The sequence below is a fragment of the Sitophilus oryzae genome, unplaced genomic scaffold (genome assembly GCF_002938485.1).
Source record: "Sitophilus oryzae breed Bouriz unplaced genomic scaffold, Soryzae_2.0 scaffold_85_pilon_pilon, whole genome shotgun sequence".
NCBI classification, from domain to species: Eukaryota; Metazoa; Arthropoda; class Insecta; order Coleoptera; family Curculionidae; genus Sitophilus; species Sitophilus oryzae.
The window spans coordinates 3,190,053-3,331,479 of NW_022147483.1; the positions used below are offsets into that span (position 1 = coordinate 3,190,053).

Genomic DNA, 141,427 nt, shown 5'->3' on the forward strand with positions numbered 1-141,427 from the left:
AAATAAATAAAAATAAATAATATACGTGTTTAAGAGTTTTTCCGAAAAACTCACCGGTTTTTAAATAAAAATATTTTAATATTTGAGGGATAGTTTCACCCCCTTTAATTCGAGTTTCGATAAATCCCTTCTTATCGAACCTCTACACCCTAAAGTCAATCTGTTTTCCAAAAATCAGCTTTTTACGTCAAGCGCTTTAAGCAGGATCGTGATTAATCAATGGCCAGATTTTTCGACACACTCTGTATACATTTTTAAAAAATCTTAAAATATGTAAAAAAACAAAATAAAATATACGTGTTTAAGCCTGTTTTTGGGAAACTTGACCGTTTTTTAAATTAAAAATATTGTAATATTTGATACAATGGGTGGTTTCACCCATGTTTCTTGGAACTGGAATTTCGAAAAATCCCTTCTTATCGAACCTCTACACCTTAGAATCAACCTGTATGCCAAAATTGAACTTCTTACGTTGAGTGGTTTGAGCAGGATCGTGATTAATCAGTATGTCAGTCACTTAAGGATTTTATACATTAGTATAGATTTTATAGTCTTAGCAAATCAGTGAATGTAAGCTTTTACTAGTAATTGTTAACAATCACTGATTTCCAACTTTTACTGTAACATATATACTAGTTGTTTACGATATTCTCCGGTGGTGGCGGCACCGGCGGAGAATGCACCAAGCTTATAGGATCATTTTAAAACACCTATAAAAAATCATAAACGGTCTTTCTTTTAATTCTCGAACTCGTTTAAATTCTTACAATATATATAAAACTTGGAGAAACGTAAATATAATACAAATTTAAGTCGATCTTATGTCATCGTTCCGAACACTGGATTGTGCCTGCAGATGCTCGGGCCGTATTCTTCGTAGGCCTCTTTCGTGTGACACATCGGATAGAATTCGGGCTAAAATAATCACAGTTATTGCACGTTCAAATTCAGTAACAAAGTAGACTTACGGTCGAACCCCACATACTTCCTCCAAACCACACGGCATACCTTTGCATATGATGAGAGACTACTTGGACATCGATTGGTTTAGGCTGTAACAAAACACAGTTTAGTAAAAAAGGGAATATATGCAACCGGTAGTACGACTTTTAATTCATATCGTGTATTTCTAAATAACAATTGAATCTGTTATGTAAATAAAATAAAATATTAAATTTTAAATAATCCGGCTCTAGTAGAGATGGACAGAACTGTTACTTCTAAATAACAGTTGGAACTTGTCACTGTTATTGAAAAATAACCGGTTTCTGTTCTTTATTAATTTTATTGTTAAACAGGCAAAAGGTAACGAGTATTTCTCGCTCTCAGCGCATATTTCTATACCTGTAATTCTTTGAAAGAAATAACCGTTTCAAACGTTATTTCTAAATAAAAATTTAAAATAAATATCAGATTGTAAATAACTTGTCTATAGTAGAGGTGGTTAAAACTGTTATTGATAAATAAGTTTTGGAACTGTTAGTGTTATTGAAAAATTACAGCTTAAAATGACAGGTTTCTGTTATTTATTAATTCCATTGCTAAACTTTCAAAACGAAACTCACTTTTATTTTTATACCTGTAATTTTTTGGAAGAAAAACACGTTATATCAGATTGTAAATAACCCATTTTTAGTAAAAGTAGACAGAACTGCTACTTATAAATAATAGTTTGAACTGTTACTGCTACTGAAAATTAACAGGTTTTTGTTATTTACTTTTTAGTTATATAAAAATGAGTATATTTTAATAATGATTTGTTAAGTTTACGTATAATAAATGTTGGTTACTAAAAAAATGTGGAAAAGGCCGTTTTCCTTTATGAATTTATTTGTAGAGTTAGTAAGCCAAAATTAATAATTGCATGAAAACTATTAATGAAGCAAATTTTATAGCTTCAAACTTTTATTTTTATTTAGATACAAAATGAACTTAATAAAATAAATATTCAGCTGATGCCTCATCTATATTTCTATTTTTATCATTTTAACAATAAGAATAAGCAGCAAAACAAATTAAAGAGATAAAATCGCTATTTCTGCAACCTATAACAGTTACAACTCTACAACAAAAACTAACGACTGTTGTTTTCATAACTGGTAGTTTTTTTTTGCAATGAACAACCGTAAAACCGTCTCAGACTGGCTTTTCTCAAAGCACTGAGATTGTATGATGAGTTATAACTCAAGAAAGGGGGACACAATAGATCGATAGGTCGTGGTGATTAACTCCCCCTCCCATACAGTCTACAATCTACCACAAAGGTAATAAAATGGGTTGATAATTACTTTCAAACGTCCTCCTCCCAAATCTTCGCTCTGTTTCAGTCTGGCGTCGACCGTTTTCTTAATATCCCTCTGTAAGCGTCGGCCGAAGTCTTTGAACATCGTGGATCCGCCGGAAAGCACGATGTTATTGTAGAGCGGCCTCCTCACGTCGATGGGACAGTTCTGAATGACGTCGTCGACGATCTGAGACAGGGGAATGTTGAAGTCGGGATTCGAAAATTCCGGGTGGAAGAATATCTCCGGTCCTAGGAACCTACAGACAAAAATCATTCCGTCAAAACCAGTAAGAGATTAAGAATGATTAACAAGTTCTACAATCATGGGTAGCGTTTACCGTACAAGGGCACGGTAGAGGCTTTTAGTTACGTAATCGAGGGCGCGATTTTTAAATTCATTGTTGCCAACCATGGACATATTCGGCGCCGGGCTGAGTAACCGGCATTTAAATTTCCCGCTGGCGATTTAAGTGGCGGCTTAACCATGAGAAAATTAGAAAAACTAACTAACCGTCAAATGAGAAAATTAGAAAAACTTGTTTAAATTATACTACTTTTGTAAATCACTTTTTTTCATCCTAAAATACCTTTTCATCCTACTATTCCCAATTTATCCAATTTTCGCTTGAAAACATTTTATTTTACCCACTTTCTCTACTGCCGATCAAAATTTCATTTTGTCCTTCGTTCCCGCTATGTTTTACACGTATTAAACTCCAAGTGCCGCGGCTCGTGACGCCAACAAGGTACGGTATACTACGTATAGAAAATATAATTGGTTAAGGTGCGATAGATATACAGTGGTGGCCAAAAGTATGGAAACTTTTTTAATTTGTCATTTATATGCTGAGAAATTAAAATATGAAATAAAACGACTTATATAATCGTGACCTACAAATAATTTCCTACAAAACCTAATATATTTAAATAAAAAATTACAGCTATCAAAAAATATATAAAAAATTATGAATATTTTCTTGGTCAAAAGTATGGAAACTTAAGAAGAATGTTTATTAAAATTCAAGATAATATAAAAATTACTAATATTTAGTGGAATATCCCTTTGAATTAATTACTTCTCTACATCTTCGTGGCATCGAATCGATCAATATCGTACAATCTTTACTGGAAATGGCCGCCCATTCAGTTTTTAGCACTTCCCATAATTCATTTTTATTTGAAATAGAATGGCTTCGAATTTTGCTATCCAAATGGTCCCATAAATTTTCTATGGGGTTAAGATCCGGAGACTGTGAGGGCCAATCCATTAGTGGAACATTATGTTCATTTAACCAATTTTGAACAAACCGAGATTTGTGCTTGGGATCATTGTCTTGCTGGAACAACCATCTGAGTGGCATTTCTTCAGCAGCATGAGGCAGCATATTATTCTCCAATATGTCTTTGTACAAAAAACGGTCCATTATCCCATCAATTTTAACAAGAGCACCAACACCTGAGCGAGAAAAACACCCCCATGTTTTACTGTGGGCATCTGGTACTTATGGCTGTACCGTGTACCTTTTGGTCTTCGGACATAACGTCTCGCGTCACTACCAAACAGTTGAAACTTGCTTTCGTCGCTAAACAGTACAGTATTCCATTTCTGATAAGACCAGGTGAGATGATCTTGAACAAATTTAAAGCGGGCCATCCTATTTTTCTTTGATATTAGTGGTTTCTTCACCGCAACTCTTCCAAAAAGTCCCATGTCATCCAACCTTCTTCTCACCGTGCGTGCAGACACCGATATTTCCCTTTCACCCATTTCTCGAGAAATGTCTGTGGATGTTTTTCTTGGATCTCCCATTGATATTCTCTTCATTACTTTCATTGTCCTGTTGCACAACTTTCTTGGTCTTCCTGACTTAAAAGCTGTTGAAACGTTCCCTGTTTTATTAAATTTACGAATTATTTTCGAAACGGTGCTTCTTAAAATGTTTAAATTTTTACTTATTTGAATTTGTTTATAACCGCTCTTGTATAATTCAACTATTTTATTTTTTAAATCCGTAGAGAAATATTTAGACTTGGGCATGATGTTTATATTTATCTGAAGTAAGTCGTACCGTTTATCAGCTTAAACTAAATAATTTTAATGTATTTATTTATGGTTTCCATACTTTTGGCCACAAGAAATCTATTGTTCTCCTACAAAAACTGCTAAACAGATTTTTTTCGCTGTATAATTTTTGGAATACTTTTATTTGCTGATAAGCTGTTCATTTACATTCCTGAGAGTTTAAGCATAGCAATATTTTCTGTGATATTTTAAAAAGTAAAAAGTTTCCATACTTTTGGCCACCACTGTACTTTATATTAGCCATTGACCGCGTCATTCATAAAAGGATTTCTAAGGTAGGAAAGTTACACTTGTATTTAGTAGTTTACTGACAGACGATATAAAAAGTGGCGGTTTTTGTCTTTGTCTAGAAACCCCCCCCCCCAGCGTATTATTATTGTAATTGTTTATTAGTTGAGAATCAGTATAGTTGATTAAGAAATATCTAGTGCATTATTTCTATATAAATATTTTACAGGATTTCAGTCATATTGCTGGAAAAATTTCGCCGTTTGGGCAGTTTGGGTGTTTATAAAAACTCAAATTATAAAACAACCTATGTAGGTTTTTGTATCGTTTATTGCGTATCGCGTATAATGTTTGGTTTATTCAATATACCGTAAAATGGGGTGAATAGAAACAGTTTCGTAGGCTATTAGCGATATACCGGTTGATAAAAATGTGGTATTATGTTCCCGAATATTTTAAAACATGGGTCTTTGTTTGTTCTTTGCGTATACATATAATTTGATTTTTGAAAAATATGCATATAAATATTAAATAAAAATAACTTTTGTGTTTCTATTCACCTGCTATTCGGGAGAATAGAAACACACATTGACGTTAAGGTTTTTATCTATTCTATTTCCAACAAGGTGATTAGAAACAGATAATTATTACATATTTAAGTAGGTTTAGCAATAATTAACAATACATATAATATAACAACTTACATGTGCCAGGTTAAGTATTACTTTAAAAATAAATATTTTATTTATAAAGTTTTCGCGCCATACAAAATAGGTGATAAATCGATCTCACATTTATTGATCAGCTGATTGACAGAAACAGTGCTGCCACAGATAAAAATATAGTTTTTACATTTTATTGTGTATTACCAATGATAGACAAATTAGATATGTCGACTCTTTTTACTTTGAATATTTTTAATCGTGATTTGATTTTTTTCAGAAATTTTGTTTCTATTCACCCCATTTTACGGTAAATCAATATTTAAATTTTTAATACCGAAAAAAAAATTAGTTTTAGTTGTCGTAGCCGAGGGTTTGAGATGTAGCGCGAAATTTGTGCAGGTAATAATATTTTTATTTATTTATCATAATTTTCTGGTTCTGGATAAATGATGAACTCTTGTTGACTAATTCTGGAATAGATATTTTCAAATAGACAACATATGGTGTTTAGTTTGTAAAATCGTGCGGTAAAAGAAAACAATTGCTTAAATTTCGAAAAACCTTTAGAGAAAGAATTGACTTAAAATATAAAATAAATGTAAAATAAAACTTTTAGAAATGTGTATAATATGTATATGTCGTAGTCTCATAGTGTATTCCGTCGTTTCATGAAGAGCCTAGTCACTTAATGAAAAAAACTAACCTAACAACATAACTAGCCTGCTAACCTAACCGACGCTTCATGAAGTGACTAGGATCTTCACGAAAAGACGGAATACACTATGTGACTATGACATATGTATATACATATGTATTTATATTTTTGTGACATTATTATTTAAGTGTCTTTTAAATCCTACCATAGAAAATCTGTGTAAAGAACATTGACTGGATTTTTAGTGAAAGGGCACTAGACCACCTGTTTAAAAATGTAAGGGTAGGTTTCATTTTAACATAATTTGTATTTATTTTTAGATTTATTTTCCTTTGACTAAACGTACAAGTACCTTGTAAGAAACCATTTAAATTTGGTCGCGTCTTAAAAAAAATCGACGCAATATTTTTAGATATTGACCTTCCTACAATAATAACCACGAGCCGCCACTGGTAGCTATACTAGTTGCCATTTTTTTATTTATTTCCTGACATTGCCATTTGTTTTGACACTTTAGTTTTGTATTACGATTTTTGGTTTAAATGAATTGTGTTGTGATCAGTTTAAGCTTAAAAATTTTTACTAGCACAGCTTGCAGTCGAACATTGTTCTTTGTAGAACCTCTTTTAGTGCGAAGTGTACAAGATAGCTTAACAGCCGTAAAAAACTCATCGCAACTTATTAGAACATTTTGAAGGGAAAGGTGGTAGTAATGGCCCTTTATGTCCCTTAAGTGCTGTTAAGAAGGTGAGTTTTGTCGATGTAAATAATAACTGTTCGTATATTTATAATTAAACTATTTTTGTTTCCCAAAATATTTTGATTAAAAGAAAATATGTAAAAGTGGGCAACGCTGTGCCGGTCGAGCTTAATCACGTGACTAAAAGTTTATTTGATATCACAGATTAGGTATACTACAGTACGTCGGCTGGATCTGTGTCTATGAAAGGAATGCGGGCAAAAAACATTAAATAAACAGCAATATATTTTATACGTCGGAGTACGTCACCGCAAATCGCTCCGCCCACTCATTTTATTGGCTACTTGCAAATTTGTCGAATTTTTATTGATGGGACGCGTCGTCTAATTTTTTACGAAAAACATCGAGAGAATATCGTTTCCCCCCTCTCACGGATACCCCGTAGCTACAGAACGGAGAGACGTACTGTATATGTATACAGATAAAAATCTTATTCCTAATTCGTGGTACGAAAATTGTTTTCTATGACGATGTGCAAACGAGTAAAATTTCCTGTGCGCAAAAATAAACTCGCGTAAAATTACAATAAACAGCGTAATAGAGAGATATCGCTAAACCGAATAGCGGGCATGGACGTTAATAAGGCCAGGTGTCATTTCCTTTACATGAGGTGGTATTAACTCTCTTCATTTATAGTTATCGGATCGGAAAGAATTCTGTTCGCGTCGCGTCCGCTATTTAAACTTAACCTAACTTTGAATTTAAAACTTTGAAATTGTTTTGTTTACTAGGTATTTTAAAACTAAAGGGCTAAAGTGCTTATTTCCAGTGGTTTATTGTTCAACGTCTGCCAGTGGGTTTAGGGCAACAAGAATTTTTAGAATTTAGAATGAGTGGGAGGGGGGTTAATCACTTCGACCTTACAGATCCATTGTGTCCCCCTTTCTTGAATCATAACTCATCATACAGTCCCAGGGCTTTGACAAAAGCCAGTATCTGGGACGGTTTTATAGAGGGTAGTTCTCCATCTCCAATATCAGTCGTACCAAAATTCATGGCACGAATGGTTGTCGTCTCGGCGCACTCAGTGATGAGGTGTACTGGTGTTTCCCCATCTTTCCCACAGAATCTGCATTCGCCGTTTCTTCTTAGTTTCAATCTACTGAGGTGTCCATTGAGGAGACAGTGTCCTGTTAAAAACCCCGTGACAATCCGAAGATTGTTCTTACTCAGAAAGATCTGTGATTTTTCTTGATCATAAGCCCTCAGAAACTTCTTCGAGTGTCTTAGACCATTGCAAGATTTCCATTCCAGGTTGCGGATGGAATCTTCCATGTTTCTTGAGTTCCGCCTTGAGTTGGTTACCACTTGGAAAGCAGAACGGTTCTGGTCCAGTTAGTGGAGTGTTCGCCCTTTCCTAGCTAGATTATTTGCTTTTTCATTGCCTTCTATCCCTTGGTGAGCAGGCACCCAGTGTAGGAGGACTTTGTTTTCTTTGCCTAATTTATTCAGCTTCTCTATGCATTCTTTGACCAATTTCAAATTGATTGATACTGAGTTGATCGCCTTTAACGCTGCTTGACTATCAGATAAGATGGCTATTTCTTGTTTCCGATAGTTCCTATATTAGGGCAACAAGCAACAAATTCTCTTAGAAAGGCTAACTCATCATTTGCTGTAAACCTAAGCCTCTTTATATGTTCTTTAATATTGGAAGAGGTGGAATCCATATTTTGGGCCATATTTATTTCATTAAAACTAATCCTAGCCACTTAAATAGCAAATTACCTAATAAAACTAAAGTAATAATTCAAAACAATTCAAACATAACCTAAAATAAAAGATCTCGCCGGCCGGCCCCGGTTGTCAAATACCCGCACATGCCCGTTTAAGCAATTTTTAAACGTTATTTAGAAATAGCGCTTAGTGTAATTGATCCTCAAATTACGTCAGGCGGTAACGTTATTATATAGCAGGTGTTGCGTTAAAAATTGACTCGCACATATCGTAACCATGATAAGGTACGCGTAAATACTGCATGACGCTATTCGGTTTTCCGATATCTCTCTAATAACTGTGCCGGTCAGGCGCTGTGCCCAATTTTAGAAGACATAAGTGGGCGTGCTATGTGCGCAAACTAGTAACCTAACTAGTGCCCGATTCCGAAAATTGGAACCACGAAAAACAATAAAGAAAAAACGAAGTTTATAATCTGTGTTTGATATGAACTATACCTTTCATAGCCGATATCGACTGAAAAATTTTGTTTGGTCACCGAGTTCACGCCGTCAAATTTTTTCATCCATTTGGCGGGGTCTGAGTCGTATTTGGCAAATTCCTTCGCTATGTCCGGACAGATGTAACAGTATTTCTCTTTGATGGCTTTGGCCGTTTCAAGCGACTGTTCCGGTGGAATACCTAAATGTTATTCGTTAAAAACAAATTAGGTATCCATTAGGGATGTCCGAATATATCGATAGATCGTAATATCGATATTCGCTATTAATTAAACTTGAAACGATATAAAAAACGTATTTTAATTTGTAATTTTGAAATTATCGTAACATACTACTATACTTTTTTATTTTTCCAGATAATAAAACGAGATTTGGTATGTTTGTATATGACATAAATTGGAATTGACTGACGTATTCAGTTAGTTTCGGTCACTTCTTGTTTCACCGGAAATCACTAAGGCTGTATTCAGTTGCAAAACCAGGCGAACCAGACCGGTAAACTACGGTAAAGAGCGGTTCCTGAAAAACATCGGTTTGATACGGAACGGTTTGGGAAAATACTGGAAATGTCAAATGTTGACGTTTTCTAAATTTCAATACCTTTATTATAAAATTTATCTTTTATGCATTTTTAATGTACCTATTCTGTGCTTTTACGTTTGCTTCTTCTTTTCAATGGAGTTTAATATTGAAAAGTATTTTATTAATAAACTGTTAAACTCGTTAGACAGCTCAAATGAAGATTTGCAAGTCCAATATTTAAACATATCAATAAAAAATAAACAAATCTAATCAATATTTGTATTTTTATAGCTTACAAAACATTCACAATTACTTGCCTTGTTTTTCATGTTTTCTTTAAATGTTTCTGACTTTAAGAAACAATGGCTGCATGATAAGTTTAAATGGTCCTAAAAAGTCATTCTATTTAGTTAATGAAATTTATTTACCTTTATTGCCTACCTCCATTGCTTTTGGATGTAAATACAAAATAATATAACAAATTTTAGAAATTAAATGAGAATCTCATTCGAACTTTCAATATTTGCTTGATTTTCTCTCACATAAATGACATTGATTGACAAACAAAACCAGAAAAACCAGGCTAGTAATTCTGTAAACATATTTTCTCTATGGTAACTCATCAATCGTATACAAATAGCATAGGCTGGACAGGAAATTTCTTGCTAAAGAGCTTACAGAATCCCACTGCAGCCTTCTCGCGCTGGTTAGTTTGGTGACAGTCATGTGTCAGTTATAACCGAATTTTTCAAGAATCGTGTTCCGTAATAAGAAAACTTTCAGGAAACCGATAGAAACCTTTGAATAAGAAGACTAAGGAAGGAGCATATCAAAAATCTTAGGTGCACCGCGATGGGCCTCAAATATGGCCGACTTAAATTCCGGTTTATCAGTGCCGTTCTAATTTTATTTAAAAAATGTAAAACTATGATGTAGGGTAGACTCAATAATTTGTTATTTTATTTTACGTTGTGAATAAATGTTGGTAGTTATTAAAATTGTTATAAAAATATATAAGTCTAATAAAATTAGATAAGTTATAATAAGTATTTATTAACACAAACATCCGATACGCTACTGAAGCAGGTAAGTCAAATTAACGTATCAAAATTCTTTGACATCTGATCTTTGATAAGTAGTAAATAAAAGGTAAAATGTAAGAAAATATATAATTTAGTTAATTTAAGTGAATTTCATAAATGAACTACACGTATGTATATTATATAGTCACTTACTAGCGAAAAGTTGTTCCATTATTTCACTCAATTTTTGCCGAGATCTACCGCACGCTACACAACCAACTATTTTAGAGTCTTTTTCGATAAATCGCGATAATGTCACTGTTAATTTAAGTTCTGCCACAATTTCCATCTAGATTTACTACCTTTATACAACTATCAGTAGTAGAATAAATAATAAATAACATAAAATAAGTTCCGTAAAGACTGACACATCCACAAAATTTCAAATCAAATTCAAATGTGTCAAATGAATCGTCAAACAGAACTGTCAAGGATCCCCACCCTACAGAGCTTTTTCCGCCCACCATGCATGAATACATGGATAGCATTATGCTCCTTCCTTAGTCTTCTTATTCAAAGATAGAAACGGAACATAAAACCATAACCAAGGTAAGCAACGGAATACACCCTTAATATAAAGTAAAAAAATACCGAGGGTACTTAAAAATCAAATGTTGTAATCATTTCTGGTAAAACAGGAAGTGACCGAAAGTAACTGAATACGTCAATCAATCTCGATTTATGTTGTATACCAAATTTCGTTTTATTATTAGGAAAAATAAAAAAGTTATAGGGGTGAGCCACTTTTGAAAAACACCCGGTATAATGATGAGAGAAAAAAATTCAATCCGTTTTTAAAAAGCCTCAAATAAATCAAATTATGATTAATTTATATAAGCTATTTATTATCCGATATCTAAAATTGAATATCGATACTTTGAAAATATCGATATTTTTGGATGTCCCTAGTTGCAGATAGAACTTACCGATTTCCCGCTCCCTCAGAAGCGACTGAATGAAATAAGTTATATTGCGACCTGCGATAGGGATGTGCTTTATACAACTTCCGATGACATATCCCTCAGCCTAAAAACGCATCAAAATAATTATATTTTAGTCCGTCAGTTCAGGATTTTTTTCATATTTTTTTTTTTTTTGATTTATCATCATTTATGATTATGACTATGATTGTGATTACGACTATCTAAATGTTCTATAAACCCGGCATAACTTGCGCAAAGACCTAATTATCACTTAAAAAAATGTATCATTTCTAACTTTCCAGGAATCTTGCAAGACTTGAAATTTCTTGCATATTAAAGTCTTGTCTTGTCTTGAAATTCAAGAGAAAAAATTTTGAAAGTCTTGTCTTGTATTTCTTACAAGAATCTTGGTCTTGCAAGACTTTTGTGCACAACACTAATGTTGATTGACTCGTTAAAAACACATTATTACCTATTAGGGATGCCATTATTATTATGTTATTGTAATAATTGCTCATATTTGAAGTATACAGGATGTTTAAAAAAACATGTGCCATCTCTCAGATTTATTTTTGGTTTGGTTTGGTTTGGTTTGGTTGTGAGATAACTTTTAATTGGCATTAAAGGGCCTACGCAATTTTGATATCAAAAGAAAAGTCAGTGGCGCACGTTTTTTTTTTGAAAAATATTTCAGTGATAACCCATATGCACGTCTCTGATGAATTTATCGACACTTTTTTAGCATTAAAATATGTAGCACTTATAGTAACTTTTACCCTCAACATTTCATTTAAATCACTAAAAGTACTTGGAAAAAAATTATAATAAATCGAAAGATTATTAAAAATTTAACACCCTGTAGCTACGAAATAAAGCAGAATCGGGCCTATGTTGATATGAAAAATAAATCTTATTTTTACTTCAGGAACCTCCCTACGAGAGATGGCAAATGTTTTTTGAAACACCCTGTATATTATTACTTACTACAGGAATTACGTGTGTAACACCATCTCCACTGTCTATAACAATACCAGTAAGAGTCCTATCCTCGTGACTTCTACTCGTCCAACTGGCAGCTAATGCTAATACTGCCTAAAAATACTCCATTCAATAAAGCACAAATAGTAGTTTTGTAGGAGATACACTTACCTGAACAGCTATATACAATCCAGGAACATTAAAACTTTCAAACATAATTTCGGCAGTATACTCTCTATTCTCGGGAGTATTTAGTGGAGGTTCGGTTAATAAAAAATAATGATCTTCTGGTTCAGCACGCAGGTACTTAAAGATACATTGCTCTAAAAACCTCTCCATCAAGTCCCAATCCTCTACCAATCCATGACGGACAGGATACTACAATTAAATCTTGCTATAAAGCTAGCAATACACTTATTTGATTATAGGACTACCCGATTAACTGTATTTCAGGCCGTCCCAGTTATAGTTCATGTTGATTGCATTGAAATAATATTAAAATTGTGGCTATGTCATAATATATGTCTCAATATAAACCTACCTTGACTGCATATCCTGTAGCATCGAAAGCCTCATCACCAATAAAAAAATCTAAATCTTCTACACCTTTACCTAACCTTCTAGTCGTCTGCTCGCCAATTTTAGCAGTCTCCTTTATTGCAATTGCCGATGGAATTATAAACTGGGGCTCTTTGTTACCAGCAAATCCCAGTTTTGTATAACTATAAATTAAGTTAAAAAAAAACTTAAATTTCTTAATTGTGCATTTTAACCATGTATTTTTTAACATAAAAATGAACAAATACTTTATTACGTGATTGTTTATTTGAAGAAGAGCGTTATTTGCGGAAATATATTGATATATTCATAGAAAAAAAACAGGATTTTGTGTTAGTGGGTTAAACTTATTGGGTTAACTTAGTTTTTTTCTGCTGAATGCTACATAATTTACTTACCCAGTGCCAACATCGATAACACAAGGTGGTAATTTATCCATTATAGCTTTTTACAGGAATTTCTTAAATGAATATTTGGTGTATATTTGTAATAAATGTTATCAACAAAAACCGCACCTCAAAAAAACGGGAGGGCCACTGATTCATCTATTTTACGCATGCTTGTCATTGTCATTTCTCAGCATTGCCACACTTCCGCAACAAAAATTATGAATTTATTTTTACTAAAACCTTTATATAATCCAACCGTTATTAATAATTAATGGCTGTGTTTGTTTCTATTTTTAATATATTAACAATTATATAATGATTTTCGAATATATCTTGATTTGTTTATAAACGATAATCAATTCTGTAAGTTGGTGTTCTTTATTTTATCTGATCAGCTGATAATTTAATTGTCACTGTCATTTAAATATTTGTGTATTATTTTTCTTGATGAGTCAGATTATAGGCTTTTCCAAGGCTTTTCCTATTGATTTTAATGATCATAAACATTCTGAATTGAGATAATTGATGATTAAAAGATAATTTTCAAGACGCATTTATCGCACAGAGATAAAGAGGTGTTATTTTAATCGGTCCAACAAGGAAATTTTGTGTGAAATCTTGGCAAGTGTCGGTATTCTCCTGTATTCTCCTAACATTTTTTATTGTAATTTTTAAGCCATGGAGTCGTACCAGAACGGAAATAATCAAACTCTAGATCAGGATTTTCAAAAATTATCTCAAACTGTAGCTAGCAGTATACAAAAAATTTCACAAAATGGTAAATATGTTATGATTGCGATATGCCTGATATTTATATGTTTTAAACTTTGTTGCCAGTATCTTCCATGCAGAGAATGGTTAATCAAATCGGGAGTCATCAAGATTCCCCGGAGTTAAAGAAACAATTGTAAGTTTAACTGCCTAACAATTAGATCGAAAACATATTGCAACTAAATATATAATTTAGGCATTCCGTTCAACACTATACACAACAACTTGTCAAAGACACCAGTGGATATATTAAGGATCTGAGTTCGATACCGCCTTCATTGTCACAATCTGAACAAAGACAGAGAAAAATGCAACGCGAAAGACTACACGATGAATTTACAAGCACGTTAAACATGTTTCAACAGGTTCAAAGGAGTACAGCACAGAAAGAAAAGGAACAAGTTCAGAAAGCTAAAACTCAGATTTATGGCGATCAACCTTTTCTACGTAAGTGTTTTTATAGTCATTTAAACTGGGGTAAATATCACTATGAATATTTTAGCTGGATACAAAAAAGATCAGCAACTTATAGAGCTGCAAGATAGTGCGGCGAGGCATCAAGTTCAATTGCAAGATGAAGCAGATTTGAAGGCGTTACAGGAACAGGAACAAGCAATTCGCCAGTTAGAGGTATAGAATTGAGTTTTTCACACTAAATCATAAAAATGAAAATATCTAAGAAAATCTTTGTCTAATGGGTCTAGGCAACCTTAATAGTGTTTTCGAGAGGCATGAATTCCCTATTGAATGTCGGAATAATATAGTGGGTGTTCCATTGAGAGTAACTTGCTTTTAAAAGTGACCGATGTTCAATACCAATTTTGTCTCGCCCTGTATAACTTTTTGGGTCAAGTTTTAATTTCATTTAAAGTACAATTGGTTAGTTAAATTACAAATTAGGTAGCTGTGGTGGTGGGGGGTTGGTAAGGGGGTATGGGAGGGGGTTAAAAATTTTAGAAAATTGTAACTCTAAAATTACAGTAGCTAGCGAAACGCGGTTTTTAATTTAAGATTAGGAATAATATTTGCAACAAAATTTGTAATAACATCAAAATCAGTCAAAGTCGCAGTTTTTGAGATATTCCGCGTTTCTGTAGTCCGTTTTTGAGAAAATCCATGTGGATAACTCCAAACTCCCATCGGACGCGACGCCTGGTGGCGGATAGGGAAAATAACCGCGGACCAAAATTGGAAAAATTCCTTCACTTTCAAACTAAAAGAACTGCCTACCAACTTTTTATTAACATATTTTAGTATGGGCGGCTATACGTGCCTCCCGGCGCCATTTTTTTTAAGTTATTTTTGACTGTTTTTAACTGTTTTTATAACAGTTTTTCCATGTTTACTTATTTTTCTGAAGCCAAAACAACGTTTGACTTTGATTGCTACGTGCTATTTCACAAAATAGCACGATTTATTGTTAATCTGGGTTAACAATAAAAAACAAACAACCAATCTTTATAACACGAGCTTATATTTATCATACTATATTCAGAAATGTTTTACGAAATGTTTCACGAAATATTTCCAGACATATTTTGTTTTAGTAAGTATAATTTGTGAAAATTCAACAAAATAAAAATTGTTCTAGATCGATATCAACGACGTGAACAAGATATTTAAGGACTTGGGCGCCATGGTGCACGAACAGGGCGAAGTGATCGACAGCATAGAGGCCTCCGTGGAGAGCACCAGCGACTACGTGCGCCAAGGGGCTCAGCAGCTGCGAGAAGCCAGCACGTACAAGAACAAAATTCGAAGAAAGAAGGTGCTGCTGATAGGCATCGCCTCCGCCATCTTAGCTGTGATCATTCTCATCATCATTTGGAAAACGAATTAATATCTGGTAAGTATACGGGGTGTGTCTGTGACATTCTACAGGGTATCCTATTCTAATGTGTTTTGTGGGATTTCTCTTTTATTATAGTACTATTCTTTTAAAAGGTCCTCAATATGGCCGACCTAGTTACGAAAATTGGTAATTTTTTTTTAATGAAAAATAAGTTGGCGTTAGCGAATTCAGAAATTGATTTACTCTTTGGTTAACAATAATATTTTTCAGGATTGTCAAGTTGACGTTAAAGTTAGGTTATTAGGTGGTTGTCATAAATAACATAGATTATTGAAATTATTTAATAAGAATAAAGGTATTTTACCGCAAATCCGAAGAGATTTTACTTAAAGGTATTTTATAAACTTTCTCAGTGAGAATATTAACTCCCCTGTATCTTATATTTCAGTTAAAGGAACGTAGAACTATAGGAAGTAAGTTTTTGTTTTCATGTTTTGACGATATCTGAGAGTTCCTAGAATTATCAAGATTATTGAATAATTATAGTTGTTTAATAAGTGAAATTAATAGAAGACTTGGAAATAGGATGATGCTTTTCATGTTATAGTTGATAGATCACTCCATTTCTCTTAATTTGTTTTTATTTCAGTACAGTTAATCACAAATTGAATTGATGTGTGCAAAAACAGATATATATTTTCAAACATCTTATTTAAATAGTTCTTTTATATACTGTTAAACTGTATCAACTACAAAGTATTTAGCAAAAAATTATAAGGTAATAAATTTTGTAGATATAATTTATGAAAATTTATAATATATAAAGATTAGAACACAATCCTCTGAAGGAAAAAGAAATACTCAAAAACTCATTAAATATACTTTATTAAAAATAAACAACATACAAAAACATCCATGCAAACTGTAATAATCAGAACATTATCCACATTATACCTTTATTAAATTTGTGTCCGCACTCCTGTCAGGAAAGCTAGAAATGTTTGTTTAAATATTAACTTATTTTAAATTGCCAGAAACACATCAGAATATATCACAACCACAACTATAGTACTATCAGTACTAAATTTTATACCTAGTAAGTGATGCGTTAACTAACAAGTATAGGATAAAAAACAATTATTAATATAGATTGTACTATACAATGTCCTGCTTATTTATGAAATGACTTTCCCTTCAAATGTGAGGAATACCAGTAAAATAAAACATAATTTTTGGTTTGGTTTGGTGTTTGATATTCTAACTACATTACAAACCTTAAGTGCTTTTAATGAGTAACTGTATTTTTCATTATTCTTTGTGTATCCTGTAAAGTAAAAAAATGTATATTTCAAGAAATATAAAAACAATGCAATAGATATCAAACAGATTCATAAAAACTACTTACAATTATTGTACATAATTATATATTTCAAGTGTTATTTGATGTTTGGTCCCATTACCAACATTACCTTATTTAGGTCTTCTCTACTAACTCAACTTTTAAACCTGTTTTAAACCTTCTTTAAATTTTAAAACTGATTTACAACAATCTGTAATGCCCGCGCTGTTTCCTGAAATGTAAGTTTTAATCTATTTATTATCATATGGTACATATTACAAACCTGAAAATTACTGATACGAGGAAACTTCTCAAAATAATTAGAGACCTTTTTACAAACATCTGGACTAATTTATTTTCACGAATTTGTGAACGAGTCAATGTTTTCTAATACGTTTTTAAGCGTTTTACATATTTTGAATATCTTCCAGCCTATTCCTCAATTCTTGATCGGTGAAAAGATTATTTATAACTATAGAATTAGTACTGCAGGCTGCAGGTTAAATAAAAGAACAAAATCAAGTAGAATTTGTGAATAAAAACTCAAAAAATAATGAAAATATTTAGAAAAAGGAACCGTAAACGTCATGTCAGCCAAGTGTCAGAGTTCAATTGGATTTACCACAGATTATCAATTTGAACGATTTGAACTGCAGTCGATTCCAGCTTAGAGATTTTCGTTTTTTAAGCCTCCCATACTGAAGTCCGCCATATTGGGAAGTTTTAAATGAATACAAGTTTAGTAGAGATACAAAGATGCGGTTTTCACATTACTGTGCTATTTTTTTTATGAAACTAAAGATGCTAGACACCGATCTGTTCTAGCTCTTTTAGTTTCTGAAATACAGGGCGAATTTGAAATTGTTGCATTTTTCGACTCCCCTTGTATCTTGGTTATCTTATAACTTATCGAAAAGTGAAGGCTGAGTCTCATCGAGTTTTTCTTGTGGAATTCAGAGGCGTAACTTGTTTCTCTCTGGGAGCTGTCATTTTGAAGTATAACCCAAGTTTTTTTTCTAAATGAAACACCCGGTATACAGTGGCGGCCCGTGGTTATTATTGTAGGGAGGTCAATATCTAAAAATATTGCGTCGATTTTATTTAAGACGCGACCAGATTTATTGGTTTCTTACAAGGTACCGTATGATCGAAAAAAAAACGGCGTCCAGTTGGCTGGGAAATGAACATCAATGACATTTCCCATATAAATTTACATTTAAAATGACAGCGATCTTCATTCCATAGCCATCGCTGACGCCGTTTTTTCTCGATCATACGGTACTTGTACGTTTAGTTAAAGGAAAATAAATCTAAAAATAAATACAAATTATGTTAAAATGAAACCTACCCTCATATTTTTAAATAGTTGGTCTAGTGCCATTTCACTAAAAATCCAGTCAATGTTCTTTACACAAATTCTCCACGGTAGGATTTAAAAGACACTTAAATAATAATGTCACAAAAATATGAATACATATACAGGGTGAGTTTCCTACGATGTTCTCTATGGGTATCTCGGAAACTACTGGAGACAGAGAGTCGGTTAAATGGGGAAAGAATTGCAGTTTTGTGGGGTCATAAATATGCGCCTTTCAGATTTTTGAAAAAGTTCATGGCTTACTAGATATTTCGAAAAAAACAAATTTCGACTTTTTTAAAAATTGTCCGTAATTCCATTATAAGCTATTTTAGACAAAAAGTTTTTAGATAAAAGTTGTAGATAATCACATCCTTAATGAGACAGTGTCCTCCGTTTTTTTCTAAAGCCTGTCATTTTTGACATATGACACAAACATAGGTTTTTTTAAATGGAAACCATAGTTGGCCATGACTTCATAAAAAGCGTCATTTTTTAAGCTTTTCAGCGATATAAGATATAATATCTTTTCTTCGAAAAATTACTGAGTTATAGCCAATTCTTATCATTTTTAAACAAATTCACTTAGTTAGCTATGGAAACAGGTTCAATCGCCGTTGCTCTCAGAAATGTGAAGCTGTCACATCCAACCTTTGTAAATTAAAATAAAGTGGTAAATTAAAATATAGTGGTTCCAACATGACTTTCATTATGACACACCACCCCCATCCCCCATAATGAGAGAAATGTTAAAAATTATTTATATCATAATTATACAAACGCAGGGATAGGAAGAAGTGGACTAATTGCATGGGCCTCCACGATCACCTGGCCTATCCATTTTAGAATTTTTTATGCGGTATAGTTAAGAATAAGGTTTACAAAAGAACTTATGAATTAAGAGAGGCACTAGAAGTGGCGGTACGAGAAAAGTTTAATTAAGTCGACCAGTCCTTCTATGAGAATAGGTAGTAATTCAGTTTTAAAAAGATGCAACTCAAAACAATTGTAAAGAACCGTTTAGTAATATATTCTGACTTTTTATAAGTTATAAATCATAACAGAATAAGAATACCATGCAGTTTAAGTAAAATTAGTCAGGAAAGATAAAAATTAGCTATAACTAAATTTAACTTTTCTAACGTTTCTTTCGTTCTTCTCTATAAAACGTAACATTCACCGGTCAACGTATCCTCGAAAATGTATGGTCAAGAAAAGTCGACACACTTTTCTTCATTTGAAAAATTCATATTTACAATTTTTGTTTATTTTAATTTACAAAGTTTGGATGTGACAGCTTCACATTTATGAGAGCAAACACGATTAAACTTGTTTCCATGGCTAACTAAGTGAAATTGTTTAAAAATGATAAGAATTGGCTATAACTCAGTAATTTTTCGAAGAAAACATATTATATCTTATATCGCTGAAAAGCTTAAAAAATGGCGCTTTTTATGAAGTCATGGCCAACTATGGTTTCCATTTAAAAAAACATATGTTTGTGTCATATGTCAAAAATGGCAGGCTTTAGAAAAAAACGGAGGACACAGTCTCATTAAGGATGTGATTATCTACAACTTTTATGTGAAAACTTTTTGTCTAAAATAGCTTATAATGGAATTAGGGACATTTTTTAAAAAAGCTGAAATTTGTTTTTTTCGAAATATCTAGTAAGCCATGAACTTTTTCAAAAATCTGAAAGGCGCATATTTATGACCCCACAAAACTGCAATTCTTTCCCCATTTAACCGACTCTCTATCTCCAGTAGTTTCCGAGATACCCATAGAGAACATCGTAGGAAACTCACCCTGTATACACATATACATTTCTAAAAGTTTTATTTCACATTTTTTTATATTTTAAGTCAATTCTTTCTCTAAACGTTTTTCGAAATTTAAGCAATTGTTTTCTTTTAACCGCACGATTTTACAAACTAAACACCATATTAAGTTGTCTATTTGAACATATCTATTCCAGAATCAGTCAATGAGAGTTCATCATTTATCCAGAACCAAAAAATTATGAATTATTACCTACACAAATTTCGCCCTGCATCTCAAACCCTCGGCTACGACAAAGCCAGGGTAACTAAAACTAAATTTTTTTTCGATATTTAAAATTTAAATATTGATTTATATTGACTAAACCAAACATTATACGATATAATTTGAGTTTTTATAAACACCCAAACTGCCCAAACGGCGAAATTTTCCCAGCGATATGACTGAAATCCTGTAAAATATTTATATAGAAATAATGCACTCGATATTTCTTAATTAACTATATTGATTCTCAACTAATAAACAATATTACAAATTACCTTTGAATAAGAAGACTAAGGAAGGAGCATAATGCTATCCATGTATTCATGCATGGTGGGCGGAAAAAGCTCTCTAGGGTGGGGATCATAGGTGGGGATCCATGGTACAAAGAATACAAGGTATGATCGATAGCGGCTCCAATTTCGTTCAGTTCGCGCATACCACCTGTGACGTCACTAGGAAAATAATGGTCGCGTTCATCAGGACAAGTTGATCAGTGAGCGAAGTACCATCGATTGGTTGTCCTGCTGAACGTGCTTTTTAGATCAAAATCATAAGTAATGCATATTAAATTGTTTTCACCCATTTTTGGTACAAATCGAGGGGATTAGTCAACCGAGAACAATAAACAAAATGCTTTGTTTTCGATTTCCAAAACATTTTGTGACATTTGGCGCATGTGACGTTTAATCCATCATGCATCGGTAGCGTAGCGTATTTTAAATCTGATGGAAAAAATGGCGACTGATCCCAGAGCGCTCACGACTAATCGGCGCGTTCAGCAGAAAATTAGTGATCGCTGCGATAGCGCTACGTCCTGATGAACGCGACCAATGAATAAATAAAAAATAAAGAAAGTTGACAGGAGATCTGCATTTTTTGGGGTTATGGTTAAGAATTGTTTATTTTTAAGACTTTTTAGTTCGTTTAATTTAATAATTACTAAAACCAGCAGTTCCAAAAATATATTTAAAAATAATAATTATCTATTAACATGGATTTGGACGATAGGTAAGAATACTAAATTTATTTCTATATTCGGTATAAAATTGTTTATTAGGTTTTTAGTTTGCGATGTTTATGGTAAATAATTTTTATGTTCATTGCCTCTGAATTCACATGAGGACAGAGATGAGGATATCTATGGAAAAGTAACCACAAGAGGAATTGTTACATCATTTAAAAAATGTTGGGAATTATATTGTTTCCCATCGAAAAGTAGAAAATGCCAATGCAGATGAATGTATTGTAATTGTGATAGAAGTAATTCCAAGGGTGAAGTTTATTATAATTAGTGACCTGTGCTTCTTTTTATATGTAGATGTTTCAGGTTTTGAGAATAAATCGGTTGAACGAAACCCAAAATTTAGAAGAAGTATTTGCATACCCAGAATATGCCCATCAAGGATTATATAGCTCAAATTTCCTTTGATCCTAGGCAATTATTCAATGCAAATTAACTTTTTAAGTGACTGAAATATTAAATAGTTTACATTGGTATATCACTGTAACAATATATTACTTTTAGGTACAATTAGGGCCAGATACATTTCAAAAAGTAGAATATTATTTTATATTAAATGAGGTATTGTACCAACAATCAATTTATATTAATACCGCAGATTAAAAAATAACAGAATAAATAGTTCTTTCTTTTATACTACAAAAATAAACTATAGAATACAACAGTATTTAAAAAAAAAGTTATGTCCCGCCGAGATTCGAACTCCGGTCTCTCGCTTCCTAGCCCAACTCCTTACGCACTGCTCCACAGTAACTTGCTTAGCGATAATTCAATGACGGTATATAAACAAAAAAAACAGGTTTATAACAATACCTTGACGATTTGAACTGGCGCGCGGAGCGTGCTGACCAATAGCGCCTGTTATCACCTGTGACTTAGCGACCAACCTGCGCAATATCATACCTTGTATTCTTTGTACCATGGTGGGGATCCTTGACAGTTCTGTTTGACGATTCATTTGACACATTTGAATTTGATTTGAAATTTTGTGGATTTGTCAGTCTTTACGGAGCTTATTTTATGTTATTTATTATTTATTCTACTACTGATAGTTGTATAAAGGTAGTAAATCTAGATGAAAATTGTGGCAGAACTTAAATTAACAGTGACATTATCGCGATTTATCGAAAAAGACTCTAAAATAGTTGGTTGTGTAGTGTGCGGTAGATCTCGGCAAAAAATGAGTGAAATAATGGGAACAACTTTTCGCTAGTAAGTGACTATATAATATACATACGTGTAGTAAACCGATCATTTATGAAATTCACTTAAATTAACTAAATTATATATTTTCTTACATTTTACCTTTTATTTACTACTTGTCAAAGATCAGATGTCAAAGAATTTTGATACGTTAATTTGACTTACCTGCTTCAGTAGCGTATCGGATGTTTGCGTTAATAAATACTTATTATAACTTATCTATTTTTATTAGAATTATATATTTTTATAACAATTTTAATAACTACCAACATTTATTCACAACGTAAAATAAAATAACAAATTATTGAGTCTACTCCACGTCTGCCCTACATCATAGTTTTACATTTTTTAAATAAAATTAGAAGGGCACTGATAAACCGGAATTTAAGTCGGCCATATTTGAGGCCCGTCGCGGTGTACCTAAGATTTTTGATATGCTCCTTCCTTAGTCTTCTTATTCAAAGCAAATTACAATAATAATACGCTGAGAGAGAGAGAGGTTTCTAGACAAAGATAAAAACCGCCACTTTTTATATCAACTGTCAGTAAACTACCAAATTCAAGTGTATATAAAGTTGCCTACCTTATAAATCCTTTTCTGAATGACGCGGTCAATGGCCAATATAAACTATATCTATCGCACCCTTAACCCCATTATATTTTCTATACGTAGTATACCTTACCTTGTTGGCGTCACGAGCCGCGACTCTTGGAGTTTTGATATCTACGTGTAAAACATAGCGGGAACGAAGGAGAAAATGAAATTTTGACCGGCAGTAGAGAAAATGGGTAAAATAAAATGTTTTCAAGCGAAAATTGGACAAATTGGGAATAGTTTTGAATATTTTAGGATGGAAAAAAAGTGATTTACAAAAAGTATAATTTAAATAAGTTTTTCTAATTTTCCCTGATTTTTTTGGGGGGCACTGACCATTTGACCTCATGGTTAAGCCGCCACTGGTTTCTTCCATAAGTACTTCATGCTAACTTAATTCTTCTGTTAATTTCTGGTAGTAGAGATCCCGAGCTGTGTATTAGTTGTGCCAAATATATGTATTCTACTATTTCCAGTGTTGTGATATTTATTAGAATGCCTTTTCTGTCTACTACTAGTTCGTCTACTATACTCTATACTTTTTTCATAAATAAGGTAAAACCACAGATTATACAGATTATAAACTTTGTTTTTTCTTTATTGTTTTTCGTGGTTCCAATTTTCGGAATCGGGCACTAGTTAGGTTACTAGTTTGCGCACATGGCACGCCCACTTATGGCCTCTAAAATTGTGCAAAGCGCCTGACCGGCACAGTTATTAGAGAGATATCGGAAAACCGAATAGCGTCATGCAGTATTTACGCGTACCTTATCATGGTTACGATATGCGCGAGTCAATTTTTAACGCAACGCCCGCTAATAACGTTACCGCCTGACGTAATTTGCGGATCAATTACACCAAGCGCTGTTTCTAAATAAAGTTTAAAAATTGCTTAAATGGACATGTGCGGGTATTTGACAACCGGGGCCGGCCGGCGAGATCTTTTATTTTAGGTTATGTTTGAATTGTTTTGAATTATTACTTTAGTTTTATTAGGTAATTTGATATTTAAGTAGCTGGGATTAGTTTTAATTAAATAAATATGGCCCAAAATATGGATTCCATCTCTTCCAATATTAAAGAACCTATAAAGAGGCTATAACAGCAGATGACGACTTAGCCTTTCTAAGAGAATTTGTTGCTTGTTGCCCTAAACCCACTGGCAGACGTTGAACAATAAAGCACTGGAAATAAGCACTGTAATAAAATAATAAATAAGCACTGTAATAACTGTAATAAATAAGCACTGTAGTAAAATACCTAGTAAACAGAACAATTTCAAAGTTAGGTTAAGTTTAAATAGCGGACGCGACGCGAACAGAATTCTTTCCGATCCGATAACTATAAATGAAGAGAGTTAATACCACCTCACGTAAAGGAAATAACACCTGGCCTTATTAATATCCATTAACGTCCACGCTATTCGGTTTAGCGATATCTCTCTATTACGCTGTTTATTGTTATTTTATGCGAGTTTATTTTTGCGCACAGGAAATTTTACTCGTTTGCACATCGTCATAAAAAACAATTTTCGTACAACGAATTAGGGACAAGATTTTTATCTGTATACTTATAGGATACCTAATCTGTGATGCTAGGTTCTATGAATGATTACGCAAGTGCATCAAAATAATAACTGAACAAATTTTATTTCAGATTGAGCAATATACTCTGTTTTGTCATCTGTTTATTCTTATATATGAAAATTTCTCAAGAACTAAACTATTTGACAATGATGAATCGTCCAAAAGGAGGAACGCAAGTTAAAATGTAGATATTTCTCATCACACAGCTAAATAATGTCCAAATTTTTTTGTAAGAGTAACTAAAAGTATATTTTTAATCATTTCTATAGTCGTCTTTTATTTTTTTTATCAGAGGAGACTAGAACTGTCAAAATTATTGTCAAAATGAAGATTAAAAATGGACGAGAGTTGGAAATACAACTAGAAGAATTATAGAAATGAGAAATCTTATATGAAAAAATATATATTTAGTAGTAATGTTAGAGAGTCAACAATGTTATTTGTCAACCTAACTGTTTTTTTTAACATTTTTTATTACACTTACAAGCATATACTTTAAATAAAGGAATATACTGCGAATACCACATAAATTCTTGTCCCAATATTGAATCATAGATATGCAGTATTAGGGTGAGCCAAAAAAACTAACCTATGGAATTTATGGGTTAAAATCTTTGAATAAGAAGACTAAGGAAGGAGCATAATGCTATCCATGTATTCATGCATGGTGGGCGGAAAAAGAACTCTAGGGTGGGGATCCTTGACAGTTCTGTTTGACGATTCATTTGACACATTTGAATTTGATTTGAAATTTTGTGGATTTGTCAGTCTTTATGGAGCTTATTTTATGTTATTTATTATTTATTCTATTACTGATAGTTGTATAAAGGTAGTAAATCTAGATGGAAATTGTGGCAGAACTTAAATTAACAGTGACACTATCGCGATTTATCGAAAAAGGCTCTAAACTAGTTGGTTGTGTAGCGTGCGGTAGATCTCGGCAAAAATGTGTGAAATACTAGAACAACTTTTCGCTAGTAAGTGACTATATAATATACATACGTGTAGTAAACCGATCATTTATGAAATTCACTTAAATTAACTAATTATATATTTTTTCTTGCATTTTTGCTTTTATTTATTGCTTGTCAAAGATTAGATGTCAAAGAATTGTCAAAGAATTTAGATACGTCAATTTGATTTACCAGATTTACCTGCTTCAGTAGCGTATCGGACTTTTGTGTTAATAAATAATTATTATAACTTATCTATTTTTATTAGAATTATATATTTTTGTAACAATTTTAATAACTACCAACATTTATTCACAACGTCAAATAAAACAACATATTTATTGAGTCCACGATGTAGGGTAGACGTGGGGTAGACCCAATTTTTTTTTTCACTTACTAGCGAAAAGTTGTTCCATTATTTCACTCAATTTTTGCCGAGATCTACCGCACGCTACACAACCAACTATTTTAGAGTCTTTTTCGATAAATCGCGATAATGTCACTGTTAATTTACTAGTCACTGTCTAGATTTACTACCTTAATACAACTATCAGTAGTAGAATAAATAATAAATGACATAAAATAAGCTCCGTAAAGACTGACAAATCCACAAAATTTCAAATCAAATTCAAATGTGTCAAATGAATCGTCAAACAGAACTGTCAAGGATCTCCACCCTAGAGTGCTTTTTCCGCCCAAGGTTATTATACTCTAAAGGTTACCTCACCTAAGCCCAACCAATCATAGCGCGTGACGTCAGCCCGAGACCCAGTTCCTCTTTGTCTAGCCTAGAAGTTATATGGATTTTGTCTCTCTCGTACTAACAGTTTAAATTTGTATTTTGTCGTCTCTTTAAAATAATGCAAAATTCAAAAAGATTGGTATTATTTTGTAATGTTTTATATTTTTTTCTAAAATGTAAAAAATTAAATTATTTTCATATAATTTAAATGAAATGTGTAAATGTATTAAAACGTAAAAAGTTAATTAATTTTGAAGATTTTGTAAAAGGATCTTATCGTGAATAAATCTTGATTTTCTTTTTCATAAATATTTTGGTATATATTTATAAAAATAGATACAATAAATAAAATTTAATATTTGGAAATTATTATCAATACCCTTACATTTTTATTTAGTAATATATGAATTTGTATAGTTATTGAAATAAATAAATCAAAGTACCTAATCAAAGCAATAAATTATTTATTTGTAATATAAATGATGTATATGCAAATTTAGTACAAATAGTTTTAAACAATTCAGAAATACCAATTTTACGACATGGTTTGTATAATTAATTTCTAAATATGTATATAAATAAAAATAGTTTACATTGTAAAAAAAAATTCTTAGCATTTCTTGTTTATTTTCTTTAAACTTAAAGTTTAAATTTAGAACAAAAGTTGAATTTAAAATTTATAAATAAACTAACCGGCTTAGTATTCTACTGTTTTATAGGACTTTTCTGCTTCAAGTGTAGTTGAGATTTTAAAAGTTGTTTTTGTTATTTCTTAATTTTTTGGTCCTCTGCCATCAATAATTCTTCCTTTAGAGAAAGGATAGTTTTCAATTCATTATATTTTAACAATAATTCATCATACATTGGATGACCAACACAAGTAATAACAGCTCCAGATGCTACGGTACTGTGTTCCTCGGCAACATTTACATTGCTTTCCTCGAAATTTTTCATTAGTAATTCCTCCACCGCCACTTGTGTTCTTCTTTGTTCAACTCGTTTTTGCCTCAATGGATCAATTTTGTCAGGTGGACTGACTGTTTTTTACTTTTACATAAGATTCTACTCATACCTATATAACTAAAAATATTATATTACAAAAAAGCCGAAAAGCTTTGAATTATTTACCAATTGCTTTTAATGTTTTTCTTAGTTTCCAAGTCCTAATAATTCCTCTTACTTGAAGATCTCTTTCATAATCGTCATCGGTAAAATGATCTGAACAAATCCTACAAGTTTCTACATTCCATTTTCCATCTCTACAACTCTACACGCTTTGAATCTGCACCCATATTTCAGTAATTTCGGTATTCTTCGGGAAAGCATGAAATTTAATAATTTTTCCAAATTTTTAGCCTTTTCTAGGCTATTTTGACAAGTAGTAACTGTACACCGAGTTCACAGCATCCTAAAAATATTAAATCTTATTGTTTTTTTTCAAAAAAAATAGTTATTAAAAATTAGTATAAACATGCCGATAAACGTTTCTCTAGGCTGAACATTTATATAAGTAATTATACTCACTTAATTACCAGTTCCTGAGATCTACGCAAATAATAAATTGTCCACAAACTACTTAAATATGTGTAGTTCACAGACCACAATTAATTTAACCAGTAACACTTAAAGAAATATTAGAAAATAAAGAAATAATACAAAAACGATACAAAACCACTACCAAACCAACGGCCATTGCCATTAAACCGTACGAGAAAGAAAGAAATGGAAGGTATTAAAAAGAGATACGGCGGGTCTCAGAACTACGTCACGCACACCCGCCGTCCTCCGCGCACCTCTCGCCTAAAATCTGTCGACTGAGGTAACCTGTAGAATCTAATAACCTTGTTTTCCGCCCACCATGCATGAATACATGGATAGCATTATGCTCCTTCCTTAGTCTTCTTATTCAAAGGTTAAAATAAACTTAATATCCTAGAAAAAAATATCCCTGGAAGGCAGGATTTTAGCTCGCTTTTAAAAGGTGTCGGTGAACATTCAAAGTTTTCTATTTAAATAACACGTAAAAAAATCCTTTTCCATTAAAAGTGCCATAACTTTGAAACGGTTTACGATAAAAAAAATCATCAGAAAAGTCAGATTTTTGCACTTAGAACATTCAAGTCAAGTTTCAATAAAGTCTTAGAACATTCAAGTCAGATTCAAGTCTTCAAATCATTTCATTGCTTGTATAGGATGGCAGTATATTGTTTTATATTGTATATGATTAAAAATATTCAAGCTTATGTTAGTTCTTAACTTGAAACAAAAATAATACTTTTATATAGTCAATAATTATTTTTATTTGAAGTTTCAGAAAAATTGCTATATTTTATACTAATGCTAAGTGTAATTTATTTCAAAAAGTAAGTATAACGTGTAATTTATATATTTTTATTTACTGAGTTGTAGAATAAAAAAGAATAATTTTGTTATTTAGTGGGTATTTTGTGAAAATTACTAGTAATATAAAAACAGCACATCAAACCGATGTATGTCATTATAAGATACTTTTAAAACTAGGCTCTTCAATGGCCTCATATAAATTTCTGTGTACAAGACTAGGGTGATACGGCTTATACAAGTTATATACATAAATTAGAGATCATCCTGTATACATACATGTACCGAGAAAATAAATATATTGATGTTTATTATTATTTACTTTTTAAAAGGAACAGGTTCAAAAAATAGTTTTCATATATTAATTAGCAATTTTATCTTGTATATTGTTTAAATCTTAAAAATATGTCTATTATTGTAAATAATTATTACACAGTTATTAAATGTTATTTATCTGAATGTGTTTTTTCTTTTTTTGTAGAAGCAAATTTAATTTCTCTAAAATTAACATTTGATTTTTCTTTTGAAACTGAAAAATTAACATTTCTCAATCAATACGTTAGATGTCAGCCCCACCTATTATAAATATTACAGATCTCTTTAAATTTAAATTTTTACTAATGTCAGTTAGATGTCGGGATTTGTATTTTTACACATTTCTATTATGAAAAAGTTTGGTACTTGTCAGATAGATGTCTACACATGTAACAAAAAAAGAAAACTTTAGTTAATCTTGAGATTTCTATTTGCTGCACTTGCTCATCAATACCATGGCTTACAGAATAAATATTTACTTAAGCTGTGTCAATACGTACTTGTCAGATAGATGTCTACACATGTAACAAAAAAAGAAAACTTTAGTTGATCTTGAGATTTCTATTTGCTGCACTTGCTCATCAATACCACGGCTTACAGAATAAATATTTACTTAAGCTGTGTCAATACTACACATGCGCTTTTCGTATACATTTCCTGATTGTAGGTTTATTTCGTTTATTTAAATTTTAATCAAAGATACAAGCCCATAGAAATATTTCGGTAAAGATGTCGATCCGGTGGCTGACCTTGAAGCCCATATTTGCTGCATTTAATCATCGATACTACGCAAGCGCACATCGTCGATGTTGCCAAATTTCAGTTTATTTTCGAATTATTTGCAGTTGAAATTTTTTTTGACAATCAGTAAAAATACAAATTCTAGAATTAATTTTATAATTTCAGATTTATCTTGATATCCAAAATTAAGGTAAGAAGGATAATGAAAATTGTGAAATGAAACTATTATAAGTATATAAAATTGTAATAATGATAACATTTATTTATATATTTACATTAGAATTAAAAATTGTCTTTTACGGATTTTTTCTTAATGGTTTTAAACTTATTAGAATTATAAGTCTATATCTCTGTTTACAGGCAACAATCGTTTTGATTATATATATATTGATGTATTGATTGAATTATTACCATGACGAGTCTTATAGAACAATACACACGTCAATGGGAGATAGAGGTTTTTTTACCTTTTTTTAGAGGTTTTTTGACATTTTACCTATTTTGGTTATGTTTGTATCATAATTTATTAAAAATATCAAGTTAGTGGATTAATAGCAATTTTAGACATATATTTTATCGAAGAGTGAAAAGTGTTGATAAGACTAAAATAAGCTTTATGTTTTATCTTTTTCTTTTTATAAGGGTTTGTGTCGTAAAATACATTACAGTATTTAATATCGTGTACTTTGATTTTCCTGTAATTTCTTGTTTCCTATAATGCCAAATCTTGACAATATGGTGAAGGTTATTATGTCTTAATCTTAAAACTATAGTATGCTTTGTCTGGAAAATAAATGTTAAAATACCTATCTGAATCTTGCATATCCTTCCATCCTTCCATTAGGAAAAATATGGTTTATAAATCATATATGCTAAGAAAATCACATAAATTAGGTGTAAGAATAGAAAAATCTTAACAAGGTAACTGTTAATGTCGCTGAAGCTGATTCTACAGTTTTAATTACGGAGGCCTTATTTTAAGGCCTCAGTAGTTTTAACTGAATGTTAAGAAAAACCTATTATGAACATGATATGGAGCTACAGCATTTAAAAATTAAAAAAAAAGAAGAAACTTGGACACATATCGCTTTTAATTTTCCGAATGTTTAATAAAGCACTTTTTAAACGTAGCATAATAACACAAATAATCTAAGCAATTAGATTAATTATAGGAATCTAGAGTTTTATTTCTATTTAATTTTATTGACTATGAAAATACATAATAAGCGTTCACGTGTTGTGCGAAATATTAAAATAATAATATAAATAATACCGTAATATATGATCGAAAAAAAATAGCGTCAGCGATGACTATGAAATAAAGATCGCTGTCATTTTATATGTAAATTTATGGCAAATGTACTCAATCGTCATTTCCCAGCCAACTGGACGCCGTTTTTTCGCTCATAATTTGTACTTATTAATATATTTTTTCTTATAAATAAAGGATTTTTCAGCATAATTAAATTTCAAATTTGAAAATTGTGGCGCCAAAAGTTGAACAGATACATCCGGTAAGAGCTGTCAACATTGAGTCAAGTTAAAGACTTATGAAGTTTTTTTTATAAAATTTATCTCAATTTATCTCATATTTCTTACTATTTAACTATATAGAATTAGTTTCTTATTAAACTAAGGGATATTTATCGAATAAAAACACTTGATTCTTAATAATTTATTCAAATATTAAAGAAATGCATGATTTTATAGTTCATCTAATTATGTGCGTACCAGATAATTTCAATTTAAAATAAGTTTTGTATGATATTTTATACTGGAGGGAATAAATACAAATAAAGACAATTCGTTTAATTAATTTAAGGGCCCGCCATTGAATAACCGGAAACGGAAATGAAAATTAAGCCATCATGTCCTTATCATGTCAACCTGTCAATTGGAAAATTAGTTCTCCAGACGACAACGAAGGCTTTCGGTGGCGTATCGTGTTTCCACGATTTAACACAGAGTTGACACTTCTTTCTAGTTAATTATTTTATGGTTTTGAATTTTATTCTCGTTCAATGTTGCCGGATTGTTAAAAAATGTCGAAAATCTTTTTCTCTATGTGATATTTGTGAATTTATATTAGTTTAAATTGATCGCTGGCACTATAGTAAGGGTCATTTCTATATTTATATTTTTAGTAAAATAAGTACCAGTAATGTTGTTTTGTAGAAATTTCTTTCATTTCTTCTTGTAATTACGTACTAACATTATATCCTTTATTCTTGGTTTCGATATATTTATAGCATTAAAAATGTATTTAAACAGCTTCATTTTATGTTTATTTTATGATTTTTGTGTGTGACGCAATGATTGCCTTACGCAAAAAAACGATTTCAGTGGAACGTATTGAGTAAATAATAACTTTTGAGAACAAAATTAAGCTTAATTTACAAGAATTTTCCTATAAACAATTTTATTAGTAATAAATAAATTAATTTTATGAGCAGCTTAAATTTTACGAATGACTTTAATCTGGCAACGCCGGTCATGCTTTGGTCGTTTGCAATTGAAGGATCCGCATGTCCTCTCGTCCGTTGCATCGATTTTTTTAAATTTTCTGACGAAAAAGTGCGTTTAGTGTACACAATTTATGCGTAATCTGTTACTAGTGCCCTGCTTAGCCTCCTGAAAAAGTGAGTACTTGTAATTTTATGTATTTTTTGAGATATTTTAGTTTAATATTTTTGGATTTCGCAATATCCATCATGGATGCCTTGTTCTCAAGTTTCCCATTAAGTTATTAATTTTTAAGGATATTGTTTAAATAATATACGTAGTTAATAGATAAGTATGTAAAACTATGTATTTTTGGTACTTTCTATACTGCGTGTTACATATAAGCGGGTAAAATAGTACTATATTTTTGGTAAATTACGTGATGGTATCTTTGATTTTTTGTTTAATTTTCTCGGTCAAGAAATGTTTAAATAAAATGGCCGCCTGTTGGAATTCGATGTCTTGATTTTTTGTAAATTGCTATTTTTAATTTAAATTTCTTTTTGGGCATACTTAGAGTGTTCTTTATTTTTTAAAAATATAATATGCCCATTTTAATAATATTTTGAATGAGTAGGTTTTTTGTATTTAAGTTTTAAATAGGTACGTACATTAGGAATTTTATTACGTATTTTTTTTATTTAAGAATCCTACATATTTATGTTTCAGCTTTTTTGTAATGATTTCTGATATTGGTATTTTAAAATATATCTCTCTTTTAAAGCGCGTTATGTAATATTACATGTTAAAAAATAGTATTAATGTTGACAAATGATTTTTGCTAATTCAGTATTAGTTGTAAATTTGCATTGAAGAAATAAATCAATTGTTACTGAATTTTTATAAAAATTAAAATATTTTGAAAACAGTAAGTGTGATTTTGAGGTAAATTTGATCGAATGTTTTTTGTGTCTTCATAGTAGAAACTAAAAATGTAATAAATTATATATGATGTCTCATTGTTAAAAAAATATAACTTTAATATTTTTTATTTATTTGAAACACTGTAGGTTTAACTTTTAGCTCTAAATAATATACCTATGTTACAACTCTAAAAACTCCTTGTGTATTTTATTTTTTTATGTGTTACATCATGGAAAAATTCTTTGGATTTTGTCCATATTCATCAAATTTATATCAATTTTTTCCCTAGATTATATAACATCTTTATATTTTTGACATTTTTGGTAGGTATAATAATCAAGGAAAAATCTTATAAAATATTGCTGAGGTATAAATAGAGCATCTCTTTTTTCATTTAAAATAAATATACCTCTTTATATATTGTCGTAATATTTTTTTAGGTGTTCGATAATATTTTTTTAGGTATTCCATATTTTTTCTTTTTTTAGGCGCGTTATATTAATACTACAACACCACACACTCCTTCCCCACTCACACGAGCATTGCTAGCTCTCTGTGTTGGTTAATAAAATTTCCTAATTCAACATTAGTGAATTTCGTTAGCTGATGTGGTTGGTTAACAGTGTTTTTGTCGGTGTGGATCCCCGGCTTAAGATGACTACAGAACGTGGCGCGGCCTTCCCCAAGAGAGGAGACTTCTTGGGTCACCCCCTAACCCTGATGTTCGGGCATCGATGACCTGTGTAGCATGCAGAGGTACCCAAGGGAGTCACCACCCTCTGATTTACGAGCTAGGTGTTCTAATGCTAGAGGCTTCGGCCGGATACAACCTGGCACCCAAGCTCCGAGATTTCTTCGTGCACGTATTCCGTGACCCTCGAAGAGGCAGGGGCGGGATATCGGACACATTGAAGATGATGAGGGGGTCCGCCTGTAGGGGTCCCGGTGGATGTCCGTCCGACGGGTGACGAGGGTGACCCCAGACGAGGCGGCTTAATTGGGATGGGAACTGACTGGTGAGGCTTAATCGTCGACCAATGGGTCGAATCTGCATAAGGAAGGCAACCAGCACACACTCGCAGGCGGGTCGTGGAAACATTTTTTTGTTTTTTTCTCTTGGTCTGCCCCGCGTCGAATTTTGAAGGCAGAAAATGTCGGTCGGAGGCGAGCATAACCAGGCCTAACTTAAACCTGTTAAAAGTAAGTCTAATTTTTTTATATTACATTAAATTTGAAACTTTTACTGTACTCTCTACCAAATAACTTTTCTATCGCACATGTACCACTCAAAATTCTTTTTATATAAAGTGTTGTATATTTTAGTTTTTTGTTACAACATACATGAGCTTCAATTTAAGGTAGTCTAACTTGTATAGTAATTAGAACAACTTTTTTAAAACTAATAGTAGATATAAGTTTAAATTCTAATTTAACTTGTAGTTACTTATACAACTAATTTTTTTTTCATTTTTTCAGGACAACCCGGGTTCGCAGCGCGATTTTAAAAAACAAGATTGAAGAAGTCAGAAATTCTATCTACATGCTGCATATATGATCAGTCCCAAAACATTTCGGGTTGTTCCAGGCACCGTCGAATACCTGGAAAACGTGTTTATTGTCAACTCTACAGGATCGACCGAAGTCCATGGAGTTGGGGACATTCGATGTGCCCCATAGCAGTGAGACGCCACTGTTTTTTTCGCCGTATAATTATTATGGTGGGACTGAAAATGAACTTAAGCAAGATGTGATGGTGAGGTTTTATATTTTTATATTTTTTTTGTTGTCTAAAGCTTGTTTTTTGTTTCTTCTAGCATATGTATTTATTAGAAATATTCTAATATTATTTTTTTTCTCTTACAGGTGATACAGTATGGTTTGGAGAACTTCAAAAGTCGGTTCGCGTCGTGGTTCCAAAGCAGTAACTTTAGGTTCCCTACATTTACAGAATGTTGCATTAAGTACTCATTTTTTAATTTGCAATTTTTACATTTCATTTTTACTTTTTTTCTTACTCTATACAAGGCTTTGATATAAAGTTTTTTAGCAATAATAAATGGGTAATAAAAAAATAACTCCAAAGAGACAAAATTAGGTAGCATATTGTTTTTCTATTATATTTGGAAATAACTATTTTTCGTCTTATTTTAAAATTGATAATATTATTTAATTTTTTTAATAGTGATTTTTAATTAAACGTAAATTAGTAAATAATTTAATTTTACATTATAACGACATTTAAAGTATTAGTAATTTATTATTGTTACTAAAATTAAATTTAGTTTGTTCCTGCATAAATCTTTTTAGTACTAAACCGCTTTGGAATGAATTTTTTGGGGGGACAACAGCAGGATTAGGGCCATCTTCTAGATGCCATCAGGTAAATTTATATAACTTTATATTTATCATTTTCTTTGACTAAAAAAAGTGTTTTTCTTTTTTTAGGTAGGTGCGCTAGCGTAGTCGTTTGCTGTAGCATTATATCCCTTTTCCCCCTTTTTAAAAAATGTTTGTAAGACGCCTGAAATTTGTATAACTTAGTTATATAAGTAGTTGAATAAGAATTGGTGACTTGGAAAATAGAATAGGACAGAGAAGATGGAAGAGGATTGCTTTGAAATAGAAGGAAAGGAGATAGAAGATGTTTGAGGAAAGGAGGAGGACTTTGTTCGCTGTAACGGAAGTTTTTTGAATGAAATTTGGAGCCACTGTATTAAGGTAATTTTTTTCATCTAGTTACAAAAAAATAAATACTTATCACAACTTTTATTTTTTTATAGATGTTATTGGTATCTTGGACATCATGTTTCATTTATTTGTGTATTATACAAGAATATCTATTGGTGGAAATGTAGAATGGCAGCTGTTATAACAACTTGGATGAATTATTAGAAACATCAAAGAAATTTTGACATAATTTAAACTGGGAAAAGGCTCACAAATAACCAATTTATTCTACAGTAGATACAGGATATTAAATTGACTTCAACAACGCAGATATCTCTCAAAAATGGTAAGTTTTTTTCACATTATTTTCTATCCTATTAAAGTTTTTGGAAAGCTTGGAATTTATGACATATTTGACACATAATGTGTATATTTCAATATCTTTAGGTGCAACATTTAATTTTAAATTTATTAGGAGAATTTTTTTTATTCAAATCAACTTAATTTTGTATTTTGACTATCTATATTGATATTACAATGTTTTCTTATTTATTTTAATTTTCTACATTAATACAAATTAATATACTTATTAATATTTGTTTATTTTTTTATTTTTAGATATCTGTTCGAGTGATATGTACTGGGCGTTAACAGTTGCTGTTACAAATCTGCAAATGAGTTAGAACTAACTGTACATAAGTTTGATGAATGCAGGAGGAATTTTTTGAATGGAATAATGATACTGAAAATCTTACCCACAAATGACAATTTCAAGATACAATCAATAGTACTTAGTTTGATTGGTCTTCATTACCAATACGCTATGAAAATGGTAAGTTATTTTTATTTTTTATTATTTTTTAAGGCTACAATTTTTGTATTTAACTACAAAATTGTAGGCTTCAAATTCAAAATAAAATAAGTTTGAGATTGAAAATATATTAATATATTATTTGTTTTTCAATCTTTGTAGTTATTTACAAATTTGTATCAGACAATTTTAATTTTATTTAGTATGTTTTGTTTTTGTAAAAATCTATGAATATTTGACAATATTTTAAAAAGTTACTTGCGTTTTTTTTATCTACCTAACATATTAAAAAAACATATTTTTTATTCCAAAATGTGTGAAGAAACTGACTTTTTAAAAATTTACTTATTTATTTTTTGTATTTTTAGTAAGCAATACAAGAAAATTATGATAAATTTAGCATGAACAAACTGACGTCATAATTTTTTTTATTATTTATTTTTTTTGTACTTTTAGTGAGCCGAACAAATTGATGGTAATGGACATTTTGACAGCTGCTGTCACAACTCAACGAACAAGTTGCAGCTTTGAAGGAAAATTTTTGATTGGATACAGACAAATGTCAGTCGTTTCAGGATGCAAAGTTATAGAGCCAGGGTTGGGCTCCACATCTGTTACCTTTTAATAATGGTAAGTTATTTTGATCATTTTATATACAGAGGAGATTTTCATACAACTGGTTCATTAAAAGTTTTTCCGGGTATATATATTTTTCTAAGTCTATAACTAGTTTAATTTAGACTAAATTTCATCTTAAAACACTTTTAATGAGCTAGTTACGTGAAATACCCTCTATATTCTATATATTTTTATGAATTGGCATTGATAAGCTTGAAAATTCTGTAAAATTATTAAATTTTGTAGAATGTTCATACTTTGCAATTTGTACAGTGTTAGCATTTTATTTTGCCCTAAATTGAAGCCTTGATTGACAGCGTGAAAATTTTTTAATTTTTCTAATATTGGAGCGCTTTTGTTCCAATATTAGAACAGCCAACAACTATTAAAAATAGGCGGGACAAAATAAAATGCTGATACTGTATTACTGGTTGCATATTGTTACGGATTCCGTGGGTCCGCTAATTTACACTCACGATAAAATACTCATCGCATTTATTTTCTCACAATTTATACTGATTACAAATTACAACACGCAATTAACTTTTTAAAAAAATCCTTCGCCAAATTGTCAATATTCGCTATTCAAAACTGTTTGGTTTGAAATTACAGAACTCGTCACACACACCTTGACGATGTATTAAAGTTCCCAGTAGAATAAACGCCATAAATATATATTTTAATAAATATAATTTTGATTAATCTTTTTTGTTTTGTTTTTTATTAATCTTGTTTTCAAAAATCTTCAAAAATTAGTATAGTAAAAATTTACTTTATATTTTTTTTGGAACTTTAGGTATAAGATGGGACAATTATTGATTGACAGCTTGAAATTTTTTTAATTTTTCTAATATTGGAGCGCTTTTGTTCCAATATTAGAACAGCCAACAACTATTAAAAATAGGCGGGACAAAATAAAATGCTGATACTGTATTACTGGTTGCATATTGTTACGGATTCCGTGGGTCCGCTAATTTACACTCACGATAAAATACTTAACGCATTTATTTTCTCACAATTTATACTGATTACAAATTACAACACGCAATTAACTTTTTAAAAAAATCCTTCGCCAAATTGTCAATATTCGCTATTCAAAACTGTTTGGTTTAAAATTACAGAACTCGTCACACACACCTTGACGATATATTAAAGTTCCCAGTAGAATAAACGCCATAAATATATATTTTAATAAATATAATTTTGATTAATCTTTTTTGTGTTGTTTTTTTATTAATCTTGTCTTCAAAAATCTTCAAAAATTAGTATAGTAAAAATTTACTTTATATTTTTTTTGGAACTTTAGGTATAAGATGGGACAATTATTGATTGACAGCTTGAAATTTTTTTAATTTTTCTAATATTGGAGCGCTTTTGTTCCAATATTAAAACAGCCAACAACTATTAAAAATAGGCGGGACAAAATAAAATGCTGATACTGTATTACTGGTTGCATATTGTTACGGATTCCGTGGGTCCGCTAATTTACACTCACGATAAAATACTTAACGCATTTATTTTCTCACAATTTATACTGATTACAAATTACAACACGCAATTAACTTTTAAAAAAAAATCCTTCGCCAAATTGTCAATATTCGCTATTCAAAACTGTTTGGTTTGAAATTACAGAACTCGTCACACACACCTTGACGATGTATTAAAGTTCCCAGTAGAATAAACGCCATAAATATATATTTTAATAAATATAATTTTGATTAATCTTTTTTGTTTTGTTTTTTATTAATCTTGTTTTCAAAAATCTTCAAAAATTAGTATAGTAAAAATTTACTTTATATTTTTTTGGAACTTTAGGTATAAGATGGGACAATTATTGATTGACAGCTTGAAATTTTTTAATTTTTCTAATATTGGAGCGCTTTTGTTCCAATATTAGAACAGCCAACAACTATTAAAAATAGGCGGGACAAAATAAAATGCTGATACTGTATTACTGGTTGCATATTGTTACGGATTCCGTGGGTCCGCTAATTTACACTCACGATAAAATACTTAACGCATTTATTTTCTCACAATTTATACTGATTACAAATTACAACACGCAATTAACTTTTTAAAAAAATCCTTCGCCAAATTGTCAATATTCGCTATTCAAAACTGTTTGGTTTAAAATTACAGAACTCGTCACACACACCTTGACGATATATTAAAGTTCCCAGTAGAATAAACGCCATAAATATATATTTTAATAAATATAATTTTGATTAATCTTTTTTGTTTTGTTTTTTATTAATCTTTATTAATCTTGTTTTCAAAAATCTTCAAAAATTAGTATAGTAAAAATTTACTTTATATTTTTTTTGGAACTTTAGCTATAAGATGGGACAATTATTGATTGACAGCTTGAAATTTTTTTAATTTTTCTAATATTGGAGCGCTTTTGTTCCAATATTAGAACAGCCAACAACTATTAAAAATAGGCGGGACAAAATAAAATGCTGATACTGTATTACTGGTTGCATATTGTTACGGATTCCGTGGGTCCGCTAATTTACACTCACGATAAAATACTTAACGCATTTATTTTCTCACAATTTATACTGATTACAAATTACAACACGCAATTAACTTTTTAAAAAAAATCCTTCGCCAAATTGTCAATATTCGCTATTCAAAACTGGTTTGAAATTACAGAACTCGTCACACACACCTTGACGATATATTAAAGTTCCCAGTAGAATAAACGCCATAAATATATATTTTAATAAATATAATTTTGATTACTCTTTTTTGTTTTGTTTTTTTATTAATCTTGTTTTCAAAAATCTTCAAAAATTAGTATAGTAAAAATTTACTTTATATTTTTTTTGGAACTTTAGGTATAAGATGGGACAATTATTGATTGACAGCTTGAAATTTTTTTAATTTTTCTAATATTGGAGCGCTTTTGTTCCAATATTAAAACAGCCAACAACTATTAAAAATAGGCGGGACAAAATAAAATGCTGATACTGTATTACTGGTTGCATATTGTTACGGATTCCGTGGGTCCGCTAATTTACACCACGATAAAATACTTAACGCATTTATTTTCTCACAATTTATACTGATTACAAATTACAACACGCAATTAACTTTTTAAAAAAATCCTTCGCCAAATTGTCAATATTCGCTATTCAAAACTGTTTGGTTTGAAATTACAGAACTCGTCACACACACCTTGACGATATATTAAAGTTCCCAGTAGAATAAACGCCATAAATATATATTTTAATAAATATAATTTTGATTAATCTTTTTTGTTTTGTTTTTTATTAATCTTGTTTTCAAAAATCTTCAAAAATTAGTATAGTAAAAATTTACTTTATATTTTTTTTGGAACTTTAGGTATAAGATGGGACAATTATTGCTGTTAAAAATCCACAAGCCGTACTATTTGCAAATATTATGGTGGACAGCCAAAAGCTTTAAATGGAATGAAACTTCCAGGAAAAGACTCGGAAAGACCATTTAGGACTGTACTTAATAGCTGTTAGTGTGTTGTCGCAGTCCTTCAACACTGGTAAGTTATTTATCTCTTTTTTCTTTAAATTTCATTGAGAAGCTTGAAAATTATGATAAGTTTTCATAATATTCAAGCTGCACAAGTCTATGAGGCCAACGTCTATTTCTATATGTCGTTTATTAAAAATTAATATAAAAATTTGTCAGAAGTAATATTTAAATGTAACAAAGTAAAAAGTTTTCAAACATACCGATTATTATGCAAAGGTTTTCATAAAAATATATAAACATTGCTTTCGTTTAATTTTTTTATCCTTTAATTTTTGATAAGTTTTTATGACAATTTTTTCTGCATGATATATATCGTGGCCTACCTGGTAGAAATTTTTATCATTTGTCATTCCAAAGGTCACTGTGATGCTGATTTTTTTCTCAGAGTATATATAAATTATTAATTTAAGGAAGGACGTACTTTTTGAATTCGTTTACATATTTATACTTTTTAGGCCTTGCCAAATCAATGTCAATATAAGCCGATAAAAATATATATTTATTTTACTTTTTACATAGTTATATATTTTTTTAATATAAATTTTTTAACGTCTATTTCTTTATGTAATTCATTAAAAATTGATATAAAACCTTGTCAAAAATAATATTGAAATTTAAAAAAAAGGAAAAAGCTTTCAAACATTCCAATTATTATTCAAACCTTAACTTAAAAAAATATGAACTTTGAATTTTTTTAACTTTTTATTCTTTGATTTTTTACAAGTTTTTATACCAAGTTTTTATAAATGATATATTATTGTGGTCTACCTGGCAGAAATAATTGTCATCAATTGTTATTTTAAAAGCCATTATGATGCTGTTTTTTTTTCTCATAGGGTATATACAAATTAATAATTTAAAATAACATAGTTATTGCATTAATAAAAATATATTTATTTTAATTTTTACATAGATCGCTTTATTCATTTTTTTAATATTATTTTTATTTTGCTTTTTAGATATCTCCGCATTTTCTTAACAATGGATATCAACAGTTTCTCCTACTCCTCACACTTTCCTCTTTCACTCAACATAAAGCAGACTCAATACTCCTCAATGCCTCACCAAGGTTCGTTAGCTTCATTAATAGTGTTATTGTTTCAATAAATTTGTTTATTTGTTTTTATCTTCTTACTATATAATTATATCAGGCGTCATTTTAATGTTAATTTTTTGTAAAATTTTGATAATCTGGACAGAAATCTTTTTTTTTTCTTAAACTTTTGCAAAATAAAACACTAGTTAAGAACAATAGTTTATTTTATAAATAGGACCATTATCTCTGTTTATATTGCCTTTATATTTATTTATTTTAATGCTCTATTTATTATCTAATTGCCTCTAGTTTGAGGCATGTTTGATTAATTTTAAATCATTAAAATCTATGCATTAATCTTTATGAAAAATATGTTGAGCAATGTAATAGTAATCTGTTATAATTTTTCATCTCTTAAGTCTTTTTTCAATCTCATTTATCTTTTATTTTTGCATTCATTAAAGGTCATTAGATATTGTAATTATTAATTAAATTGTTTTAATAGAATTAAAGACATTCTTTATTAATTTGTATCAATACCAATTATTTATAGTAGTAGTTCTTTAATTATTTTTGTCTTATACTATTTATAATTTCCTAAGCTACTCATTTATTTCGGATTATCAAAATAATAAATTTTATACTTGCGCAGCTGCGTCACTATAACTCTATGAACACAAGTATTATTTTGGTTCTAAAGTTTATATTTTTTAATATTTTATTTATTGTATTAACATAAACTAAATTTTATGGAATCTATCTAACTATATCTACGATCAGATGATAATTTAATAGTTTAATGGTCGATTTAATCATTTTTTATAAGTTCTGGAATGATTATTTTTAGTAAAATAATCCATTTTGTTAATACTTGTGTTCATATATTTTTTTTGGCATGTTTAATAGTCTATCCAACGAGAGGATCCCTGACAGTGACAGTTGTGTTTGTTATTTTAATTAACAGGTAAAGTGTATTTGCTGTCATTTTTAAGGATATCTTCTGTCAAAATCTTCTTCGGCTCGTTGAACAGACTATATAACGTAAGCCATTTTGTATGTATTTGTAATAATAATAATGTAATAATTGTAATACACCGAAATGGAACAAATTCGATAATAAATAAATAGGAATAATATGTCGTAAAAACGCTTGCACACGTGGACTGACATTTTTAGTTGCGCATTTCATTCAACAAAGACTTGTACAAGGTGTGTCATGAAACAGTCGCTAATACCGATTTTTATTGTATATTCTAAAATCTAGCGCATCTGTCATAACATAATAGAAATTAACTTAACAACTTTATTTTATTTTTTACATACCTATAACATTGCTGTTTGTCCTAATTTTTTTGGTCAAGTTTTAATTTTAAATTAGCAAAAGTGTCATAAGCTCTCAATTGTTACAGTTATTGGTATAAACATGTTTAATGTTTAAATAAGACACCCTGTATATTAGGAGTGTATTAAATAGCACATTTTTTCTGATTTTAAAGATTATCACACATGCTTTTTAATTTTAACAGTGCAAAAATGTTATAAGTTGTCAATTTTTTTAATGTTATTGGTATGGAATATGTTTTTAAAACGCGACACCCTGTATACTAAAGTAAATATACATTTTTTATATCAAAAATATATTACACATTCTTTTATTTTTTACAGACAGTTAGTTGTTTAGTTGAATATTTCGTGTTGTATCTAACTAAATATATTCTATGATAGCCTAGTGCATTCGCCATAATATAAAATGAGCGAAACTAATTTATTTTAACCAGTTATTTTTTTAAATAATATTTATTATCGCATTTATTTCATATTCACTCTTCTTACCTGAGGTTTTGTAGTTAACTAACTAGAAGTACATGGGGCACCATCTGTTTATTATAGCATTTCTTTTTTAATATTTTGTGTCATATTTCAACTTAAAAACTTTGTTTCAAAAAAATTTAACAAGTTATTTGCAAACGCTTCTTAAATAAAGTCGGATAAAAATTCAATCATTATTTTTTTTTTTGAATATTTCATTTTGTTGATTTAACGTTAATTATTTAAATATTATAATCATTCTTATTTCAGTTTAGATTAATTTTTTCGCTAATACATTTTTTTAGGTACTTAATATTTTTAGCTTATTGTTACTTACCTTGTTTCTTAATACAAAATTTAGATCGTTGTAAAATATTGAAAATTACCTCATCAGAATAGCAATAAAAAAACAGAGTTAATAAAAAATATATATTTATTTATTTTTAATTCTATTCTAATAATAAAGTACAGTATAATTAATATTAAATTATATTTTGTTAATAAATATATGGATGCAACATGTACATCTAATTGTTGTTTTGCAGTTGTTTCTAATTGTTCTGTATTTATGTAAAACTTAACTGTCGCATTTTTCTTAATATTACAATTTGCTTTTATATGTAATATAATCAATATAAGGTGTTTTTTTTTCAGTACAAATATTTAATTAAATCATTTAATTTGCAGAGTAAGGTAATTGTTAAATTATAATATTATTGGTTTTGTTGCTCTAATTTTTAGATGTTTTTGATTGTGCTAAAAGAAAAAAAGATAAAACACTCCTCGATTTGATTGAATACACCTAATATTGATTATAAATATTATTGTGCCCTATTTGCTGTGGTTATCAAACTTTTAAATTTTTTTTTTGGGGTTCTTGTAAGTTAAGATGATTTGTTGGTTGCCTATATTTTCTAAAAAATATTTTTAAAACCTCCAACAACTATCAGTTGCATCTTATAATTTTTTTTCTTTTATTAAATAATTGTAATATATTTTTTTTAATTTTATATGATAATTTACAATATATACTGTATACAGGATGATCCAGTATACCGAAAAATCTTCAAATCAAGTTATCTTTTTCCTCATTCTTTCCTGCAAACTGTTTTAATAGATATTACACGGTGATTCTACTATAATTTTACACTTAATGTTTATATTTTGTTTGCTCTGTAGATTTACTATAGAAATTTTCAAATTTTAAATAACATCACTATTATTTTGTTTTTCAAATTGAAGTATATAATGTCTTTTTCAAAACTATATGTATTTATTTTATTTAGAAAATTGGACAATACAAGTTTTAAAAATGTCTGAAAATCTATGTCGTGCTTCTATATCAAATCTAATTGAAGTCAAAAATAATTTTTAACTTTATTATCCAACCTTATCCAACGATATAAATCTAAAAAATAACTCAGTTTAAATTAATAGTAAAATCTTAAACAAAAATGGTACAAAAAGTATGAGCTCTATAAATTATTATAGATAATTTTTTTTTAGTTTTAAGGGAAAACTACAATATTAGTGCAAAAATATTTTTGTATCACCCAGTACATGTGTAAAAATATTTTCAACATGTGCGCTACCATTGGCCACATTTGTAAAAAAAAATTGGGGTGAAAATCGCAAACAGAAAAATTTATATTAGGTCTTTTTAATATACCGGGTCGCCCTGTATTTCGATATAGGCTTTTTGTCTAATTGGCATAGACCTATGGCATAGACAGTGTTGATAACCACAGTAAAAATATACAGGGTCCTGCAACAAAGCGTCTTAAGTTAATTTTAAGTGCAGACCATAAACGTGCACTAGGTCGTATTTCAGGAAATTATGTTCAGTTGTATAGGGTGTCTGAAAAAAGGGTGGATGTATTAAATGGCCCTCTTTTACACGTTTTTACACTAAACTTGTTTTGATAGTTCAAGAGAAATAAGTCATAAAATATAGATGCAGGTTTTTCAGAGACATTTAGTGCGATAAAAAATTAAGTTATACAATTTTTTAGAATAATTCTGATCGTCTTTTGTTTATTTTTATTTCACTCTCTGGCGATTCAGGTAAAACCTTACATGTCCTGCATTTAAAGTTGTCTTCTACCTTCAATAGGGAAACTTGCAGGTATCGCACTAAATATTTCTGAAAACTCTATACATATACCGTATGACCGAAAAAAAACGGCGTCCAGTTGGCTGGGAAATGAACATCGATATTTCCCATATAATTAACAGCCATCGCTGACGCGGTTTTTTTTTCGATCATGTTGTATTTTAAAAAAAATTAAAAATACAAGGCTTGAAATAGAAACAATGCTTGGTATTTACTACAGGTGGTCTGTCGTAACGATTATAAATGTTATAACTATACAGGGTGCTCAACGTTTAATATGAAGGTGGTTAAATATACAGTAATTTTTCTTGGGTTTTTTAACAGTAAAATACAGGGCAAAAAACTATTAGGTGAAAAAGTCGTGTCAATATTTCAGTGCGTTCCTTTTAAAAAATAAGAAATTTTAGCAAATTCGGCATCGAATTTTGAACCCCCTGTACAATGTACGATTACGATATTCATGATAAAGTTAGTGTGAACCAACTGTAAACACTGAGTATAGTTTTAACTTCAAGGCGTCAATTTGTAGGTTTTTAGTTATTTTTTAAAATATATTGTAAATGTATATATTTTTTTGGTTAGTTTATTTCTCTGGAACTATCAAAACTTCTACAGTGATAAGAATGGAATACTTTACACTCGCACTTTTTTTAGATATCCTGTATACAAGTGAATATATTTTCGTGAAATATGTTCCAGCAAGAGCGTAGCTAAGGGTGGGCAGAGCGTAAGCTAGAGATTAAAAAATTGCCTTAAGGGTAAAGTTTTCGAGAAATTTGCAAAAAAAACGAGGATTTTGTTTTACTGCGCCTTCTAGGCCATCGACTGGCGATGCTCTTCTCTTGTATTCAGTAAGATCTCTTCAACGTGTTAGTGAAAATTTGGACAGACGATATCCAAAACATGACAGAAAGTACAATTTACTTGTGGATTAAAATGACTCACATAACTGTCACTGCCATGTACCCTCTAGTTGGACAAACTATACAGAGTTTAGGTCTGCACTTAATGCGTCTGTGCAATAAAATCCTTAAGTTCTTGAATAAACGACCTCTATCGATGCTCGGCGTACTGTTTGTTGCTGGACCCTGTATAGTATTCCATTTAGTTAGTGGGTTTTTTGGCTTATTTGAGTTACATTTACTAGCCCATTTAGTATTCTTGATACGGGGCGAATTTGAAAATGTGGCAATGTCAGACCCCCTCGTATCACAGTTATTTATAATTTTATGATTTTTTCGAAGAATCCAGTGGTCTTATTATTTTCTATTTTTGAAATTTTGACCAATGTTTATTTTTAATTGGGACAACTTGTATATTACGAAATTAATTCGTCCTTTTAAAAGCTTATTAAAAATAGATGACACTGTGTCATTAAAAAATACTTTGAGAAGCTTGTAAAAAGATTCCCTTGCAAATATACAGGGTGTCCCATTGTGTCAAAAACAAAGTAAACATTGGTCAATACTTTGTCTATAAAATTCTTAAAAGAAAAACTAAATAAGCCTCTGGGTTCTACGTAAATAGTTTTATAAAAATGCGTTTTTATCTTTTTGACATATTAGGCTAGTGAGATACGAGGGGTGTCTGAAATGCAACATTTTTATTATCATCTTTAGCATGGAAACTGCGAAGGCTATGTTGGTTTCACTTAAATGTAACTCAAGTTTGTAGAAACTGTTAGGTTCTATTAATAAGTCAAAAAACACTCAATTACAACTAAAATGGATACTCCTGAGGCATGTACAGAGTGTCCCATTTTGGTTGCAATTGAGGATATCTCGTTCATAAGCAACCTTGAGCTAAATAGTCATGGCCTCCTTAGACCTTAGGAGTTTAGGAGACTATGACTAAAGGCTTGTTGACACGGTCCAAGTGTAATTGGACCAAGTACACTTGGAGGCCATATAAGTATACTTATATGTATTCTACGCGCGTGGCTTGTTTGTACGCTGCTTGTATCTTATTAACTGTTTTATCCAAGTCGAGTTGCAAGGCTTTGTAACATCCAAGTAAGTCGGTAGCAAGCTTACTTACTGGGATGTTATGAAGTTCTCCAACTCGACTTTGAGAATATAACAGTTGATATGAACCATACAAACGCGTACGTAAGAAGCGCGCAACATCCTTAAGTATATTTATATGGCAATTATGGCAGCATCCAAGTGTATTTTGATCGAAGTACATCTGTACCGTGTCAGCCGGGCTTAATGGAGAGATAACCCTCTTTTGCAACCACAGTGCGATGTATACTCTTGTACATAGTAGGCACTTTTCATCATTCAGTATAAAATAAATAATCATTGTTTAAATCCATCCTTCTTGAATCTGTGTATGTTGTAATTTATTATAAAAAAATAAATAAACCTATTGAAATGAAAATAATTGTTTTATTTTAAACTTGTGCATGTGGCACCCTCTCGTGTTAATGCCCGGAACTAAAAAAATGCTCGCAGCGCCCTCCGGTGTTAATGCCCGGAACTAAAAAAAAATGCTGGCAGCGCCCTCTGGCGGTAATGCCCGGAACTAAAAGGTTAGTAGCGCCCTCTGGTGTTAATGCCCGGAACTAACAAAAATGCTGGCAGCGCCCTCTGGCGTTAATGCCCGGAACTAAAAGGTAGTAGCGCCATCTGGTGTTAATGCCCGGAACTAAAAAATGGTGGTGGCGCCCTCTGGTGTTAATGCCCGGAACTAAAAACGATAGTAGCGCCCTCTGGTGTTAATGTCCGGAACTTAAGTGCATATGTACTTTAGTTCGGTACATTGACACTAGGGGGCGCCACATAGACTAGTGAGCTTAATAAGTTGTTTACTATTAAAAAAACAAATATTAATTCATTACTTTCCGTATATTTGGAACATAAAATTTACATTAAAGAGAGAGAATAAGGTATTAAAATTTACATTAAAGAAACAGGTATTTTTGACATGTTCTAAGAACTCGTTGTAAGTTTTGCAAGTTCTAAAGCCTAGTTGACTTGGACTAAGTTACACTTGGATGCTGCCATAAAAGTATACTTATATGGATGCTGTGCCCACCTCACTTGTAAGCTGATTCTATTTTATCAAAGTCGAATTGGAAAGCTTTGTAGGATGATATGAAGCTTTCCAACTCAACTTGGATAAAACAGTTGATACGATACAAACAGCGTACAAGTGAGATGCGCGCAGCATCCATAAACTACACTTATATGGCAGCACTTGGTCCAAGTACACTTGGACGGCGTCAACCCGCCTTAGTGCGGTGTTACACTATGCCTTTCAGCAGCACCGTGTAAACCGGCCTTTAGAACGCGCTGCCCCTTACAGCAAGTTCTAAGAAGCAAGAACTTGCTGTAAGTTTCTTACAGCGAGTTCGTAAAACGTGCTGCTACAGGAAAATAAACAACAAATAAAATTTATCGCAAAAATAAGGCGTCAGCGTTGGCTTGAAAATGGCAATCGATGATGTTTAATATAAAAATCAAATAATGTCATCAACCCAAAAATCAAATGCCATCATTATAACTCTAACGCCGTTAACTCTAAACGCTGCGCTCTAAACTACATATTTTGATTAATAAAGATAGAGTCTTGCGGTTTGTGTAAATTTGAGTTACTTTTAAGCGAAATCAACATAGCCTTCTTAATTTCCATGCTACAGGACGATAAGAAGAAGACCCCCCCCCTCGTATATCGTTAGCATAACATGTATACGAATCGTTCATTATCTAATACCATCTAATTTTATCTATCAAGACCATGTTTAGTTAATTTTTAAATAAGACACCCTGTATATTTGATAAGAACTAAATAGATCATTTGAATGGATTAATCAACACCGTTCAAAAATATACAGTAAAGAAAACAAAGAAAAAACATATAATCATATTATCACAGCCAAGGGGCAGCATTGTGTGCATGGCCTTTTGCAAATATTTAGGAGGCTAATATAAAATGAATTTTTGGAAGCTTCTAAAAAGACAAATTAATTTCTAGATAAATACACATGAAGCGTCCTATTTAAAAAAAAAAAATAAACAATGGTCGATATTTCACAAATAGAAATATTAAGAACTGTTCACATAAAGTATAAATACACATAAGTATAAAGTACACATAAGTATAAAGCACACATAAGTATAAAGCTAAGAATATACAGGAGCGGAGAGCAGAACAGCGAAAACAGACACACAAGCTCTTTACTACAGCTCATACCTCATACCAATTAATCTCGTGTGTTTCTTCTGTCCGCTTTGATTTCCGCTAGAGTATGTGCTTACCAGAAGAAATAATTCAACTTCTTCAACTATTCAACTTCAATTCAACTTCAGAAAACTGAGATATAAAGGGTAGAAAAAAGTGCATTTTTACTAACATCCTGTAGCAAGAAAACAATGTAGGCCGCGAGAATTTTGTTTGGCACATTAAATTTTACAAAGAAGTATAAAGGATCGGTGAAAACTGCAAGGTTCTCCATCTTTATTAATAAAGCGAAAAATTCCACATTTGCTACCAAAATGAGACACTCTGTATAGTTTTAGCTTTTATTTCATTTAGCTTTTAAAAAAGTTTAATTTTATTTTTTGGCCTAAAAAAAGTAAATAGTTTTTTAGTCCTGTGTTTATACCACTGCTATTATAAAGTCTATTAAATATGACAAAGAATTGCTAACCTGTACAGGGTGTGTCATTTTCATTCGTTCGTGCTTTAGGGAGTTTCTGGCTTATGAACGCAGATAGAGAAAAAAATGAGATTTTCGCAATAGATGGCTTCTTATTGATGACATTACAGATATGAGGAAGAGGACTGGGATAAATGTATTATCCCAGCCATATCCCAGCCCTCTTAGTTTCTAAGCTACAGAATCATTTTTATAAATTAAATTATTAATTATTTAAAAAGTTATAAGCAAAAGCGAATTTTTATAAAAAAATTCTTTCAGATGAAATTATGTTCTTCAGTTATCAACGGAAGGTGTATTTTATATATTTTATGTACAGGTTGTCAATCAAAATAAGATAATTGCACACAATTTACCTCTATAAAAAAGTGCTTCGTTTGTCCATTAATTTACATCGAATCGAATACTCGTCAGCGAGTAATGGCAGTATGTTTATCAGAATTTAAGAATATGATAACAGGTTTTTTTAAGATAAAAATATTTGCTTTGAAAAGAACGTTAAACTGAATTATGTTTTTACATTTACAATAAGTTTTTATATCTGAATACAAGGGACGGTTAAAAGCATTTATCAAAATCACCCTGTAGCTCAAAAACTAAGAAGGTTATAACATGTGATTTAAAAAAAAGTAAAAAAACTACGTAAAAGGCGTCTGGGGAATGACAATCGATGATAATTTTCGCGAGGTCAATCTCTAGACGTCACTGAGTAAAATTTTACATAAAACTTCAATATTAACACTAATTATAGAAAGAATAAAAAAGGATAGAACGGTTCTAGACACACAAATCTATTTCCAAAAAATATTTTTTTCCTGTAATTTTAAACTACGCCATTTGAAAATCGTTTTTACTCAATGGGCAACTGGCAGTAAGCGCCATTAAACAATAAAAAAGAGGACGGGCCAAGAAAATGAAGTCTAGGGCTTGAGTTCGCAAAAATTGTCATCGTCATTCCCCAGCTGTTCATGACGCTGTTTTTTTTTCGACCGTAGGGTATTTTATAAAAAAATTAGTAGCCACTGCGAAAACCGCTTCTTCCTATCTCCGTTCATAAGGGAGAAATACTATAAAACATGAGATACCCATGTTAAACGGTTTCGTCATTTCCACATTTAGTTGCAATTAAGGGCTTTCTCGCTTATTAGTAAAGAACACTAAATGTCGAACTCGTTACTTAAATGAACCCATTATTTTTTTCTTGAAAGCAGAGATACAGTACACAAAATTGTCATGGCCCTCTTAGTTTCCATGATACAATGTGTTGCAGTTTTACACACACCTCATATTATATCAGTAGTCTGAAAAAAAATAAAAACAGATTTATATACTTAGAACATATTAGGTGGAACCAGAGGCATACGAATAAGTTTTTTCTTAATATTTTCATCACACACCCTGTATAGTTGTCAAAAAAATAATCTTCCTCCTTCACAAGCTTTTAAAATACATGTAACAGTATATTTTAGTTAAAAGCTGCAGAATTAATAATTTTAAAATAATACAAATAAAAAGTTACATAGGACCATACCAAAACAATGCTGCTATTATCTTTTAATTGGCGAAACCAATTTTGATCTATTTAATTTTTAAATGAAAAGTTTAAACAATAAAGAACTAAAAATACAAATACTAAGAACAATGAGATAGGATATAACAAAATTTGTATTAAACTGTTTTACCTCTAATTAAAAACTGTGACTTATGGTGGCTTGTGAGAAGATACACTAATTTCCTGACAAATATACGGGCTGTCCCATTAATAGAAACTAAACATTGGTCGATATTTAAAAAAAAACTATTTAAATTATTTAAAGAAATTAAAAAAGAAATTCCATAGCAATATGTTTTGAAATGTATTGATATGTTGTCAGACTACTGAAATAGGAGATATATCTGAAACTGTAACATTTTCAAAATCACCCTGTATCATAGAAACTAAAAGGGGACCGTGGCAATTTTATTTTTCATAAAAATCAAGTTTATAAAAATCGCAATGTCCTATCCTTACTAATGAGCGAGAAAACTCAATTGGAGAGTCATTACAACATTATTGATTTATAAACTTTTCCTAGAAAGCGCCAATACTTTCAATAAAGCACACAAAGTGGAAGTGATAAAATGACGGAAAATACCACTCATGAGGAAGTAACAAATACCATTCACATGAGTATACCAAGCATTGCGTTATAATTTAGAGCATAGCCGTTAGTTTTTCCTTGATTACAATTTAAATAAACATTTTAACAATGGAAGTTTTTACAAGGTCTGTTGTTTATTTTCCATTTAAACTAATATAAAATTAAAAATTGCATAAATTAATTAATCGCTCATCGCATGAATTAAAATTAAACAAAAAAAATGAACTGAATAGTTGATAAATAAATAAAAAACATATTAAATAACAAGGTAAACTTCTAGTTAACTGAAATTTTAAATGGCTTTAATATGTGCTCTAATATTATCGGCATATTTTGTAATAAAAAGATTGAAGTGAAAATATCAAATAGAACACCTAGTTTATTTAACACTGAGCCACCCTGTAGTAATTTAAACGATTTTTTTATAATTGAAATTTGAAAGTAATACTTACTTAGAAAGCAATAAACAAATATATTAATTATTGTACAAATTTTAACTTTTAAGGTGATTGAATGAGCAAGAATCGATTAGGCAACCAGTTATACTAAAATTTAAAGAAATTGAGATAAATATTTTCAGATGATTTTTCTATGTAAAATGAGCTTTATATAATTAATTTACGCAATTTTCTATTGGACTACAGTGATGGATTAATCATTACAAATTACAAATCTTAATCCCATCACTGACTAAATATTTAAAGATTCCAAAACTACAGTTTACAGCCTTAAAATTCGTTCAGATAATTGATAAGTGCTAATTAAATAAATTATTCCAGAAAAAGCTTGTCAGATGCATACAAAACAACAGTATCAGCTCATAAGAATGATATTTAATGAAATTTATTTGTGTCGAGTAATTTAAAGTAGTAATTACTTAAGCATAATTTTTTTATTATATACTACTTTCAAATATATCTGGATATATTTAATTTCTAAATATTCACAAAATGCCACAATTTTGTTATTTATAAAGGATATTATTATAAAATTAAGGGTGTTTTATTTAAATAGCAGAGAAAGGTATTATATTATATTTAGTTACCAACATATAAAGTATTTTAGTATAATTTGTTTTGATCTTCTGTTATACCGGGTGTGTCACAAAAGTGGCTCACCCCCTATAACTTTTTTATTTTTTCAGATAAAACAACGATATTTGGTATGTTAGTATATGACATAAACTGGGATTGATTGACGTATGCAATTGTTATCGGTCACTTCCGGTTTCACCGGAAATGACTACAACTTTTGATTCTTAAATGGCACTCTCGGTATTTTTTACTTTATTCGATAGAAAATGGCACTCTGAATCGAATGACATATCATATGTCAACTTTTGACATTTTGACATATGGTTTATTTGAAATTGTAACATGCGGTTCATGACTACAATTTGACTCAAAATACCGTATGATCGAAAAAAAACGGCGTCCAGTAGGCTGGGAAATGACGATCGATGACATTTCCCATATAAATTTACATATAAAATGACAGCAATCTTCATTTCATAGCCATCGCTGACGCCGTTTTTTCTCGATCATACGGTACTATGTGTGGTATCAAATTATTCGTAAAAAAATGCTTTTCCAAAATATGCTAATGAGCCACCCTCGTTCCATTTGAAAAAATTGAGATATGATTAAAAATAGGATTTGGGCATCTTTTAACCGGCCAGGACAAGACACTAAAACATTAGACGATCAAATCTATTTTTCCAAGGCTCCTTGATTAAAAATTAGTGTTTTTAACACAGCCATAGCACTCTAGATTGAAATTTAAAATAGAATTTGTTTTTGAGTCACTATGTCAAAAATTGACATATGATATGTCATTCGATTCAGAGCGTCATTTTCTATCAAATAAAGTAAAAAAATACCGAGGGTGCAATTTAAAAATGAAAAGTTGTAGTCATTTCCGGTGAAACCGGAAGTGACCGATAACAATTGAATACGTCAATCAATCCCAATTTATGTCATATACTAACATACCAAATCTCGTTGTTTTATCTGAAAAAATAACAAAGTTATAGGGGTGAGCCATCACTTTTGAGACGCACCCGGTATAATATATTTTCAATTAAAAAAAATACGACTTTATAAATTTGTGAAAGCTTTAAAAATGTACAAGAAAAATCTAAAATAACAATAGAATTAAAATTTGAATAACATTTTATTTACATACTACCATTTACATACTAAAGCAAAAATATAATAAAAACACCCTGTGTATATCATATCTACGAACTGGCTTTAAAATATGGTCTACTGTAACCCGTATGTTTTATAAAAAAAATTCAGTAAAAATCTCAAACTGAAGACCTAACATGATTATTTTTGGAACTCAAGAGTGGCCCAATACTCTGGTAATATAAATTATTCTTTTTTACCTACTAAAAAAAAGATTTGTAATTAGCTGATTAATTATTAGACACGACAAAAAAATATTTAAAATGAAAAAAGAAATCACCGTAAACGTAGTGCTCGGAATCTCTAAAACGCCTACTAAATATAGATGTATACAAAACATTTTTATAACAAAAATACAGCAATAGATCACAATAATATATAGAAAACAGATAATAACATTTGTACAGAAATAGTACAATATTATCGAATAAAAATGGCGTCGACGATGGCTATGAAATGAAGATCGCAGTCATTTTATATATAAAATTATATGGGAAATGTAATTAATGTTCATTTCCAAGCCAACTAGACGCCGTTTTTTTCGATCATACGGTATATTGTTTTATTAGGAGTAAATATGATACTTTTTGCAGCGAGACACTAAAAGTAATTTTTACTCCAAATAGAACATGTTCTTTTTTCAAACGTCACAAATAATGTTTTAAACAATTTCAAACGTTGCAAAAAATATAAAAATATTTAAAAGTAATATGTTGTAAGTAATTATATGTATATCGAGAAACTATGGTTACGCTTGTTAAATTTGACACTTAATGTCAGTTTAATAATAATTTTTGCACTTTTGTGTTTAAGCGTAAAAATTACTTTTTTATATGTCAATCTTTGTTGTCATCACGTCGCAAAAATTAGTATAAAATAATAGTTTTGTGACGTTTGAAAAAAAAAAGATATTGTTTTGAAATACTTTAATGATATCTCTTTGATAATAATAGGGATCTTCAAATTTATTTTGCTTAATAAACGTTATAAAGTAATACTTATTTTCAACAAAAAATATTTAGAAATATTTCCTATTATACAGATAGCAAAGGTAAGCTATAGATCACTATTATCAGAGAAAACTATTATTAACAAAATATTAAAAACAATATTTATAACATTCTAATACACCAAACAACATACAAAATTGGTATTAAAATAAATCTTTTTGTGACATTAAAGTGGAATGAAATCTATGTGAAAAGATTTTAAATGTTGAAGGACCAACTGAAAAAAAATATGCCACATATAAAACTAGAATTATTATTTTTGTGTAAAAATGTGTTTTATCTTAAAATTACATATTTAACAAATATGGATATACAAATGTTAATTTTTATATTATGACTTATGATATTTCAATTGATCCTAAAATAAATATATTATATACCCTAGCAGACCATTTTCATATGTAAAATTCATAAATTTTAGGAGATAAAGTTTGAGTAGAGGTCTAATAGATATGTTAAATAAATATGACAAGATAGAGACATTTTAAATACTAAAATTGAGAGAAAAAATTACCACTGGAAATAAGATTTTTTTTAAATAATAAGAACATTACCACATACATAAGATTACATAAGATTCGATTAGACAACCAGTAATACTAAAGGTTAAAATTCATTAAAAAAACAAATTTAGTATAAATATACTTGAATCGCACAGTATATATATATATGAAAAATAATTTTAAAATGTGTGCTCACAATATATTTGTTAAAAAAATTGAAATGAAAATATTAAAAAGAAAAATATTTTTATAAGGAATGTATTTTTTATGAAAATGTTAATAAAAAAAGCTTTTGCTCTTGTAAAGACGTTCTGAGGACATACTGTATATAAAGAAAATTCTGCACATAAAAAAGAAAACAATGCATGAAGTGCATTATTCTCCGTGTTACAAAAACAAACTTTATCACTAAAATTTAAGTACAAAATAGATATAAACATAAATGTTTTAAAATCATATAAATTGATTAAAAACATCTGTGTTAGGGTACCAAAAATAATTCTCAAAAGCAAAAAAAAACTATATGAACACAAGTATCCAAAATAGATTTAGAAAAAAAATTATTTCAAAAAAATAAACACTAATAAATCATTTCTACTGGCTTGACATTGGTATTCAATAATCACATTTAATTTTTATGAAAAAATATTAAATTGACCATTAACTACTAAATTATCATTCGGTTGAAGATATAGTTAGTTAAATTCTATAAAATTTAGTTTTGCGTTAATACAATAAATGAAATATTAAAAAACATAAACTTTAAAACCAAAATAATACTTGTGTTCATAGGGCTATAGTGACGCAGCTGCGCAAGTATAAAAATTATAATTTTGATAATCTGGAATAAACTTAGAGTAAGATATATATATATATATATATATATATATATATATATATAATGACAGACGTTGACAGAAGCTTAGGAAAATATAAATAATACAAGATAAAAATAAATTGAAAATAATACAACCCTATAAAGATTGTTTTTTAATTCTTTTAAAAAATACCTTCGAAATCCAGAATACAATATAGTTTTATTTAATAACAATTTAATGAATGAACTAATGGAAGTAAATATAAGATAGGTGAGATTGAAAAAAAGCTTGAGATGAAAAATTATAACAGATTAGTAATCCTTCATATACAAGGGTATTATGTTGCTCAACATATCCTCCATAAAGATTATTGCATTGATTTGAATGATTTAAAAATGAAATAATGGTCCGATTCATAAAATAAAGTGTATTGTTCTTAACTAGTGTTTTCTATTGCAAAAGCTTAAGAAAAAAAAGGTTTCTATCCAGATTATCAAAATTTTACAAAAAATTAACATTAAAATGACGCCAGATATAATTATATAGTAAGAAGATAAAAACCAATAAACAAATTTATTGAAACAATAACACTATTAATGAAGCTAACGAACCTTGGTGAGGCATTGAGGAGTATTGAGTCTGCTTTATGTTGAGTGAAAGAGGAAAGTGAGAAGTAGGAGCAACTGATGATATCCATTGTTAAAAAAATGCGGAGATATCTAAAAAATAAAATAAAAATAATATTAAAAAAATGAATAAAACGATCTATGTAAAAATTAAAATAAATACGTTTTTATTAATGCAATAACTATGTTTTTTAAATTAATAATTTGTATATACCCTATGAGAAAAAAAAACAGCATTATAGTGGCTTTTGAAATAACAATTGATGACAATTTTTTCTGCCAGGTAGACCACAACATATCATTTATAAAAATTGGTATAAAAATTTCTAAAAATTAAAGAATGAAATGTTAAAAAAATTCAAAGCTCATATTTTTTTAAATTAAGGTTTTCACCTTTGGATAATAATTGGTATGTTTGAAACCTTATTCCTTTTTTTCATTTAAATATTATTTTTGACAAATTTTTATATCAATTTTTAATCTATATAAATATATAAAATCCTTAAGTGACTGACATACTGATTAATCACGATCCTGCTCAAACCACTCAACGTAAGAAGCTCAATTTTGGCATACAGGTTGATTCTAGGGTGTAGAGGTTCGATAAGAAGGGATTTTTCGAAATTCCAGTTCCAAGAGGGTGAAACCACCCCTCAAATATTACAATATTTTTTATATAAAAAACGGCCAAGTTTCCGAAAAAACGCTTAAACGCGTATATTTTATTTTGTTTTTTTACATATTTGAATGTATACAGGGTGTTTCGAAAAATCTGGTCATTGATTAATCACTATCCTGCGTAAAGCGCTTGACGTAAAAAAGCTGATTTTTGGAAAACAGATTGACTTTAGGGTGTAGAGGTTCGATAAGAAGAGATTTTTCGAAACTCGAATTCTAAGGGGGTGAAACTATCCCTCAAATATTGAAATATTTTTTATTTAAAAACCGGTGAGTTTTTCGGAACAACTCTTAAACATGTATATTTTATTTTGTTGTTTTACATATTTTAATATTTTTTATAAATTTATACAGGGTGTTTCATAAAATATGACCATTGAGTAATCACGATTCTGCTTAAACTGCTTGACGTTTAAAGCTGATTTTTGGCAAACGGATCGACTGTGGGGTGTAGAGGTTCGTTAAGGAGGGGTTTCTCGAATCTCAAATTCTAAGAGGGTGAAAACGCCCCTCAAATATTACAATATTTGTTATTTAAAAAACGGTTAGTCTTTCGGGAAAACGCTTGGACAAGCATAATTTATTTGGTTTTTTTACATATTTTGAAATTTTTTAAAAAATCATACGGGGTATTCCAAAAAGTTGGGTAATTTCTTAACCACGATTCTGCTTAAACTGCTTGACGTAAAAAGCTTATTTTTGGCAAACGCATTTTTCGAAAGTCAAATTCCAACGAGATGATCCCCTGATCCCCTCAAATATTACCAAGTTATATAATAATATCGCCATATTGTTTTTTCTCATGCTGACATAAATGTGAGAAAATTTTATCCAGTTTGTATGTTAATAGAAATTCTTGCTTTGCTTTATCATCACCATTACAAATGATTAATTCGACGCGAACGAAGTCGCTGGTACACGTTAGTAAATGACATATGACAGACGTTGACCTCAGAGACCTGTGCAGCTTGAATATTATAAAAACTTATCATAATTTTCAAGCTTGTCAATGAAATTTAGTAAGAAAAAAGAGATAAATAACTTACCATTGATAAAGGACTGCGACCACTTTTCCTGCAAGTTTCATTCCAATTAAAGCTTTTTGATGTCCACCATAATATTTGCAGATAATACGGCTTGTGGATTTTTAACAGCAATTGTCCCAGGGTATACCTAAAATTCCAAAAAAATATTAAATAAATTTTTACTATACTAATTTTTGAAGATTTCTGAAAACAAGATTAATAAAAACAAAACTAAAAAAATTCATTAAAATTATATTTATTAAAATATGTATATATTTATTGCGTTTATTCTAGTGGGAACATTAATATATCGTCAAGGCGTGTGTGACGAGTTCTGTAATTCAAAACCAAACAGTTTTGAATAGTGAATGTTGACAACTTGGCGAAGGATTTTTTTAAATAGTTAATTGTGTGTTGTAATCAGTATAAATTGTGTGTATATATTGATATAGTTCGAAAATAAATCCGTTAAGTATTTTATCCTTAAATTAGTGGACCCACAGAATCCGTAACAATATGCAACCAGTAATACAGTATCAGCATTTTATTTTGTCCTGCCTTCTTTTAATAGTTGTTGGCTTTTCTAATATTGGAACAAAAGCGCTTGTATATATATTTGAAAAAATTTCAAGCGGTCCAATGAAATTTTATAAGATAGATAAATAACTTACCATTGATGAAGAACTGGATCCCCTCTAACAGCTATATTAAGTAACAGCAGTTCAAAATAGTTTTTCTTGATTTCTTCTGCAAAAGTTTCTCTCCTCTCATTCCATTTAAATCTCTTTAATGACCACCATACATATTATTTGCAGCTAGTATGTCTTATTGATTTCTAATAGCAATATCCTATGTAAAATAGCAATATCCTATGTAAAAAATTATATTAATTATTATAATAACAATTATTATAATTAATAAAAATCATTATAATTAATAATAATAATTATAATTAATAATTTTATTATAATTAATAATATTTTTTATTATAATTAATAATAATAATTAATTTTAATTAGGTAATTTTTTATTATAGCAATTTTTGAAGCTATCAGAAAACAGACAATAACATAAATTATGTTAATATTTAGAACTATGTAACATAACAAACAAATAACAGACATTTTTTATATTAATTTGAATAAGTTATAGTTATATAAAATTAAGAAAAAAATTATTGTGTGATACAAATTTGTAAATAACTACAGAGATTGAAAAAAATATATTAATATATTTTCAATCTCAAACTTATTTTATTTTGAATTTAAAGCCTACAATTTTGTAGTTAGACACATAAATTGTAGCGTTAAAAATAATAAAAAAATAAAAATAACTTACCATTTTCATAGCGCAACGGTAATGAAGGCCAATCAATCCAAATACTATTGATTGTATCTTAAAATTGTCATTTGTGGGTAAGATTTTCAGTATCATTTTATTCAAAAAAATCCTTGGCATTCCTCCAACTTATGTACAGTAGTAACTCATTTGCAGATTTGTAACAGCAACTATTAAAAAAAATAAATAAAAAGATAAGCAAATATTAATAATAATTATATTAATTTGTATCAATGTATAAAATTAAAGTAAATAAAAAAACATTGTAATATCAATATAGATAGGCAAGCATATAAAATTAGGTTGTTTTGAATAAAAAATACTCTTAATAAATTTAAAAATAAATATTGCCACCTAAAGTTATTGAATATACATATTATGTGTAAAATATGTCATAACTTCCAAGCATGCCAAAAAACTTTAATAAGAAAGAAAATAATATAATAAACCTTACCATTTTTGAAAGACATCTGCGTTGTTGAAGTCAATTTAATGTCCTGTATCAACTGTAGAATAAATTGGTCAGTTGTGAGCCTTTTCCCAGTTTAAATTATGTCAAAACTTCTTTGGTGTTTCTAATAATTCATCCAAGTTGTTATAACAGCTGCCATTCTACATTTTCACCAATAGATATTCTTGTATAATACATAAATAAAAGAAACTTGATGTCCAAGATACCAATATCATCTATAAAAAAATAAAAGTTGTGATAAGTATTTACTTTTTGTAACTAGATGAAAAAAATTACCTTAATACAGTTGCTCCAAATTTCATTTAAAAAACTTCCGTTACAGCGAACAAAGTCCTCCTCCTTTCCTCAAACATCTTCTATCTCCTTTCCTTCTATTTCAAAGCAATCCTCTTCCATCTTCTCTGTCCTCTTCTATTTTCCAAGTCTCACCAATTCTTATTCAACTACTTATATAACTAAGTTATACAAATTTCAGGCGTCTTACAAACATTTTTAAAAGGGGGGAATAGGATAATAATGCTACAACAAACACCTACGCCAGCGCACCTACCTAAAACAAAGCAAAACACTTTTTTTAGCCAAAGAAAGTGATAAATATAAAGTTATATAAATTTACCTGATGGCATCTAGAAGATGGCGCTAATCCTGCTGTTGTCCCCCAAAAAAATTCATTCCAAAGCAGTATAGTACTAAAAAGATTTATGCAGGAACAAACAGAATTTAATTTTAGTAACAAAAATAAATTACTAATACTTTAATTCTCATTATAATGTAAAATTACATTATTTACTAATTTACGTTTAATTAAAAATCACTAAAAAAAATTAAATAATATCAATATTAAAACAAGACGAAAAATAGTTATTTCCAACTGTAATAGAAAAACAATATGCTACCTAATTTTGTCTCTTTGGAGTTATTTTTTATTACCCATTTATTATTGCTAAAAAAACTTTATATTAAAGCCTTGTATAGAGTAAGAAAAAAAGTAAAAATGAATGTAAAAATTGCAAATTAAAAATGAGTACTTAATGCAACATTCTGTAAATGTAGGGAACCTAAAGTTACTGCTTTGGAACCACGACGCGAACCGACTTTTGAAGTTCTCCAAGCCATACTGTATCACCTGTAAGAGAAAAAAAATAATATTAGAATATTTCTAGCAAATACATATGCTAGAAGAAACAAAAAAACAAGCTATAGACAACAAAAAAAACCAATGTAAAAATATAAAAACTCACCATTACATCTTGCTTAAGTTCATTTTCAGTCCCATCATAATAATTAATAATTATACGGCGAAAAAAACAGTGGCGTCTCACTGCTATGGGGCACATCAAATATCCCCAACTCCATGGACTTCGGTCGATCCTGTAGAGTTGACAATAAACACGTTTTCCAGGTATGCGACGGTGCCTGGAACAATCCGAATTTTTTTGGGACTGATCATATGCAGCATGTAGATAGAATTTCTGACTTCTTCAATCTTGTTTTTTAAAATCGCGCTGCGAACCCGGATTGTCCTAAAAAAATGAAAATAAATTAGTTATATAAGTAACTATACAAGTTAAATTAGAATTTAAACTTATATCTACTATAAGTTTTAAAAAAGTTGATCTAATTATTATACAAGTTATTCTACTTTAAATTGAAGCTCATGTATGTTGTAACAAAAAAACTAAAATATACAACACTTATATAAAAAGTATTTTGATTGCTACATGGTGCGATAAAAAAGTTATTTGGTAGGGAGTACAGTAAAAGTTTACAATTTAATCTAATATAAAAAAATTAGACTTACTTTTAACAGGTTTAAGTAAGGCCTGGTTATGCTCGCCTCCTCCCGACATTTTCTGCCTTCAAAATTCGACGCGGGGCAGACCAAGAGAAAAAACAAAAAATGTTTCCACGACCCGCCTGTGAGTGTGTGCTGGTTGCCTTCCTTATGCAGATTCGACCCATTGGTCGACGATTAAGCCTCACCAGTCAGTTCCCATCCCAATTAAGCTGCCCTGTCTGGGGTCACCTCGTCACCCGTCGAACAGGCATCCACTGACCCCTACAGGCGGACCCCCTCATCATCTTCAATGTGTCCGATATCCCGCCCCCTGCTTCGAGGGTCACGGAATACGCACGAAGAAATCTCGGAGCTTGGGTGCCAGGTCGTATCCGGCCGAAGCCTCTAGCATTAGAACACCCAGCTCGTAAACCAGAGGGTGGTGACTCCTTTGGGTACTCGCATGCTACACAGGTCATCGATGCCCGAACATCAGGGTGACCCAAGAAGTCTCCTCTTGCAGCTGCCGCGCCGCGCTCTGGAGTCATCTTAAGCCCGGGAATCCACACCGACAAAAACACTGTTAACCAACTGCATCAGCTAACGAAATTCACTAATGTTGAATTAGGAAATTTTATTAACCAACACAGAGAGCTAGCAATGCTCGTGTGAGTAGGATAGGAGTGTGTAGTGTTGTAGTATTAATATAACGCGCCTAAAAAAAGAAAAAATATTGGGATACCTATAAAAATATTATCGAACACCTATAAAAATATTACGACAATATATAAATAGGTATATTTATTTTAAATGAAAAAAGAGATGCTCCATTTATACCTCAGCAATATTTTATAAGATTTTTTTCTTGATTATTATACCAAAAATGTCAAAAATATAAAGATGTTATATAATCTAGGGAAAAAAGGGATATAAATTTGATGAATACGGTCAAAATCCAAAAAATTTTTCCATGATGTAACACATAAAAAAATAAAAATACACAAGGAGTTTTTAGAGTTGTAACATATTATTTAGAGCTAAAAGTTAAACCTACAGTGTTTAAAATAAATAAAAAATTATAAAGTTATATTTTTTTTAACAACGAGACATCCTAGGTATATGTTTTATTACATTTTTAGTTTCTACTATGAAGACAAAAAACATTCGATCAAAATTTACCTCAAAATAATCATACTTACTTTTTTCAAAATATTTTAATTTTTATAAAAATTCAGTGACAATTGATTTATTTTTTCAATGCAAATTTACAACTAATACTGATAATTAGCAAAAATCATTTATCAACATTAATACTATTTTTTAACATGTAATATTACATAACGCGCTTTAAAAGAGAAATATATTTTAAAATACCAATATCAGAAATCATTACAAAAATGCTGAAACATAAATATGTAGGATTAAATAAAAAAATACGTAATAAAACAAAGAAATTCCTAATGAACCTACCTACCTATTATTAACTTAAATACAAAAAATCTACTCATTCAAAATATTATTAAAATGCGCATATTATATTTTTTAAAAATAAAGAAAACTGTAAGTATGCCCTATAAAAAGAAATTTAAATTAAAAATAGCAATTTACAAAAAATCAAGACATCGAATTCCAACAGGCGGCCATTTATTTAAACATTCCTTGACCGAAAAAATTAAAAAAAAAGTCAAAGATACATTACGTAATTTACCAATAATGTAGTACTATTATTTTACCCTTATGTAACACGCAGTATAGAAAGTACCGAAAATACATAGTTTTACATACTTATTTATTAATCTACGTATATTATTTAAACAATATTCTTAAAAATTAATAACTTAATGGGGAACATTGAGAAGAAGGCTGCCATGATGGATATTGCGAAATCCAAAAATTTTGAACTAAAATATCTCAAAAAATACATAAAATTACGGGTACTCACTTTTTCAGGAGGCTAAGCAGGGCACCAGTAATAGATTACGCATAAATTGTGTACACTAAATGCACTATTTCGTCAGAAAATTTAAAAAATCGATGCAACCGACGGGAGGACGTCCGAATCCTTCAATTGCAAACGACCAGAACAGGACCGGCGTTGCCAGATTGAAGTAATTCGTAAAATTTAAGCTGCTCATAAACTTAATATATTTATTACTAATAAAATTGTTTATAGGAAAATTCTTGTAAATTAAGTTTAATTTCGTTCTCAAAAGTTATTATTTACTCAATACGTTCCACTGAAATCGTTTTTTTACGTAAGGTAAAATATTTTTATTGTCATAAATAAGAAATAAATAAGTAATTATAAACATAAACAAACAAAAATCATAAAATAAACATAAAATGAAGCTGTTTAAATACATTTTTAATGCTATAAATACATCGAAACCAAGAATAAAGACTATAATGTTAGTACGTAATTAATAAGAATAAAAGAAATTTCTACAAAGCAACATTACTGGTACTTGTTTTATTAAAAATATATAGAAATGGCCCTTACTATAGTGCTAGTGATCAATTTAAACTAATATAATTTCACAAAAATCACATAGAAAAAAAGATTTTTGACATTTTTTAACCATCCGGCAACATCGAACGAGAATAAAATTCAAAACCTCCACGCCACCGAAACTGACCAATCACGATCGTGGATTTTTTGCTCTTGGATGCCTCGATTTTAACTTTTTTTAATAAACATGGATGGTTTTTATAAGGTTTTTATTAAAATTTCAGTAGAATATGCTTCTTGAATTAACTAAATGATTTGTGTTTATTTGTATTTATTCCCTCCAGTATAAAATATCATACAGAACTTATTTTATATTGAAATTATCTGGTACGCCGCCAAAGAATATTATAATTTTTCTTTGAGTACGCCCATAATTAGATGAACTATAAAATCATGCATTTCTTTAATATTTTAATAAATCATTAAGGAACAAGTGTTTTTATTCAATAAATATCCCTTAGTTTAATATGAAACTAATTCTATATAGTTAAATAGTAAGAAATATGAGATAAATTATATAAAAAATAACTTCACAAGTCTTTAACTTGACTCAACGTTGACAGCTCTTACCGGATGTATCTGTTCAACTTTTGGCGTCACAATTTTCAAATTTGAAATTTAATTAAGCTGAAAAATCCTTTATTAACAAGAAAAAATATATTAATAAGTACAAATTAGGATAAAAAGCATTTATTACTTAGGACAACTATATATTACAATACTTTTGTCTTCTGAAACTGATAAAATTTTCGAGTTATCCGGAACTGAATTTTATACCCCAAACGTGCAATGTTTTTTTTAGATAAAATATCATTATTAAAAAACAAATCTTATTTAAAAATGGTTATATCCCTAAAAATTTAGGTTTTTTTAATAAAATATTATATTTAAAAAAAAAGGTGTGAATACACTGTCGGCTTTAAACCTCCTATACTCTAACCGTCTTATCTGAACTGGCAGACACAAAGTACTTTCCATCTGGTGAAAATGCCACATTTAAAACCCAAGAGGCATGACCAGATATTGTTCCAATTACATGGGTCTGTTTTCTGTCAAAAAAATTAGATAAAAACGAGTTACAAAGGCTACTTTAACTAATTTTTAACTTACACATCATATAATTTCATATGCCCATCGTCAGAGGCTGTTAATAATAGCTGATTGTCTGGAGAAAAACACAGAGACCTTATTGGCATATGGCATAGCGTGACTCTCTAGAGTGTGCCATAATTTGTTAGCAGCAACGTCAAAAATGTTAATAAAACCACTAGCTATATTGTTACTATTGTTAGCTGTAAATAACTAGAAATTAAACAACTTGGATGTAATAAATAAGGTGTCATATTGATGATACTAAATGATTCTAATAGGTTTAAAACCAATAAGAAAAAATCTGTAAATGATAATTTTTAATTCAAATGTAAAAATATATAAATAAATATAGTATATTATTATTACAATATTATATTACTTACAATTCCGATTACAATCATAATACCTTACCTTCACAATCTCCATTATCCTTCTTACCTTAATTTTTGATCAAGATAAATCTGAAATTATAAAATGAATTATAGAATTTGTATTATTACTGATTAACACCGGATGTTCATATTTCCAGCAACTTGCACATATTTCTGAAAAAAATAAAAAGTAATTATACAGGGTGATCCAGTGTTGGGAAGAGCGCTCCATATCAAGCCCTTGTTTGATATTTTCAGTCAGATATTTTTTACAATATCGAAAATGGTAGCGTACATTTTTAACTATTATCAAAGAATATTATAATTATTAAAATATTCTTTGCTATTATCATATAATTTTCAAAGATATACAGGGTGATTTATATATATTTTTAAGTTAAAGTCATGATGTTTAAATGGAAATCTGTATTTTTTTTCTGTGTGTATTTAAGTGGATTTATGTAGTAGGTATAGTGGTAATGTGTATTTAAGTGGATTTGCCATGAAGTGTCTATTCCATAAATACCACAAACTATACTGAGTGTTTTTGAAATATGAGACTTTTCGATATTCACTTTACAGAAAATTGTAACAAATTAGAAAACACAGTGAAACAATGCAAAAAAAAAGTTTACCTTATACACTGCATCTCTTTATAACAAGAATACATTTCCCTAACAGTGTAGAACAACCATTAAGATTTAAATTATCTTTATATCAAAGAAGAAAGCAGGTTCGGGAGGGACAGCATAGAGTCCATGGATTTGAATGTTCGAGAGTATAATTTTCTAAGGAGGTATTTGTAGGAATGATTTGAAGGCGACAATCTTGCTGCTCCAACTTTACTCTTTTTTATCACATACTTTCATTTGAAATGCAATGTACAATCGGTGAGGTTTTCTTATAAAATTCTACGCAAGGACACATCTTCCCAAAAGAAATCTTTTATTTCCATTTTTCTTGGTGTATTATCCTTTCTTACCTTCATAAGAAGCTCTTATCGCTGTATTATTACATATCTGTATCTGTAATAAAAAATGTCACATATACTCAATTGCCTTCACAAAATTACACTTAAAAATACGATTCATAGATAAATAATATTAAAAACTAGCTAAAAGTATATTATATAGATCGTACATTTTAATTTAACACGCAGATTTGTTATCAAACTGAAAATAAACACTTTTATTCATAATTTTATATAAAAGTGTATAAAAGATACAAAAAAAAATATTTTCTACGGTTAGAATCAAAATTAGTATAATATTGTATTCATAGATGGCCCTCACTCGACACTTTTTGGGAACTAAAAATTACAGATTTCGTTAAAATTCCAAGAAAATTTTAACCGAAGTTCAACTACTTAACGTTAGATAGCACTAGATGTATTTTTTTTTATAGAAATCTATAAATGACTAGTTTAAATACTTAACCCATGATGGCGCCACCCATACATAGTAAAAGCAGAAACCTGTATTTGCTTACTTTTCAAACTTTCCTTACGGTGGCGCCATAATCGTTTAGAAGATAGTTCCAAATATTCTCGCTAAATAAGAATGGCGCTGTAATCAATTAAACGCGCCAAAAGAAAAATTTGAATAGACGGGACCCGTTTTTAATAAGTAAATGTACGCCTTTCTTGCTTTTTCTTCACTGTATACATAAAATACCAAACTTACCAATTGCAGAAGTTGTTTAACGCTTTTTGTCATAGATTCATCGTTAGTAAGTCAAATCTAAATAATAAATAAAGCAGTATGAGTAAAATAAAACTCAAAACAATGAAATATATTATAACCTCCATTTCTTCTTATACTTATTATAATACCCTTGTTTAACGTTATAATAAATATATGATTTTATTTCTTAAACTGTGACTATGTAAATTGAATAAAAATAAATAGCGGCATTCTCACTAAAAGAAAATAAATAACAGTAGTTCTAAAGATACAATGCACAAAAACCGAAGATCAAAAAATTATATTTGATGAAAAATGATGAAATTGACTGATGAACATTAAAAAATTAAAATTACGTTAGGAATTATCGATATTTTAATTTTACTCGATACATTCCTAATCGCCTGGCTGAAAAACGTCATTCCCGAAGGTCATAGCTGTCAAATGTCCTTATTGAGTGGTTAGAGAGTTTGGCGAAAAAGTAGATAAATTAGATTAAAGAAAAAAGAATTACTAGAAAATGACTCCACCGGTCGTTTTGGCAGCTACTGCAAAACATTCCGCTACGGTAATTTTACAATTCCTTTTATAATCATTACTAAAACATGATATTTTCAGCTAATTTTCCTACACGGATTGGGCGATACTGGGTAAGATTGACATATTTTTACCATATTTTAATTGTATTTAGGGCCTTATGCTTCATAACAATTAAATATTTTAGACAAGGATGGGCTCAAGCCATGAATTCTGTCAGGGAACCTTTCGTTAAAGTCATTTGTCCAACAGCACATACTATACCGGTGACGCTGAATGCCGGTTTTAGGATGCCCTCCTGGTTCGATCTAAAAACGCTCGATGAATCCGGCCCAGAGGATGAGGAAGGTAATTTATTTGAGCTTTGTCAGCTTGTACATGTGTTGTCACATTTATAATTGATTTTTTTCAAGGAATTAGAAATGCAACTGTATTTGTACACAACCTGATTAATAAGGAGATTAGCGGTGGCATTCCATCGGACAGGATTATGTTGGGAGGCTTTTCACAAGGTGCCGCGCTGGCACTTTACTCGGCAATGACTTTCACACACAGACTGGCCGGTGTCGTAGCTCTTTCCGGGTGGTTACCACTGCGAAAACACTTCCCGGAAGGTAAAAAATGCCCAGATGGTGTTCCGGTACAGTACTTTTAGTTTTAGATTAATAGTTTGGGCTAATAAAATTTCTTTATTTGAAGATACTGCAATGTCATGGCGATTGTGACCCGGTGGTGCCATACAAATGGGGCCAAATGACAGCGTCCGCGTTGAAAGCGCTCACGACCAACTCCGATTTCAAGTCCTACCGGGGCCTGATGCACAACTCAAACGACGAAGAGTTGCGCGACATCAAAGCTTTCATCAGCAAGCACCTGCCTAGTCAATAATGTTCAATTTGTTCCCTTTAAAATTTATTAAATCGGCACTAGTAAGCGTGTAAGTAAAGGTCTTTCATTTTCTTAATGTACATTACATTGGAACCTTTGGTATTACAACAGCAAAATAAAACACTAATTCACCACAATACACCAAAACACTTTACTTCTAAACAATGAACGCGCGTTTCGCTATCTTTAGCATCGCCAGCAGATGATTAAAACCAAATATATTGCTAGTACTGCATTTACACAATGAGTGGAAAGTAAAGCCAAAGAGAGGAAATAGGGATATCAATCTTGCATAAGTCCCCTTTTGGTTCAACAGGATTTTCGTGCGCACGTGGCAAATAAAACGATCTGATTCGTCTACTTCATCGCTGAACGCTGTCACCTGCCCGCGCACTATTGTAAACTCTAAATATTAATATCGTATAATATATTATTTTTTTATTGGTAATGGCATTATTTCAACCTTTTATTTTAGATATTCATCATATCTATCTGTTTATTGTTTTCGTTTAAATATTTCAGAGATTAAATTTAAATTTATAAGTAAAGGCGCGAATAGTCAGACGCTAAATTGATTTACGTGGTAGATAGAAAATTAGAAAACTACTTCTATTAAGCATTTCATTCTAAAAAGCACTTCTCACGCTTGCGTAGTTCAAAGCTGTTGAACGAAAAGGACCGACTTATGTGGATTTTATATAGCTCCATCTCAAAAATTTGGCTTCAATTTCTATTCCTGCCTAGCGATATAGTGTAATATATATATATATATGATTAAATCTAAGCTAAAATCTACAAACTGAGCATTTATATAGGCGCTCAGTTGGTACTGATCAAGCGTGACAAAATTAGTCAAATCCAATTATTGAATATAACAAGTAATTAATCGTTACGCGCCATTGGTTTTGGCTAATTTTGTGGCATTTGCTCACTACCAACCGAGCGCCTGTATAAACGCTCAATTTGTAGATATTAGTTTAGTTTTAATCATCTGCTGATGATGCTAACATGGTTAGCGAAACGCGCGTCCAGTGTTTAAAAGTAAAGCGTTTTAGTGTATTGTGGTGAATTAATGTTTTATTTTGCTTATTAATGTACATTTAATCTAGGAATGTACAGAGTGTTCCCGAATGACATGCTAATGTTTAAGGGGATAATTCTTGAACCTATTCTAATAAAAAAAAATCTTATGAATGTATGTCCTAAACATTTTAATTTTTGAGAAACACAGTGGCAAGATTTTCTAAAAAAACTATTATAATAACTGATGTTATTACAAATATCTTTATAAATCTTGATACGCGTCTTCCATGCATCAAAATGCCCTTTTGGATGTACAGTTTTATTTGTTTCAACCAGTGGCGTCCAATCGGGTTTTATATTAAATATCTTTCGAGAAAAAAATGGTACTGAAAATGACTTGTCTTAAAATAAACATTATTTCATTTCTAAACAATTTCCATCTCGTTTACCACATAAATTTTATCCACGACTCGTCTATAATTTGATTATTATACATGAGTTTATGAAATAATAATATAATATTCATTATTCACTAGTGAATAATGGTTTCATTATTCACCGCTTCCACGGATATCTCGATCCAAACTCCAAACAAGAGCTATTTGAAGTTTTCAATGTCACTTTTTGCATTCATCTATGGGGTGTTTCAAAATTTGTTTTTCTTGTCACGTGATTTGAATATTTTTTGCTCTTTAAACATTCTCTTATATTATATCTCGCCATGTAAACAAATTATTTAAAGCCCTTATGAAGAAACAATGTTAAAAGTTTTTAATGTCACTTTTTGCATTCATCTATGGGGTGTTCCAAAAGTTGTTTTTCTTGTCATAAGATTTTAAAAATATATTTTTTCCTTTTTAGTAAGTCTCTCATGTTATATCTGGACATGTAAACAAATTATTAAACACAATTACGAAGAAACAATGTTAAAATTTCCTCATTTTCTACTCTAAAATTCGATTTAAAAGTTTGAAGTTTTCAATGTTATTTTTTGCATTCATTTATGGGGGGTTTCAAAAGTTGTTTTTTAAAAATAAAAACTTATATTAATATTATCTAAATTTTTTTGATAGTCCTGGATACAGTATAGTATTCTACTCGTATATAATGGCTGTTATTCACTTGGATGACCATAAACTTCATCCGCGTGAATAACAGCCACCATTATATCGTCCCATTGCTGCCAAAAGTCACTAACTTACGTTTTATTACTTCCGAGAAAAATGCGTCTAAAGATGAATTGCATTGCATAAAGATGTTATAGTTAGTAACTATTCGGTATTAAAATAAAACATAAATAGCCAGAAATCGTAGTTAATGACTTTTGCAATCGATTCTCCGCTTCAAAACAAGTTAGTGATTGAATTTGGTTGTTCGGAAAAATGTTAGTTAGTGACTTTTGGCAGCAATAGGACGATATGCTCGTTGAATAATATACTATTTTTTTTTTGGAAAATTTTACCACACTGTATCTCAAAAGTTAAGATGTTTAGGACATAAGATTTTTTTCTGGGAATAGTATTTTAGCCAAAAATATGTATTTTAGAAAAAGGTTTTAAATTTTGAAAATTAATTTCTCAACATATTTTCGTTCAAAATCGTTGTTAATTCTATAAGTATTGAAAGAAAATACCAACAAACCTTATATTTTTAAAATAAAAAAAAACTGTAGATTAATGTACATAAAGACATTGAAAGTCTGCTACGTCATTGTGAATAGTGCTTGATAGTTCACTTCTAGAACAATCGTTTAGGTAAAACACAACTACCTTCTTCTTTCGTCATTCCTAAGTTTTATATTGTGTTCCGATTTCAGTAGGACCGTAACCGTTCTGGGAAAATAATTATTGTTTTTTTTTGTTTTAGCTTTACTCCCTTTTTTGTTAAATAAAATTTTAACCTCAATGTGTTTAATTTTTTTTATTAGTCCCATTAAACAATTAACAAAATAATCTTTGGTCTACGCACACGGTAAAATAAGGGGAGATTCACAATAATTATTGGCCTAATCTATTTTTACATTACTTAAATCGCCAGAGAAATAAGCAAACCTAGAGGAATTTTAAAGGATCGAGCTATACAAGCGTCAAATTTCCGTATTGCGTTGTTGCAAATTACTCGAATCTGTATAGTTTTTAAGAATTTTACACTTTACACGAATAAGGTACCAACGCCTCTTTGTTTACTTATCTCTCTGAACTTAATTTTTTTCAGCAGCAATTTCTAAAATTATGAGAAAAATGGAATTAATACAGGGTGATTCTTTAATATCGCGAAAAATAACAGACTATTTGATTAAATAACAGTTTCTGTAAACGTATGTATGGAAATATCGCATGATCGAAAAAAAATGGCGTCAAAGACAGCTGGAAAATGTCAATCGATGATAATTTTGGCGAGGTCAATCTCTAGATATAAACACTAATTATAGAGGGATTAAAAAGGAATAGAAAGTTTCCAACAAGACACGCAAATCTATTTTCTAGAAATTATTTTTTCTCGAATTATAAATTACACCATTTAAAAATCATTTTTACTCAATATAAAAATAAATTACAACCAACTGAAAAAGAGTACGGGCCAAGTAAAAGACGTCTAGGGCTTGACCTCGCCAAAATTATCATAGATTTTCATTCCCCAGCCGTCTTTGACGCCGTTTTTTTTTCGATCGTATGGTATTACTTTCCCGACATACAGAGCGTTAATTTAGTTGATAATGCAGGAAAAAAGTAATTTTTTTCGGCGATAAAAAAATTTCATTTTATATTATGTTTCATATAAAAATATTTACAAATAAATAATCAAAGTTAAAATTAGACTAAATAAATAAATAAATATATTTCGTAATTAATTAACTAAAAATCAACCACCCTGTATAATAAAATTATAACTTAATTTTAGATAAAAGTGTCAAAAGGACCACAAGTCAATTCACTTAAAATAGAGAGCATCATTATTACAGCATAATATAATTCATTATATGCAATAAAAGATAAGCACAAGATAGTATAGGTAGGGATGTCGATTATAAAAACTTCCGAATTATTACAAATATATACGACAGTAACAGTCGTCTGTCATTTGCAATTCAAAAGTAGACATTGTTCTGTCATTTTGGGATGACGTCTGTCGAAATTGTACCTCCTTTCCCTAAACAAACCTTTCTTTTGATACCCATGTCTCAACGATCTATTTGTACATTGACATCCCTACCAGAGAGCACCATGCTTGGGTAAATTTGGTCCCCAGCAGCAGTAGAGAGAGAAAAGAGAGAAGTGACTTAACATATCAACTGTCATCTTGATTGTTGAGGTTAGGCTGACAGTTAATCTCACCTGTCCCGCAGAAGCTACAGACCTGATTAATTTCCGCAAGTTGGACGTTGAAAACCTATGTCAGTCTTCATAAAAAATCAAATGTATCCAATGATCTACTGATTTTTTCTAAGGAAAATTTACCACCCATCTCATCATACAGTATTTTCTGGAATTTCTTTGTAATACTCGTCAGATATGAATATAGTGTAATAGGATAATATCAGCTTAGTATAATTTTGTCTTTTTGAATTGTTATTCTATGATAGAACCATTTCAGTTTAGGAAGTTATCAGTCGACATATGCAAACTAACTTATAAAGGCCATACTACCATGATAACGGACAAATCTTGAAAGTTTTGTTACACAAAATTTGGTGGCAGCGGTGGGATGCAACATTTAAATTGCAATACCCAGATTATTATTTTTTTGACTTATATACATATATAAAAAATGACTAGATTGTTTCTCTTTTCTCGATTTCTTTCAAGTTCCATTTTGTTGATTTTAACAGTATTGAGTACAGAAAGATAAAATTATACTAAGCTGATATTATCCTATTACAATAGCATCAAAAAAGTCATTTTAAACCATTGTGTTAAATCTGAATGACCTCAACACTGATGAACTGAAACATAACCTAACAAATTCGGAAAAATCTCATAATCCAGTTCAAATTTGGAGCAATCTGACTGAATCTGATTGAATTACTGAACACAGCGTTTTTTAAAACATGTTCTCACGAAAGAAGAAGAAGTTTTACCCAGTAATAGCGGAAAATTGCAGAACCTTAACTTACTTAGCGCTGTACAACTTCGGTAGTTCCTCTTCCAACCGCAACACCTTCACGAAACTGACCAAATGCCAATCCTCGTCTCTTCTGACATAACTGCTGTAAAAATTGACCAGTTCCGTGCTCGAATCGTGCTCTACGTCAGCGATAAGCAAGCTGTCAACCTGATTGTTGACGTCCGGCTGACAGTTCGTCTCGTCCGTTCTACATATCTGATTGATTTCGGTAAAGGACGCGTTGATGACTTGCACGTCGGTCTCGTTCGAAGTTATGAGTATGACTCTTTCCGATACCTCGGTGGAGAAGAACGTCTCGTTGTGGTATTGGACGCTTCTTTTGTTGACCCTCTGTAGGGGGCGGAGCTTCCTGTAGTGTTCCGACCACTCCCATATTTTTACGATGAAGCCGCTGAGGTGGCCCTTGAGTTGAAGCTTCTTCGCTTGAGACGGCTTGAAGCTAAACGGTTTCGGTTTCATGATGAAGGCGTTGTTGAACGGCCATGTTTTGAGGACCTGGAAACGCAGACGAGTTTTTTTGATTGTGATCGTAAGTAAAGAGCAGTGGCGGCTTAACGTTGGGGTCGAACAGCTATTTAGCAACTGCCGCACCTGATCGTTCAACCTTGTGGCAAGTGAAAAAATGCGTAAACATCTAGAAATAATAAGAAAAAACAGCAAATTGGCCGAAGGAATTTATCCTTACCATTTACTTTGATAAATGTTTAAATAAACTTTTCAAATTTCAATTCTTCATATTTTCTCAATGACTCGACCGATTTTCAAAAACGAAACGGGAAAGTATTGAGAATAGAAAGCCCTTTTCATTGCGGTACCACTTGACCCCCCTTTCCATTTGAAAAAAGTTGGGGGATGACACCCCCGCTTAGAGGGTTGAAGATTTTGCAATCATTTTTGGGACAAAAGTTGTCCCCCTCACAAACAAAATTGACGTGTTTGAATCTTCTGAAAAAAAAAATTACCCTGGCCGTTATGCCTTGCGGAACGTTTTCGATGGGCCACCCTGTATACAATTGTATTTGGTAGTTTACTGACAGATGATATAAAAAGTGGCGGTTTTTGTCTTTGTCTAGAAACCAGCGTGTTATTGTAATTTGTAATATTGTTTATTAGTTGAGAATCAATATAGTTGATTAAGAAATATCGAGTGCATTTTTTCTGTATAAATTTATCACAGGATTTCAGTCATACCGCTGGAAAAATTTCGCCGTTTGGGCAGTTTGGGTGTTTATAAAAATTCAAATTATAAAACAACCTAGGATTTTGTATTGTTTATCGCGTATCGCGTATAATGTTTGGTTTAATCAATATAAATCAATATTTAAATTTTTAATATCGAAAAAAAATTGGTTTTAGTTGCCGTAGCTTTGTCGTAGGGTTTGAGATGTAGTGCGAAATTTGTGTAGGTAATAATTCATAATTTTCTGGTTCTGGATAAATGATGAACTCTTGTTGACTGATTCTGGAATAGATATTTTCAAATAGACAACATATTATGGTGTTTAGTTTGTAAAATCGCGCGGTTACAAGAAAACAATTGCTTAAATTTCGAAAAACGTTTAGAGAAAGAATTGACTTAAAATATAAAAAATGTGAAATAAAACTTTTAGAAATGTGTATGTGTATACCGGGTGAGTCTCAAAAGTGGCTCACCCTTATAACTTTTTTATCTTTTTAGTTAAAAAACAAGATTTAAATTAGGATTGATTGGCGTATTCAATTGTTTTGGGTCACTTCCGGTTTCACCGGAAATGACTACAACTTTTGATTTTTAAATGACACCCCCGGCATTTTTTTACTTTATTCGATAGAAAATGTCACTCCGAATAGAATGACATATCATATGTCAACTTTTGACATTTTCGCATATGGTTTATTTGAAATTATAACATGCCGTTCGTAACGAAAATTTGACTCGAAATACCAAGTGTGTGGTATCAAATTATTCGTTAAAAAATGCTTTTCCCAAATATGTTTTTCCAAGATCTATTTTTCCAAGACTCCTTGATGAAGAATTAGTGTCTTTAACATAGTCATGGCACTCTAGATTGAATTTTAAAATACAATTTTTGATTAAGCGAGAATGTCAAAAGTTGACATATGATATGTCATTCTATTCAGAATGTGAGTGAGATTCGATTCAGAATGAGGGTGCCATTTAAAAATCAAAAGTTGTAGTCATTTCCGGTAAAACAGGAAGTAACCAAAGACAATTGAATACACCAATCAATCCTACTTTATGTCATAAACTAACATACCAAATCTCATTTTTTTATCTGAAAAAATAAAAGAGTTATAGGGGTGAGCCACTTTTGAGACGCACCCGGTATAATATGTATTTATATTTTTGTGACATTATTATTTAAGTGTCTTTTAAATCCTACTGTGGAAAATTTGTGTAAAGAACGTTGACTGGATTTTTAGTAAAATGGCAGTGTAAGGGTAGGTTTCATTTTAACATAATTTGTATTTATTTTCCTTTAACTAAACGTATTTGTATTTTGTATCTTGTAAGAAACAAATTAAATTTGGTCGCGTCTTAAAAAAAATGGACGCAATACTTTTAGATATTGACCTCCCTACAATAATAACCACGAGCCGCCACTGAATAAAGAGTGAACTAGATAAAATTCAAATAACAGAGAGGTAGGAGGGGAGCCCAGCGGTCCAGCTACGGAGGCAGGAGCAACGGTCCAGCTACGTCGAAACACTCGATTAGATCACCGAAGTTAAGCGACAGTAGACGATGCGAGTAGATGGACGGGTTATTGCCAACTCTGTCGTGGTGTTGTTTCTAATTACCTGATTTTTGTCATCATAAAGTGTCATGACACAGTGACATTTAGGACAATCAGGACCGTTATTGACGCGCAGCCTCCTATTACCGGCGACGTAGTCGTGCTCGGTTATTTCTTCGGTCAGTGGCGTCACGTTGATAATATACTGGGGGTTGCTGAAGCTCTTCTCGATCTCCGACAATGACACTTGGTAGGTCTCAATGGACGTGTTCATACAGTGATAGACGCAAATCTGATTGTCTTCGGCGGAAAAGTGAATTTCCTTGATGTGGCCGCAAGACGGCACTTGAATTTTGGCCAAGGCTCGTCCAGTGTTGCCAGATATAACAAGGAAACTTGTCTAAAAAACATGATCAACTAGTTACTCAGTATGTTCCGGGATTGTCTATACAAGAGGAATTTTTTTTTATTATTGACGTTTTGAGAAGAATGCATTCTTCATAGACAAAATTTGGTAATTATTGGGAAAACTGGAAATCGTCCGATTTTCACCAAAATTGGTATACATACTATTTTGAGGTCGTAGATTACGAACCTGAACTTTTTTCTTGGCGGTCTCTTACCGTTTTTCAGAAAAACGGAAAACTATTTCAACATTGAATTTTTCTTTATTTCGGCCCTATAAAGTAATAATTTCACTATATTTTCATTATATTATAGTTTATCTAAAAGCTACACTTGATTGGGGATAGAAAAATGTCCAAAATTTTACTGAAAAACACTTTTCTTAACAAAATAACAAAGAAAATTGAGACCAGATGGAAGTTTGACATTTGATATATCCTTCTTTCTCTCTCCTATGTAATGAGAGACAAATATATTCTAGACCTAATCTAGAAATTTGAAAATTTACAACGTTGCCATATCTTCTATTTTTTCGGGTGATTAGGGATTTTAAATAAATTACCTATTAAGAGATCGACAATAATTAAACATACCTACCTATATCCACAAAGTTACGCGGAAGAGTTTTGATTGCATTGGTTTCAACTTCTATGCGGAGGGGGTTAATCTTTTGTTTTGTTATATTATATCAAAAAAAGATTAACCCCCTCCGCAAAAAAGTTATATAAAGACTATTTATAACCACGAAGTTGCACGAAAGAGTTTTGACTGCATTGGTTTTAACTTCTTTGCGGAGGGGGTTAATCTTTTTTTGATATAATATAACAACAAAAGATTAACACTCTCCGCATGGAAGTTGTAACCAATGCAATCGAAACTCTTTCGTGCAACTTCGTGGTATAGTCAGATCAATTAAGGGAAGGAGCCGTTCTTCTGGCGACCGCCTTTCGTAATCCCAGAATGAGCGAAAAAAAACACGCTAAATTTAGGTTTAGCATTGGCAACGATGCTTTAAATGCCAGAAACACATAACCCAACATTTTCAGATTGTTTACAAATTTATTTTAGCAAATTTTCCTCTATTATGCATAGAATTGGTTAAAAAAGTAACAGAAAATGGCAATAACATCATTGTTTATTGAATACCTAACAAAATATGTGATAGAAAACCTTAAAAATATGAGAAATTAAGAAAAATTCGATGTTGAAATAATTTTCCGTTTTTCTGAAAAACGGTAAGAGACCGCCAAGAAAAAAGTTCAGATTCGTAATCTACGACCTCAAAATAGGATGTATACCAATTTTGGTGAAAATCGGACGATTTCCAGTTTTCCCAATAATTACCCAAAATTTGCTTGTTCTAAAATTGTTAATCCCTTTAATGCACTTTCCAAATTTACTTACCGTTTTAGAGAAAATTAAAAAAAAACATGAAAATATGGTTGATTTTTTCTAAATCCCAAAAATCAAAACGCGTTTCTATGGTAATATAATTTCGCTTTCATTCTTTGATAGATTGTTATTGAGAATTTTAATTAACGTCGTATTTTTTGCTGTTTTAAAATGTTAAATAAGCACAAAATTTTTTTAGTTCAATGCTACTGAAAGGGCGACAATAGTTGTCGAAAATGTGAGACTTTAACAACAATAAAAAACATGACGTTAATTAATAGATATTTTTTACAAGACGATAATGCAATTTTATCGTCGTGTATAGTCTATAAAATGAATAACTTTGAATTTTGACCGTTATTTTTTATCAACATGGCAAATATAAAATCTCCCGACCAAAAAAGTTACTGATATTCTTTAAATTGAGTACCTGAACGAATCAGATAGGTAACTCTTTTTACTTTCGTGAAATAGAAAAGGAAAATAATAAAACAAGTGACAGTTCTTCCTCTTCTTCCAAAAATCAACACGAAATGTCATAATTGTCAAAAGTAAAATGTCATCAGCTTTTGACATTTACTAAATATCAGACCAATTCCGTCTCTAACAGCGTCGGAGCGAGATTTATGACGTCACGCTAGTTAGATACTACGGATTAATCAATATGTTGTAGAATACGTGGAAAACGTAATTATTCCTCGTATCTTTGGTTTGTATTTTAAAAATGATATAGTTTACATGAAATATACATAATATACAGTTAATAAATACCATATTATATACCTATTTATAGTAGTAAATACTTTGGCAAATAAACTATGAACCATACAAATGCAGCAAGTGTTTTACAATATATAAATGAATAGGTACATAAGATAATGGGTAAAATGTGAAATATATTTTAAATTTTGAGGTGTGAAAATCGATCTAATTTAACAAAAAACATTCAATACCTACTAGTGATGTATTTATTATTAATTAGTTACTAATAATATTATTTTTTTTTTCGTAGGTTGTGATTTTTGTGTGTCTTTGTTGCATTTGTATGGTTCATAGTTTATTTGCCAAAGTATTTATTACTATAAATAGGTATATATATTGTATTTATTAACTGTATATTATGTATACTCTGTTTTTTTTCTCAGGTAAGATTTCGACAGACGATGACAGAAGAAAAGCAGATGACGTCCCATACCAATCTATTTATTTTACTAAAAAAAGTTTCTAATAATTTTTAAGTTATCTATGGATGGGTTTAAATATAAATCCGTCAGCGTCGTGTCTTGTTGTTTTTAACCAGTTTTATTGGTTTATTTAAAAATGACAGATCGTATTTCAATTTTATTGGTTTGACGGAACGATGAACGATAAACGGACGCCGATGCGTATGAACTGCCTTTAGATTTTTGTCATTTTTGACGCTTGTCAAAGTCTTGCCAAATTATAGGTTATAATTTTGTGTCAACTTTTGTTAAATACCCTGCGTTTTGGAAGATGATGCATTTTGATTCGTATTATTACGTGTGTTTTGTGTCTTTTGAAGTCAAGTGGAGGGAAAAACGAGTGAAAATTAACTGTAGACCCAGAGCACAGTTTATGGTTAATACTCGCTACCCAGGCAGAAAGTCTTATACACCAATGAAGTTGCCATCGTTAAAGTTTGTATACCATCTCGTCGTAGATAAGTGCATCTCATATATGGTAGAAGGATCAAACTAAACACATACTAAAAACTGGAGTAGCTGTAAAATATCGACATCACACGATAGGTAAATAATGGATTTTAGTACTGCAGAAAAATAATGTCAAAAGGTACTGGTTTAAAAAATTAAGATTAAAGTTAATTAATCAACCTTTAAGGTATAAAATTTGGTAGGTGTTATTATTAATAAAATAGTTTGTTTTATTTACCTATGTTGTTTTATTTATTCCTGTGGAATATTACAAATTTGTATTTGTACATAAGTTATATTGATAAATATAATCATAAATGCGGGTAGTTTCATAAAGCTTGAAAGTAAAAATAGTTCTTTTTATATTTTTTGGTATGTAGTCTCTTGTTCTTGTTTGTTTTGTATTAACACATACCGGTTTTATTAAATAAAATAACTCGATTACATTTTTTCAGTTTTATACAGTTTTTATCACAATATTTTGAAGTAATCACTTGTCATCTTGTCAATCAAATTTTAAATATTTCCTGCTATGCGTTCCAGTTGTACCAACTTATTTCTTTGTAAAATAAAATAAACTACTTTGAAATTAAAATGACAGACACATCTATCACTGTCAAGGATCTTCTCGTTGGACAGACTATATATTTCATATAAACTATATCATTTTTAAAATACAAACCAAAAATACGAGGAATAATTATGTTTTCCCTTGTTTTCCATGTATTCTACAACATATTTATTAATCCGTAGTATCTAACTAGCGTGACGTCATAAATTTCGCTCCGAGGCTGTTTTATTAGAGACGGCATTGCGTCAGCATAGCCGCAAGTTGCTAACCTAATAAAATTAACACTAGAAAAGCCCGCGGGAACTGTCAAATTCAAAGTTATTCGTTTCACAGACTATATAAAAAAATATTTTTTTTCCATAGCGAGTTAAGTTTTAAAAAATATTCAGAAATTATTATTTCAAGGAATTTATTACGAGTAGAAAAAATATTGTGCTGGGTTGGCGTTGGTTTCTATGTAATTTGACAAATAAATAAAGCTGTCTCTTTAGTTGTCAGTTTTGAGTCAATATTTTTTAATTCTCTTTCGTGTCGATTGCTGATTGAATTGCAGCCAGAAATGGCTCAAAACGAAATAAGTAAATTGCCAAAGATATTCAGGCTGAGGCGACAAACGCCATATCCAAACTACTTCCATTTAAATCCCAAATAACTTATGAAAAGGAATACAAAAAATTTCAAAAATGGAAGCAATTAAAAAACGTGCGAGAAGAAATAAAGTTTTTAACCTATCCTCGCTGTTAAAGTATCATTTAATCTGCCCTTGCGGTTAAAGTACTATTTTATCTACTATTTTTGATAGATATACGGCAATTTTGCAACAGTTGCTATGAAAAAAAAAACCATCAATAACCATCTATCAAAGAATGAAATCAAAATTGCATTACTATAGAAACGCGTTTTGATTTTTACCATAGACTTTTAGTACTTCATTTGACTCACTAAAAGTACTTGAAAAAAAATTATAATAAATCGAAAAAGAAAATTAAGATTTTAACGCCCTGTAGCTATGAAACAAAGCAGAATCGGACCTATGCTGATATAAAAAATAAATCTTATTTTAACGTGAGAAATCTCCCCACGAGATGCACATGTTTTTGAAACACCCTGTATACACATTGATTTAAAAAAAACTAAGGAACGAATCAAATACTGTTAGTTTTAGTGGCTGATTTGTATTTTCTTTCTTACCTTTTCATATATGCTCAATAATTCAATAACCCCATCATTATTCAAGTCCGGTAAAGGGATGGGCATATCTAAATTCCTCACCAGCGTCTTTTCTTCTGAAGAATGAGCATGCCAAAGCGCTTGACCGGCTATCGTCTCGATCACTTTCAAACCCTGCGGAAATTCACTTACTATAATATGTAAAAGACCTCGGGTGATTTATTTAGCTGAAATCACTTATACAGGGTGGCGCACCTCATTCGCCTCGGTTGATTATCATCATCATCATCATTTAGCTTATACGTCCACTGCTGAACAAAAGCCTCCCTTAACTCTAGCCATTTCCTTCTATTTTGTGCCACTTGAATCCAGTTTCCAGCCACCCTCTTAATGTCATCTGTCCATCGACTAGGAGGTCGTCCTCTGCTTCTATAGGCCTCGTGTCTCGGTCTCCATTCCACAAGTCTTTGTCCACCGTCCATCTGTCATCCTAGCCACATGTCCTGCCCAATTCCATTTAAGATGTAAGACAGATGTCACCGCATTTCTTACTCCTGTTCGATTTCGTATTGTATGATTGGGTATTTTATCTCTGAGTGTAACTCCCAACATAGACCTTTCCATTTTCCGTTGCATGACTTGTATTCTATGTATGTTCTTTTTGTCAAAGTAAGCGTTTCAGCTCCATACGTGAGGACAGGCAAGACACACTGGTTAAAGATCTTTCTTCTTAAACATATGGGAATATCAGATCTCAGTATATGCCTTAGTTTGCCAAATGCCGCCCACGACAAACCTATTCTTCGTAGAATTTCGTGGGTCTGATTATCCCTTCTAATACCGATCTCATGCCCTAAGTATTTATATATATGCACTTGTTCCAAAGGTATGTTATTAATGTTTAAATTTCCACTTAGTACTAGGTTTGTCATGTATTGTGTCTTTGACAAGTTAATTTTCAAACCGACTTTTTCCGAAGCATCATTCAGCATATCCAGCATATTCTGTGCCTCCTGTATGTTGTCTGTTATTAAAATAATGTCATCTGCAAAACAGAGATGATTTATCAATTTGCCATCGATGTTAATTCCTGTTGAATCCCAGTTTATCATTTTTAGCATACTTTCTAGCACAGCAACGAATAGTTTAGGGGACAGTGTGTCGCCTTGTCTTACCCCTCGATCGATATTGAATTTATCTGTGCATTGATTTGTCGATATTCTGACGTTTGCCGTGGCATTATCATATATATGTCTTATGATTGAGGAGTATCGATGATCGATGCGACTCTCACTTAGTGTCTCTAGAAGCTTCCGCTGGTCTACCGAATCGAAGGCCTTCTCGAAATCCACGAAGACAAGCATTAGTGGTCTATTATACTCAATGCATTTCTCGATAAGGACCTTGACTGTTAGAAGATGGTCATTTGTTCCGTAACCTGATCGGAAACCTGCTTGTTCGCTCGAAAGAAAAAAGTCTATTTTATTTGTCAAACGCTTGGTGAGTATTTTAGTAAATAATTTGTATACGTGGCTAAGAAGGCTGATGGGCCTATAGTTTTTAAGGTCTGTAACGTCACCTTTCTTGTGTACAATAATGATGGTTGCGTTGTTCCACTGTGATGGGGTTATTTCTTCTTCAATGCATTTATTAAATAGGACATTTAAAGCTTTGATGATTTCTGGTCCTCCTTCTTGGATTGACTCTATTACCAGTCCATCGTCGCCGGCAGCTCTATTGTTTTTCATATCTCTAAGGGAACTGATAATTCCTTCCTCGGTTATTTCTGGAATTTCTTCCGACCCCGGTTGATTATACGAAAACGGAAAGATGTAGAAACAAAATATTTTATGGGTATATGTGGGGAGGCAATGTGCACAATTTAAAATTATTTTGAAATATACAGGGTGTCTCAGAACTAAGATCCATACCAAAGTTATATTTTTTCTTATGGAACACCCGGTATTTTATTTCATTTTTGGATTTTTGAGCCCAAAAAAAGGCATTTATTATAGGGGTTAAATATGTTTAAAATCATTAGTTTTTGAGATATTTAAAGATATTTAAATATGCATGCTACAAGAGAATTGATTATCAACACCCTGTGCATTACTTTTGAGAATTAATTCTTGTGCTGAGTTTAAAGGTAAAGAAATAAACTTTACTGAAAAATGTTATTGTTTCCTTAAATTTATACAGGAGTACCAAAAATTAGTGATCTATTTTACGGATTTATTTTACATAAAAACTTTGTTATTTCAAATGCAACACCCTGTATTTTTTTAAATAAATTGAAGCAGATTCAAATGCTCTTTCAAACTATATTAGGGTTTCCTATACCTCTCTATCCCAGATTTTAAATAAAAAGCGATTTTTAAATAAAATGGCAATCAAGATGACTGGTATCGCCATGGCAATTTTCTAGTGACTGTCAGTAACTATTTTCAGAATCGACATTAGTGTATGGACATTATTATTTAAACAGTTTACTAAAATTTACCCACAATATTTTAATAAGTAAGTATTCTTTATATTATGAAGAAAAATAAAGCCATATGTATCTGCTGGTGGAACGAATGGATATGTTACTAGTTACTATAGTGATTTTGTTTTGTGAGGAAAATTATTTCTCGGCCTCAAGAGCGATTTCAAATAGGAATCTTCCTGATAAGCTTTCCTTTGAAAAATACTTGTCCTCTTTCCTATTTCATGTTATTTAAAAATCATTTTTTATTCAAAATCTGAGATAGATAGGTATAGGAAACCCTAATATAGTTTGAAAGAGCATTTGTATCTACTTCGATTTATTTAAAAAAATACAGGGCGTTGCATTTGAAATAACAAAGTTTTTATGTAAAATAAATCCTTAAAATAGATCACCAATTTTTGATACCCCTGTATAAATTTAAGCAAGCATATTTTTTAGGTAAAGTTTATTTCTTTACCTTTAAACTCAGCACAAGAATTAATTCTGAAAAGTAATGTACAGGTTGTTAATAATCCATTCTTTTGTAGCATGCCTATTTAAAGATCTTTAAATATCTCAAAAACTAAAGAATTTAAACATATTTAACTCCTATAATAAATGCCTTTTTTTGGCCTAAGAATCCAAAAATGAAATAAAATACCGGGTGTTCCATAAGAAAAAATATAACTATGGTATGGATCTTAGTTCTGAGACACCCTGTATATTTCAAAATAATTTTAAATTGTGCACATTGCCTCCCCCTATATATCCATAAAATATTTTGTTTCAACATCTTTCCGTTTTCGTATAATCAACCGAGGCGAATGAGGTGCGCGCCCTGTATATAAGTAAGGTTACATATAATTTGGTTATATATAACCAAATTTGGTCGCGATCGAACGACATAAATTTTTGACGTTTCTTACGATTTTTGCTTAGAATTGAAAGAAGAACCGAAATATGCAATAATATACAGGGGGTTCCACTTAAAAAAATAAAACTTTGATGTGCCACGACTTTATGCCCGACCCTGTATACCTAAATTTATTACCCGCTAATAGATATTTATAAACCCTATAACTTTTATATTTAACTTTTTGCGGTACCTCCTATATTTTACCTAATAATCGACCGTTCCCATACATAAAAGCGACCCTGTATAATTGATTTCAGCTAAACGAAAGTTGAGCCAAGACCCTTAACAAAAAAAAAGCGTAATATAATTACCGTTTTATCAATTATAAGACAGTCGAGTGTGCCGTCCATATTGCTGTCGATTATTTGACAGTTTATTTTATAAGGTTCGACGACTTGTTGCAGATCCCAAGCGACGCTACCAGTTAATCCCATGAAAGATATAACGCCATGTTTGAGACTTTTAGGACTATTAAAGCTTCCTTTGTACATTATGGCTAAATTGTAGTTAGACTTGTACAAGCCACCGACAAGCATGATTGGTCCCTTCAATTCAATCTCTTCCTGTTGGTACTCCCAATTGGAGATTTTTACTGGGCACGTATGAAGCTCCGTGCACGGCAACACCCACAAGAATATGATTATGGGAAGAAAACACAAAATTATAGAACACCCAAATGCTACCTATAAATTAATCAAATTTATAATAATGCTATTAAACTAGGGTTTTTTTAAAAGTACCTTCCGTGCTGCTGACATTTTACTGGCCCCTCTTTTGATCTTGACGATATCGTCTTCTAAATGCATGCCGTGTCCGTTTTGTCGGTAAATATTTTCGAATTTGTTTTTCGGCTCGTAGCTAGTACAAAGGGGTTCCATGCTGATTTCCTTTTCCGAATCGGAGTCGCTGATGGATTGAGGCAGAGGAGCGTAGATTCCTTGCATCGAGTGAGCCATTTTCATTATTTACAGATGTTTTACACTGCTCGCGATTAAAGAGACAGGCAGGGAATTCTTTAATTACACTTATTGATCTGTTTCGGCATTTTTTGTTTTGATTTTCCATAATTTCGATGACAGTCAGCTGATTGTCAACTGGGGTAGAGATGGCGAAGATATATCGATTATTTTGATATATCGATATAATCCAATGAAAATATCCATATTTGACAGGGTTGGGCTTTGGGTTTGTTGGCTGGCATTTTTGTTACTTAAATCTATATTAACTACATTGCACGCGATTTATTAATTAATTAGCAAATTTTTTAATTACACTTATTGGTCTATTTCGGCATTTTTTGTTTTAATTTTCCTTAATTTTTAAGACACTGACAGTCAGCTAATTATCTCTCAATGGTTTTTACATTCTTTACGTGTATTTTTCACCAAAACGTAAAAACAAGAGTCGCGTAAACGTCCATTCTTGGGATACCCTACACACCTATCGATATTTCAAATAAATCGATATTTAATGCTATCTCTTATCCATTCGATAAGGAAGATGGCTAGATTTTATTTATCTATGGGTCAAGAGAATAAGAGAAATAAGAAAAAGAAATGTCATTTCAATTTGAGAATATTGTCCGAAAATTTTAAAACATTTACCACGAAATGGGAGGAACCCCAAGTAAAACGAGAAGACTAACGTTAGAAAACAATGATCCAAATAGCGTCATAAAAGTTTCAGACGATGTCGTAGATAGAATTCGTGGAGTAGCTCAAAGTTCGTATCGTAACCCTACTTTATGTGTTTTATTATATTTTCTCGGATATTTAATAAAACACTATTAAATTTTCTCTTTTAGAAGATCTACGAATTCATTAGTATTGTGTTAAGTATTTTGTTAGTTCTTTAACGAATGTTTTTGTTTTAAAAAAATAGAAATTGTGTTATTACATAACTACTGTTTTCCAATTAGGATGATAAGGTAAGGCGGTCATTAAAAGTGTATTGTTTTTCAGCGGTAAGAAAACCAGAAGTCATAACTCCTACAGTGCCACAAATCACTAATCCACAACACACTGCTGTACTGCCAGTTTATCTACACGAACCTTCCCTAACGAGTATTCAAATTCGACAGGTAAGATTGTTGGGTCCTTATCTTGCACTATTGAGCTAACAGTTCGATATTTGAAGGCAAATGTAGCTGAACTAAAGAAGAATGATGATTACTGGAGTAACAGACTGAAGGCACTCGAAGATAATCATAAAAAGATGAACTCAGTTATCGAAGAAGAATATAATAAAGCAGTAAGTGACTAATTACTGTGGCTTATTTCATTTGTTTTCCATACAGCGTGACCAATGTTCTGAAAAGGCAACATTTTCAAATTCTCCTGTATATTAGAAACCAATTGAGAACCTCATAAACGAGAAACTCCTTAAAACACATGTAAACGGGACATTCTGTACACTGAAAAAATTCTATAATCTTAGTGATTTTTTAAAATACCCAGAGAAATATAATTTTTTATTTTACACGTTTTTTATGTTTATATTTGCAATGATTATTCTGTGGTAATACAATATAAAATATATGTGTTATAGGTAGAAGAATTCAAAGTAGGCAGGCCAACCCAAGTCTTGAAAGAAATTCCCTGCTTGGAATCGAAGAGAGCTGTTATGGAATGCTACAAGTAACGATATAATACTGTTAATTCTTTAAAAATAATGTGTTTTTTCTTCTCTTGCTAGGTGTTATCCAAACGAACCTATGAGGTGTGCTAAAATAGTTCAGGCTTTCCAAGAGTGTGTCGACCACAAAAGGAATTGCTTGCTCGCCAGTCGAGTAACAGCCAACAAAGGGTAAAATTTGTAAAAATCATATAAACTTTGATTTAGAAGCCTTATTGTAAAGTATTTATTTAGAATGAAATATCGTTTTGGAGTAAATTTTTCGTTTTATTTTTCTTATTTTTATTGGTGCCATCTAGCGGAGAGCAGATGTACGCATATCCAATAATAGAGAAAAGATCATTAAATTTAAAAATGTAAAACTATACAGATTGTTAACTGGACAGTTACGTATAGGGGAACAGAATGGCAACACTGCTTATTGAGAACGCGTGCACATGACCAACATGACAGACAGGCCAGAGACATCGATTTGTGACGTCACCGCACTAGTCCGGCTTTTGTATTGTGCTATATAGTACTGCATATAGGTTTTGCATAATAGTATTTATTGATAGTTTTGCCAGATATAAATATGAAAAATATTATACAGAAAGGTATTAAAAAATAACATTAACTTTTTATCGCGTTAAAGTAATTGAATAGCATTAAAATTTAGATCTAAAGCACGAATATTAATATGAAGTAAACTACAGCATAAGACGAACAAAATAAAATCTAGATAATAAAAAGCGTGTCCTAAAATTGCGTTAGCGAGTATTTAGCAACTAGTAATAATATACCTGTGATAAAAAGTTTCCAAATATTAAAAAATTTGAAAACTATACGTTTATCAAGTTAAGAAAATGTATTGTATATGATAACGGCAGAATACATTTTAAAGTTTAATTAAAAATAATTGTAAAAATTTGCCTAACATATTTAAAAAATGTGGATATCAGATAGAATTAACTATTAACATTACGTAATTTGTAGTTCGATGTTCATCAAGTAACCATCTCCATAAATCGTAAATAAAAAGGTAAAGATATCATTTTTTTTATATAAAATACTGAAATAAAGTACAAATTCATTTAATTTCTTTAAAATATATTGCCATTTCATAATAATAATACTTTTCAATATTTATTTCATCCTGAATTTCCAAATCTTGTTTTCTTTCATCGGGACGTTTTCTCTTTATGGGAACATGCACAGAAGGTCCATAAGAGGGTTGATTTGGAAAAATTGTAGGCACAGCATGTTCTGTAGGTTTTGGACGTGACCTAGTTACAGTTAATATTGTTGGGAAAGAGAATGTAGACAGATCCTGAGGACTTATTATAATTGCTGCTACAAGGCACAGGCACAGAACAATGTCGCGGAATTGTTTATTTCACAAAGTAAAAATAAAGAAACGAAAACTGTTTTACATAAAAATACACGTCACTTACGTTGGTTTAACACTATACACTAACACTAGCGCTATTAATTATGTTTTTATATAAATTCTCCAACTTTTTCCTAGTCCGGACACACAGCCGGCTATGCAGCCGGCATCGCCGGTGTTATCTACTATAATTTTTACCGAAAGTATGGTTTTTTTCGCGGGTACGATGTTATGAATCGGATCTAGATAGTTCACTACTCACTCAAAATTATTTAGTATAATTTTATTAGCATAAAAACGCGTAAAAAACACAGATTTGTTGCGAAACTAATGAAAACAATTGGTTTGTTTACGACTACTAATTCTGGACCATAGTTCTGGACATTGCCTGGAAACTTATATGGTGAAATTTTGATAAAATAATTTAGTACATACTAAAAACACGGTATGTCGCTAGTGGTAGGAAAAATAAGTTTTAGAGGTTACTAGTTTATTTGGTTGCCTGTGATATGGATATACAGGTTGTTTCCTAATTAATCTAAAACATAAAAAATCGTTAGAAAACGAATTAAGGCGGGCTCTTAATAAGAACCACAAAAGTTGTTGAAAAAAAAATATTTATTTTTTTTTCAACAACCGTTTGATGAACAAGAAAAACTCAAAAGATCAATTTTGTTGAAAAAGGACGGCCAGTCAAGAAAAAAAAATGTTTTTTCTTTAAAAAAGCAGTGGTGTGCCATTTATGTTAAGCAAAAAAATCGATTTTTTTTAAATTTTTAACACCCTGTAGATCAGAAAGGAAGTACTTTAGACCCAATGGTTATATAAAAATTGTTTTAAGAACACATGAGGAATCACACAATAATTTTTTTAGACTAATTCGAAAGCACCCTGTATATTGTCAACTTGACAATGACTGCTGATAAATCAAAAAATACCTTTTCAGTGAAAAAAGCCTGATTTTCGCAGGAAAAATTTTGATTTTTATTGAATTTGGGCCTGCGTTTGCAAATAATCGTTTGTTTTTTAATTTTCTATCTATCTAAATTTTAAATATCATAGTCAGAAATAGTTTTATTATTTATTAACTGTAAAATGGTGTTTTCTTGTTGTGTTGCATCTTGCAAAGAAACTAACAAAACTGCAAAATGTACGTGTTTCCAAAAGACGATAAGGTATGTATCTTAGATAAAAGAAAAATATATGGTATGTATTCGTTGTTTGATTTTTTTTCGTTCGCTTTAAAATCTATAAATCTCGGTCTATTCATTAGACAGCCAGTCGACTTACGATCATTTACATGAAAAATAAATAAAAAAATAAATTGTAAAATATATATATTCTTATGTTTTATTAAAGTTACTCTGATATACTAATATATCAATGTAACTTTAAAAATAAATCCTTTGAATTCAAATATAAACATAAAAAACATTTACAGCAGAAAAGGCGAAGGCGCTGGGTTAAACGTAGTCTCCACTAAAAACACGGAGGGGCGCTTTGACCCAAAATTTTACTATTAAGTTTCATATCTATCTTAATAGTAGATTATTTTCTTTTATCTATGGTTCTAGACCACTTCGGTAGAACTGTCAAAACCTTGTCAAAACAGTCAGGCCTTGAATATGACGTTAGCCACGCATGCACTTATAGGGTTTCCTGCCAACTCGTCCAGTCCTTAGATTAAAAAGAATAAAAAGTCCAGTCGCGTCGTCTGGCGTCGTCTATCGACGAGCGGGCCGAGGTTGCCATATTTCAACCTTAAAGCTCTTGCCGCGAGTAATAAACAAATTAACAACTTGACAACTTGTAAGTATATATAAAATATATTTATTTGTTTCTTTAAATTAGTAATATTTCAAATGAGATTTTTCTTAGTTTATTTACAGATATAAATGAACAATATCGTGATAAATATACAGGGTATTTTACACAACTGGTTCCTTTTAATGAAGTGCCTAATTTGTACCTAAATTAAATTCTACTAAAAATTTTTAATTAATAAACCTGTTGAGTGAAAGACCCTGTACATATAGGTACACTATGTCGCCGGATCGTCTCTATGTGTAACAAAAAAAGTCTTCAATCGCTTTTTCTAAAACGGTTAATCCCGTTTATACTTTTGCAAATTTTCATACCGCCAAGAGAAAAATATAATTGATTTTGTTTTACTTATAAGTATCAAGAATTTTAAACACGTTTCTATTTTCTATGCTGACATTATTTAGTTTTTATTCTTTGATAGATGGATTATATTAATTCTGATTAACGTCATATTTTTTGCTGGTTTAAAATGTTAAAGAACCACAAAATTTATAATCACCTTTTCCGTAAAATTGAACTAAATAAATGTTATGATTCTTTAACATTTAACACAGCGGAAAATATGATGTTAATCAAAATTAATAATAACAATCCATCAAGGAATGAAAACGAAATAATGATATTACTATAGAATCTCAGTATATATATTAATAACAAAAAAGTTTTTTCTCTTCTAAAGACTCTCCTGGAACATCTATAGATCAACAAAAATTCGCTATACAACAAGGTATATTAGATATATTACAACAATGTTACACTTTACGAGTTATGTACATAATTTATAAAATATACGATAATTTATCTACAAATAAAAATATATATAACCGTATAAAAAATATCAGTACTTCCGCCATTCATATATTCATTTACCTAGCTATTAACAAACCGTTACGATGACCAGCATGAAAAACGGACACCAACTATATTTTGTTCTACTGGGTCGATTTTTATATTATATATATTTGTAGCTAAATTGTTTGACTTTTTAGCATCTTTTTAAATTTTAAAATTCCCCATTAATAATAGTCCCGATCAGGGAAAACGACATGTTATTTTGCCGAAAGACTCTTTGCCGAAAGTTTAAAATACTCTGTGGAATTGTACCGGGTGTCCCACTAAGAATAGCTCTCGGCTGTATCTCGGAATGTATTAGCTGTAGGTGCTGCGGAAAAAAATATTTAACTAAAGAGGCTATGAGAAATTGCTGGAAATTATTTCCAAGTTTGTAGAACGACCGCTAGGGGGCGCAATTACAACAAAAAATAAGAAAATGGAGTTTTTACAAAATTTTGCCTAGATAAGGTGTACTATAAGTAATATCTTCATAATCTTCAGTAAATTTTGAATATTTTTTGTTAGAGCCATTTTCCTCTATCTACCAAAATAAAGTAGTGGGGGAAGGTTAGATCTGTTTTTATTTAAATATTAATAACTCTTGACTGGATGATCGGAATTCAACAAGCGAGGGGTCGTTTAAAAGAGCGTTTCTTACTCTATATTATACCATATAAACAATAATAATAAGCTTTTGAACATAGACGCTAGGGGCCGTTCAAAATGCCAACAACTTCAAATACTTCAAAAAATAAAAGCAATAAAAAACGCTGTTAAGGCTATTAAAATGTTGATCTGATAACAATTTGACGTTTATAATATTACGTCAAAAGCAACTTTTTTCCAAAGCCTACCATGACTTCACTGAATCATCGTTTCTTGTCCACTGTTATTAATATCTTAATTATTAGATATTAATACCTCTGGTATTATGGTATTCTGGTATTTCGTCGATTTTAAAATAAACTAACTGTTTTTATCTTATTTTTTGTTAAAATGGGCATAATCAAGAGGGCTACTGATACCGTATTGTAAAAATAAGGTAATTAAGGGCTTATTTTTTGGTATTTATTATAATTTTGCTAATATCTTCGGTTTGAAAGAAGATAACAAGATGCGGTTTTCGCTGACTCTTTAAGCTTTTTCTACTCTTTCCGATCAGGTAAAATTACATATACTATTGCATTTAATTTTTTTGAAAAAACGCGCAATGTTGGTTAAATTGCAAGACAACGCCCCCTAGCGTCTATGTTCAAAAGCTTATTATTATTGTTTATATGGTATAATATAGAGTAAGAAACGCTCTTTTAAACGAGCCCTCGCTTGTTGGATTCCGATCATCCAGTCCAGAGTTATTAATATTTAAATAAAAACAGATCTAACCTTCCCCCACCACTTTATTTTGGTAGATAGGGGAAAATGGCTCTAACAAAAAATATTCAAAATTTACTGAAGATTAAGAAGCTATTACTTATAGTACACCTTATCTAGGCAAAATTGTGTAAAAACTCCATTTTCTTATTTTTTGTTGCAGTTGCGTCCCCTAGCGGTCGTTCTACAAACTTGAAAATAATTTCCAGCAATTTCCCATAGCCTCTTTAGTCACAAATATTTTTTTCCGCAGCACCTACGGCTAATACTTTCCGAGATACAGCCGAGAGCTATTTTTAGTGGGACACCCTGTACAATAACGTAAGGCATTTAAAAATAACTTTGCCATCAAAATGCATCTTTTGTGGATAGTTTCTTTTTTGATTTATCTCAGTAACTTTTTTACGGAACCCTAAAAATCACCAAAAAACGGCCCACCAGAACAAAATATATTTAACTTTAAAATAAATAATTTTTTTAAGGTGTCCGTGTGTCGTGCCGGACAGTGTATTGTTTGTACAGAGTGTCCCAACAATTTTGTTTGCAATATTGTTGCTCTTTCGTTACCAATCAACGAAAAGAACCAAAATTTGCAACCAAAGTGGCACCTCATACATAAAAAACATTCCTTTGAATCTAGACATAAAGGAGATATGTATACAACAACAAAATATTCTAATTAACATGAACAGATTCAACTTTTTAGTATCATTATTGCTATATAAAACAATCTTTAAACGAAACAATAAAAATCACAGTGATTTCTCTAAAATATCACATCAATTATTATAGAATGAAAGAGGACGGACTATCTCAAGATTTTTATGCAGATATGGGTTTGAGTGCACTTTACATATACAGGGTGATACAAATACGAAAAACCTTTTTTTAAAAATCAATAAAAAAGATATTTAAAAAAAGAAAACTTTAGTTTCTTACTATATGGGACACCGTGTGTCTAAACATGACTGTTACTTTTTTAACTTGCCACCCTGTATACTTTTGTACGGATCCAATGGGATTGTGAGGAACTATTGGCCCATCAGTGCTTTAAGGCTGGTTCTTGCTTCAGATGTTAACCCTAACGTTAACAATTTTAGGGTAGGTATTAACCCACCCTAAAGCTGCGTCCACATTGCTCGCGAGCAGGCCGAACGAACACGTGAAACACGAAAAACGTGGCAAACAGTCGGAGCGAGATGTTCGTGGCGCTCGCGGTGCTCCACGTGCTTGCGATCACGTAAAATGCCTGTTTCGATTGTTCGGCTCTGTCGCGGTACACCAAAGAGACGCTTCGGAGCCATGCGAGCATACTTTACGGCGCGGCGGTTCGAAGCGCTCGAGCCGTTTGCGTTATTTCTTTAGTTTTTAGTTTGGTTTCATTCATAAGATTCGGTATTTACTCCAGTATGATGATGCTACCATGATTTTTTTTATTTTTTTTTTATTAAAAAGTTGTGTTTTGTTCTTAGATTAATAATATTAAATATAGCTTTAATAAAATATAACTCTGTATTTATATTGCCTACTTATTTTAATCTGATCTTTGAGAACTTTATTTAAATTTTGGCATACGCCTGGTACTATTTTTGAAATGCTTTGCTTGGAAACTCTGAGTAAATAACCCAAGCTGGTATGTGAGTCTCCAGTTGCAAAGAATCTTAATGTTATGGCCAATCTAAACTCTTTCTTCCGGAGTACACTTCCTTAAAGTTGTATTTTTTCTTTCTATACGGGGGCCAACTAAGTTAATAAGTCTTTCAAAATCAGTTGCGGACATGCGATAAAAAATATTAAAAAACATCTGTTTGTAAATTGCGTAGATGTTTACTTTCACTGTGCTGGGATCTACTTTTGAAATTATTAGACATCCAACACTGCCTTTTTTCTCTTTGTCTCCTTCGTTTCGCAATAATGATCGCACTAGCAGCCGCTATTAAAAATATTTCGGTATCATCCATGTCCGAACAGCACGAACGCAAGCACTACATTACAATGTGGACGCCGTTGCTTGCGAGCCGAAAGATTTTGAGAAACACGACAAACAGGAAGCGCAAGCAACGCGAGCACAATCAGAAGCAAGAGCGCGACAGGATCACCAACAATGTGGACGCACCTTAAGGGTAAGGCTAGGACTAACATTTGAAATATGAACCAACCGTTACCTAGACTTATTTCTAGTTCTTTAGACCGTTCTTTTTCTGTTTGACTTCGAGCAGTTGAGGGTGATTTTCAACTATGTTGAGCAGAATGCCCTCGATGTACGTTCTCAGCTGCCTGTTGACCTCTTGTTGTTCCTTCAAGGCCTGGTGTACCTGGAAGAGTTAGAGAATAATTTCTTAAGTTATTTGAGGAACCTTCCACAACAGAGACGTTCGCATTCATAACTTATTATTATATTGATTTCTGATTCAAATCCACATTAATTTATTTAGGATAATTTATTAACTAACACAATTAAGTATGTAATTAATTATTATTTGAGTGGAAATAATGGTGGTATATCTAATTGGTATACTCTTTTACAAAGATGCCTCTGTATGTATGTATATCTATTTTACAGTACACAAATTGTTCAATATGAATTTGTAAGGCATGCAAGAGGCCCCTCGCGGGCCCGTGTTCCGTCGAACACGTTTGAACGTCACGACGTCGGTAGTTACGTCACTGCGCGCAAGGCAGTACTGGCCGTGACACTCACCTCGTCGTGCGACATGATGTCCAGCTCGCGCGCCAGGCTGGTCTCGCCGTTGGTGAGCATGCGCTGCCCTGTCTCGAGGCCGGCGTGCAACAGGCTGGCCTGCAGCTCGTCGTTGGCCTCGCGCAGCTGGCCGTTGGCCGCGCGCAGCGCCGACATCTCCTCGTGCAGCTCCTCGAGGCGCAGCGTGTCCGGGCTGGTGGTGGGCAGCGCGGGCGTGCGCGTCTCCGCCTTCAGCCGGTCGATCTCCTTGGAGAGGTCCTCCAGCAGCTGGATGTGGTTCTCGTGGTCTTTGATCAGTCTGAAATAGGGGGAAACAGTGCAGTCGTTATCAGTAAAATAGTTGCGTGATGAAATTTTGTCAGCATATGTAGGTTAATTCAGAGCACTTTTTAAAAATATAGAGTTCTACAGGGTGTCTCCAAAAAAAGTTACATATCAAAGTTGTGTTTTTTTTTGTAACGGAACACCCTATATATTAATTGATTTTCGGATTCTGTGAGAAAAATAAAGGAGAGTTTTATAAGAGAAGTATATGACTAAAATGTAAGGTTTTTGACATATTTAACATTTTCTAGAAATAAAGAACAATTTTTAAATTACAATAAAAGCTACCTAATTTGGAATTTACCCAGTATAGCCTAATATGTAGTTAAATTAACTATTGTACTTTAAATCAAATTAAAACTTGATCCAAAAAGTTATACAGGGTGAGACAAAATTAATATTGAACAATGGCCACCTTTAAAAGCATGTTACTCTTTTAAATGGAACACCCAGTATATTATTCCGATATTCAATGGAGAATTCATGTCTTTTCAAAATATTATTAAAGTTGCGTACCCCTCAAACAAAGATTTTCCTAGATATTTTTATTTACATGATTTGATCTGAGTAGATCTTTATTATTTCATAAAATCTAGGTGGCTGTGATATGTCTGACGTTACTTCAACATAGCTGTCTAATTAGTCCAACTTAACAACTAGTTATCATTTTGTGTCAGTTAAAACAAATAGTGTCAGTTAAATTCTCAGAAATTTCCGAAAATGCAAACTTATCCTACATCAGAAAGAACTGATATGATTCTATTAGTTGATAAATGCAGTGTGCATTCACCAATTAATAGAATACTTAAATGCTCCTGATTTTATCTAGTCTGGGTTTTTTTATGGGGATATGTTAGAGACAGTGTTTACAAAACTCGACCAACTATTGTCGACAACATGAGAGAAATTATTGTAGCTGCTTTTCGAGGTAGAACTCCACATAAATGCCTTTTAAAATAAAAAGATCCTTCTGAAAAGACTTAAATTATTTTATGTAGTTAACAGGAAAGCATTTTGAGCATTCGATTTCAACTAGCTAATTTTTGTCACATAATTATAGGTTTATATCTAGTTTTAATTCTGCAATAATTAAAATATGTTTTAAACGTGTATCTTTTTATAACCGTTGAGTATTTTACTCTACAATCTTTAATTTTTGTGAAATTAACAAAAGGTATATCACAGCCACCCCCTAGATTTTTTCAAATAATAAAAATCTACTGACGCAAAACCATAAAAATTAAAATATCTAGGAAAATCTTTGTCTGAGAGGTAGACAACCTTAATAATATTTTGAAGATATATAAATTCCCCATTGAATACCGAAATAATATACTGGTTGTTCCATTTAAAATAAAGGAGTAACCTTTTAAATGTGACTAATGTTCCGTATTAATTTTGTCTCACCCCGTATAACTTTTCGGGTCAAATTTCAATTTGGTTTAACATACAATGGTTACTGTAATTAAATATCAGGTTATACAAGGTCAACTAAAATTTAGGTAGCTGTTATCGAAATTTCAAATTTACTCTTCATTTTCACAAAATGTGAAATATGTCAAAATCCTTAGATTTTAGGTATATGCTTCTTTAATGAAACTCACCTTTATTTTATTCCTAAAATCCGAAAATCAATTAATATATAAGGTGTTCCATTAGAAAAAACACAACTTTGATGTGTAAATTTTTTTGGGGGCACCCTGTATAATTCTTTATATTTTTATAAAATGCTTTCAGTTAACCTACATATGCTGCCAAAATTTCATTTCGATATACCTATAAACTACAGTTCTCCTTGCCCATATAACACAACACAATCCTATAGATATCTTGAGGATATCCACCAAGGATATAGTAAATATCTTAGGGATATCCAAAAACCAGAGGAGGATATTTATGGGATATCCAGATGGGACAAAAAAAATCATCTTCAAGATATCCCTAGGCAAGCCTTTTACGATTATTTGGGATATTAATAGGATAATACAAGGATGATGTTGGGAGCATTATAGAATATTTTTAGATTATTATATGAGGACTGTTATTTGACAATACTTTCTTCATCCTTAGTTTATAGTAAAAACGTTCCCGATTTAGTTTTATTTAGCCACATTTTGACGTTATTCATTGGATATTTTTATTAACAGCTCTAAAATATACCTACATATTATGTCAATGAATTTTGCGTCAAAATTTAGAAGTTTATTTGTATGAGTTAAGACCTTTCAATTTATACTGTACCATCGAAAAAAAAACGGCGTTCAATTGGCTTGAAAATTACGATCGATGACATTCCCCATATAATTTTACATACAAAATAACAGCAATCTTCATTTCCAAGCCACCTCTGACGCCGTTTTTTTCGATCGTTTGGTATTATACCAGATTATACTACCCTTTATGGAGTCTAGCAGTTTATGTCTAGCAGCAACAGTTTACATTAAAGTTAGCACACAGTGGCACACAGGATACACGTATAATTTCTAACACCACACATTCCAGAAACTCACAATTTAAACACAAAAATAGGATTTCTATTCGAATAGATCAAACACGAAAATGGGTTTACGGATAAAGAACGAGCGCTTTTCAACAAATTTTCACCTATAATTTTGTCACAAATTTTTCATTGTGAGACCCTGAGTCGTTCGTCGTTTTTCGACATTAGTTGAGGTTAGGATAGAATTTCTGCTAGAACAAGGCTAGAACCTCTGGCTAGAACTATGAGTATAAAGCCCCGTTCTCAGAACTGCGTCGTGTCGACAGCGACACTGATTGACACTTCAAACGACCAATGGGAGCTGTACTAAATTTAAAATTGACAGCTGTTTGAATTTTGTACAAATCTCATTGGTCCTCTTGACGTGTCGCTGGCGACAGTCGCTGTTCTGAGAACGGGGCTTAAGAAAAAACTAAGTCAAACTCAACCAGTTTTATTAGTTTCAGTCATTTTTAAGCCCATTCAATATCGACAAACGACCGAATTCACCTCGAATTTCACTAAATCAAAGAACTGAATAATACACGATGCAAAAACAAACAAGTGTCGAGATGGATTGTGGGAAATTTTTTGCGCGGGCGTTTTAAATTCTCTGTATTACTGGGAGTGGCCAAGCTCATAAATATCCAAATTTTCCAGAAGATACCAACAGGATATTTTGTTGCCTTGACGTAATATATATCCATCTGTATGGTTTATTGCATTTTATGTAATATAAAAAGTAGTACATAATTTATTTTTCCTAAATATCTAGACGATATTGTTAGGATATTTGATATACATGAGCATGTTTGGATATCTCAGCTGGATGTACATTAGATATGCGACAGAGATATCCATAGGATATTCTATTCTGAGACATCTACAGGATTTCAGGATGTCTGGAGGATATCCTATAGATGTCTTTATAAGATGATCTTATAATGGGACATTCCGACATTCTATGAATATCCTGCGGATATTGTGTGTTATATCGGTGGAGCTTTCGCGGCGTATGAGAGGCGCCACCCTGTATGATGAGTTATAAGTTATAACTCAAGAAAGGGGGACACAATAACTTACTGGCTTTACCTGTTTTCTCTATCCCTGCATTCCTTGACTTCCTCCCTAGCCTCGCTTAGTTCGTAGTTGGCGTCGCGTAACTGGCTGCTCAGGTCGTCCTTCTGTTTTTCCAGCTTTTCCAGTTTCGTTCGCTGTCTGCCCACCTCGTCGCGCAGTTTTTCACACTCGCTTTGCGCATTCTGCAGCCTTATAGACGCGTTTTCCAGCTGCAGCTGTTTTTCCCTCTCTATCCTATGCACCAACTCTTTCGATCTACGCTGTTCATCCTAGAAATCAAATTAAACAAATGAACGAATAAGTTAGAGAAATTTAGGAGGTGATTGCTTATAAAAGAATTGTTTTTATATAGGGTGTTAAACTTTTCATTTTAATTTTTCTCTTTTTTTTTAATAAAATTTACGATAATGTAAATATTGGAGTGAAAATCCGGGGAACTTTTTAAAGTACTGAGGCCTACCTATCATTTTTTATACTCTTCCGCTAAGCCGATTTTAAATTATTTGCAACATTAGAAACATAAAAAATGTAATTTGTACAGGGTGTCCCATTTTGGTTGAAATCATACGGTTATTAGTAAAGATCGGAGGATGCGGTTTGCACAAACCTGTGTCACTTTTTTGTCAAACGGAAGGTGTTGTCAACAAAATTTTCATAGCCCTCTTCGTTTCTGAGCTACAGGGTATTTTGGAAAATTTTGCAATTTGGGACAGCCCCCGTATCTCCGTTATTATGGATGATATCGAGAAGGTGAAAACAGTTTCTTGTAGAACTTTTCACGTAGAATACAGTGGAGTAGTGTGTTAAAAACATTCTGAAAATGTGAACTAAAGTTATATTTTTCCAAATGGAACACCCTGTATATAAATTATATGATCCGCCTTGCTATGAGCTTCTCAAATGTATATATCACTCTATATTTATTATCACTATTTACTGCAATATTTAAAATATATATAATTTTCTTATTAGTAGGCCGTGATAAATAACAAAAAATCAAAATGGTATTATATTAAAATTTTATTTGGAATTGATATATTTTAATTTTGAACTGTTACAACTGAATCTCTGAATATATTTTTTTTATAACGGAATTTATTATAAAGCTTGCATTATTAAAGCATTTTCCAGGTGTTCGACATTGTGTTAGTTGCCACGATATATTTCATATTTCAAAAAGCCCAAAAATCAGAAATCGAGAACGGACAAATCCGGGAATCACGGCCATCATATGAGTCCATTGGTTCCCCAATTCATTGATTTGGGATTTGGGAAATAATAATTTAACAAAATTCTAATATTTTCGTTGTAAGTTAAGTTGTGAGGGGAGACCCATCTTGCTGAAAGTATATTTCACGTAAATTAGCTAAAGGAATATTTAAAAGTTCCGATACGATAGCTTCCAAGATTTACAAATAACGGTAGAGAGTAAAGTTTCCCTAATATATAAAGAATTTATTAGTGGCTCTCAAAATAAAACAAGAGACAGATAGCAGTATACTTTTAATAATTATTCTTTAGTTTCTCTTATTACCAATCATGGCCTACTAATAAATATGACCTTTTAATATATTTTTTTAAAATATTGCAGTAAATAGTGAAAATAAATATAAAGTGATATAAGCCAGATCATATAATTTATAAATATACAGAGTGTTCCATTTAAGTAAACATAAGTTTAGTTCATATCTTTAAAAATATTCTTTTCGTAGAATAACAGACTACGCCATTGTATTCTACGTAAAAAAAAACTACAATAAACAGTTTTCACTTTCTCGAGACATTTAACAATAACAGAGATACAGCGGGTGTCCCAAATTGCAAAATTTTCAAAAAGACCCTGTAGCTCAGAAACGAAGAGGGCTATGAAAATTTTGGTTACGGCATCTTCCATTTGAAAAAAAACGTGGGACAGGTTTGTGCAAACCGCGCCCTTCTATCTTCACTAATAACAACTGAGATACCGTATGATTTCAACTAAAATGGGACACCCTGTACAACGGTAAATCACTCAAGCCACCAGTAATTTACTAAAATTTATAACGTTGAACAAAGAACGTATTTCCAATTTTTGTTGTAATATAACGGAAAGATGTACTTAATACTTAATTATGATAGATAATTACTTTTTTTTAATTGAATATTTCACGACACAAAAAATTGTTTTAGACTTGCTTCAAAAATGTACCAAATTTTCAATGTCTAATGCAAAATTAAAAAAATAAACAACTTCTTCAAAATTCGGCTTGAGCTGTGTGCAACTTTGGCAACCCCGAACAAATAAATGATGCCATTTATTGTTCTGTTATTATATTCTCACTGTTTATAATTCGTAATGATAGTTTTTATAACGTTTTGAAGCAATTCTTCTTCAATTCGACAATCGCTTTCCTTAACTCTCACTTTTCTTTATACGTCTAATTTTTAATTGCTTTGTTTTAAGTTGAATAGAATATTAAAATAATAATTGCATTTGCTGCTGCATTCAAAATCGTAACTGTTCTTATTAAATTGTATCAATAGTATTTACACACTTTTTAAACAATCTTATATCATTTGTAAGAATATTAGTAATATTTCGTTACCTAATAATCGGAATAATTAAGTAATAATTTGAACAATTATCGACTAAAAGAGAGAGTAACCATCGTCATTAATTTGTATTGACATCGAAATGCAGGACATATAATAGATCAAGCCCTTGTTTATTTTATAATGGGTTTTGTGCAAAGTACATAAATCTGGAAAGACAGTGTCAGGGCTTGAACTACAGTGAAATTATTGTGAATCTTAAAAAGCAGCATCAAAATATGTAGTAAAGTAAAATTAAAAAAAAGCAAGTGGTACCTGTAGTTTTTCTTCACATCTTAGCTCTGTGTCCCTCAGCTGTTCTTCCAGCATGATAACTCTAGCCTGTAGAGCAGCATTGTCTGCTTTAATTCTTGTATACCTTTCGTCGGTTTGCTGGGCAGAGTCTTGCAGAACTCCCACTTGTTGTTGTAAAACTGTAAACTGAAACAAGAGAAAAAATATAAATCCAGAGCAATCAACAAATTATTGAAATAGTAGACTAGTTTGATTTTGCTCGTTTGTTGGCTATAAAATTAAGAAACTCATATATTTATCGGATGTTGACGCAATCGTCAAAAAAAAAACAAAATTAAATAATGTGATTAATTTGACGATATTTAAGTTCGTTTTTCTTAAATAAAAAATAAAACAATGCATTACGTTAAAAAAAATAAAAAAGTTATAGCGGTGAGCCACATTTGAAACACACCCGGTATATAATGTATATAACCTACAGAACTTTCATCGTCTGACACACTCTCCAAATGCTTCCTCAAACTGTCAGAGTACATCAAGGTACTGTCAGAATCTTCGTGGTTCCTTTTCTGGTACTGTCCGGTCCCTAAAAATTCAAACTGGCCCTCGTGCATATCGAAAAAGTACTCGTCTTCATTGCTGACACTGTCCGAATCACTCACAACACTACCGTTTTGTTCATGTTCATTCATTTTCGCGTTGTCACAACACTTATTAATTTTAATGTACTGTTAAAAATATTATTTTTTTTATCACCTTTTATAGTCCTAATTGTCAGGGGTACCGAAGAACTACAAGCACCAACGAGGAATCAAGAGACCTAGAAGAAGACCAAACCTGAGATGGGACCATGATATTAAGAAATTAGCAGAGATAACTTGGGCCCGCATAGCCAACAATAGACAACAATGGATCCAATTAAAGAGTATCTAAATATGTGAGGGAAACTACACCATAAATGGAATTGGTTCAATAAGCTGAAAAAGATGATGATGATTTTCATGGAGCAGACCCAAGCAGCATTTGGACGTCGGGACAACGTCGTGTCACGCGACCAAACGTCGCGTCGGGGCGCAACGTCTGCACAACCTCGTGCCACTCGCTGGGTCGAAACAGGTCGAAACGACGTTGGATACCTACGTTGGCTAGCAACCTAATTTAGTACAAACTGCAACGTTGTTTAAAATCCTAATTCACAGAAATACAAAACTATAATAATATGGCGTCTAAGTCGCGTTTTATCCTAAATTGGCATAATTATAGTAAAAATATTATTTTTATGATTTAGTTAGAGACATATGCCAGATGGCAGTAAAGGAAAACAAAACAAAAGTATTTCAGTGTGGAGGATGTTTGAAGATCATAATTATTGAAACACTTAACCGACTCTGTAACTCGCTACCCAAGGCAAAAAAGTTAAACGCAAACAACTTTACTGATAAATGTATTGTTTCTACTTTGAAAAATACTAATGGGCCTTAAAATTAAAGAAGTTTTAAAAAATTTCTTGAATTTTTTTTTAGAAAAATGAGAATAATTTATTCGCAGTCGAAAAAACTGTTTCCGCGTGTTGTTTAGGGTAAAATATTTCAAGCTGGTGTATTCAAAAAGCAGGAATTGCTATTTTAGGAACGAAATATTTTCTTATTCATCAACATGGCGGCTTTCCCTTTGTTGTTTTGGAGATTAAGATGGAGTAGTTCGAGTAGTCGCATACCTGGACTAATAAACTCACAGTTCAGCCTTAACAGGTAGTACTAGTCGCAAGATTGCCTAATTTAGTCATCCTAGAGTCTAGCTTGTGCCGCCCCCTATATTCTAAATAAAAGTTTTTTTTTTATAAAAACAAAAACAGCACTGAACTGTCTGACTGAACAGAACAATGTAGTGAAAATTTAAGATTTAAGGTTATGGTTCAATACAGTTGCAAAAAGGTAGTGGCTCGGCGTCCTACCAACGTAAGAATAAGGAAATCTAAACAACGTTGGAATTAGTAAAACATACGACGTTTGCATAACGTTGGAATAGGTCTTGAAAGTGACGTCGGAAAACTCTTTATTGCTCAACATTGTAACTACGTTGTCCGAATCACCTAAAGAAAACTTAAGCAAAAAAGGTCACAAGACAACGTTTATTCGACGTCGCAGAAGCTTTTACTTTGTTGTAGTACTAGTTCAACGTCGGCACAACGTTACAACAACGTTTACGTTTATTTTAATAGCCAAGGTACGGAGCTAACTATTTTTTGTAACTAATCCAACGTTGTGTTTAGTAAACATGTGGTCGCAAGTCGTGAGAATGCTACTTGGGCGTGAGAAATAATCTAAAAGAAGAAAAATTCTAGAAATATTGCTGCGAAATTTAAAAGCTAAATTAAAGTGAACTAATATGCTCAAAAAACATACGATTTATCGCTTAGCTAAGTAGTTTCCAGAATATCCATTTATTTTTGACATCGTTTCAGTGCAGTCAGTGGTTGGAAACAAATCACTGAATATAAACTAACGAACGCAATGTAAAAATTGAGAATATGTGAATCATAAACAAAGGAATTATGTAATGACATTATAGACAGATAAGAATGTAAACACTGATACTAATTAAATAAATATGTATATTAGATATAAAATTTAATAATGATTTAACTTTGGAAAGCTAATAAATTAAAATAACTAACCAGCAATTCTAATACAATAACAGTTCGTCCACCCTGTAGATAATCCGAAATATTTCTCACATAATTTTATGTTAGTTTAAAAGTACAACAACACTGGTATTTTGTTTATTATCAAGTCACTTATTTACCATTTTTATTTACAAAATATTTATCCAAGCGACGTGATAATTTTAACTTGCATGGAAAATATTGATAGTAATACGGGAGGTTTCAAGCAAATGGTTCAGTAAAAGTGTTTTAGTACCTTTTACCTATCAGCTAAGATGGATTAAAAGCTAGTGTATACACTGGAAGGTTTACCTGCGGTTTTAACAATTTTTTACTAAAAAATTGTATTTATGGTTTAAATTTCCTTTGTAAACACGCAAAGCTAATAATTATTGTAAAAATAGTAATGTTTGGTAATAATCATTAAATATCATATATAGAAAATTACATCCTGAATAGAATGACACACAATTAAAAAAATAACATTTTAAATTTCAATCTGGAGTTCCATGGCCGTGTTAAAATTATTAAATTTTAATCAAGAAGTTTTGGAAAAATAAATTTGATCCTCTAATATTTTTTGTGGCTTTTTCTGGCCGGTTGAAAGATGTCCAAATCATATTTATAACCAGTTTTTTCAAATGGAACGAGGGTGGCTCATTTGCATATTTAAAAAAAAAACATTTTTTATGATGTGTCTATGATGTGTCATTCTGTTCAGAATGTCATTTTCTATCAAATAAAGTAAAGAATTACCGCGTATAGATACCGTTTAAAAATCAAAAGTTGTAGTAATTTCCGTTGAAACAGGAAGTGACCAAAAACAATATTGAATACGTCAATCACTCCTAATTTATGTCATATTGCTAACATACCAAATCCCTTTTTTTTATCTAAAAAAATTATATGTGTGAGCCATTTTTGAAGAGCACCCGGTATATCTAAATTCTACCGTAAAATTCTTTAATAAACGGATTATACAGGGTGAGTATTAAATAAGTGGAAATATGTTTAGGGTTAGTATATTTCGACCCCAGAAACACGATTATGAGTTTGTTTTTTCGTGAAAAAAAAATTGAATATTCGGAAGTTTTTGAAAATTTTTTAATTTTAAGATAAAAAACATAATGATGACATAGCTACATAGGTAGGCTAGTAGATAAAAAAAAAACTCAGAAAAGAATAAGTGGTTCTCGAAATTTAACTAAAAAATCATTCTTTTTAATTTTCAAAGTAAATAACTCGGTTATTTTGGAGTTATTTGAAAAACGGTAAAGAGAAAATATGGTTCTTTTATCGAGATCTACCATAGCCTTGAAAATATTCGCACTTATTTAAGACTCACCCTGTATATAAAATTCTGTATATCACAAGCGCGTCTCAAAAGTGGCTCACCCCCTACAACTTTTTTATTTTTTCAGATAAAAAAACGAGACCTGGTATGGTAGCATATGACCTAAATTAGGATTGATTAACGTATTCAATTGTTTTTGGTCACTTCCTGTTTCACCGGAAATGACTACAGCTTTTGATTTTTAAATGGCACCCTCGGTATATTTTTACTTTATTCGATAGAAAATGACATTCTGAATAGAATGTCATATCATATGTCAACTTTTGACATTCTCGCTTAATAAAAAATTGTATTTTAAATTTCAATCTAGAGTGCCATGGCTATGTTAAAAACACTAATTTTTAATCAAGGGTCCGTGGAAAAATAGATTTGATCGTTTAATCTTTTTAGTGTCTTGTCCTGGCCGGTTAAAAGCAGCCCAAATCGTATTTTCAATCAGATCTCAATTTTTTCAAATGGAACGAGGGTGGCTCAATAGCATATTTGGAAAAAGCATTTTTTACGAATAATTTGATACCACACACTTTTCGGTATTTCGAGTCAAATTTTTGTTATGAACCGCAGGTTATAATTTCAAATAAATCATATGCGAAAATGTCAAAAGTTGACATATGATATGTCATTCTATTCAGAGTGACATTTTCTATCGAATAAAGTGAAAAAATACCGAGGGTGCCATTTAAAAATCAAAAGTTGAAGTCATTTCCGGTAAAACAGGAAGTGACCAAAAACAACTGAGTACGTGAATCAATCCTAATTTATGTTATATACTAACACTAACATACCAAATCTTGTTTTTTTATTTGAAAAAATAAAAAAGTTATAGGGGTACTTTTGAGACGCACCCGGTATATTCAGTCATGACACAATTATTTTTTTTTTGGATAATATGTTGTGATAATATTTAAAGTAATCATTTTTCCTTGTTCATACAGAAGTTATAACATGTGTGATCACAATTTAAAAAAAAACTCATACTAGAAGACAGACACATCAATATCACACTACATAATCACTAATTTTTTTAAAACACTATAACACTTTGCAGTTTTTGCGGAAATATTCTCAACACTAATCAAAAACAAACTAAACTTTCGCGATTCAGTGCGATTTGTTTTTTTGAGACAGAGTTTAAAAATAAACTGTGTATAACCGAATTATTCGTTGATTTTTCTAAGGTTGTATGGCAAAGTTCCATGTATAATCGCGTAATGTCGTACCCACACTGGCTAAAAACAAATATGGCTAAGCCAGATTACGTTGTTGCCTATAAAAATGACACTCCCTTATCAGTATCAGACGTTAAATGTTTTAGAATTTAATTGATAAACTTATATAGACCGGGAGATAGACCGGATGTAATGTACAGGGTGTCCCATTTTCGTGTCTTTTACAGGGTATCTCGCTTAATGGTAGAGATACAAAGATGCGGTTTTCACATCACTACGCTACTTTTTTATGAAACTAAAGATGCTACACGCAGATTTGTCCTAGCCCTCTTAGTTCCTGAAATACAGGACGAATTTGAAAATGTTGCATTTTTTTAGTCCCTTCATATCTCGGTTATCTTATAACTTATCGAAAAGGTGAAAACTGAGCTCAGTAAACATTTTCACGTAAAATCCAGTGGCGTAACTAGTTTTTCGTTGGGAGCTGTCATTCTCGAAATATAACCTAAATTTATGTTTTTTTAATGGGACACCCTGTATATTATTTATTTATTAAATTTGCCTTGTCATGAGCTTTCTAAAAATATAATATACCCTAGATTTATTTTCATAAATAAGGTAAAAAATATGTTTTTAAGGGTATTATTTTATTTTATTTTATTTAACCAGGTAAGTTTGCTTTCCATCATTTTTTTCATAAACTCCACTGAAAATGAGCTTATGCAGCTTTTAGATTTGATTGCCAACTTTCAAAATAAAAATAAAAAAAAATAAAAATCTTGAATTCTGCGTATTTTGGTTACCCGTACTAGTAATTGAAAAGTAAAACAAAATTTGACGTTGAATAAATTATTCAATAATTGTCATGGCCATCTATTATAAATCGGCTGCCTATGGTAAAAAGGTAAAAAATGTACTTTTTCTACAAACGTCAGTAAAAATGTAATTTTTAACGCATGCTGTCAGTGCCTAAAATGTGACATTATGTCACTGATGGTAAAAGTCATTAACTTTTAGCACTGGTCTATGAATAAGAAGACTAAGGAAGGAGCATATCAAAAATCTTAGGTACACCGCGACGGGCCTCAAATATGGCCGACTTAAATTCCGGTTTATCAGTGTCGTTCTAATTTTATTTAAAAAATGTAAAACTATGATGTAGGGTAGACGTGGACTCAATAATTTGTTGTTTTATTTTACGTTGTGAATAAATGTTGGTAGTTATTAAAATTGTTACAAAAATATATAATTCTAATAAAAATAGATAAGTTATAATAAGTATTTATTAACACAAACATCCGATACGCTACTGAAGCAGGTAAGTCAAATTAACGTATCTAAATTCTTTGACATCTAATCTTTGACAGGTAATAAATAAAAGCTAAAATGCAAGAAAAATATATAATTTAGTTAATTTAAGTGAATTTCATAAATGATCGGTTTACTACACGTATGTATATTATATAGTCACTTACTAGCGAAAAGTTGTTCCATTATTTCACTCAATTTTTGCCGAGATCTACCGCACGCTACTCAACCAACTATTGAGTCTTTTTCGATAAATCGCGATAGTGTCACTGTTAATTTAAGTTCTGCCACAATTTCCATCTAGATTTACTACCTTTATACAACTATCAGTAGTAGAATAAATAATAAATAACATAAAATAAGCTCCGTAAAGACTGACAAATCCACAAAATTTCTAATCAAATTCAAATGTGTCAAATGAATCGTCAAACAGAACTGTCAAGGATCCCCACCCTAGAGTGCTTTTTCCGCCCACCATGCATGAATACATGGATAGCATTATGCTCCTTCCTTAGTCTTCTTATTCAAAGGCACTGGTGCTAAAAGTAAGTCACGTGATTTACTTGTAACACTGAAGCGATAACAATTACCCAAGCAACCATAAACTTCATAATTAATTTGGTTTCAGAATGACATATTATGAATTATTCATTAACGTTAAAAGTAATAATACTTTGATAGGTACGAGCATAAACTTGTTTGTAGAAAAAATAGTGTATGATATAATTGCTAAGTGCACTTTTAGCAATTATATCATAAATAACTATTTTACTTTATTTATGAAAATAAGTCTAAAGTATATTATATTTTTAGAAAGCTCATGACAAGGTAAATTTAATAAAAAAAATAATATGCAGGGTGCCCCATTAAAAAAAAACATAAGTTTAGGTTATATTTCGAGAATGACAGCTCCCAACGAAAAACTAGTTACGCCACTGGATTCTAGTTGTATTCTTCTTAGTGATGTGAAAACCGCATGTTTGTATCTCAACCAATAAGCGAGATACTCTGTAAAAGACACGAAAATGGGACACCCTGTACAGGGGGCCGGTTAAGAGATGCCCAAATCGTATTTTTAATCATCTCAATTTTTTCAAATGGAACGAGGGTGGCTCATTAGCATATTTGGAAAAAAGCTTTTTTTACAATTTACTTCAAGTCTTCATGTTATTCAAATTGTAAAATAAACATTCCGATCTCCCGGTCTAGAAAAGCAACAAAGCAATTAAAGGAAACATAATATAATATGTCTTTTAAAACTGTTTTGATGAATACGCCTTACATCCGTATGATTCACAAGGAAAAAACATCTGGAAGTAGCGTATGATGAAAAAAAACGGCGTCATAGTCGGCTTGGAAATGACGATGCATGACATTCACACCATATAAACTTCCCATTGAATAAAAAAACTAAAGAATGAGTCTAATAATCTACGTCATGTCATAAGACGCCATTTTTACAGTTTTTTTTTGACATTTAACTTGATATATTTTCATAGATAAAGGAAACAAGTTTAGATTGGAATGCTCGGCTTGCCGCCAAAACTTATAATTGTTTTGGAGCGCATACGTTGTAGGGCGCTGCTATAGCGGTTGCTAAGAACAACCGCAAACAAGAACAGAATTAATTTTCTCTTGTCAAAGCCAGATCTTCAAAAATTATAAAATCTATCAAAATTGAAACCGCCCTCATTGGAAAAAATAATTAAAGCGTCCATTTTCAAAGTAATTATTGCTATGAGTTTAATTTAAATTTTATTTACTAAATTCGTGATAATTGTGAAAAAGTGGCATTAAAAACTTAAAAAGCTGTGTGAACTGTGAACTGCAAAAACCATCGTGGATCGTGGTCTAACGTCGCTTTCCAATGTTTCATAGGTATTTCATACATTTCCTTATATAAAATAAATTTTGTTATATGCAATACACTGTATTTTATTTAAAAAGTTAAAAGAAAATAATAATAAATTTAAATAAATAATATTTGGCAACTTAATTCCGGAAAAAGCCGAACCGCTCCGAAATTATCAAAAGCTTTGGGTCGCGACCGTTGTATGAATAGCGCCAAATAGTATTTACATTGTCCTTATGGCCACTTTTCAATCTAAACTTGTTTCTTTTATCTATGTACAGAGTGGACAATTTTGGTTGTTTCTATAGGGTATCTAGGAAACCGTGAGAAATATTCAAATTTTGATACTGCAGTCTCGGGTTCTTTTTTTGAAAAAATTACAATGGCGCAAACGGATCGGGGCTATCTTGATCGGTTTCGAAGCTAGAGGGGGATTCTCAAATTTTGTACTTTTTGAACATGTTCGATAGTTTGTTTATTTAAGCCACCACGGAAAAATAAATTATACATTCTAAAGGCACTTTTCTGTGTAGAATGCAGTGGCGTAGTCAGACTTTTTTCGAAAAAAATATTTTTTGAGATTTAGAATTTTTTTAGAATTTAGAATGAGTGGGAGGGGGGTTAATCACTTCGACCTTACAGATCCATTGTGTCCCCCTTTCTTGAATCATAACTCATCATACAGTCCCAGGGCTTTGACAAAAGCCAGTATCTGGGACGGTTTTATAGAGGGTAGTTCTCCATCTCCAATATCAGTCGTACCAAAATTCATGGCACGAATGGTTGTCGTCTCGGCGCACTCAGTGATGAGGTGTACTGGTGTTTCACCATCTTCCCCACAGAATCTGCATTCGCCGTTTCTTCTTAGTTTCAATCTACTGAGGTGTTCATTGAGGAGACAGTGTCCTGTTAAAACCCCGTGACAATCCGAAGATTGTTCTTACTCAGACCCAGGAAGATCTGTGATTTTTCTTGATCATAAGCCCTCAGAAACTTCTTCGAGTGTCTTAGACCATTGCAAGATTTCTATTCCAGGTTGCGGATGGAATCTTCCAAGTTCTTGAGTTCCGCCTTGAGTTGGTTACCACTTGGAAAGCAGAACGGTTCTGGTCCAGTTAGTGGAGTGTTCGCTCCTTTCCTAGCTAGATTATTTGCTTTTCATTGCCTTCTATCCCTTGGTGAGCAGGCACCCAGTGTAGGAGGACTTTGTTTTCTTTGCCTAATTTATTCAGCTTCTCAATGCATTCTTTGAGCAATTTCGAATTGATTGATACTGAGTTGATCGCCTTTAACGCTGCTTGACTATCAGATAAGATGGCTATTTCTTGTTTCCGATAGTTCCTATCTAAGATAAGTTGTACGCATCTCTCGATAGCGTAGATTTCTGCCTGTAGAATACTAGGGTAAGTGCCCATTGGTTCGGAGTAATTAGCTCTCGGCCCAAACACTCTTTTTGAGATATTAACTATACTTATGTTTTTTTAAATAGAACCTCTTGTATATTTTTAAATTTTCTTATTCAGCTTGGCATGGGCTTCTCGAAAATATATAACACTCTATATTTATTTTCACTATTACCTCAACATTTCAAATTTTTCTTAAAATATCCACTTAGCGGATAGTAGGCCGCGCCGAGTAACAAAGTAAACGGTTATCATGGTGATCGGAACATACCTTTGATGGATTGAATGGATACCTTTGAATTTTAAATAATAAAAAAATGAGTAAATTTGAAAATTTTGAGAAATATAATATGTTAGAATGTTATATTGAGTCTAACAAACATAAGCAAATGGCAGCTGATTTATATTTTGAGCGGTATCCAGAGAGCCGAGCAACCAAACCCGGCCATTTTTAAAAGGTTAGAAGATAGTTAATCAATTTTGGATCTTTTCAAAAACCGGGCCTCAAAAATTACCAGAAAGAAGATGAATAAAATCAATATATTAATGTCCTCGGAGCCGTAACACTAGATCCAACAAGTAAATGCGTGCGGTTGCAACTCTGTCTAGATAATGATGGGCAACAGTATGAACATTTAATGTAGTCTTTGTGATTTTATTTTTTTTATATTAACTGAGAAGCCCGATTGCAGTAACCTCTTGAGTTTATATTAAAATATGTTTTTTTGTTTCTGTCACACTTATTTTTTATTTGCTTGGTATTGTTCCATTTTATTTAATTGTTAATTCACGTATTCGGCTCCGAGGACATTAATATATTGATTTTCTTCATCTTCTTTCTGATAATTTTTCAGGCCCGGTTTTGGAAAAGATCCGAAATTGATTAACTATCTTCTAACCTTTTAAAAATGGCTGGGTTTGGTTGCTCGGCTCTCTAGATACCGCTCAAAATATAAATCAGCTGCCATTTGCTTATGTTTGTTAGACTCAATATAACATTCTAACATATTATATTTCTCAAAATTTTCAAATTTACTCATTTTTTTATTATTTAAAATACACACACTTCAATCTATTGAAATAAAATAAATGCATCCATCAAAGGTATGCTCCGATCACCATGATAACCGTTTACTTTGTTACTCGGCGGGGCCTACTATCCACTAAGTGGATATTTTAAGAAAAATTTGAAATGTTGAGGTTATTACTGAAAATAAATATAGAGTGTTATATATTTTCGAAAAGCCCATGCCAAGCTAAATAAGAAAATTTAAAAATATATAGGGGGTTCTATTTAAAAAAACATAAGTATAGTTAATACTCAAAAAATATTTTTTTCGAAAAAAGTCTGACTACGCCACTGCATTCTACACAGAAAAGTGCCTTTAGAATGTATAATTCATTTTTCCGTGGTTGCTCAAATAAACAAACTATCGAACATGTTCAAAAAGTACAAAATTTGAGAATCCCCCTGTAGCTTCGAAACCGATCAAGATAGCCACGATCCGTTTGCGCCATTGTCATTTTTTCAAAAAAAGAACCCGAGACTGCAGTATCAAAATTTGAATATTGAAACAACCAAAATGGTCCACCCTGTACATTTTTGATTTACCTACTGAAGTTTCGCGGATTTGTTAGGATTTTCGGAGTTTGTTCTATGCTAAAGTGAGTTATAGTGAAATAAAATAAAATAAAATCTTTCTACTCACTTTGTGATGTAAATCGTGGACATCCTCCTCCAGTGACGCATCTGAATACATATCATCTGTGGTATCGCAAGTGCTGCTTCTGCCAGACGAGTTAAAGCTCGAACTTCTGTATAACTGACTGAAAAATCATATAAAATTGCTCTTAATAACAGTGGTAGGGCTAAAATATAGATATTTACCTGGCTAAAGCACTTGGGCCTAAGTTTTGAGTTCTTCTGCCATTGCTAAAAATATTAAAAAAATATATTTGTATAATTTTAAAATCAAGGATTAAGTAACAACAAACTTACTGTCTGAAAGAGCCCCATCTTCTGTTTGACAAAGAGTCTGGATTACTGGAAAAATAAAATCGAATCAATATTTGATAAAACCGAATGATCGAAAAAAAACGGCGTCCAAGACGGCTAAGAAAAATTATTTTATACTAGCGTGTACCAGCGACTTCGTTCGCGTCGAATTAATCATTTGTAATGGTGATGATAAAGCAAAGCAAGAATTTCCATTAACATACAAACTGGATAAAATTTTCCCACATTTGTGTCAGCATGAGAAAAAACAATATGGCGATATTATTATATAACTTGGTAATATTTGAGGGGTAGTTTCATCTCGTTGGAATTTGACTTTCGAAAAATCCGTTTGCCAAAAATAAGCTTTTTACGTCAAGCGGTTTAAGCAGAATCGTGGTTAAGAAATTACCCAACTTTTTGGAACACCCTGTATAATTTTTTAAAAAATTTCAAAATATGTAAAAAAACCAAATCAATTATGCTTGTCCAAGCATTTTCCCGAAAGACTAACCGTTTTTTAAATAAAAAATATTGTAATATTTGAGGGGCGTTTTCACCCTCTTGGAATTTGAGATTCGAGAAACCCTTCCTTATCAAACCTCTACAACCCACAGTCAATTGAGTCAATCCGTTTGCCAAAAATCAGCTTTAAACGTCAAGCAGTTTAAGCAGAATCGTGATTACTCGATGGTCATATTTTATGAAACACCCTGTATAAATTTATAAAAAATCTTAAAATATGTAAAACAACAAAATAAAATATACGTGTTTAAGAGTTTTTCCGAAAAACTCACCGGTTTTTAAATAACAAATATTTTAATATTTGAGGGATAGTTTCACCCCTTAAGAATTCGAGTTTCGAAAAATCCCTTCTTATCTAACCTCTACACCCTAAAGTCAATCTGTTTTCCAAAAATCAGCTTTTTACGTCAAGCGCTTTAAGCAGAATCGTGATTAATCAATGACCAGATTTTTCGAAACACCCTGTATACATTTTTAAAAAATCTTGAAATATGTAAAAAAACAAAATAAAATATACGTGTTTAAGCGTTTTTTCGGAAACTTGACCGTTTTTTAAATAAAAAATATTGTAATATATGAGGGGTAGTTTCACCCTCTTGGAACTGGAATTTCGAAAAATCCCTTCTTATCGAACCTCTACACCCTAGAATCAAGCTGTATGCCAAAATTGAGCTTCTTACGTTGAGTGGTTTGAGCAGGATCGTGATTAATCAGTATGTGAGTCACTTAAGGATTTTATACAGGGTATCTCAGATTTTAATCGGGAAAATTTAATAGACGATAGAACTTGCAAAAATAAAACAAAAAGTTCATATCAACTTATAAGATATAAAGCTTCCTTTTCGAGATACAGGGTACCACTAGAATACCAATTATAATATTAATTACCAATTAGAATTTAATTTTTTGTGCAAGAAGTAAGCAAGAGACAAAAAAGTCAGGAGACAAAAAAATAATATTTTCAATTACTAAATCCAAAAATAATATTATACTTCTAAAAAAGCAGTGGCGTGTCTATTTTTTCCTTTAAAATAATTTAACAGTGATGCCCCACCGCCGCCCCTGGCCATTAACCTTAAATCTAATTACATCAAATTAAGTCCCATAGTAAGTATTATAAACGGGTCAAGTTATAACAAAATCGATAAAATAGTTTTTCAAATATCTTATTTTTTTTTATTTTTTTTAAGTAACTTTAACACCCTGTATCTCGAAAAGAAAGCTTTAAATCTTACAAGTTGATATGAACTTTTTGTTTTATTTTTGCAAGTTCTATCGCCTATTAAATTTTCCCGATTAAAATCTGATACACCCTGTATATTAGTATAGATTTTAAATAGTTTGGCGTAGAATTTTGAACATCCTGTATGATTTACGATTACCATATTTATAGCACAGTAAGTACAGACCATCTAAAGTAAATATCTAATAGTCGTGTTTTGATTTCAGAATAGTTCTTGTATTTTTAATATTTTTTTTTAAGAAAGAGTGAAAAAAATATATTTTTTATTTATTTATTATATTAAACTATTGAAATATTTTTACTCATATCTTAGGATTATGTAAAGTGATCTGAAAGGAAGCCAAAAATGCAATAAAATACAGGGTGCTCACACTCAATTCACTCAAACTTTTTTGAGCCACCCTGTAGAAGTTAAAATATTTTCCTGGTTTGCACTTAAACAAAATTCCCAATTTTATATAATAAAAATACTTACTTTGAAGTGCTTTTCCTTAGGCTAGTCCTCAACCAGCTGTTCCTATTTATACCGGACGGACTCCTAGACGCTTCGTTGGGACTGTAAATGAAAAAACTATGTCCATAAATGAATTTCCTGTCCTGTATCAATCGGGATAATTTATGAAACACACACTGCGTTCTTTGTCACAATTTAATTTGCGCTTTAACGCTAACTACTTAACTAGAATCACAGTAACGAAATGACGTAAGCCTTCAAGGAGATTCTCACAACGAAAAAAATACAAAAAAACTAAGTACCACCTATTCTAGGTTAGCTATAAAAGCGCATGCATCGGGATTGTTACCTTGGAACCAGGGTTCGGAAAACTACATGTTACTTTTAAAAACTACATAAACTACATTACATGTAGTTAATGTAGTTTATGTAGAGGGTGTAGTTTATGTAACTTATGTATGTAACTTTCAAATGTCAAAGGTTTGAGGTGAGGTTATAATAAGTTGAAGCTTTAAAAACACATAATGTATTTAACGGTGTAATTTGTAAAAATCAGAGTAGGCTGGCACGCGCGATGTTATTGTTAAGCCTCGTCTACACGTACTACACGACAAGCAACGTATTGGAAGAGAGAAACGTTTACACGGCAGGTAAAAGATCATATACTCTGTTTTTTTTCTAAGCTAAGATTTCGACAGACGATGACAGAAGAAAAGCAGATGACGTCCCATACCAATCTATTTATTTTACTAAAAAAAGTTTCTAATATTTTTTAAATTAACTATAGATGGGTTTAAATATAAATCCGTCATGCGTCGTCTCTTGTTGTTTTTAACCAGTTTTATTGCTTTATTTCAAAAATGACAGATCATATTTCAATTTTATTGGTTTGACGGAACGATGAACGACAAACGGAGGCCGATGCGTATGAACTCGCCTTTAGATTTTTGAGGCTTGTCAAAGTCTTGCCAAATTATAGGTTATAATTTTGTGCCAACTTGTGTCAAAGATCTGCGTTTTGGAAGATGATGCTGCATTTTGATTCGTGTAGTTTGTGTTTTTTGAAGTCAAGGGGAGGAAAAATCGTAAAATAAAAAATAAAAAATTAACTGTAGACTCAGAGCACAGTTTATAGTTAATACTCGCTGCCCAGGCAGAAAGTCTTATATACCAATAAAGTTACCATCAATAAAGTTTGTATACCATCTCGTCGTAGATAAGTGCATCTTGTATATGGAACAAGGATCGTACTAAACATAATACATCACACGAGATAGGTAAATAATGATTTTTTGAACCAACCTTTAAGGTATACAATTTGGTAAGTGTTATTATAAATAAAATAGTTTGTTTTATTTATGTTGTTTTATTTATTCCTGTGGAATATTACAAATTTGTATTTGTACATAAGTTATATTGATAAATATAATCATAAATGCGGGAAGTTTCTTGAAGCTTGAAAGTAAGAAATAGTTCTTTTTTATATTTTTTTGGTATGTGGTGTTTTGTTCTTGTTTGTTTTTATATTAACACATACCATTTTTTTTAAATAAAATAACTCGATTACATTTTTTCAGTTTTATACAGTTTTTTTTCACAATATTTTGAAGTAATCACTTATCAGTCAAATTGTAAATATATTAATTTTCTCAAAATTTTCTGCTATGCGTTCCAGTTGTACCAACTTATTTCTTTGTAAAATAAAATAAACTACTTTGAAATTCAATTTCCTGTGACACAGGAAGTGACTAAAAACAATTTTGAATACATCAATCAATCCTAATTAATGTCATATACTAACATACCAAATGTCGTTTTTTTTATCTGAAAATATAAAAAAGTTATAAGGATGAGCCATTTATGATGCGCACTCAGTATGTAATAAATTAACACAATAATTTTGAATAAATATGTAATTTCTTATGTCACATAATCCTGAAAAAAAAATGCAATAGGGCAAGAGAAGCTTGCTTGGTCTTGCGGAAGTCTGGCACTGGTCGGTCTTGCTCTTTGTACAAGACTAAGATCAGTTGACTTGACTTATGAAAACGCGCCTTCAGAAAGTAAAGTTTTATCTTACCCGGTACTACTCTGGCACTGCCCCTCCCTTTCCAGTACCACCTCCACTGTGCTGTTGGAGTCCTCTCCTCCGGTGTTCCACTCAAAATTCTCCCCGTCTGACAGGCTGGAACACTGACTTTTCTGCTCGCCCGAACTGCCGGTACTACTGTTGCTCGGCGTTGACGTCACTACAAACCGCGGCTGGGCACCGTCGGACGCGGTACTGACAGTTGACGATGAAGCGGTACCATTCAGAATGACCGTAGGTGAGGAATCGGCGGTGGGTGACATCATACTATGAGTCGTACGGGCTGAGAGCTGTGAAATGATAGACAAAAGCGTGAAAAGAATGACTTATTATGTAAATCAACGTGGGATATGAAGTTAAAGTACACGGATATTGAAAAAAAAATTTATTAAATTAATAAATTATAAAAGGCTGAAACAAAATTCCAATTATTTAATTCTGCATTTTTTGTATTAACCCTGTGGCACTGTCGGTTCAGAACGTTCTACGTCGTTTTCCTCCACTCTTCTCTATTTAGCCAGAGATCATCAGGTAAATATCTATTTTCTAGTTCTTTATCCACACCCTCCCTCCAGCTTCGTCGCGGCCTTCCTCTTTTATTTCTGCCTCGAGGTGTCCACAGTAAAATTTGTTTTGGTATTCTGTGATCGGGCATTCGTTGCACATGACCAAACCATATGCTACCTAAGAATCAACCTGTATGCCAAATCAACCTGTACACCCTAGAATCAACCTGTATGCCAAAATTGAGCTTTTACGTTAAGTGGTTTGAGCAGGATCGTGATTAATCAGTATGTCAGTCACTTAAGGATTTTATATATTAGTCGGCTCTTTTGATGTGGTGGGACCAAATTTTCTTTCTCTCTCTTTTGACGTGTTTGACAGATAGACTACGTATTTAACTGCTCAACTTATGAAGTGGTCCTATAAACATGGTATACACTGCTCACAATTTGAAGTGGAATTAATTATAAAGTTTTATACATATCTTTTTTGTTTTGTTTTATCCTTATTTCTAAATTTGAATGTATAAAATATCTTACTGCTAATAAATAATTAAAAAAACGATTCGTTGCCTGAGGTATACTTGAAATAAAGTATATAGAGATATTTGATAAATGGCAACAGTGGCAACTTCGCTTCTTCGTATGACAGATAACCTACTTATTTCGCGCAGCCGCAAAGAAAATTGAAAACGGGACTGTCGCTACTCGTCGGTTTAGGTACTCTGGTGGGACCTCTATTCTCTGTTGATCAAATATTTTAAGTCATCTATCGCTCTGAGTTAAAACAGGTGTGCTCGGCTTAGAGTAACAAATAGAAACTAGTCCATATTTACGGAGCGACTACTCAAAGGTTAAACCTTAACATTATCTTAAAACAATATAATTATCTAGTATCACCTAGAAACAATACCCAAAAGCAAATATTTAGAAATGTTAATACACTTACTTTTTGGAAAATATTACTCGCAATTTTGTTTTATTTAAAGTTAAAATAATGCCGATGGAAAATGTTAGTTTTTACACCATGAAAGACACTGTTGTAACTTCTAAAATGACGAAGGTTTTTGCCTTGTCTCATTTCATTGAATCATTGTAACAGATGTAGTATGTGGGCGTAAAAAATGGTAAAAGTATCTAATTTTCGTAAACTGTTAAATAAATAGGCGTAAACAATATCCGATTACGCTTGAATAAAAGATTAAATAACAAAATTTTACAAAAAAATACTAATAGTTAATAGTAAACTTTTAACGTAAAGCTCCGTCTACACATACCGTTTTGTCTGTCAGGTAAGACGGATTTAAAACTAACGTACCTATACATTGGCACTATTGGCAGTTTTACTTGCGCTTTTATCAATTATTATAGAATTGTGTTTAGTGAAATTGGAAAGAAAAAACATAGAATTTTACTACAAAATGGTCTTTATATGGTTTAAATTTCATTTGTCAACACGTGTATGTACATATTTTTTTACTCAGTAGTTTTATACAGGTACGGACAAAAAGTTATTACGCTTCAAAACAGTTAAAACGCATGTAGGTGGCGCCCTCTACTAGTAGGCATCATATTGATATCAAAATCAAATTTTTCATTTGAAAAAACTTCTAGACACCAATTTTTATCCAAATATTGACGTTACTTTAGAAATTATTAGCAAAAAATCGAAATAAAAATAAAATTTCTACACCCTTTCTACGCATTTTAGGACATACGTTTATACGAATACTAGCGTGTACCAGCGACTTCGTTCGCGTCGAATTAATCATTTGTAATGGTGATGATAAAGCAAAGCAAGAATTTCCATTAACATACAAACTGGATAAAATTTTCTCACATTTATGTCAGCATGAGCAAAAACAATATGGCGATATTATTATATTAACTTGGTAATATTTGAGAGGTAGTTTCATCTCATTGGAATTTGACTTTCAAAAAATCCGGTTGTCAAAAATAAGCTTTTTACGTCAAGCAGTTTAAGCAGAATCGTGCGGTTAAGAAATTACCCAACTTTTTGGAACACCCTGTATGATTTTTTAAAAAATTTAAAAATATGTAAAAAAACCAAATAAATAATGCTTGTCCAAGCGTTTTCCCGAAAGACTAACCGTTTTTTAAATAATAAATATTGTAATATTTGAGGGGCGTTTTCACCCTCTTGGAATTTGAGATTCGAGAAACCCCTCTTTATCGAACCTCTACACCCCACAGTCAATTGGTTTGCCAAAAATCAGCTTTAAACGTCAAGCAGTTCAAGCAGAATCGTGATTACTCAATGGTCATATTTTATGAAACACCCTGTATAAATTTATAAAAAATCTTAAAATATGTAAAACAACAAAATAAAATATACGTGTTTAAGAGTTTTTCCGGAATACTCACCGGTTTTTAAATAAAAAATATTTTAATATTTGAGGGATAGTTTCACTCCCTTAGAATTCGAGTTTCGAAAAATCCCTACTTACCGAACCTCTACACCCTAAAGTCAATCTGTTTTCCAAAAATCAGCTTTTTACGTCAAGCGCTTTAAGCAGGATCGTGATTAATCAATGACCAGATTTTTCGAAACACCCTGTATACATTTTTAAAAAATCTTAAAATACGTAAAAAAACAAAATAAAATATACGTGTTTAAGCGTTTTTTCGGAAACTTGACCGTTTTTTAAATAAAAAATATTGTAATATTTGAGGGGTGGTTTCACCCTCTTGGAACTGGAATTTCGAAAAATCCCTTCTTATCGAACCTCTACACCCTAGAATCAACCTGTATGCCAAAATTGAGCTTTTACGTTAAGTGGTTTGAGCAGGATCGTGATTAATCAGTATGTCAGTCACACTTAAGGATTTTATATATTAGTATAGACACAGTACCTAAACCGACGATCTACGTACTCTGGTATAGATACGATACTTATTTTTATCTGCAGAATATGCTGCCGAAGTTTCCGGAATACAGTTCGGACCACCCTGTATATCGTTAGTCTAACTATGATTAAACTTGATTAATATGATTAAGACCTAATCAATGTCACTAAATAGTTTTATTATTTCAAACGTGTCTCAGTCAATTTTGTATATTAACGATATTACACGAAATGGTTTAGCAGAAAATTAATGACGATGACAACAAAATATTTAATTATAAGTAGTATCAATTTATAGGACTCAAAAATATTATGCATACAAGCACATACACACAAACCTATTTAATTACTATAAACAAAGGCAGAAATATGACAAATCTTCATAACAATGGCATGAAATATCTCAACCTGTATTTGCCACATCGATGTAGAGAATTAAATAAAAATATTTTCACAGAGGTATAACAATATAACAAGTAATTGTAGGTAATTTATAATTAAATAATAGTCAAAAGACAATGCAATAGTTAGTATTAACATACTATGTAACGTGATTTACATGTTTTCTATACACAAGCAGTACCTACTTGAATATTTATAATATGGAAATTATTATAGAAAAAAAAAATAATAAAAACTATTTTTTTCTTTATCTGTTACGCGTAAAAAATTATTTGTTAAACGTAAAAAACTATTTTTTACGTGTAAAAAAATCTTTGTTACATGTAAAAAATTATTTGTTACATGTAAAAAAATATTATTTATACAGGGTGTCCCAGAAATAAGTGCAAATATTTTAACTGGTAGTATAGTTCAACCCCAGAAACACGCCTATGAGTTTTTTTTGCGAAAAAAAAAAATTAAACATTCGAAATTTTTGAAAAAATTTTTGGAAATTTTTTTAGTTTTTAGTTAAAAAACATAATTTCTTGATAATATGGCAACATAAGTATTAGATTAAATTTGCAAGAAAGAAAATCCAGAAAAGATCGAGTGGTTCTCGTAATTTTAGCAAAAAAATTTTTTTTTTGGAAATTTTCAAAGTAAAATAACTCCGTTATTTTGGACTTATTTGAAAAACGATAAAGAAAAGATATGTTTCTTTTATCGAGATCTACCACCACTTAAAATATTTGCACTTATTTCTATACAGGGTGGTCCGAACTGTATTCCGGAAACTTCAGCTGCATATTCTACAGATAAAAATAAGTAAAAAAGTTCGTGTAAATGTATGTCCTAAAGTACTTAGTTTCGGAGATACAGGGTGTAGAAATTTCATTTTTATTTCGATTTTTTCTAAATAATTTCTGAAGTAACGTCAATATTTGGATGAAAATTGGTGTCTGGGAGTTTTGTTACACGAGAAATTTGATTTTGATGTCAAAATGACTCCTATTTGTAGGGGACGCCACCTACATGCGTTTTGACTGTTTTGAAGATTAATAACATTTCGTCGGTACCTGTATAAAACTACTGACTAAAAAAATATACATTTCCATGACTTTTTACGTAAAAAATGTCTCTTAGTAAAAATCCCTACGAGCAACCGTTCTCAAGATATTTAAAATTGAAATAGTCAATACATGTCATTATTGACAAAAGATAAGCACACGTTGAATAGAGTTATATTTGACTAGAATAATAAATTTTTATTTTTTTAAATTAATAATAATAAATAAAAATAAATTTTTCTGCGAAAAAAAGACGATTAAACAGTTTCTGTTGAACTTTTGGCACAAAAAGATTTCAAATTTAAGATTTTAGTCTAATAACTATTTCGTCAACATGTTTAATTTTGTCAATGGTGACAGGTATTGATAATTTCAATTTCAAATATCTCGAGAACCATTACTCGTAGCGATTTTTACCAAGAGACCTTTCTTATGTAAAAAAAGTTGTAAATGTATATTTTTTTACTCAGTAGTTTTATACAGGTATGGACGAAAAGTTATTACTCTTCAAACCAGTTAAAGCATATGTGGGTGGCGCCCTCTACAAGTAGGAGTCATATTGACATCAAAATCAAATGTCTCATGTCCAAAATCCACCAAACACCAATTTTCATCCAAATATTGACGTTACTTCTTAAATTATTTGGAAAAAATCTCTCTCTCGAAATGAAAATGAAACTTCTACACCCTGTATCTCCGAAAGTAAGCATTTTAGGACAGACATATACACGAACTTTTTTACTTATTTTTATCTGTAGAATATGCAGCCGAAGTTTCCGGAATACAGTTCGGACCACCCTGTATATATTTTTTATATAATATTTTACACTAATGTTTTTTTTAATTTATTACTTTTTCAACATTTTAAACTACACTTTTTCAAACATCCATCCTATTGGAAATAAAATTGCAAACATTTTGCCACAAATTAACTGGCTTCGCATCTCTAATAAGTTAATAAGTAACTTGGGACACCCTGTACATTTTCGAAAACGAACTAAAATACAGGAATGTAATATATTCGTTCTTTTGAGCGTGAACCAACTGTAGAAGACCTACAAGTATTATTTTTTCCCACCTAAGGACAGGTAGTAGGCATGGCTGAGTCATATGTACTGAATTCCTATGGTGTCTTGACATGTTGCCAAGTCTCCGATGTTATTTACAGGAAACAGATAAACGTTGACCTCATATTTTCCTACATTGAAATTTACATATTGTGGAGATTTTAAAAACCAATGCTACAATAGAATTATCAGTGTTAAGTACTGCACTGAAAATCAAAACAATTTATTTATACAGGGTAGTTCAAATTATAATCGGGAGGCTTTGACAAAATATTCTGCTGATAAAAATAAGTAAAAAAGTTCGTATAAATTTTTGTCTTAAAATTCTTCGATTCAGAAATACAGGGTGTAGAAGTTTCATTTTTATTTCGATTTTTTCAAAATAATTTCTGAATTAATGTCGATATTTGGGTGAAAATTGGTGTTTGGGTGTTTTGACATGATAAATTATTGTGTACTGTACTGTACTAACGACGTAACAACTGTACTGTACTGTACTAACAACTGTGAAGAAAAAAAACGAAAATCGTAAGACTTTTCGCAAGATCTGGCAACGCGGTATCGTACCGGACAAAACAGCGGATTCCGCGATGCTTGGTACCAAGCGGTACCATTGGTGGTACTTTTACTTTTTAACCGTACCGTCATGAACCCGCTTATTCGTAAACGTTGAACTGGCCCATTTTTAGAACTACCATTATTATTATTTATTATTATTGTTGGCTCTTTCGCCTGCGTTTATTTTCTTTCTGCATAAATGACTTTTAATGGCAATGAAGGAAAAAAACTCTTTATTATTATTGTTTTTAAACGAAGATTTCACCTGAAGACTGATGCGTTTAGTAGATACACGCTATAGTATTTTCCGCTATGTGATTCTTGATTTTTTTAACGCTTCATTGTTTAAAAAACTTGTAAGAAAGTCGAGAGAAATAAGTAAACGAAGAGAATCTCTAGATACGATTATATTTTTTTGTGGTAACCTGCATACAACAAAATATTTTTAGGATATGCACCATTATAAACAATAAAATATATGTATAAAACTTTTTTTCAATTCTTCGGCAACAACGACGATATTGGATTGGAGTTTCTCGCACTAATGGGACACCCTGTATATTGCTGACTGCAAATACAGGACCAGCAGCAAATGACTGATGTATAAAGTGACCAGACTTTGAATCAACCAATGACGAACGCAGGCGGGGGGCAAAAAAATAGCGGACGTTTTTGAAGAATAGTACTGACGCATTAGGCAATTTTTGAAATGAACATCGATGACATTCCCCATATGATTTTACATATAAAATGACAGCAATCTTCGTTTCACAGCCAACGCTTTTTTTCGATCATATTGTACCTTTTCTGTGTGTGAGCATTACTCCCCGAATGACAAACAAAATGCAATAATTTTTTGTATGTTAAAATAGAGAATATCATCCAAAGAAAAATGTCTAAAAATCTCTAGTATCATTTTACTTCCACTCTTGATTTGATTGAATTCGATTGACGGACATTTTTGGACGAACAATATTGAATGACAGATCTTTTGATGAACAAATCTTAGAGACAGACATCGAGTCTGAAGAACGGACTGTCAGTCATATTGACGGACCTTTGCCCACTTTACTGATGTACTGTTCTTTATATTATCTTCAGTGTTCTCTTAAATGTTGAAAAATTTACATAAACCAAGTACATCAAACTTTCTGTTGACATTTGTAGGCGTCAAATATTGCAAATATTGTCAGACAATATAAAAAGGCGACTCAAATTTTGTTCGGTACAGTTTTTGCGTTTTTCTACGCTAAATTAGCATACTTTCTCTATTCTCATCAAAATGTTTATAGTAGGGATGTGTAAATATATCGATATATTCGATTTTGTCGATACATTTTTAAATGTATCGATAATCCCAATACATTTTAATATCCTGCGATATTTTTGAAATTACAATCTAATAAATGAGGCAGCAAATATACGCTGTATTTCAAATTCGACTGTCAGCATTTGGAATTGGGAAACGGCAATAAATACAGAGTGGCTCAAATTGGTGTATAGTTGCGTGCCAATGATAATCTGTTAAGTAGTTGAACTCTGTTATTTCCGGAAATATGAATCTAAAAAATCTTTGCAAATATCTACAAATCAAGAAACCACACATCTTATACAGAGTATTTTTTAAGACGATGCCAACATTGCAGTATTTAGAATGCTATAGTCTGTCCAACGAGAAGATCCTTGACAGTGATAGGTGTGTCTGTCATTTTAATTTCCAAGTAGTTTATTTTATTTTACAAAGAAATAAGTTGGTACAACTGGAACGCATAGCAGGATATATTTAAAATTTGATTGACAAGATGACCAGTGATTACTTCAAAATATTGTGAAAAAAACTGTATAAAACTGAAAAAATGTAATCGAGTTATTTTATTTAATAAAAACGGTATGTGTTAATACAAAACAAACAAGAACAAGACACTACATACCAAAAAAATATAAAAAAGGACTATTATTTACTTTCAAGCTTTATGAAACTACCCGCATTTATGATTATATTTATCAATATAACTTATGCACAAATACAAATTTGTAATATTCCACAGGAATAAATAAAACAACATAGGTAAATAAAACAAACTATTTTATTAATAATAACACCTACCAAATTTTATACCTTAAAGGTTGATTAATTAACTTTAATCTTAATTTTTTTAAACCAGTACCTTTTGACATTATTTTTCTGTAGTACTAAAATCCATTATTTACCTATCGTGTGATGTCGATATTTTACAGCTACTCCAGTTTTTAGTATGTGTTTAGTTTGATCCTTCTACCATATACGAGATGCACTTATCTACGACGAAATGGTATACAAACTTTATCGATGGCAACTTCATTGGTGTATAAGACTTTCTGCCTGGGCAGCGAGTATTAACCATAAACTGTGCTCTGGGTCTATAGTTAATTTTCACTCGATTTTTCCTCCACTTGACTTCAAAAGACACAAAACACACGTAATAATACGAATCAAAATGCATCATCTTCCAAAACGCAGGGTATTTAACAAAAGTTGACACAAAATTATAACCTATAATTTGGCAAAACTTTGACAAGCGTCAAAAATGACAAAAATCTAAAGGCGAGTTCATACGCATCGGCGTCCGTTTGTCGTTCATCGTTCCGTCAAACCAATAAAATTGAAATACGATCTGTCATTTTTTAAATAAACCAATAAAACTGGTTAAAAACAACAAGACACGACGCATGACGGATTTATATTTAAACCCATCCATAGATAACTTTAAAATTATTAGAAACTTTTTTTAGTAAAATAAATAGATTGGTATGGGACGTCATCTGCTTTTCTTCTGTCATCGTCTGTCGAAATCTTACCTGAGAAAAAAAAAACAGAGTATATATCTCATTTTTAGCCGACCATACCAATAGGTATGGTAGGCTATTAAGATCAGCAAAAAAAACTGTTTTTTTTTAATTTCACTCGAAATTAGTTATTTGGGTCATAAATGACCTAAATACAAAATATTTTCATGGTGTCTGTCTGTCTGTCCGCCTGTAACACGATAACTCAAAAACCGCTAAACCGATTTTAACCAAATTTGGCACAAAAATACTGCGGCACCCGAGAATCTGGCCATTAGTTTTTGGTGGGGGTGGGGGGTTGGTAAGGGGGTATGGAAGGGGGTTAAAAATTTTAAAAAATCTTAACTCCAATATTACAGTAGCAAGCGAAACGCGGTTTTCAATTTAAGATTAGGAATAATATTTGCAACAAAATTTGTAATAACATCAAAATCAGTCAAAGTCGCAGTTTTTGAGATAAAAAAAATTGGAAAAATTCCTTTACTTTGAAACTAAAAGAACTGCCTACCAACTTTTTATTAACAAAAAAGTATGGACGGCTATACCCACGTGCCTCCCGGCGCCAATTTTTTTAAATGCAACGCACTGTATATTATTCTTCTAGATGCAGAATTAAAAAATTGTGTTATGATATTACATATTATATGGCTCTTTCAATAGTAAAATATTATAAGACAAAAATCATTAGGTTGTTTTGATAAAAATTTACTGTTGAAAGAGCCATAATGTAATAATAATAATATTATAATATCGCAGATATCTGCAAAACCGTTAAAAATTTAGGAAACGCATCAAAAAGAAAAACAATATACAGGGTGTTGCATTTAACAAAATTGAGATATAGCATTCTAAATACATATTGCGATGTTGGCCGTGCCATAAAAAAACACCCTGTATTAGATAATGTGACTTTTATTTCACGCATTTATTTTGTTATCCTTGATGTTTAAGAAAATATAGCTAAGTATTACTCCTAGTTTTAGGTAACCACTTTTCGGATATCCTGATTTTAACCAAAATTTTCAACACCGCATAGTCCTCCAAATAAAAATAGTGTACTATATGCAGAATTTTATGCTTAATCCAACTCTGTACTATTTAAAAAAAAAACTTAAAACTTTATTATTACTTTTTTGCGACACCATATTTATACAATCAAATAATTTTAAGATACGCACCATAATATTGGACTTCCTCGCACTAATGGGCCACCCTGTATATTACACCCTCTTCGGAGAAAATAAAATAATTGACCAGAATAGGAATTAAGTAAATTAATATTTTTTTTTAATTTATCGATATCGACGTATTTTAAAACCATCAACATCTTTAGTAGGTACTTATTAATATTCAGTATGTCCATAAATTGATTTTAATTGCACATTAGTAGTAATTTGTAGAAAATACGTCCTAGTTTTCGTTGGATTTCATCCAAAATGACAAAACATAGTTAAATTTTTCAAATTAGCGCAAAAATAGAACCAATTTTGCAACATTTCAGAAGTCTATTTTAAAATATACGCTTTTTTGCTAATTATAAATTTAATGAACATGGAACTAGCAGCGTCGTCGTTTTAATGAGAAGACTCATTTGTTTAAAATTGTTTTTAATTAAAACAAGATATAACAGAAAAAAAAGTGCGAAAAAAATACATCTACCTTTTAGTTTTTTTACTGTTAGGTATTTCCTTTGTGTATTAATATGGTATTAATACAAATCTTTTTCTTACCTAGGCAGGTTGATTTTATAGACGTCCATAAACTCCTTTCTTTGAAATATCCAAAATTCTCACAGCAAAAACAACAAAAAAGAACACCGACAATACCGCCTTATTGTAACACTGCTTTTTTAAAGGGAGTTAGATTCTGTCACTGATTTACTTTAAATCTTTCGTAAAATAATCGGACAAATCTAAAACGCTGTTTCGAGTGGCATTTGGAACAGGTTTGTGGCATATGAACGCGATGTTTTTCAAGCGTTTTTTAAGGACGACGTGAACGGGACGTACGGAATAACCTTAATATGTCGAGGTTCGAAATCTGACTGCTCCACTCTACTAGGCAAGCGCTAGGAGAAAATTTACCTGCGAAGATACGAAACCATGGTGGATGAAACGCTCTAGAGCAGGTGCTTTTCGAGTAAAGTCCCGCCTACACATAACGTTTTATGCGCGATAGGCTTGGTGCATTTCAGTTGGTTTCAACCAAACCAAACCAAAAATTCCGACCGCAGCGCTTCAACGGCAAAAATCAGTAATTATCAGTACCTATTTCACGCCACCGTCATGTTGATCGCATTAAAATAATATTGAAATCGTGGTTTTGTTATAGTATTTAAGTATTTTATTTTTTTGCTAGTGCAGTTTTTGAGACTATAAAACACTCAGGTACGAGGTTTGTGTGATGTAACGCTGTTTCGGGTAGTAAAAAATAAGTGAAAAAGAATTCGAACTAGGGGTCGTGTTGTGTTGTGACAATTTCAAATATTAATAAAATTGCCGAAAAAATGTTAACGCGTAACTGCCTTCAGGCTTCATCAGTACGGTAACCGATCCCAAAGTACGGTAAGAAACCGATCCCAAATCACAAAAATCCAGGAAGCAAACGATGCAACGAGGCACCGTGTGCAACCCAGGAGATGGAAAAAAAATTGATGAAGAAACGAAAATAAATGATGAAAAAAAAGGGAGCAAACGGGAGCCCAAAGCCCCAATTTGCAGATAAAGAACCAGAGTCGCCCAGGATTGTGGGCTTCGTCCAGACCAGCCGCGGAGGTAGCCAACAGCAACCCGCCGCAATACCCTTAGCCGTGGTACCAATATGAAAGAGAAAGAAATAGTGAGGGAAAAAAAAATTGATGAAGAAACGAAAATAAATGATGAAAAAAAAAAAAGGGAGCAAACGGGAGCCTAAAGCTTGGCTGCAAATTGGGGCTTTAGGCTCCCGTTTGCTCCCTTTTTTTTTCATCATTTATTTTCGTTTCTTCATCAAATTTTTTTTTCCATCTCCTGGGTTGCACACGGTGCCTCGTTGCATCGTTTGCTTCCTGGATTTTTGTGATTTGGGATCGGTTTCTTCGCTTCCTGAATCCTTACCGTACTGATGAAGCCTGAAGGCAGTTACATCAGTGTGCACTAGTGTAGGTGTGGTTGTGTGAGTGTGTGGGTGTGCGTGTCTGCACTGGTGTACACTGGTGTATACGGTTACGAGTTGTTGAGGGCTGAGCCGTTCAATCTTTTTTCTTCTTTTTTATACATTTCCCTCACTATTTCTTTCTCTTTCATATTGGTACCACGGTTATAGGGTATTGCGGCGGGTTGCTGTTGGCTACCTCCGCGGCTAGTCTGACGAAGCCCACAATCCTGGGCGACTCTGGTTCTTGGCTGGAAATTGGGGCTTTAGGCTCCCGTTTGCTCCCTTTTTTCATCATTTATTTTCGTTTCTTCATCAATTCTTTTTTCCATCTCCTGGGTTGCACACGGTGCCTCGTTGCATCGTTTGCTTCCTGGCTTTTTGTGATTTGGGATCGGTTTCTTCGCTTCCTGAATCCTTACCGTACTGATGATGCCTGAAGGCAGATACATTAGTGTGCACTAGTGTAGGTGTGGTTGTGTGAGTGTGTGGATGCGTGTCTGCACTGGTGTACACTGGTGTATACGGTTACGAGTTGTATATATATATATATATATATATATATATATATATATATATATATATATATATATATATATATATATATATATATATATAATAATATAAAAGAGATCTCTAGAATATCACTTTATTTATTACATATATATTTTTTAAGTAGTTTTACAATATGAATTAAATACCTATAATGCAGTGAAAACATCTAAAAAGAATCATAAACATTCTACAGTTAGTAAAATAGTTGTAGCTACCATTTATTACTTTTTTTATAATCTCTAAACAGAGAAGCGTTAATAATCATATATTTTATATTTTAGTAATATATTAGGTAACAATACCTTAAATTTATTATTGGAATTCCATTTTTTTCTTATAAAATATAAGTAAAAATCATAAAAATACCATCGAAAATCCAGGAACCATGTAAAATTAATTTAAAAAATCAAAATTGACAATTCCTTTTTTTATTCGATTTTCAATTAAAATACATTTTTTACAAAATATTAGGTAAACATACTATAGACAATTATTTTTATATCTATTATCATAGTCATATAGATTCAGTTTTTACTCCCAAAAAATTTCGAAATATCAAAAAAATGAAAAAACTATGGTGAAAATTTATTTTATTAAATAAAAAAATCACATCAAATTAACAATATATGAAGTTACTTATTTATGCTGTTGGTCCAACTAAAAAATATTATTATTATTAGTAGTTTTTGGTAAAAAGGTAAGACAGATATAGATTTTACAACAACCTGTGCGCCATATGTGATTTTTTAGTAGTGGAGAACGTATCTTAGGACTAGAGTTATATTATACAAAAGAAATCTTATATCTATTATCATATATACTTAAATCAATCCTAGATAGGTATACAACAATAGATACATTCAAGTCACAGAAAATTACCATAACATATACTTTTTACATCAAAACCTAGACAGAAAATTACCATAACATATACTTTTTACATCAAAACCTAGAAAAATTTTATAAATCAAATGATATTTATTCTTTATAAAATTTCACAATAAGAGCGGAAATAATATTTTAGTTCGCACTTTAACTTTAACTACGTCCAATACATAAAAAAATAAAACGGTTGATGCAAACCGTTACCTTCGAGAAAAAAGGCCTAATCTCTTCAGCGTGACATCACGAGAGTAGGCGATACACGGAACAACTCTATAGTATATAAACCTTGATTGCGTTGGAAACTTTATGAATAGTTACATCGTCCGAATAGCTTCGTGTTTAGAACTGGCTGAATAGTTCTAAGGTATGTTGTAAATCTTCTCTTGCCTATTCTAAATCAACGCTCAACTGATTTTTGTTCATATTGTTGACTGGTTTTCGAATTTCCCACGCCCACGTGGCGTAGAAAAATTGGTTGAGTGTTATCTTTCATAAATCTTATTTGAGAAGCCGTTCCAGAGCCGTACAGCACCGGACAGTCCAGATATTCCTGGTAGTTCCACTTGTCCGTGTAGAGTTATCTGTTGTTATATGTTATCTCGTTGAGAGAGATCTAATTAGTCCTTTTTTGTACAAAAACTATCTGTATATTTAACTACATTTACCTTTAATTTTCATATTTTCATATTATTTATACAGTCTAGTCTCATAGTTAAGTCAGAATCACTTAACTTGAAATAGTTATAGCATATTTGAAGTTCATGGTAGATACACTCAACAGTTCGAGGTTAGCGTTGAAGTTTACTTAGTAGTTTCATCTTTTATGCAGAGTTCATAGAGTATAATTTCGTGGCGCTCTTCTATTAAGATCTCCGAACGCCGACCAACCGGGTGTTTAAAAGAAATAAAAGCTTTATTGGCCTCTAGAATGTATTTCATCCTGCTTTAAGTTTTCTTTTTGTTTTTCGAACTTTGTTTAAAAAGATTCGGAAAGATGTAGATAATATCTAAATAGAGGTTCAAAGCAGCGAAGACGTACTCTTCAGGAGAAATACTGTACTTATGCTTGCCACCCATCATCAACTGAGTATCGTAAATGAGATAAACAGAGAAAACCAGCGCTCCCAAAGAGGCGTAGACCAAATTCACTGTTAGCACAGATAACAGAGTATTATATGTTTTCCGTGTTATTAGGCTGTGTAATAAGGACGCTACACTAGCAGAAACCAGTAAGATTATCACAGCTACCAGTAGAATACCTTTCTTCGTGGTGAAATCGCACTTGGTTTGTAAGGTGAACAGCGTCAAAGCCAAACAAACCACAGCAGTGATACCAACTGCCATCCAAACAGCATATGGTGCATACATTCTGGCTAAGACACCCACAAGAACTCCTCCAGCCATTGTAAAAATAAACAGCATGACGTAGTTAGCAGGAGCTTTGCGTATGAACTCTCCCCAGCAAGCTAAACTGATCATGATGACTAGCATCACGACTAGGGCGATGATGAACAGACCTGGCATGTTGAACAGGATGAAAGTGCTGTAAAGAAACATAACGGTGGGTACGTGGAAGCAGAATACAGTCACGAAGCCAAAGGTGATGAGCAGTTGCACCATGAGGATGGAGTAGACTTTTCGAATGAAACCCCGACGGTTATTTTGGTCGGTAAAGTCGGAACCTTTAACATCGCCGGTGTCTTCAGGGTTTCCTGGAAAAATAAATAATACAGGGTGATTCATTCACGGCCATGGCACGTTGCATTTTTACATAAAGGCACCTGCTCGATCTGTCATAAGATGGTAAAGAGCAATCAAATCACTTTTAACAGGAGATGCACTGATGCATGATATTGAAAAAGTTTTGCTTGCCGTATCGGTGAGAACCAGCCCCTGGACAGCCCACCTGATGAAGGGTAGGCCCAGAAACCGGTTGTGGGAGTGGAGTTTGGTCCCCCCTTTACGACAAGCAAAACAATTTTCTTTTTACTTTTTTTTTTCTCTACTTTCGATTTTTCGAAATTAGAAAAAATACACAGCTAAAGACAAGAAAATATTATTTATTAATATACACTAAAGCTGTAAGAATTTTGTTCATTTCATATATGTATAACATTAATCTGAACTGTCATTAATAAAAAGAATGCAATAAAAAAAAATAAAAAAAAGCTTTTTTAATCCAGTCTAATATAACGCTTCATTCAGAATTCTAGAAATTAATGGTATAAATTAGTAAATTCAACTACATATACTTTATATACAATAGGATCGAAAAAAATGACGTTAAAGACGACTGATTCATCAAGAACCTCAAAATTAGTGGTTTCTCTAATTTGCAATGTAAGCATTCAGAACGTCAAAGTTAGTTGTAATAATTTTCAATTAGTAGAAAAAGTTAAGAAACTTTTAAGCCTCATTCAGAACCTCGAAATTAGTAGAATAAATTAGTGGTTTCAATTATACTTTATGCTTCATTCAGAACCTCAAAATTAGTGAAATAAATTAGTGGTTTCAATTAGCGTAGACGTTTGTTCCTCTAATTTCAATGTAAGCATTCAGAAGGTCAAAATTAGTGGTCGTCAAAATTAGTGGACTCACATAATGAAGGCAAAATATTTTTGTTCAATTAACGTAGAAATTTGTTCCTCTAATTTCAATGTAAGCATTCAGAACGTCAAAATTAGTGGTAGTCAAAATTAGTGGACGCACACAAAAAAAAGGAAAAAAATTTTAGTTCTTTTTGGGTCCGTCCACTAATTTTGACCTTCTGGATGCTCACATTGAAATTAGAGGAACACACTTCTACGCTAATTGAAACCACTCATTTATTCCACTAATTTTGAGTTTTTTAGGGCTTATGTCCATGAAGCCATAAAAAGCCAAAACAAAAAATCATAGAAAAAAGAAAGGGAAAAAATAACAACCATGTACGGTAGAGTTAAAAGGTAAAGCGGCTGAAAACCGGGTTGCGTGGCGGTGGGCATTTGCGTAACTACAGGGGTGCCCGGGGGTGTCAAGCCCTCCCCAGGTACTACTGGGCACCCCCAGAGAAATCTTCACTTTCGAGTGAACGATCACTGTTGGCTAAATATTAATTTTTATTTGCTTGTCATGTAGGAAAAATAACTTTTTCCATTTTTGTTTAGTTAATATTATTTTGCTTTGTGCAAAAATGTGTTTTACGCCCACTACGTGCAATAATAGAAAAATTATGAGATAAGAAAGTAGTTTCCAAAAATGTAATAATATATAGTGGGTTGCAAAGGCAAAATTATTTTTGTTCTTTTTGGGTCCGTCCACTAATTTTGACGTTCTAAATGGTTACATTGACATTAGAGGAACACACTTCTACGCTAATTGAAACCACTAATTTATTTCACTAGTTTTGATTTTTTTTGAGGACTTTTTTGAGCTTTGCACTTGAGTTTTTTTTGAGCCAAAATCATAGAAAAAAGAAAGGGAAAAAATAACAACAATGTACGGTAGAGTTAAAAGGTAAAGACTCACCTGGGTTGTCGTAGGGGTCGTTGGCTTTGGTGGACGGCTGAAAACCGGGTTGCGTGGCGGTGGGCATTTGCGTAACTACAGTGCCCGGGGGTGTCAAGTCCTCCCCAGGTACTGCTGGGCACTCCCCAGAGAAATCTTCACTTTCGAGTGAACGATCACTGGTGGCTAAATATTAATTTTTATTTGCTTGTCATGTAGTAAAAATAACTTTTTCAATTTTTGTTTAGTTAATATTATTTTGCTTTGTGCCAAAATGTGTTTTACGCCCACTACGTGCAATAATAGAAAAATTATGAGATAAGAAAGTAGTTTCCAAAAATGTAATAATATATAGTGGGTTGCAAAGGCAAAATTATTTTTGTTTTTTTTGGGTCCGTCCACTAATTTTGACGTTCTAAATGCTTACATTGAAATTAAAAGAACACACTTCTACGCTAATTGAAACCACTAATTTATTTCACTAGTTTTGATTTTTTTTGAGGACTTTTTTGAGCTTTGAACTTGAGTTTTTTTTGAGCCAAAATCATAGAAAAAAGAAAGGGAAAAAATAACAACAATGTACGGTAGAGTTAAAAGGTAAAGACTCACCTGGGTTGTCGTAGGGGTCGCTGCCTTTGGTGGACGGCTGAAAACCGGGTTGCGTGGCGGTGGGCATTTGCGTAACTACAGGGGTGCCCGGGGGAGTCAAGCCCTCCCCAGGTACTACTGGGCACCCCCAGAGAAATCTTCACTTTCGAGTGAACGATCACTGTTGGCTAAATATTAATTTTTATTTGCTTGTCATGTAGGAAAAATAACTTTTTCCATTTTTGTTTAGTTAATATTATTTTGCTTTGTGCAAAAATGTGTTTTACGCCCACTACGTGCAATAATAGAAAAATTATGAGATAAGAAAGTAGTTTCCAAAAATGTAATAATATATAGTGGGTTGCAAAGGCAAAATTATTTTTGTTCTTTTTGGGTCCGTCCACTAATTTTGACTACCACTAATTTTGATGTTCTGAATGCTTACATTGAAATTAGAAAAACACACTTCTACGCTAATTGAAACCACTTATTTATTTAACTAATTTTGATTTTTTTTGAGGACTTTTTTGAGCTTTGAACTTTGAGTTTTTTTGAGCCAAAATCATAGAAAAAGGAAAGGGAAAAATAACAACCATGTACGGTAGAGTTAAAAGGTAAAGCCTCACCTGGGTTGTCGTAGGGGTCGCTGCCTTTGGTGGACGGCTGAAAACCGGGTTGCGTGGCGGTGGGCATTTGCGTAACTACAGGGGTGCCCGGGGGTGTCGAGTCCTCCCCAGGTACTGCTGGGCACTCCCCAGAGAAATCTTCACTTTCGAGGGAACGATCACTGTTGGCTAAATATTAATTTTTATTTGCTTGTCATTTAGTAAAAATAACTTTTTCCATTTTTGTTTAGTCAATATTATTTTGCTTTGTGCAAAAATGTGTTTTACGCCCACTACGTGCAATAATAGAAAAATTATGAGATAAGAAAGTAGTTTCCAAAAATGTCATAATATATAGTGGGTTGCAAAGGCAAAATTATTTTTGTTCTTTTTGGGTCCGTCCACTAATTTTGACGTTCTAAATGCTTACATTGAAATTAGAAGAACACACTTCTACGCTAATTGAAACCACTAATTTATTTCACTAGTTTTGATTTTTTTTGAGGACTTTTTTGAGCTTTGAACTTTGAGTTTTTTTGAGCCAAAATCAAAGAAAAAGGAAAGGGAAAAAATAACAACCATATACGGTAGAGTTAAAAGGTAAAGACTCACCTGGGTTGTCGTAGGGGTCGCTGCCTTTGGTGGGCGGCTGTAAACCGGGTTGCAGGGCGGTGGGTATTGGCCTAACTACAGGGGTGCCCGGGGGTGTCAAGTCCTCCCCAGGTACTGCTGGGTACTCCCCAGAGAAATCTTCACTTTCGAGTGAACGATCACTGTTGGCTAAATATTAATTTTTATTTGCTTGTCATGTAGTAAAAATGACTTTTTCCATTTTTGTTTAGTTAATATTATTTTGCTTTGTGCAAAAATGTGTTTTACGTCCACTACGTGCAATAGAAGCCCTAGCGAAAGAAAAGGTATCGACACACACACACACAGGCCTTATATAGAAATAATCGCCAATATTGAAAACGATGATTACGATGATGATGTGAAAGATTTTTTTTAAACAGGAACGAACAATTCAGTGCTTACCTTCATCATATGAGGACATCTTGCTGATTAATTTACTTTACTGAAAAGAAATGAAAAAAAAGTTTAGCTTAAATATGATCGATCGAGTTGGACGATAACAGCTTTATTAAATGAAATGATCTGTAAACTAGTTGCACTGGATGCGTGTCGGTGCATTTTTTTTGGTCATACCTGCAACAACAACGAACAAATGATATCTACGCGTGCAGTTACATTTCATAGGGATTTGCGTGTCAGTGCAGTGCACGTAGGTGCGTCAATAAGCTCCCAATACAGGGAAAGGCCCGGCCGCGTTTTTGTAGTATAATAATTATAGGTATACCGTATATAAATAATTATTCGATACGCCTGTGACATAGGTATACCTGAATACAGTGTTAACTGGATTTTTCTTGAACATTATTGGTTAGCGTAAATTTTACACTGATAGCGTTGTTTGAAAAAATAAGAAGATCCCCAACCTTGTGGGCGATTTCTTGGCACAAAAAATGTCCGAGATGTAGCTGGCGTTGCCGTCGGCCTGTCCGAGATTTAGTTTAACTCTGCGCCGCTGTGCGCTGATGTCGTTTCCAGAGCAGCGGATAAGGGTGCAGCCACACTATCCTAAAAACGGCGTATCGGCGTAACGGCGTAACCTTAGGGCGTAACGACCTTGAATCGATTTCCAGTAATTCTATTGGCTGAAATTTTTGACAGATGAATTTGACAGATAAAATTTCTGACAGATGAATGTTTCAGCCAATAGAATTACTGGAAATCTATTCAAGGTCATTACGCCGTTACGCCGATACGCCGTTTTTAGGATAGTGTGGCTGCACCCTAAAGAATACTGTAGCGTAGTTCTGCTTTCAGTCGACAGAGTGGGTGGTTGCCGGAGACAGTGTTGCCAAATAATCCGTAGTAGATAGTAGATTTACAGATTTTAGGCACGATAAATTAATAATATGAATTTTCTACAATTAAAAATTCCGCCAGCATATACTGCTTAATTTTTCTTGATAAAATAATAAATACTTACTTATTAACCTTATTGTAGGTAAATAAAATAAAAATAACCTGTTATAAATTTATATAAAGTCCATAAACTAAGGTCGATTTTAAAAATAACTACTAAGTGTCACTAGAAAATTGCCATGGCACGACACCAGCCATCTTGATTGCCATTTTATTGAAAAATCGCTTTTTATTCAAAATCTGAGCCAGATAGGTATAGGAAACCCTAATATAGTTTGAAAAAGCATTTAAATCTGCTTCGAAATATTTAAAAAATACATAGTGCTGCATTTAAAATAACGAAGTTTTTATGTAAAATAAATATTTAAAATAGACCAGCAATTTTTGATAACCCTGTATACATTTAAGGAAGCAATCAAACTTTTTAGTAAAGTTTATTTCTCTGGCTTGAAAGTCAGCACAAGAATTAATTCTGAAAAGTAATATACAAGCAGGTGTTGACAAACTTTTTTATTATAGCATGCATATTTAAATATCTCAAAAACCAAAGCTTTTAGACGTATTAAACCTTTATA

The 141,427-nt window shown here is 31.5% G+C and overlaps 7 protein-coding genes and 7 long non-coding RNA genes across 18 annotated transcripts; 6 read left to right on the forward strand and 8 right to left on the reverse strand.

Moving 5' to 3' along the window:
- Positions 1-715: 715 nt before the first annotated feature.
- LOC115890224 (actin-related protein 3) lies at positions 716-13,471 on the reverse strand. Its single transcript, XM_030910404.1, has 9 exons — positions 13,314-13,471; positions 12,899-13,079; positions 12,529-12,735; positions 12,364-12,471; positions 11,383-11,482; positions 8,850-9,033; positions 2,289-2,541; positions 969-1,052; positions 716-915 (listed from the first exon to the last, which is right to left on the reverse strand). Exons 1-9 carry the CDS (start codon positions 13,352-13,354, stop codon positions 820-822), a joined length of 1,254 nt encoding a protein of 417 aa, XP_030766264.1. The 5' UTR covers positions 13,355-13,471; the 3' UTR covers positions 716-819.
- Positions 13,472-13,731: 260 nt separating this feature from the next.
- On the forward strand, positions 13,732-25,278 carry LOC115890225 (syntaxin-7). Its single transcript, XM_030910405.1, has 6 exons — positions 13,732-14,082; positions 14,142-14,211; positions 14,272-14,522; positions 14,578-14,705; positions 15,667-15,921; positions 25,085-25,278. Exons 1-5 carry the CDS (start codon positions 13,983-13,985, stop codon positions 15,913-15,915), a joined length of 798 nt encoding a protein of 265 aa, XP_030766265.1. The 5' UTR covers positions 13,732-13,982; the 3' UTR covers positions 15,916-15,921; positions 25,085-25,278.
- A 1,493-nt stretch (positions 25,279-26,771) lies between these two features.
- Positions 26,772-29,500, reverse strand: LOC115890227. Its single transcript, XR_004051601.1, has 2 exons — positions 27,838-29,500; positions 26,772-27,789 (listed from the first exon to the last, which is right to left on the reverse strand). It is a non-coding gene; the product is annotated as an uncharacterized LOC115890227 (long non-coding RNA).
- A 2,952-nt stretch (positions 29,501-32,452) lies between these two features.
- LOC115890229 lies at positions 32,453-34,276 on the forward strand. The gene is made up of 2 exons (XR_004051603.1): positions 32,453-32,744; positions 33,960-34,276. It is a non-coding gene; the product is annotated as an uncharacterized LOC115890229 (long non-coding RNA).
- A 137-nt stretch (positions 34,277-34,413) lies between these two features.
- On the forward strand, positions 34,414-35,523 carry LOC115890230. Its single transcript, XR_004051604.1, has 3 exons — positions 34,414-34,671; positions 34,948-35,224; positions 35,335-35,523. It is a non-coding gene; the product is annotated as an uncharacterized LOC115890230 (long non-coding RNA).
- A 185-nt stretch (positions 35,524-35,708) lies between these two features.
- LOC115890228 lies at positions 35,709-42,191 on the forward strand. Its single transcript, XR_004051602.1, has 7 exons — positions 35,709-35,851; positions 35,917-36,189; positions 36,252-36,484; positions 36,757-36,970; positions 37,406-37,579; positions 40,916-41,090; positions 42,043-42,191. It is a non-coding gene; the product is annotated as an uncharacterized LOC115890228 (long non-coding RNA).
- A 15,746-nt stretch (positions 42,192-57,937) lies between these two features.
- Positions 57,938-62,316, reverse strand: LOC115890128. The gene is made up of 7 exons (XR_004051569.1): positions 62,121-62,316; positions 61,781-62,054; positions 61,487-61,719; positions 61,033-61,202; positions 60,366-60,563; positions 59,716-59,842; positions 57,938-58,084 (listed from the first exon to the last, which is right to left on the reverse strand). It is a non-coding gene; the product is annotated as an uncharacterized LOC115890128 (long non-coding RNA).
- A 1-nt stretch (position 62,317) lies between these two features.
- On the reverse strand, positions 62,318-63,506 carry LOC115890129. The gene is made up of 3 exons (XR_004051570.1): positions 63,306-63,506; positions 62,746-63,027; positions 62,318-62,630 (listed from the first exon to the last, which is right to left on the reverse strand). It is a non-coding gene; the product is annotated as an uncharacterized LOC115890129 (long non-coding RNA).
- Positions 63,507-65,624: 2,118 nt separating this feature from the next.
- On the reverse strand, positions 65,625-68,489 carry LOC115890217. 2 transcript variants are annotated; one of them, XR_004051599.1, is made up of 5 exons: positions 68,394-68,489; positions 67,889-68,278; positions 66,901-67,427; positions 66,700-66,839; positions 65,625-66,642 (listed from the first exon to the last, which is right to left on the reverse strand). It is a non-coding gene; the product is annotated as an uncharacterized LOC115890217 (long non-coding RNA). The 2 variants fall into 2 exon arrangements; XR_004051598.1 differs by having other exon boundaries at positions 65,625-66,839.
- An 884-nt stretch (positions 68,490-69,373) lies between these two features.
- On the forward strand, positions 69,374-70,666 carry LOC115890125 (acyl-protein thioesterase 1). Its single transcript, XM_030910275.1, has 5 exons — positions 69,374-69,503; positions 69,554-69,585; positions 69,660-69,820; positions 69,886-70,112; positions 70,172-70,666. The coding sequence occupies exons 1-5, from the start codon at positions 69,456-69,458 to the stop codon at positions 70,358-70,360; spliced, it is 657 nt and encodes a 218-aa protein (XP_030766135.1). The 5' UTR covers positions 69,374-69,455; the 3' UTR covers positions 70,361-70,666.
- Positions 70,667-75,194: 4,528 nt separating this feature from the next.
- LOC115890049 lies at positions 75,195-88,128 on the reverse strand. Its single transcript, XM_030910159.1, has 5 exons — positions 87,581-88,128; positions 87,152-87,523; positions 83,479-83,631; positions 78,311-78,646; positions 75,195-76,003 (listed from the first exon to the last, which is right to left on the reverse strand). The coding sequence occupies exons 1-5, from the start codon at positions 87,800-87,802 to the stop codon at positions 75,494-75,496; spliced, it is 1,593 nt and encodes a 530-aa protein (XP_030766019.1). The 5' UTR covers positions 87,803-88,128; the 3' UTR covers positions 75,195-75,493.
- Positions 88,129-88,358: 230 nt separating this feature from the next.
- On the forward strand, positions 88,359-89,732 carry LOC115890050. The gene is made up of 5 exons (XM_030910160.1): positions 88,359-88,562; positions 88,802-88,920; positions 88,977-89,090; positions 89,388-89,476; positions 89,535-89,732. Exons 1-5 carry the CDS (start codon positions 88,451-88,453, stop codon positions 89,647-89,649), a joined length of 549 nt encoding a protein of 182 aa, XP_030766020.1. The 5' UTR covers positions 88,359-88,450; the 3' UTR covers positions 89,650-89,732.
- A 5,401-nt stretch (positions 89,733-95,133) lies between these two features.
- Positions 95,134-131,652, reverse strand: LOC115890077 (rab11 family-interacting protein 4B). Of its 3 annotated transcripts, none has more exons than XM_030910205.1 (10): positions 131,343-131,652; positions 120,332-120,630; positions 118,273-118,353; positions 116,033-116,077; positions 115,922-115,966; positions 115,743-115,860; positions 104,304-104,468; positions 101,469-101,725; positions 97,574-97,871; positions 95,134-97,178 (listed from the first exon to the last, which is right to left on the reverse strand). In XM_030910205.1, exons 2-10 carry the CDS (start codon positions 120,604-120,606, stop codon positions 97,050-97,052), a joined length of 1,413 nt encoding a protein of 470 aa, XP_030766065.1. In that variant the 5' UTR covers positions 120,607-120,630; positions 131,343-131,652; the 3' UTR covers positions 95,134-97,049. The 3 variants fall into 3 exon arrangements, with proteins under 3 accessions (XP_030766065.1, XP_030766064.1, XP_030766066.1); XM_030910204.1 differs by having other exon boundaries at positions 95,134-97,187; XM_030910206.1 differs by lacking the exon at positions 120,332-120,630 and having other exon boundaries at positions 95,134-97,187.
- Positions 131,653-134,160: 2,508 nt separating this feature from the next.
- LOC115890206 (protein lifeguard 1-like) lies at positions 134,161-139,543 on the reverse strand. Of its 2 annotated transcripts, XM_030910367.1 has the most exons (6): positions 139,476-139,543; positions 138,885-139,052; positions 138,280-138,446; positions 137,692-137,856; positions 134,249-135,896; positions 134,161-134,205 (listed from the first exon to the last, which is right to left on the reverse strand). In XM_030910367.1, the coding sequence occupies exons 3-5, from the start codon at positions 138,344-138,346 to the stop codon at positions 135,130-135,132; spliced, it is 999 nt and encodes a 332-aa protein (XP_030766227.1). In that variant the 5' UTR covers positions 138,347-138,446; positions 138,885-139,052; positions 139,476-139,543; the 3' UTR covers positions 134,161-134,205; positions 134,249-135,129. The 2 variants fall into 2 exon arrangements, with proteins under 2 accessions (XP_030766227.1, XP_030766228.1); XM_030910368.1 differs by lacking the exon at positions 137,692-137,856.
- Positions 139,544-141,427: the final 1,884 nt, after the last annotated feature.

What these genes read in the sequence shown, in the direction of transcription:
- LOC115890206 (XM_030910367.1), bottom strand. Translation starts at nt 138,346, where the DNA reads ATGCCCACCGCCACGCAACCCGGTTTTCAGCCGTCCACCAAAGGCAGC. An exon ending in CGACCCCTACGACAACCCAG is followed by an intron (nt 137,857 to 138,279) that starts GTGAGTCTTTAC and finishes ATTAATATTTAG; the next exon opens with CCACCAGTGATCGTTCACTC. An exon ending in CGACCCCTACGACAACCCAG is followed by an intron (nt 135,897 to 137,691) that starts GTGAGTCTTTAC and finishes TTATTTTTCCAG; the next exon opens with GAAACCCTGAAGACACCGGC.
- LOC115890125 (XM_030910275.1), top strand. Translation starts at nt 69,456, where the DNA reads ATGACTCCACCGGTCGTTTTGGCAGCTACTGCAAAACATTCCGCTACG. An exon ending in CTGCAAAACATTCCGCTACG is followed by an intron (nt 69,504 to 69,553) that starts GTAATTTTACAA and finishes TGATATTTTCAG; the next exon opens with CTAATTTTCCTACACGGATT. An exon ending in AATGCCCAGATGGTGTTCCG is followed by an intron (nt 70,113 to 70,171) that starts GTACAGTACTTT and finishes CTTTATTTGAAG; the next exon opens with ATACTGCAATGTCATGGCGA.
- LOC115890077 (XM_030910204.1), bottom strand. Translation starts at nt 120,606, where the DNA reads ATGATGTCACCCACCGCCGATTCCTCACCTACGGTCATTCTGAATGGT. An exon ending in CTAAGGAAAAGCACTTCAAA is followed by an intron (nt 116,078 to 118,272) that starts GTAAGTATTTTT and finishes TTATTTTTCCAG; the next exon opens with TAATCCAGACTCTTTGTCAA. An exon ending in GGCCCAAGTGCTTTAGCCAG is followed by an intron (nt 115,861 to 115,921) that starts GTAAATATCTAT and finishes ATGATTTTTCAG; the next exon opens with TCAGTTATACAGAAGTTCGA.
- LOC115890049 (XM_030910159.1), bottom strand. Translation starts at nt 87,802, where the DNA reads ATGAAAATGGCTCACTCGATGCAAGGAATCTACGCTCCTCTGCCTCAA. An exon ending in AAATGTCAGCAGCACGGAAG is followed by an intron (nt 87,524 to 87,580) that starts GTACTTTTAAAA and finishes ATTAATTTATAG; the next exon opens with GTAGCATTTGGGTGTTCTAT. An exon ending in TATTGAGCATATATGAAAAG is followed by an intron (nt 78,647 to 83,478) that starts GTAAGAAAGAAA and finishes CATGTTTTTTAG; the next exon opens with ACAAGTTTCCTTGTTATATC.
- LOC115890050 (XM_030910160.1), top strand. Translation starts at nt 88,451, where the DNA reads ATGGGAGGAACCCCAAGTAAAACGAGAAGACTAACGTTAGAAAACAAT. An exon ending in AATTCGTGGAGTAGCTCAAA is followed by an intron (nt 88,563 to 88,801) that starts GTTCGTATCGTA and finishes ATTGTTTTTCAG; the next exon opens with CGGTAAGAAAACCAGAAGTC. An exon ending in AAGAAGAATATAATAAAGCA is followed by an intron (nt 89,091 to 89,387) that starts GTAAGTGACTAA and finishes TATGTGTTATAG; the next exon opens with GTAGAAGAATTCAAAGTAGG.
- LOC115890225 (XM_030910405.1), top strand. Translation starts at nt 13,983, where the DNA reads ATGGAGTCGTACCAGAACGGAAATAATCAAACTCTAGATCAGGATTTT. An exon ending in CCGGAGTTAAAGAAACAATT is followed by an intron (nt 14,212 to 14,271) that starts GTAAGTTTAACT and finishes TATATAATTTAG; the next exon opens with GCATTCCGTTCAACACTATA. An exon ending in AAGCAATTCGCCAGTTAGAG is followed by an intron (nt 14,706 to 15,666) that starts GTATAGAATTGA and finishes AAATTGTTCTAG; the next exon opens with ATCGATATCAACGACGTGAA.
- LOC115890224 (XM_030910404.1), bottom strand. Translation starts at nt 13,354, where the DNA reads ATGGATAAATTACCACCTTGTGTTATCGATGTTGGCACTGG. An exon ending in CTACAGGATATGCAGTCAAG is followed by an intron (nt 12,736 to 12,898) that starts GTAGGTTTATAT and finishes ATTTAATTGTAG; the next exon opens with TATCCTGTCCGTCATGGATT. An exon ending in GATTGTATATAGCTGTTCAG is followed by an intron (nt 12,472 to 12,528) that starts GTAAGTGTATCT and finishes GAGTATTTTTAG; the next exon opens with GCAGTATTAGCATTAGCTGC.